At 43.7% G+C, this 110189-nt stretch overlaps 11 protein-coding genes across 11 annotated transcripts in view; 10 read left to right on the top strand and 1 right to left on the bottom strand.

Moving 5' to 3' along the window:
- Positions 1 to 4677, top strand: part of LOC128717923 (cathepsin M-like) — a 4696-nt gene extending 19 nt beyond the window's left edge. Inside the window, exons 1-3 of the mRNA XM_053811599.1 lie at positions 1 to 26; positions 4243 to 4400; positions 4482 to 4677. The exon at positions 1 to 26 is cut by the window's left edge and continues 19 nt beyond it. Of these exons, the coding sequence (XP_053667574.1) occupies positions 1 to 26; positions 4243 to 4400; positions 4482 to 4677 (380 nt within the window). The remainder of the gene's footprint in view (positions 27 to 4242; positions 4401 to 4481) is intronic.
- A 6497-nt stretch (positions 4678 to 11174) lies between these two features.
- On the top strand, positions 11175 to 17242 carry LOC128715481 (uridine-cytidine kinase). The gene is made up of 7 exons (XM_053810390.1): positions 11175 to 11282; positions 11474 to 11539; positions 11632 to 11968; positions 12049 to 12146; positions 12208 to 12256; positions 14691 to 14810; positions 17166 to 17242. Exons 1-7 carry the CDS (start codon positions 11175 to 11177, stop codon positions 17240 to 17242), a joined length of 855 nt encoding a protein of 284 aa, XP_053666365.1.
- A 3210-nt stretch (positions 17243 to 20452) lies between these two features.
- On the top strand, positions 20453 to 50681 carry LOC128709976 (protein crumbs). Its single transcript, XM_053805014.1, has 12 exons — positions 20453 to 20510; positions 36781 to 36924; positions 42398 to 43606; positions 43842 to 44048; positions 44323 to 45017; positions 45089 to 47223; positions 47671 to 48818; positions 48882 to 49006; positions 49074 to 49318; positions 49385 to 49556; positions 49778 to 49849; positions 50451 to 50681. The coding sequence occupies exons 1-12, from the start codon at positions 20453 to 20455 to the stop codon at positions 50679 to 50681; spliced, it is 6441 nt and encodes a 2146-aa protein (XP_053660989.1).
- A 3705-nt stretch (positions 50682 to 54386) lies between these two features.
- Positions 54387 to 66604, bottom strand: LOC128717924 (protein pecanex). The gene is made up of 10 exons (XM_053811600.1): positions 66452 to 66604; positions 58717 to 64237; positions 58470 to 58630; positions 58247 to 58403; positions 57934 to 58176; positions 57706 to 57858; positions 57438 to 57631; positions 56710 to 57369; positions 55041 to 56627; positions 54387 to 54974 (listed from the first exon to the last, which is right to left on the bottom strand). Exons 1-10 carry the CDS (start codon positions 66602 to 66604, stop codon positions 54387 to 54389), a joined length of 9417 nt encoding a protein of 3138 aa, XP_053667575.1.
- Positions 66605 to 70271: 3667 nt separating this feature from the next.
- On the top strand, positions 70272 to 71081 carry LOC128708729 (uncharacterized). Its single transcript, XM_053803708.1, has one exon. The coding sequence runs from the start codon at positions 70272 to 70274 to the stop codon at positions 71079 to 71081; it is 810 nt and encodes a 269-aa protein (XP_053659683.1).
- Positions 71082 to 75304: 4223 nt separating this feature from the next.
- Positions 75305 to 77631, top strand: LOC128707886 (uncharacterized). Its single transcript, XM_053802842.1, has 3 exons — positions 75305 to 75346; positions 75411 to 77454; positions 77549 to 77631. Exons 1-3 carry the CDS (start codon positions 75305 to 75307, stop codon positions 77629 to 77631), a joined length of 2169 nt encoding a protein of 722 aa, XP_053658817.1.
- Positions 77632 to 78014: 383 nt separating this feature from the next.
- Positions 78015 to 81201, top strand: LOC128719838 (MICOS complex subunit Mic60). The gene is made up of 6 exons (XM_053813477.1): positions 78015 to 78059; positions 78397 to 78548; positions 78661 to 78860; positions 78926 to 80119; positions 80364 to 80384; positions 80576 to 81201. The coding sequence occupies exons 1-6, from the start codon at positions 78015 to 78017 to the stop codon at positions 81199 to 81201; spliced, it is 2238 nt and encodes a 745-aa protein (XP_053669452.1).
- An 805-nt stretch (positions 81202 to 82006) lies between these two features.
- Positions 82007 to 83243, top strand: LOC128719938 (thioredoxin domain-containing protein). Its single transcript, XM_053813581.1, has 5 exons — positions 82007 to 82136; positions 82205 to 82529; positions 82598 to 82759; positions 82835 to 82960; positions 83030 to 83243. Exons 1-5 carry the CDS (start codon positions 82007 to 82009, stop codon positions 83241 to 83243), a joined length of 957 nt encoding a protein of 318 aa, XP_053669556.1.
- A 463-nt stretch (positions 83244 to 83706) lies between these two features.
- Positions 83707 to 84317, top strand: LOC128717925 (ribonuclease P protein subunit p20). Its single transcript, XM_053811601.1, has 2 exons — positions 83707 to 83943; positions 84018 to 84317. Exons 1-2 carry the CDS (start codon positions 83707 to 83709, stop codon positions 84315 to 84317), a joined length of 537 nt encoding a protein of 178 aa, XP_053667576.1.
- A 58-nt stretch (positions 84318 to 84375) lies between these two features.
- LOC128708251 (transmembrane protein 203) lies at positions 84376 to 84855 on the top strand. The gene has a single exon (XM_053803211.1). The coding sequence runs from the start codon at positions 84376 to 84378 to the stop codon at positions 84829 to 84831; it is 456 nt and encodes a 151-aa protein (XP_053659186.1). The 3' UTR covers positions 84832 to 84855.
- A 7108-nt stretch (positions 84856 to 91963) lies between these two features.
- Positions 91964 to 108952, top strand: LOC128707378 (transmembrane protein 235). The gene is made up of 6 exons (XM_053802331.1): positions 91964 to 92089; positions 97980 to 98109; positions 106841 to 106991; positions 107063 to 107261; positions 108596 to 108761; positions 108846 to 108952. The coding sequence occupies exons 1-6, from the start codon at positions 91964 to 91966 to the stop codon at positions 108950 to 108952; spliced, it is 879 nt and encodes a 292-aa protein (XP_053658306.1).
- Positions 108953 to 110189: the final 1237 nt, after the last annotated feature.

The raw sequence follows: 110189 nt of genomic DNA on the forward strand, positions 1-110189 counted from the left end.
ACATGATTTATACGGTTGAGTTTGAGGTAAGTGAAAACAAAAAGAACGGACCATGTTTTTGACAGAGTTCCTTACGTGCTTTTAGGATTCCGATGGTTTCAACAAAATAAATATATTTATTGGTTTTCCAGTCCATTGACGCTTTTGTAATTTTGCAATTTTATATAATGAGGATGATGTTTTTCATACAGTAATAATGTGCCTTAGTGTTCAAAAAATGTTGGCCCCATTTTACCCAATACACTATTTTTAATCGCATATCCATCCACATCTATCGCTTCCCAGCAGGCTCGTTGCTACGTGTTATTTATTTAATTTTACGAGCTCGTTAAGATTCCATTAGCACACCCAGAGGTTGGTACACATTTCTAATCATACCTGACACTAATTTTGCTTATCGATATTCATCGATTAATTGCAGCAGCTCCCTGGGACGCCAGACGATACCTATCGAAACATGCACCGTTCCATTCGCTCGATACCGACGCTCAACATAAAGAGTAAATGCACCGGTAACGACAGTGTTGATAACCTGCGTGAACCTGCCTGAGGGGGCCACTGTAATGTCTGCAAGACATCATCATCACACACACGGCCAGCATACGTATCCTAGCCGGCGTTTTTACACACCGGATCAATGATCGAATGCTCTGCACTGCTCATGTCAAACGGTGTTATCGGTACGATCTCTCCACACCGTCAGACACGTTGTTCCAAACACTTTGTACGTCAGATTGGTCTGAAGATGATTAGCTAGCCCCTAGCGCCCGGTAGATGTGGTTAGTTGATTCTGGTTATAGTCTGCGCGAAAGCAGTATGAACAGGTTGCAAGCTCATTCTGAACCCAACAGCGGGACTTGGGCCGCAAGATGGTGCGATAAGATGTTGAACTGAGCACGACGGAGCGAAAGATCAATATTTATATGTTAATTAATGTTAGATAACCGAAGACGCTGAAGCAAACGAGGGAGTCCGACATGTGTGGAAAAACTCCTGGGCTTGGGATGCTCCACAAACCACCGAGCTCAAACCAGCTCTTCATCCCAGGACGTTTTACGTTGCAGGCTGTATTAAAACTAACCAGCTATAAAAAAAAAACACACACACACAAACCAGACTCCGTGTGTCGTTGGGCAGAGGTTTATCACCACCACCGGACAGTGATAATATTTTATTTTCAGTGAAAAACTGCTCCCGATTCTATTACCTTCCTTTTCACGCGCTCATATGTTGGGGTGCAGCAACACATGGGGAACAACAAGTTCCACTTCCTTTTGCCGGAGCCAGTTATCGGACCAGTAAGTGTTCGAGAGTACGCGAATGAGTACGTGTGCATCACGGTGCACATATAATCTGCTTATCGATGTGCTTTAATCTGAAACACCCGACACGTCTGCGGTCGAGACGATCTTTGGGATAGGTGAAGTGGGACATGTAAATGCGAAGGGAGTTTAAATACGATCAATTCTCTCGTTGTTCCACAGAGGATGCAAAAATTTGCAATAGGAACACCATACACCTCAAGGATGCATTCGGTTTACCATCGCAGAAGATGCCATTAAGAAGCAAGTACCGCCGAAGGATGCAGATAGTACCAACGTTCCTCAGGCCATCGACAGGACGTTTGACCAAATCGATAACTTCAAAGGGCACTAATAATAGGGCACCTCAGCGCAACCTAGCTACCCGACATCTCGAACAGCGTCAGATGATAGAGAAAGCAGCATCAGCACGCGGTCCTGTCTGTTTCGGATGAAAAGTGTAGCATATTTTTCACCTTAATGGACGCTGTAATTAAATCATGTACCGGTGCCATCTTCAATTCGCTCTTCAGCGGTATGACAACGGGCTGGCGGTGGTTTCGATTTACGATCTACCGGAACCGGAGCGGTTCGGGGAGGAAGAAAAAAAAAACCATTCGGCAAACGTCAGGTGATAAAATATGCACCATTTAGCACTGTGTGCGCGCGTCACAAGACACCGCCAAGCGCAACGGGCGGCATTCAAGCTGCGGGCAGGGAAAAGCATTTTAAACACAATTCTTCCACGGGCGCGAAACGTATCGTAGTCAATCGGTGGCACTGTCATTAAAATAAATCAGTTGCAGAAATGATCTTTAGGGCCACGGTTTGCGATCTGTAAATCATTCTTTGATGGTGTTGGTGGTGGTTGTGGTAGCGATTGCAGGAAGGTTTGGTGTCTGGAATGTATGTAGCTGGATCTGACATAGACCGTCTAATGAAGCACCTAATGGTAGATAAACAGGAAGCATTTAATTTATTGCACACCGAACCCAACCCATCCCAGCAGCACCATTTAAACGATGTGTTGTAAATTATGAGCGGAATACCAACAGGTGCTTCACCTAGTTAATTTATGCAACAGAATTGCTATGTTTCAGATAATTGTGAAGATTTTGCAGGTAACCTAATACACTTGATGTGACGCTAAAATATATAAACAACATTTCACAAATAAACCATATATTTTGAGTTAATTACCCAATCAACACACACAAAATGGCCTGCTAGTGTAGGATTATAAGGGTTTATCGCTTTACACTCGTTTAGCTCTTTTGTTTTTCCTCTGTTCAATTAATCAACGTTACTACAATTTTCAAAACAAACATTCATTGTATTTTGCAATAGTCCAGAAAGGACAGTGAAATGATTTTTATTATCTCAGACTAACATAAAAAATGGTTTTAAAAAGTTTATTACTGCATATGGTAATAACAGCCGTATCCGGTATGCATATACGCTACACGCTTACGAACCAATCAAATTTCCATTTTATAACCATTTATTATATATGTTTTGGCACTAAATTCTAAATGTTATCTGAAATGCCACCTAAATCATAAAATGTTATTGCTAACATAACAAAAATTTAACCAAAAATCTACTTTTATGTCAGAATACAGCTGCTCGAATGATTAACGAAAATAGAATCACCCTGCTTTGTCGCCACCTCGAGCAAGTTCTCCAGTTTCGCGTGGTCATCAATACTCTTCAGCTGTGTTAACCACAACAAAACAACACAAATGTAAGCTTCCACCCAAAACATGGTTCAGCTAAAGGTGCCAACATATTGAGCCATTCTAGTACAGTACATTCGTGCAGAGTGGAATGGTTTATAGGTGAAACAGTTGATCAGCTGAACGGTTGATTAACGAGAAACGGAGTTTAATTATCTGCACTAGACAAACGTGAAAAATATCCTAGTGCCTGCATGTTCCACTGGTTTTCGGGGTGTTTATACCGAAAAAAAAAACATAAAAGTTTCCTTTTAGTTTGACCCGGTTTTTATGAGACGTGTGTAAATGACACGTCAATCATACGCACAAGCGTGATACCGAAAGTGCATGATTAACAACTAACCACAGCCAACGCCGCCAGTTCAAAGTGCATGTCAAATCAATGTCCCAGCCACCGTGGTAACGCCCAACCGGCGAAGGAAACCTTTGCGCTCGTCTTCCATTTGAGTTTGGCAAGAATGCAAACAATGCACCTTTCGGTGCACCCTTTTGCCACCGAACGCCGGTGGTTTAACGTATGACACTGAAGTGTTTGTTTTTTTTTTTTCTACCCCATTGCAGTAGACGGCCCGTTTGATCCAACCCGCGTTGCTGAGCACCAAGTGTGACTGTGAATTTGCAACAAAAATAAGAAAAAAACAACTAGCAGTGAAATATCTTCACCGCATTCTACGCACATCACGCGTCACGGGCGGCATTTATTTCGCGATCGTATCGCGATCTGTTGCGACCGGTATTTCGTGAAGGTGTTAAGCCTCGCTGCATGCATCGTCATCCTTTTCGGTGCGCATAACACGTCAGGATATCCCCATCCGATGACAACCGGATAATGTTCCAAACCATGCTTCAATCAACGCAGCTGATGAATGTCGGACGACCCGGTGAAGTTAAACATCGGATACGATCACCGTATCTCGACGGTGAAAGTGTCATTCAACGGTGGTGTTGTTGCTTGGTGCAAGGGGCCGGATATATACCGCAAAATGCAAGGGTGTACTGCTTTTGTTGCCGTTTCACCTTTTTGGGTGCATGATTCTGTACATCTTAAATTGTTTGCTTCTTCCTTAACAGACATACAACCCTCAATAGTCTTCTGATTTCCAATTTAACTTTAAATTAATCTATCTTTCCGCCAGGTTTCATTCTAAGTAGTAACAAGCTAGATACAATTGTTCTTCTATGCTCTCTCCTTCCATTTCCCACAGCAAGGTCAATGTGCATTCAACAAGGACTATGCAATTGCCAACATTAGCGAGTGGGCGATCATGCCCAAGAATGAAGATGCCCTTGCGTATGCCTTGTGGAAGGTGGGCCCCATTCCGGTCAGTATAAATGCAGCTCCAAAATCGTTCCAGTTGTATAGGTTAGTAAAGTTCACTATGAAAATCTTTTGGCTTTTTCGACTGTTAGTGTTTTTATTTATTTTTTTTTCACGTCTAAATAGCAATGGCATTTACGATGACGAGGCTTCATGTGACAACTCGAAAGTGAACCACGCTATGCTCCTCCTCGGCTACACAAAGGATTACTGGATACTCAAGAACTGGTGGGGTAGCTGGGGGGAGGACGGTTATATGCGACTGGCACGCGGGAAGAATCTTTGCGGCATCAGCAACTATGCCGGTTATGTCACAGTTTAATTATGTTTGATACATTTTCAAAACAGACTTTCAAAGTACCATACCATTATTTTTTAAGATTTGATCTAACGAAAATTTTAGAGATATTTGCAAACTATTAAAAGAATAAATACAAATACTGTTCAGTTCAGTTGATTGTGAAATTAATTAAATTCTTGATAAGTTTCTTACACTGTGTTATACTATTTGGCAGCGATTAAATCTGCTCTCGTTCGAATCGATGCATTCCAATTTGTTACACACATTTTTGTGTTCATATTTTATTACACTAACCGTACACCCTGGGTAACAAGAGATAATAATGTATTCCACCAACACGATAGAACATTTAACGTCCGCCGGTTTTCCGAAATTGGATCCCGCGACCAAAACACCGCCCATTTCTTCTTTCATTTCGGCTGTACCGGGTTCGATCCAGACGTAAACAATCATGCATAAATTTAAACCTAATCTGATCTGCTGCTTTCTGCGAGTGGTAGAAACAGAAACTCACAGCCAAAATCCGTGCCGCATCCAACAGAAAGGTTGCAATTGCTTCGCGACGCATAAGATGCCCGAGAAGCAACAAAAAAAAATGGCGTTACCACAATACAAAACCATTCCGAATGAAGTGCGAAAACGTCTGTTTTTGGGGATGTAAGGCGAAGCAAGAAGTGATGATGACACCTTTCGAAAAGATTGCTCGTCCACCGCAGAAGTCACTTAGAATCGATCCGGAGAGGAAGGAAAAAAAAGCTCACCCGATTCAAACCAATTGTGGGTTGTCTGCTTGGCCGAGTGCAGTGCCCACGAAAGTGGGCAAACGGCCTGCAGCATTTCCCTGCGGAAGACAACCGTTTGCCAAATTGTGTTTCCAGCCTCAATAAGGTGTCCAGCTAAAGCCGTGAATTATTGCAAATCAAAAAACATTTATTCCAGCACAATATACGATCCAGGGGTTTTGTGCGTGTATATGTGGAGGAATCTTCCCGGAACGGAAGCGTTTCAGAAGCCACCAATGATGCCGAGCAATTGACCAAAATGAGGACAGTTTTCGATGCGTTACCGGTATCGTATAAAATATAACCGATCGTAACTATACGGTAATTTTCGGTCGTAAACCCATACTGGAATTTTTCTCCCCCGTACTCGGCGGATTCCTGTGGAGAAATTTCAAAATGACAGTTTGAAAACCTTGTACAGGTGCTTCCCAAGATACACGGGATCTGATTCCCGTGGATGTTGCTGTTTAAGTGTCCAATGGGTTTATTGTATAAAATTCTCACAAATAAACTTCGTAAAACAGAAGATCTCACCAATACCTGCTAAAAATATCAAATCAACACACCGTCAAATGTGAAAGCTATTTGGAAGATAGAAAGATTGACATGCAATTTCCATCGCAACAAACACTGTAGTACAACAAAAAACAAAAACAAACAAAACCAACAACAAAATATGTCGTTTGCAATTCACAGTACAGGTAAATGAAGTCAATTATCTTACTTTCGAAAAATAAACGTATTTTAAACTCGTATTCTATCCGGAAGTACGTGGGAAATCAAGTAATATAAACCTCGTGATGACGTAAATCTAATTAACCATTATCATTAGTCCATTGCCATTACCCATTTTAAAAACAGAACAGCTGTTTTATGAAACAGTAGTACCCATTTTTGGAGGTATTAGATAATAATTCAAGAGTGCCTTTGGTACTAGGAACACTTTATGCATTAATTTTGGTCGTTTATGGTGCGTATTGTTGTCGAAAAAAAAGAGCATCCAATTTGTCAACAAATACCATATAATCGGATTGTATTTTAATTAAATTTTTAATAAACTGACAAGATACTAGTGGTGTGGACATTAACGAGAAACTACTTAGCACTGAAACTAATGTAGAATTTTCATGTACTTTTTGAGTGTAATGACTCAACGCTTCAAATTCGTAAATATTCTATTAATTTCTTACCGTTCACCCGCAATACTGATAAACAAACCACTTTATCGATGAAATTTATAATCCTTTGAAAATTGCACTCCTTCCGATGATAGTACAACTGCAAGGAATTCCGTTTCCAAAATTCGATTACTGCTTTACTGTTCACGCATTTTGTCTTTTTTCCAACCATTACTGCACAATCTTCCACCGTCGCATTATCATTACTCAGCCGGGTATCTTTTCGCAGGGCAGCAGGATACGCTAACGCCTTTGAATTGCCTGCTAATTGACGATGAAATGCAACCGATAAGAAACACAAACCCGAACCGTGCACTTTTGACACCACAAAGCCACACAGCGCTGACTGGCACCGGTGCAGTGGTGACTGGTCAGCCACACAGACCGCGCGAAAAAAAGGGGAGAAGCTCATCGTCACCTCGGTCCGGCCGGATCTGCCGGCATCTGCAACAGGTTGCTGCCATGGAACCCCGCCCGCAGACGCATTGTATTCGGTTGATTTCGCGCGTCCGAATCGGAACGCTTCAAAGCCATTGTTCGACATTTCTCTATCTTGTCGAAATGCATCAAAAGGTAAAATAAATAAAGTGCATAAGACAGCAGCATCAGGTCCTGCAAGGTCCTGCTGCTACTTTTGCCAAACAGAAATGGATCTTTTGGTCAGACAGGTGAGGTAAAGGATGAGGGTAGGGCTAGCAGGAAGCAGGCTTTTGGTTTACAAATGATCAACACTTGTAAGACGTCAGCGTGGCAATGGATTGCATTTTCACATCAGATGCACTGATACGATTGGTGCAAGAATGATGGCAGGTTTATGGTTTAAATTTTGCAGTAAATTCCTGTACGAGGTCCCAATGGTTTGGAGCATAAACTGCAATAACATTCGCCTAAAATTCTAGAATTGAGAAGTATAATTGAAACTTATGCATTTAGGGACAACATAGAAAATATTATACAGTATGCAACATAACTGTACGATCATCAGTTTTTTTTTTGTTTTTGAGAAAAACAGTTAAAGTTTAAGGGATAGATTAAAGTAAAATTTATAAATTTATAAAACAGTATAGTAATATAAGAAAGTACAAAAAGAAAAAACGTTGTTTCATGCTTAATTGCTCTTATAGCTTCACATTAATCTATCACTGCAATCTTGTCTTTAGTTTGCAAAAACCTAATGGTCAAACTTTTGTTGCTAACTTACAACTACTTATACTTATGCTACTGATACATGCAAGGGTAGTTTATTATACAACTTAAAACTTATTGTTAACATTTCCTTAATTTTACTGGAACTAAATTATTTATCATGTTCTAAAAATCGTTTTTTAAAGTTCACATAGCCTAAGATTAAAACTGCTCTACGGGATGCTTGCATCTCGTTAGTTACAAGATACCATAAATCAAACCCAAACAAGCCCAGCCACACTGGGTGGTCAGCTTGTCTCATTTTAGATCCACATTTTAAGCTTTCAACACCCGTGTGTGATCTTCTCCGCCTTTGGGCAGGGAGTTTAAAGCAGTAAAAAAAATAACCTTCAGCAAATATGATAAATCATTCGCCCGGTGTAAGTATAAATCAAACCCAGTTAGTAACGTTACCACTCAAACGGGAGCCTACAGATAAGGTGTTTCTTTTATAAGCGGCTTTTAAGAATTAGAAAAGAATTTCAAGCTTGTTGTGCGAATTAACGACTACAAATGCTGATTTAGTTAGACAGTTGGTTTCAGTTTAGTTTCATAACCCGGTATGCATATTACGTTGGGATATCCTGTAGCAATAATGAACGTTCTGGTCTTCTGTAAGGAACAATGTCTGCTATACGTTCACTCCCTAAATTTAATTCACCTATTATCTGCACGTCTCGAATCCAAATTCAAATCTACCTCAGTTTGTCGGTTCATCTGAATAAAATCTTACTAACCTCTCGTTATGATCTCAATGTTTGCTCAATCCCAGCATCGCGTCATGCACGTCGAAGGCTCATCAACCGTTCGCTTTTCGACACGGGAAAGTGAATAGTTTGATGGACGCATATATGCAATCCGTCACCCATCGTCCCGGTTCATGCGAACTTTAACGTGATCCTATTGGAAGGATCACGCACACAAATGAAATCATCACGGAACTGACGCCACTGTCACGCGCTTCTTTCCGACCGGCCGGTTCATCATGCTATTGGCTTTGTGGAATACAATTAAATCAATATTAATTGGTACACCTTTGGTACACCATTGGTAGTACATCCAAACATTGGCGCCTCATAGGTTACCCAAGCTGTCTGTTAAGCACGAGCCTTGTGGTTGACAAGAGATGGTTTTTGCACAAATATTGACCGCCGAACAAAACGGCATGGCGTCTGCTTGTACCGCTTTAATGTTTTGTTTTTATTAGCACAGTTGATCTTTCGCTCGTCGATGCATCTTCATGAACTTGAGCTTACAAAAGGAAGCTCACATTTACTTTACCCGACGAATTGTGTCTGTCGATCAAATTTGGTCTACTATCGGTGACTCCTATAGCAAGCGGGCCAAAGTTATGTGCTATGATGTTTAGGCATCGACGCACTTCCACTGGCCATAATCAGTAGAGTTTCTTGTTTTTCTTTCCTTCTTGCGTTTAGCTTGATTTATGAGACATGGTTTTTGGCCACGCCGATTTCGACCATGACACGATCGCCCGAGTATTTGGCGTCGTGCGTACAGATTGACTGCCATCGGCCACGAATTCGACATTACGAAAAATTAGCCAGCCCAACCAACCACACTCGCACCCGATTGGCCCTCATACTGGTCACGTGCTAACATTCCATTGTTTTCATTGCTAGGCATCAGAAGGCCAAAAGTTCGCGAGTCAACAGTGCGAAAGTGGTCGCGTTGTCTGTAAGCGGGTTGCGCTGATTTGACTGATCGGTTGGTTCATTAGGACGGATTAGGTACGGGATTAACGGATGCTCCCATCCCCGAAACCGTTGCGACCTTAACAGGACGGATAAGATTAACACATATTTCACCAACCATATTGACAGTACGTTAATCTCAATTCCAATGCTGCTCCACCACCATTCACAGTGATATCGCTGGTCGTCCGCAATAAACCGGAATATTCCCGCCCACTAGCGTATGCATCGACTATCCGAAAACTTCAACGGTGCATACTCAACAGTGTTGCTGTCGCTTTTTTTGTGTTGATTAAATTGATCAACCTATCCCACTGGTCCAGATTCATAATTAAAACGATTTTTTAAAAATTGGACGATGGTAACAAAGAATCTCGGAAGCTCAAATATATTCAAAGCATGCATTCATTATATTCGATGCATTCTCAGGCTATTGAAGCCGTAAAAAATGTGTTAAGCCAAACACAAATGCAGTAGAAACAAAAATATAAGAGAAAAAAAAACATGCTAACATGCTTCTACGACAATCAACGATATTGTTATATTGAACCAATCAAGCTATCATGGTCTATAACCGTACCGAGTCTTCTAACTTAGGAGGAAGGATCCAAAACCGTCATGAATGGTTGTAACAGAGAAATGGCTTAGAAATACCTGCTTTCCAAACATTGAGTCTATCGAGCTAATACTGTAATAATCAAAGAAAGATTGATTTTTCTACGGGTTCTGAGCATACCCGTGGCTTTATGTCGTTAGCGAGGTTAAAATCATTGTAATATTTTGTATTTTTGCTAGAGAGTTTCCAACTAATAGATGGAGCTAGTACACTATCTGCAGAATATTTAGCAAAGACACAACTATCGCTACGTTCCTGTTACAAGTATTGCATACGCTTAGGCGAGCAGATGGCTTTTCGGCGAGTTTGTTTTTATTTTTTTATTGATTACTGTCCTCTAACGCCAAATCTACGTACAATGGCTAAGTTCTTGTTCCAACAATTATTTTACCAAATCATTAATTATTATCTGAATGAAAGTAATGAATCATTCAAGTACGAAACCTATTTCAAATGCGTTGCAACTGGCTTCAGGAAAATAGTAGAATGTTTAGATTAAAATCAGCAGAGAAAGCTGGTTTCTGGAAATCCGTAAATCAGAGTCAGACTTTGAATAGTGCAGCAGTATTCGTAAGTCAGGTTTTAAGTCATACGGTAAGGTACCGTAAGCAATAATCGCAAGACAAAAAAAAAAATTTTTTTGCATACCTTTAGGCGGTATAATAGTTTTAGCATTTTTATTCGTTAACATCGCTCTTGTTATTTGTTTGTTTGTAATAATGAAATAAGCTAGCGCAAATGCAACCACTAAACAAAAATATGTTATTATCTTTCAATTAAAATTCTACATTGCCTGTTCCAGAGCACAAAATCTGGTTGGCTATTTTGTTTCTCTCCCACAAGATCTTTCAATTTGGTGATATAAACAGACCACACATGTCATTGTTTGTTTTAAAATATAAATAAACGTCTGTCACGGGGCAAATTTCGCAGAACCAGATGTCAAGATAGTGAAAAGATTCTCGTTTGCGTACTGCCGTCGTGCAGATTGATTTTCTCCTTTTCCCCGCCCAAAGTTAGCGAAAACTAACGTTATTTCGTTGCAATGAGTGACATAGAATGTGTAAATGGTGCGCGATTGAATGGCAATTCAGGTGATGTAGTGAAAACACCATTTTTGATCGGAGTTGCTGGTGGAACGGCGAGCGGAAAGGTGAGTGCTTAGCGCGTACCAAGGGGTTTACCCGAAAGATTGCTGCGCAGTCTGCAGTGCAAATCAAAATATGGCCCCGGCCTTGAAATCGGTGCCAAATATAGACGGTCGTCATCTGCATGCACCACCAATAGCTAAAACCTGCAGTTACCACCAACATACAACATCTCTCCTCCCTTCTTGTTCCGTAGTCCACCGTATGCAAACGAATCATGGAGCAACTAGGCCAAGCTGATATGGACCATACGCAGCGACAAGTGAGCAAACACAGCGTCCAACTTATTTACGTAATCATCGTTCGCTCACACTGCACAATATGCAATTGTTTTCATTTCCATTTGATGCACAGGTCGTCACAATAAGCCAAGACAGTTTCTATCGCGAGCTGTCTGAGTCGGAAAAGGCGCGTGCGGAACGGGGTCTGTTTAACTTCGACCACCCGAGCGCCTTCAACGAGGAATTGATGCTTCAAACGCTGCAGGAGATTCTACAAGGGAAAAAAGTTGAGATTAATGAGTACGATTATCGGCGAAACGCAGTTTGTCCGGAAAAGAGAATTGTTATATATCCGGCGGATGTGGTTTTGTTTGAGGGCATACTGGTGTTCTATTTTCCCGCCATTCGTGATCTTTTCCACATGAAGTTGTTTGTCGATACCGATTCGGACACAAGACTAGCTCGACGAGGTAAAGATTTCATAACAGTTTGTTCAGTAAGATCGTCATGTGTTTGTGTATTTCAACAACATTCAACTTATATGTTCCAGTTCCACGGGACATTAACGAACGAGGACGAGACTTGGACCAAGTACTCAATGCTTACATGAATTTCGTCAAACCTGCTTTTGAAGAGTTTTGCTCTCCGGTATGATACTGTTCAATTTCATTCAAAGTACTGTATCTCACGAACGACTCATTCATTTCAGACGAAGAAATTTGCGGATGTAGTAATTCCACGAGGAGCTGATAATACAGGTAAATTTCAACGTTTAGTACAAGATTGCCATTTTATAATTTGTGCTTTATTCTGTATAATTTGATACTGTTCGGTTGTGGAATTTTCTCTAGTTTTTTTTTTTTTTTTGCTCGTTATCGAGCAGTAAAATCTGATATTTGATCTTCTATCTGTATAGTCACATCGGGTTTGACTAAAGCTGTTACCAATTATTACCATTTTTTTGTACTTTCCATTTACATTTTCATTTGTTTTTTTGATTGTCTTATTGCACTTCTACCTTCACTTAAAGTTGTGCGCAGTGTCTCAACAGTAAGGAACGGGTCTTCTTCTCAATCCTATATTGTGGCTTTTTTTAATACTTCTTCGATACTTTCCGACAATACCTATCACTACAAATTTATGTATGGTGTATGTGTGTGTGCGTTTGTTTTGTGTCTTTATTGTGTTTGTGTCAAAAAAACTTCACTTTGTTTTCCGGGTCATGCATAAAAAATCCCATATCAGTGGTATCGATTCTTTAGCTGAACTTTATCCAAAGTGTTTATCCTTTTGTTTAGTGAGAGCAATAATCTCATTTCGCGACGAATTAACCCAGCGGAGCAACTAGCAGCGAAATAGTTTCTACTGGAAGTGTCTCTGATTTTTCTTGCTCATCTTTTTCTAACATTTTACAGTTGCGATCGATCTGATAGTACATCACATTAATGAGATCTTGCATCCCAGTGGCGGATTCAACCAGAATGGACATTAAATCGCGTGGGGTCATTTAGGTCATGTTGGTTCTCGGCAAAAAATAGTCCTGCATCGATCATATACTACAGTACAGGACCAGTTTGTGCTACTGGTATCACATGTAAACGCTGCCTGAGGATACAAACCAATGATCGTACCAAAGCACATCATCGCGAAAACGCAACCAGTGCGGCCCACACTTCAAACTGTCAAATGTTGTTTCGTCCGGATTTGCCACCGGAACTTAGTAATTAAAGCGTATAAACATAGGCGTAACGGCAAAAAAACCTCAGCAAAAACGCATGCCAAATCAATGTTCCAAGCTAACATACTGCATGACAGATATTTTTTTATACAGTTTTTCACTGGGAATTTAATACCTTAGTATTTTCGCAGTAATTGGGCATTTAAATTCTTTATCAACATACATCCCGTAACTTTAATGGTAAAACAATATTTAGACTGATAAATTCAAACAAGTAAGCTTCTTGTGGAAGCTTATCTCACTCATTTGTGTAACGTCCAAATGGAGTATTTGTTGTGGATATTTTGCAAGCGAAATTCCCGTTCCCAAAGTCTTACAACAAAAACTTTCTCTTTACTCAATTGCGTTGAAATTTTGGAAGCTTTAGTAGTTGCAGTTTCCACCAGTTCTACTAATGAACTATTTAATAATAAATACATTTGATCGTACCCCAGCACTTGTTAAAACAATAGCCTTTACAAGGCCTTCAGCCTATTGTGCCACAGAGTCGAAAACTTTATGCATTTATGCAACAACATAGATATCCCGTTCAAATCAAACTATTGCAACACCATGTTTCCCAACATTCCTCAATGCAGTTCTATAGTTTATTTGCAAGCGACCCAATGCAAAACACATTCCTCTTGCATCATCTGCCTGTTCGTGCCACTGCCAGGTTTAGAAATCTATTCTCATGAACATCATTCAACTAGATCATCTTTTCGTTTAACTAACCGTTAATCAGTGAATTGCTGCAGCGCAAGATTACACATACATGATAGTTTAAATACTAAAAACACAACTTTAACAGTCTGCACTCCACACTCAGACAATGCTATTGGTTAAAAACAATTACTCTGATCTATCTACGATCGCATCATCTGATCAGATGAACATGCGAATAGCATACGTGTTTAGCATTTAAAAAAAGGAAAACAGTACATCAGGAAAAAGCAAAACGAATACGATACCACATAATCGAAACGAATGGTGATCATACAATCGATAAGACCAATACCCTAATAATCTGATAAGGCATGTTTTGTGTATGGCACAATAAAGAGGACATTTTTCGACTACGCATACATCGGTACGACTTATTTCATTTTGTTTTTGTATTTCGTCATAGTTTTTCTCATTTTGGTTTTCTGTGGGTGCACGCTCCTTTTATCTTAATTTACGTCCAACTTATTCCTTAATTGATATTATGTCAACATTGTTCCACTACAATTACACACGTTGGTAGGGAAAGTCTTCTCATGCCGCAATTAACGTCGTTGTATTAATTGTGTCTTGTTGGGTCCTCCTCGACTATAGCGGTGCTGATGCTGTTTTTGATCCCCTTTGTTGATCTTTTAGCCAATGCGTACAACATTTTCCCCCAACCATGTGTGCAGTTCCAATTGTCGCGTATTGTAGCTTGTCTATAATATAATCTCACTAAAATAATCTTCTCCTTGTTCTATTTCTTCCAGTCGCAATTGATCTGATCGTCCAGCACATCCGCGAGTTTCTGAACAATCGTACCCGCAGTGATCATAGTCCGCATATGGCCGCGTGCGGTACAAGTGCGATGAATCTGGCTAATGGTAGAGGTAAGACATCATTTAACGATACCGATCCGCACTATCGGCCACACTGAGCACAGTGAACAGGACAGCCGACCACTGACCGTTCGAAGTACACTCTTCTTGCTACCTTTCGCAAGTTCTTGTGTTTTTAGAATAATCATACCTGCCTGTGTCCTCCTATCGACTAAATGCCATTTATACGAGTTATAGTAGTCCCCACACCAAACAAAAAAAAAGAACACAACAAAACTGATATTTCGTTTTGCCACCAAAAATCGCATAGCTGATTAGCAAACGTAACAGCCAGACGATTTAGATTTGGAATCTAATGCCAGCTGGCGATGAAACATCGATTACGTTAATAACACAATAACAGCGATCAATTAAACATGTTCTGTTCACACACACACGCGCCCAATGTTAGTTATCGTAAAACATCTCAATTTAGCGTGTATTACTTCAGATTCATTCAGTTATAATTCATCTTTGAATCGCCTAATCGCCATGGTTCTAACCTTACCGTCACACAAGCTGAAAGTGCGTTGATACGTACATTCCGATTGATGAAACATAATTGCGTTTTACAACATTTAACATTATACCACATGAAACTGATACATTTATTAACCACAGATTAAGTTATCATTACTAAACAATTGCTCTGAAGTAAATTCATGCAATATACAAATTTGGTTGTTAGTAGAGATGTTTAAATTGTTGCTAATGTCTCAATAGTTAGTTTACATAGCCGCTTACCAAATCACGACCGAGAGATACAGGCAATATTGCAAAGCAATATGTAGAGTAGATCATTAAATTGTTTTGCCGCGAGGGTTTTTCTAAGCGCTTGTTGATAATTTATCTCTTGTAGAATCGATAACACACTGCTTCCAACATTGACATTTGAATTTGTGTAATCAGTCCTTGTAACCACACAAAAGAAAATATCCTTATCCACTCGGATAGTGCTTACAGAACAGCAATTACACACCCGTAAGCTAGGAAAGTATAGAACATCACCACTGTCCGGCACAAAATACAACACATGAGAAAGATTAGTGCCTGCTAGAGCGATGGTTGATAATTCCAGTGGAAGAAACATGTAAAACATATACATTTTACATGCCTCTGTGTGTTTACTACACGAAGGCTAATAGCAGTAAATATCTATTTTTCATTTTAAGTTTATATATTCTAAATCATATATTGGATTTTATTTGACGCTGTGGCACTAATATTATTTTGTAAGCTTTTTTTGTTTCATATTATGTTTTATATATAAAATGATATTCTGTTTGTTTAATCTTATTTAATAATCAGTCCTTTTCATTTATTAATCCTTTGTAATCTTTACCATTAATAACTCTGTTTCGTTTCCTCTCTTTATACCGTATCTGATATTTTCTAGTCCGTTACTTCGTGTTCCACTAGAACGCATACATAGTATATAGATGAAACAGCAAGCTAAAAACCCAAATTTGCAATGAAAACCAATTTCTACGGGTCATCTTATTCTTATTTAACAATGCTACAAATATGGCACAGAAAACCCGAAACAAAACTTTTCTACGAACGCCCAACATCATGAATAGTACGGTTTTTAAACATTCAAATAATTCAGAAACTATACTTTCCAATTTGGAAGTCAGCATGAAGACACAATTAAAAAAACTCAAACACTCGATTATATTGAATGGCTCATTGAACATTTATAGGTGGATAATCAAATCTCAACAGAATTACAAAACAAATCCTAAATACTAACGGTTGGTAGGGATCAACAAATTAATGACTTGACTGCACTTTTTTTTTGTTTTGAGATATGAGTATAATTTACACATATATTTATGTAAAAAGATAAATGTCTTGCTTATACCTAATCTTGTTACCTAGCTGTGTATTGTGTAAGCACAGCTCAAGCTTCAAATTGGTTCGGTCCGTTGTACTGTTGCCCCGAAGATGTCAGCCATACCACTGTGAGAAGTGCCATTGTTATTAGTTTATAATTTATCCTTACATGTACTGCAACCATTGTACTGTTTTATTTGTTAGTTGCTCAAACCAAATCAAAATTGTAATAAATATCCTGCTACTGGCTCGCTGTCTGTACTGTACGTGTATTTGCACATGACCAAACCAACGAAACAACAATTCATTCGTGGTGCACGCTGTGGAATTTTTGAATCCTTTAAATACAATTCTAACTCGATCTAATAGCAAACTTTCATAACGACACGTATGTCCACAACATTCGCTCACCACGACCAAACTGTTGTCCAGCGTATTTGATTTGTTGTATTGTTTTTTAAACGCTTCACGGATGATAATTATTATAATTATTTCACCTCTCTTGTACCTGTTGCTTTGTATTATCCGCAGCTCAAACTAGTATGCACTCGATATCACCTTCCATGATCAATAATCAGCTTTACGCGGTACTGTACGAGTACAGTTGAGCAGCACGTGAGCGAATGCTTGTAAAGTATAGGGAAAGAATTTTTAAACGTCCAATGAATAGAGGAAAAATATGTGACAAAAATGTAGCAAATATCTTGAGAACTATTCAATATTTCACTTCACCAAGTTCACAACAAATCTTGACAGTAGCAATTGAAGCCACCGGTGCATATATAGCAAATAATTGTGAAGCGAACCGATAGTGTGGAGAGAAACCCCTTTCGATCGTACAATAATTCTTCAAGAGCAATATATCTTTTGTCGTTAGGATTAAATGCGTTTGTGGTAAGGTATAGGCGAATGTTGGCACCGGGTGAATGTCGTTAACGCAGGTGTTTTGCTATTTACTAAGTTCGACATTTACTAAGCTCGTAAGCTTACACGTAGACTTTTCTTAGTAGCAAGCGATACAAAATATTGATGCAATAGCGAAGAACAAGAGGGTAAATAGTATATGGTAGCAAAACCTTACTAAATCTAAAAGAAACAATTTTGTAATCCCTCCTGTGTGATATCGTACAAAGCGGATTATGATTTCAAAGATGTAAAAAAACAACACATATTTAACATTTTATTTCATAAATGCACAGAGACACACGGATTGTACATTACCGATCGTCATGGTGCTTTGTACGCTAGAATCACGCATAATGGCATAATGAACGAATGTACAACCGTAAACGCTAGCTGAGAGAAGAAAAACCAAACAAAAACTTTAAACTGTATGTACAATAGGGTAAAACACCACCAAAAATTTGATTTATTTTATACCTTCTATTTGAAAATAAAGTTGTTCGAATCCATTTTAAGTGATTAAGGGATAATAAAATTTGTTTTTTCCAGTACAGCGTGATGACAAGAAACAATAGATTTATTTTACATTTTTGTAAAACTTGAAAATAAATTTTGTGCAACTCAAATTAAGCAATCAACCAACTTTATTTATTTCATTTCAGAAACCGTTCGATCGGTATCGAAATATTTTTTTTTTTGTGTTGATAAGGAGACATGATACTTCGTTTAAGAGATTAAGGGGGCAGTATACTCTGGTGCTCTGAAAAAAAATCTTTGATTTTCGAGATATAAATATATTTTGTCTACACAAAGATAACTCTAAGTACTGTTTGAATATGTGTTTAACAAAAAAGGGAAAGCTATAACAAACAATTTTTCTCACCTAAATAGGGTAATGTTTGGGGTTTTAGTCACCTCTGAAGGCGAATTGCTGATTAGCAGGCATCATAGAGACCGCGCCGCTACTGCTAGTCTATTGTTGTTTACTATTGTATATTTAAAACACTCCAAGGAATTTTTTAAGCCAAAAACCGTTTTTTTTAGCTAGCAAAGTGTAGGTGCTACACTTAATGTGTACCGTACTGTATAAGCTAAATGTGCAAGCAATGCCATGCCCACTGTCGGTCGATTTATAAATTATAACTCAAATTTTTATATACACATTTCCCTAATTAATTTCAACTCTCTTGAAAAAGAGCTTATTCTAAACACTCGAACGATATGTTTTATATATTTTTTGACCAACAGCAACATATTGTAATGCTGCGATTTCAAGCCTCTACTGTTATTTTCACCTGTCCACACGAACACACTCACGCTTCGCCTACGCATACCTGCAGTTTATAGCAAACACACGGTGGCTGCATTAGCAAAAGGGCCCATTTGTTTGGCTCCGTAGTCCCGTGGCACTGTTTGGTGTTTTCGTCCATGCTGTACTGTGTGTAAAGTGTACGTCTTGAAGCCGTGTTTATACTAAACATTCCTCCTTGAGCTAGTGCGTTTGTTTGCGCACTACCATAAAACAACCGATCGATCTTGAGCAGCATATTCAATCGTGCGTGAGAAGGCTCCATAGTAGCGGTGCGACTAGAATCTCACAGTGCGTAACGTGAGGAGAGCCCACAACTGTGCCTGCAGTCAACACACCAACACACTTTCAGTGCGGCAGCGGCCGCTCCATTAGCACCGTGTCGTCATGCTGCCGTGTGCCATTGTCTCGCCGTCCGTTGTCATGGTGTTCGGACGCCAAAGCGTGTCCCGTGTCGTGGTGTAGGCTGCTTGCCGCAAACCGCGATGCGTGCGCGTACCGAGGACGGTCAGTTGAGTTTGAAGTTTGGTCGCGTACGGACGGGTTTTGTAGCGCGCGTCCGGCGACCAGTAGACTATTCGCGACCGGTGTGAGTGCGCGGGGAACATAGCAATATCGTTGTACCCCCAACGTCCCGTCGAAACAACAATAGTGGAAAATTAATGTATTTTCTCTGTTCCATGTGTATGTGTTGTAGATTATAGTTGGTGCTTGTGTAGAGCAGCAATAATTTCAAAGTGCGAAGCAATTGTGCTTAGACCGGTTATACGCCCCCTTCTTAGCACACGTGAATGAATCGAGTGCTAGGCGATAGCAAAACAAAAATTTGCTTGCATAGATCAACTCCGCAAGGGGGTTGATACGAGTGGCTAACATCCATTCTCCCCCGTTGGCAGGGGTTCGTTTGGTGTGTGCGTGTATTTGTCCCGCGAAAGTGTTCTGCAAGTGTTGATCATTCTGTGTGGAAGGGATCGCACGATCTACGGCATTTCTATGACGAGCGTGTCATTCGATACCGATTTTAAAATGCATCACAAAAGCACCTGGAAGCAAAAAACCACCGGGAGTGCTTAGTATTTTCGATCGTCAGTGTGTTTATGTTTGTATTTTTTGTGTTGTTGTTTCTGTTGGTGTAAAATTTTGCAACACGAGCGAAATTTTACTTTCCCTTCGCGAGCTTAAACCTCCCTCAATCCGAATACACACCGATGAGAGTAGAAAGGAAGCACACGCGATCGTGCACCGTGAAGAAGAGAAAAACCGACTCGAACCAGCATCAGCAGCAGCAGCAGCAAACGCATCCCCAAACCCCACACAACACATCACTAATGCATTAAACCAAACGTCATCCAACGGTAGTGAGGCGAAGGTTTCCTAGTGTTTTCGCTATCGCTTCATCCCGGTTGTTTGTGTCGGTGGAAAATTGAATGCTTATTTTGCGCATATAGAGTGAGTGAGTGAGTGGATGTGAAGGAAAAAATATTGATAGAAAATCGAACGCGCGAGTTGGGCGCGACGTCCGTCCAGATAGCCGGCGTGAAAGTGCACCGCGCCGGGGTGGGGGAAAACAAACGGAAAGAAATAGGCGCAAGCTACGAACCCCAAGATGAGGATCCGCAGCCTGATGCTTGCACCGGTCACCACCCTCGGGGTGTTTATCATTGGTAAGTGTTTGGGGATTTTGTGTGCAAACGCGTGTAAATGTTGTCGTTTGAACGGGCCAAACAGCAAAAACCATCGCCACAACCAGTTTCAGTTCTACGTTCGCTAAATCCTGAGTAAATTCCCCCAACGAGCACGATTTGAAAATTCAACCACTGTACAAACACTTTTGGGTTTTTGAAGTTGTGGTCTGGGCGAAACACAAGCAATTCATAGAGAGCGTAGTCTAAGCCGCGCGTGTACTAGACACCAAGCACCAGGTATGAGTCACGGGCTGGAATTTTAACATCGTCAGCGCCGTTACAACCACAAACATCCACCGAAGGGGTGGGTTCAATATCATCCGTAACCACCACAACCAGCGACAACGGCAAGATCTGTTTCTCTATCTGTCTCCCCTTCATGGCGTCACGTTTCGTTGGGGGTTTGAATTTTTAATGTAATCTTTTAATTATAAGCACATCTCTGATTGAACGTGATCGCTCTGGGGTGTTATTTATTTACATTTTTTGTTTAAAGTTGTTTTCGGAACTTCCCTATACGAGTAACAGGGAATGATTTCCAAATAATATAATCTTCCTTCGACGATCGCTTTACGTTAAGATTCAAAGCAGGAAAGTTTATCGCGTCCCTGGTTGTTTTTTTTTTCTTGAGACACATAAGCCAGGTGCCCTGAACGAGCATGATCGTTTGTACCCATACACACATGCAGGCTACCTGTTCACACACAGCATAGAAGATCGTCTCAAACCACTAGCGAAGATGCCAACAAACGCACCCAAATTCCATCGGTTTCCAACTGACCCGTGCCACGAGAAGGCAACATAAGAACGAAACGGCGAAACTCCTTAAGAAAGTCCCAAGCCACAACCTGTCTCGATGTTGGTGTGTGTCTCTGTATGTGTGATTTAACGCACACAAAGTAATGTAAGGTTGTTTTATTTCTCCTTCTGGTTCTCTTTCTTCCCTGCGCGCGACGATCTACCGTGTGTTTCGTGATGATGATTGTTAAAAACACAGCGGGTATCAGCGGAAAACCAGAAATCAGCAGCATGTGTAAAAGAACGTCGTCGCAAAGGAAGGGAATCGAACATAGGCACTTCCATCGGTGCGAACAGCACCGAAGCGACCGTTCCTTCGGGGCACAAAGCAGCGGTATAAAGAGAACGAACGAACTGATCGTCACGCACACACAAAAGCCAACAAGAACGATGGAAAGATCACGAAAGGAAAGGGGCCAAAAGCAACCGTACCGTAAAAGCAGCACATCTTACGGAGGGTTCGTCTTGTTCGTACCATTGAAATCCATCGTTTGCGGTGTTACCTTTCACTGACCCTGCGAGCGGAGTTGAGTTCTTGATCGTTGTTTTTGAACAATTTTGGGGGAAATCCGCACATCCGTCCCTGCCCTTGCGTGTGTAACTAATTGGTGTGTTTTTCGGGGAAGATCGCGTTTGTACTGGGTACCAGCATGGCCAGAAGATCATCACCCCCGGCTAAGCATGCGTAAGCAAATGGAATTTTACCCCGGGGCAAAGCGCTGCAATGAAACAATGAAGTTACTTCAAGACGAACCAAGATAGAGTCATAAAATTCTAATTTGAAGCAACGACACCTTGTTTTCCTTTTTTTTTTAGCAGGTAACCAACAAACAAATGGGTGAAATTATCTTGGGTAGAACCTTCACATTTTCACCCCGCTTATTTAGTAGAGGAAATTCGTGAGAACGCTATTCGTTCCTGTAAATTTGTTGACGTTTTGACAAAGAAAATTGCGGCCAGTGAAATCCGGTAAATAGTGTCATTTTAAGACATGGGAACGAGTAATTTTCCCAGCATAAAAGCTAGATATTAACGATCATTAGAATGCGCGATCAACACAAACCGGTGAATTGAGAAGTTATTTTAAGGTGTTTTGGAAGTAACTTAATTTGGTTTCTATATCAATTTGGAGCAATAACAGACATCACATAAACATTCCCATTGCTGTGCATGCCTCGTTTTATCTTACCCTTGATGAAGGAAAAGTCTTGACCTTGAAAAAATGAGATTAGAAGCTAAATATGGCGAAAGGAAACAAACTCAAGCCGCTAAAAAACATGGGACCGGTGATGAGCCTCACGTTACACGGAACACGTCACTGAGGTCATTCTACGAATCGATAAATTACCGCCAACAGTTCCGTCAGCCGGCCGGTCGATACTCGTACCGGTGAGCGAATGCTGCACAGGCAAACCGATGCCATTTAGTGTAATGCAATTAGCACAATGCATACGATTCCCCGTTGCTTTTTATGCGATGCAATTCAATAGAACGTTGTGGAATTTATTAAAGAGAAACTCGTTTTTTCTCAACAAAAACCCATTGCGCATTATTCTCGATCTCGCTTTACAGAGTGGAGGTAAACGGTTCCTCTTGCTTTTAACTGGAAACCTTTCCGTTCCATTCGTCATAGAGATTAATGATCGTGAGCTAAAAATAAAGTTCCTTCCTAGTTGCCCTATACCTTCGAACTCTATCGAGCTGCTTGAACGGCAGCCTCATGCTGGGTTGCGGGTGCGACAAACTTTCGCAACATGGCGTAATCTCGCACGTATGTGCTTTCTTTCACACCTCAACGTGGCCGGCAATATGTTTCGGTTCGTCATGCAAAAGCTAAATTCTTTCTCCGGGAAAGACGCCAAACAGCGCGCCGTAAACACGCAAGACCTTCCCGGTCACTGGTCGACGAAGAAATGAGGCCACCGCCAAATCATCGACGGAAGAGCCCCACCACCATACGTACGCCGGATGCCCGGAGGATGGGAGTTTCAAAGGGAGGGATCGCTTCGCCCAAAACCGGATAGTTTGAAAATGTGTACGACGTTCCTTTTCTTCGGTCTGTGCGCCGGTGACCGCAATGACGCGACGATGCCAGTGGCGGCAAAACGGACAGCATCTTGATCTGGGGCAAGTTTTCAGGCTTCTACGGTGCGCTACAATGCTAGCGTTGTGTAGTACGATCACGTGGAAGTGGACGAAGGGTGTCCAGAATATAGTCGAAAAATCTTCATCTTTTCAATAACTTGTTTCTGCTTGACGGTGATACGGTGGGCTTTTGAGCGTTTCGAATTTCACGACCAGGGAAAAACAGAACCGTGAACCAGCCGGAAAACGGGCAGTGCAGGGGAGAATTGTTGGTGGAAGTGAAGGTATTTTAACGCAAAGGAAATCGATCAACGATCGTCTGCTTTGAGACGACCTGTTTTTGTCTTACGTTTTCGGTTTGAAGTTCGATCAGACCTTGGATGGGAGATGGTCCGTATTTGAAGAGTTCACGTTGATGGAAAGCGACAGAAAAATTTGCGGTTTTACATTGTTGTGGAAGGAAGTTGTGGCTTTAGAATACCACAAGTACCTAAAAAGTGCTTAGCGAAAGTTTGTCTTACTCGAGGGTTAACGATCATATAGCCAATTATCGAAATATATTTTAAAGATAATATGAATGAAACACCATTTTCCTTAATTCAGCCATTGTGAAATACGGCAGTATGGACGCCATGGACCCTACAAACATCAACGATCCATTCGCCATTACCATTTCGCACACTAGTTTTGGCCCACAGCGACCCGTGAATGGTACACCATTGTTTTACAATCTCGTAACCCCACGCGATCTGTACCGGGCGTGCAGTAAACAACAGTAAGCTACCGAAACCACCCGCTAATTAAGCCATTTTTGCACACACAGTTTCACACCTTTTGCCAGGTTGTACCGTTTATTTGCATGTCGAATCGGGTTAATCGTCATATCGACCTCGAACTCATCATATACGACTTGGTTTGGTGCGAGATGTAAAAATGGCACATTTTGGAGAACGCTAAAGCGTTGCCAACACAGCAATAATGCCGAATGGTTCATCTGGCGTATAGTTTTGTCAAGCGACATATGTTTTTTTTTTATTTGAAAAGGTTGTTTGCGTTACCATGAAACGTAACTGAACAAATTGGCTACTTCCAAGCTATTCAGCAACTAGCAACCATTCAAACAAACAGACCATTTGGTAGTTGAACTCTAATTGAACAGAATTTTCCCTACCGGCATTGTATTTATTTTGATCACTTTCAGACCCATGGTGGGTGTTGTTGATTGGGGGTTGAAAATTATTTGTTTACGTTTCATGTGAAGTCCCTGAAGCGTCATCATGGCAACACCAAATGAAAAGGCACGAGGGATTTTGTGCCCGCTTGCTATGGGGAAAATCGAGCAGCCCAAACATACGAGTTGTTTTATAAACGTGTTTCTGTGAATGATAATAAACTTTAAATCGAGACGCTAAATCCGTCAGTTCAACAGTAATGTTGCATAAAAAAAAACCTATCACAAAATTGTTTTAATTTGAGCTGTTTTTACATAAAATATTGTTATTACAATTCAATTAATTGCAATTTACCATTTAAACCAAAACACGACTACGCTATCAATGATCAAATTTTAACTTGAACTTACCAAAACCGAGAACTCCCGGTGTATTGTTGAATGCAACACCTACTTTGAACTCTCTCCTTCATGAAAAAAATGATCGCGAGATCAAAACACTAGGGTTAATATTTCAAGAACTTCGGTGGTCCCAGGTGTGTAGAAACACTGACATTGAATTTAGCGGTGGATCATTTGATGGCCTTACAGCAAGACTTGCGTATATGAGAGATCTTAAAGCCACTTTCTACATGTATTCTACTTTCTTGCATTTCGACAACTTTCTACATTTATACATTTTTGACAGACTTTATATAAAAAAAATCAATAATTTCACCATCTTCACTAATCAAGATTAATTATGCATCCTTCAATTGACTTCGATCTAACAACTAGAACTACGAATTTCTACGAATTTTAGAAAAAGGTTGATTAGGGGATTTACACATCGATAAGAACTGTTTGCAAACAATATAACAATATATAGAAAAATATTCTCATTAATCCTGTAAGACGGCTAGGTTAATTTTGTTACCTTCAATGTCATATTCATGTACACTATGTTAAAATATAACATCACGCACCACCTAATCAGGTGCATTATACCTGTGTTGTACATATTACTCTTAAGTAACAATGCATAACAAACCAACACACATAAGCCACGGTGCACCCACTCGGCTAACACATTGCCCAAACCCGCACCGTTCCCAAAGCCAAACCCAGATTTTTTAAACGGTTGAAAACTTTTTTCCCCATCTCATCAGGTGGTTCGCTTGAATGCGTCTTTTCGATATTGCTTTCCACGGCACTGTTCCACCGTTTGAAAATATTGACGGGAAGTGCACAAATTGCTACGCACCAGTGGCATCGCACCAAACCCAACGCCATTGTCACCTGTACCTATTCTAAAGCTTCGCCGCCAAGCTGTACTTTCCCGCCCGCCACTCCGATTGCGTCCACACATGATGTTGATGATACCAAGCTACTACTTTAAGTGGATAATGTTGTTCGGAACAGAGGTTTCCATTGAGATAGCATTTTTTTTCTCACCCACTTTGAACTCACCAAACGGAGGCTCCCGGTCGGTGGTAAGAATATGGTCACTTTAAGTACGTTTGTACTATCGATTATATCACTTCGACCTACCACTGCATCACGTTGAGCGAATGTGTTTGAAGTTCACAAAGCATTGCAAATAGGTTTGTGTGTGATTCATTTACGCTGATGTAGATGTTGAATGGGAAAGATTATATCAACCTCTAACTACTTCAAACTGATGGAGTTAAGTACATCTAATGCGGGTATCGTTGAGTAGGCTGTTACGCTACACTTACTGCAGCTCCGTTTCCTTTTCCATCCAGTTGTCCAGCAGTCACCTTGGTCACGTGACCATTTGCATAGTGACCCTAAAACCATCCGTTATTGCTTCTACTTGCGCTCATTGGCACCTTTTCCATAGAACCTACGCTAATTGCCATCTTTCTCCTCACATATAAAATATGTGAAAAATATGAAAGACTCAAAGGCCCAGTCCGTCCATTTCTTTCCGCAACATAACTATAGACCAACGTACAGAGGGGGCCTCAACAAACGCGACTTTTATCTCGCACTACCCCTGCGACGTAACGAAGCGAAGTAAAGTGTACCGCACCGCTGCAGTATTTTGGATCGAATTTCGTTCACCAGCAATGCCACAACAGTATGCTAATGGTGTAGTAGGTGTAGGTGAGAATGGTCACCTTGTTTTGTGGCCCGGTTATGCTACGGCTAATGGCACTTTTTTTTTCTTGGCGTTGAAAGGTAGTACTCACGGTGAAACCCTACGCGGGAATGGCCGCATGCAGGTGTGATTTTTGTTCGATAAGGCAACGACCACAGCGTCCACGTGGCGTAATAATGAGCAAATTGGTAGCAAACCGTTTCACTAATGTTTAACGATCATACACTCAAGTGAAGTAGCTAAAGTGAGTTTTAATTGCAGCATACCCCAAATTGTGGTCTTTCTTGATGTTAGTTTATCGTCCATGGAGATTATACTGTGAAATATTTCTAACGATTGTCTGCCTGCTATTTCTTTATTATGTCTTAAAGGACGGTCAAGCCGTTTTATGTAGGGTTGGGTAAATCTGATTCATATTCACAATTCTTAATGAATCGTTAAACCTTCTCGTTAAAGGCTTCTGAATCTTAATTAACTAATTACTCTAATCTATAAGATTTGATGTCTAAAAGCATTGTTGAAGGTTCAAAAATTTTGATTTACGGTCTGGCCATTCTCAAAGAATTAAAAAAAATCTCAAGTCTTTGAACTCAAAGATTCTTGAATTATCGAGATTGGATCTCTAGAGTTTCTCGGAAGTCTTTTTTCTCTACAGTTTGTCTAATGCAGGGGTCTCCAAACTTTTCAGTCCGCGGGCCGCATTGGTTGAAACTATGATGGGCCACTTATACATTACAGGGTTTTACATTAGATAGGATATAGCGAATCCAACTTACTGAATCGCACGAACAGACAAGATCAGACACAGAAACTACAAACTTTAATTAATCGCTAAAATTGGATATGGAATCGCATGCGCAATTTAGTGAATGCCAAATCGGTTAGCATGTTTACGTACAGGCGGATTCAAGTGTTGAAATACAAAATGAAGTTGCAAATTAATCAAAAGTTTTTAACATCATTAAACCTAAGTTTTAATGGATAATTTGAACAAGCTTTGTTTAAAATGTCGTGAAAAAAATGAAAAATTAAAAATGAAAAATAAAATGAATATTCTATCTCAACTCTTGAATCCGGCAGATGCGGAAACAGCCCGGCCGGATTTGACATTCACTAAATTGTGCCCGAGACTCCATATCCAAGTTTTGCGATTCAGTAAATTGTGTTGTCTAGGGTCAATTTCCCAGTTTATCTTATAAGCTTACGCGATTCATTAAGTTGCACTCGTCTATCGATTCTCGATTCTATCTATTGCAAAACCCTGTATCTTCTGGGTAATTTAGAGAGATGTTGCGCTCGGGGGATTTTTATTTCACATTTTCTATTATTAAATATTGCTAACTATTTCAGTAATTAAATTGAATAGTTAAGAAATATTACAACTGGAGACCCCTGGTCTAATGAATCTTTTGAGATATTAACTCCAGATTCGAATACCTTCTTCTTGTTTATCGAGTACAACAACCTCAAGGTGGCTTTCAGTGACTTTATTGACCCGTGTGAGGACCGGCGCTGCTACCATCATGCCACGGGGCGCCCCAAATTCGATTTGAATAACTACTTACTGAACATTGATATGAATGATTCTTCTTGAAAGATTCATTAGGTACAACGATTGCATTGCTATTTGCATTGCACATCATTCTTTCCGCAAATACTCTCTAGCACGAAACAATAGTACAGGGTAGCAACATTCCAGCGTAAAACAGATCTCTTCCAACCACCGCCGTAATCTGATCGATCGCTATTAATCTGTTCTGCCGACAGCCAGCGTGACATACCGTGACAACTCGCCAATGGAAAACTCTCCACCAGCTGGCCGCACCAAATGCGTAGGGGTGGAACGTGGTGTAACTTTGCTGAAAAAAATGCCGCGGAAGCGTTCGACGAAAACCAAACCGTCAACTGTGATTGTTCAATTTTGTTCGCAAAGCCGTATTTTTTTTTTCTTGTGCCCCATTTTTCGATCATTACATAACGGTTACGAACGGCTTGTGTGGCTGGTGTGGCTATATGATTTAATATGACGGTCGATCACGGCAATGGAGCCGAGTGGAAAACGTTCTCCGTAATACACGTGATTGATCTGTTAGGGATCGCTACCGCGATTCGAATCGGTTTGTGATTTACCGCAGAGAGTGTGCTGCACGGTTTGAACATTGGGTGCAACATTTGCTTTCGCTGATGAATACTTATTAATCTTATTTCTTAACTTTTCACACCGGCTCAGCCTGTGCAGTAGTTCGGTTTTGATCCGCCGGTGACTAATGGCGTGAGGTAATAGGAAATACACTGCATTTCTTGAGGGTTTTTTTTCGCTTTCTTTTGAATGTTTGCGTCATGTTTCTACATGATGTCCTTTTTTAGTATTCCGCTGTTCATACCATTTATTGGAACTTTTTTATTAAAATTTTTTAAATCTCTTTAGACACAACTGATTCAATGGTTCAGCTTTTTACTATAATATTGTCCCATTCCAACTGTACCTTTCATTAAATTGTAAATACGCTTATTTTCAATTTGCATATTTACAAACATTTTTAAAACTCACATAAAAATCAACAAACAACAAAAACTGCATCTTAATACCGTATTGCGCGAACCGTTATGTTCCTTCCTATCCTTCCCACATAAACAACAAAACATACATTGAACAACAGCAAAACAAAACCATTTTCCCGCAAAGTGACTGGTTTTGAACACCGAACCGTACACATCGCCCCACTCGAAATGGGAAGCGATCATTTGTTTACAAAACCCTCAAACAGCTTACTCGTACCTTACTGCAAGATGGGTTACAAACCATACAAAACCACAGCCTTCCTGCATCATTACACGCGAAAACCCTTAACGGCGCTCATTACGTGCGACGCGCGGTGGCTGCCATTTCCATTAGTGACTGTTAATGACTTCCTCTACGACGTATGAAGAAACATGATCGATCGACGGGCAAAGCATAAGAAACGGAAGGCAACAATGTGCTGGGCAAATGTGATCGGTCCAGAAGAAGAATGTCTTCCCTCGCCAAGCCAAAGCCGTGTTCTAAATTCAATTCGTGCGCATTGCTGTGCGATCGAAAGCATTCAATCTATTGGACGAGAAGAGGGAACTTTATTTCATCGCACCGCTTGAAGAAATGAAAGAATCAACCAACAAATCATGCGGTACCGATGGTCGTGAGCTTAAGCTTGTGCATGCACTCATTAGCGTACGGTGCGGTGAAAATTCACGATCGAGTATCTCACGATCCTCGAACCGGCGGGGTGAAAGAAAGTCCCAACAATTGCCGTTCGCGATGAGTTGATGATCGTCGGGTGCGTAGTAAAAGCAATGCTCGATCGAATGTGCATTAAATGGGACCTAATCATAATCACCATCATTGGATTGGACCAGCAATCGCATGGAGCGTAGCTTTGCGAATTACGGGATCGTGCTTGTTTGTCGGCATATCGACGGACGGTATGGACCAAATGATGGTACCTTCCTCTTAAACTCGGAACCGATGGCAATTAGAGCCCCAGAACCTAGAACTACACAGTAACGAGCTTGCGCGAACATTGAACCTCGGGGTGTAACGAAAGACTGCAACAGACCCACGCACACGAACCTCTGTTCCGTCGTGGTATTGTCCACGGTTATTTGCACGGTTCACCCCCTGCCAGTCGACACGGTGGGAAATGGTGATGTAAACGTTACGCATCGCGGACATTTCTGACAAGCGGTTTTTTTATGCTTCGGGTGCCAAGTTTTGATTCACCCATTTTGTCTTTATTTTCATCTCACCCTCCCGGTGTGCCGTGCAGTACGCAACGCAGACGCGCCCGCCACTTTGCGCGACATTTGTTTTGGTTCACGGGGCACGTAATTATGCTGCAATGGGTTTAAAAATCCGCACGTTCATTCCATTTCGGTTGCGGTTGTGAGTTACCGAATACTTAGCACGCGTTTCGTGACGACAAGTGCTGGGTTTTTTTTTTGAGGATTAAACCTGAAATAATAGTTATTTCCTTAATTTTAAAGTCCCAGGCAAGTCAAACTTATTTATAAGACAACAATATTTGAACACCCATTGGAGAAATAGACATAACGTTTCGAAATTAAGGCTTCATTTTTACGCTCATTATAACATACAAAAAAACTCAAGAACTTTCAACTTAAAAAAATAATAGGACCCAATCAGTGGAGCAAAATCAAAGCAAACACTACAAGCAATTACGCTGGCGGTGATTATCTCTTTCCCGATAAGCGACCGAGGAACACCACTCTAGTGTCTCGCAATGATTTTTCGTTTATGTGCGGTGCGTTTGTCATCCCCCACCCAATAGAAACCAGATTACAAGCCGTTTGCCGAGCATAGACACAGACAACGCGGACAAAATACCCAATACACCTTTCACGTACGTTATCAGTGGGCGTGGGTGGCGAAATATGAAGATACGAATCAATGCTTCTGTTAACCTTGCTGTGTGATAATAAAACAAACTGTTCAACACGTGGCAAAACGGTTACAGAGCTTTATCTTTCGTTGCCACACTAATCTATTGGCAATCGAGGCAACATAAGCAAACGGCAATGTAACATCACTGGTTTAAAGCTGCATTGCCTGCAACATATCCATCTCAAGGACATAAAAACCCTGAGAACTGTATCTTTCTTTTTCCTGTGCAATGCAATCGAAAGGTGTTTCGCGATAATAATGTTTTCTAATCGTTGGCAAGGTCACAGCCGGCGCACTGTAACCTCCGCTAAACAAGCCGGCTATCGGCGCAAGATTTTCACTCCTCATTTCACTTTCATTGTGCGGTGAAAAACCTTCACGTAACCGCTGCTCGCCGTGTACTGTAGACGTTTTGGTTTCCATTACCATTTTCACCCACTCCCCCCCGCCCGCATTCAATGATACAAAATGGTGTTTGTGTGGGTGTGTTTTTTTTTGTTTTCGGCGAAAAACAACCCCAAAAACTCCACTCCGAAAAAATTGGTTCAGTTTTCTAACGCACTTCGACAAAACAGCTTCTTACGGTGAGAGCAAGTTCGAGGTGGAACCACGAGGCCATTAACCTACCGGTGGGCTCCATCGGCGGATCGGCAAATTATCCTATTTTTACGCGAGCCAATTTCTCGCCATGTTTTCCTCTCCCAGTGCGTGTTCGGGTGGCCAAAAATTAGCGAACGGACGGACGAAACAAAACGCTTCAAAATAAAGACACTCGAAAAGGTGGTTTCGATGCGCTTTACACCTTTCACTCAATTAACTTCATCGGTAGGCTATTACGGTCGTAATGCAAACGAGATAAACGGACCATCTAAATTGAATCGAATTGATTATGTTATAATCTCCAGAAGTGACATTATTTTATTTAAATTTTCAATTTATTATTATTGCATGCGCCTTTGTTCACAGCAAAAAATAAAACGATTTGGACGTGAAGATCATGTATCGTCATGACCTTCCGTATCATTCTTCACTCCTGACCATGGCAATTGGTTCGTTCGCTTTCTACTGGCCATATTTCACCGTTTAATGCCAAGCAGACTCGCGATCGGTGAACGGTGGCGCTTATGTACCCTTGGGTTGAGTGGTAAACGTGATGCATCCGCCGTTTTACCAAGCTGATCCAAGAACTTCGACACGGTCAATGTCGTTCGATCGAGGAAGATTGGCACACAGGCCGAGTTTAACGAGTAGTAGCCGTAAAATGGTGTCACCCTGTTTTATGTGGGAAGCTTGTGTGCACGCTTTACTAAGCATGGCCAGTACATTAAGCTGGAACTCGGACCTTTGGCACAGTGTCACGTGTGTCTAGAAGATCATATGATACACACATTAGATATGCATGTGTGCAAAAAAAAATCTAATCTTGTTTTATGCAGCATGGTCCATTGAATATAGTAATTAGTCATATGTCATCTTCTGTTTGGTATTTAGCGCAAACTAATCTAATGCAGAAGCGATCTTGTTATATGCCTTCATAAACTATGCCTCACAAATAGAACCATTTTATTATAAACATAATGTTATCTGTGGAAATATCTCCACCCTACCTTTACGACACATTCCTCCAACTATGTCTAGCTTGATGAGGATCACAATCTGACACATGATTCATCGCCCTTCACATTGCAAGGGGAAAACAATGCCCCTGCATAATTAATATCCATCAACGGAAGCACTACGTTTGTTTACCGCAGCAGAGCAATTCCTTGCCGCTTGTCTTTGTTCTGCGCAAGATCTTCAAATTCGAATCGACCAAAGCGAAGAAGTCCATGTTAATGATAGCTCGCACGCAGTGAATCATTCACGACCAAACGATGTCTTAGACAGCATGAAGTCTTCAACCTTTTAAGTGTACGTCGGGTGTACCATGCAGGCCGAAGACGCCATCGAACAAGACGTGGCATAGATGGTACCACGAGCTATTGTTCTACCAATCGGAACAGGGATGCGCACAGTTAATTAAACTATCCGTCACTTACGAATGCAAAACGCATATCTGAATGCATCAAACATTCTTTTCTGAATGCGTTTTGTGCGACTCGTCTCGATGGGGCTTTAGATTTCTTGTCCGTTCCAGTGTACTGTTGCGTTTTGTTTAATGTTTTCCAATCGGATAGCAATAGAATGGGACACCATCGTTTGACCAATGCGGATCGCCAACTCACAGAACCGTGACCACCACGGTAATGACCCCAAAAAAAAAATCCTGAGGTCTACCCACTACGCCACTACAGCGTAAATCCGATTCTGTATCTGTGAACGCAACGCTACCTTTTAAGACCACAGCATAGATAAATGGTTTCGGCGTGATCGTCAACATGCAGCTAGACAACGGTGTATTACACACCCACCCTCCCCCGTAACGTTTCGTCGTTGGTGGTGTGGCTTTGGGGTGCCGTATTAAGTCGCCATGCGGGAGTGAATCAGCATAGCAAATATGCAGATGGAATGTGTTGCGATTCGTTTGCACGGGCGAATGGCCATCAGACGGCCGCATTTCCATACCATTCTAAGACGATGGCGTTAAGCCGTATCGTCGTAAATCGGGGGAATGTTTTTGGCCGGTTTGGTTTGGATTTTACAGTCACGTTTGGTATTTCGAAAACTGGAGCACAATGATCACACTCCAGTGTGGGCTATGTTGCTTCGAGTTCAAACGATTTGGCTTCATGTTTTCGGTTGATATAATATTCGTTTACTTTATTGTTGAACTTATTGCCGTGAAACTTTACAAATATGTTTATTATATTACCATAAATATCTTCCATTTCATTGAATATAAAAAAATAGAAAGCTGCTCGTTTTTGTTTTATTGGCGCAATGTCTAATGAAAAAATACGTAAAAAGTAACATAGTAATTCAACTCTCATCACAGCTACTACTAATGTTGCATTTGAATATGGTTATGAAACAATAAACTACTTTAATCATGTTATGACAGCTGATATCGACCAAACAAGCCACGCGAGAGGAAATCCCTCAACCGAACGCTAATTAAACTCTCACCCGGTTTCCTAACAGCAGACGAATGGTGGCAGTGTTTTTTCTCACGATCACTTACTGTCAAAGTCATTTGTTTGGCCTCTGCTTGGCGGCAATGCCATGGAAATTTTTCCGGCAGACCGATATATAACGCCTGTTTTCACTTTCTCATACATGACAACTTTCATCGTCCGAAAAGCCGGGCGGTGAAATTGTTTTTAATCCATGCACGCTGTAAATTTGTGATGAAAATTACATTACAGCACTGAATACCGCTTCGCACCCTTTCCAAACTTCTCATACCTGTGGACTGCAGCTGCCGTCTGCTGTGGCGGTCGGGTGGAGCGCTATTAACATTCATGGACAGCATGTTAATGAAATTATCTGCACCTGTCTCTTGTCGTCTTTTAAGACCGCACAGCATCGCAGGTGGGAAATAAAAGGTTCATCAACATGAAACTATTCCAACTGGTGGTCGGATCGTCGGCGAATGTCGGCCGTGCTTGGGAAAGGCTCTTTACCGCACGCACGGCAGTCGTTTAATGCTGCGAAAGTACGAAACAATGCGTTTGCATAAGACCGGGGTGACGATTACTGTGACGGCGTACCACCCCAAACATGCCACCGTTATGATGGAGGAAGATCACGCGATCACCATATGATTAGGAGGCAGACAAACGTTGTCACAACCACCATGCTCTCAAGCTTGGGCTGACGCTAACCTAAACCAATGATAGAGCGCTGCAGTGGAGAGAAAATTATGCGAATTTCTAGCGGATTTTGATGAGCCACTGAATGGGTTAATCTATCGTCGCTGATAGGCGCTGCACAGTGTGCGGTTTCGTGGTGTGGCTATGGATGTCAAAAAAATGGAGCCGGCTCACATGCCAATTCGATTTAAAAGATTTTTTGTTACTGTTGTCGCCACCTCCTTATTCGTGTGGCATTGTCAATTGGCTCTCTGGACGTCCTGAGCAGATGTACCATGACAAGTATTTAAATTGAAACGGTTTTTATTTCTTCCCCGCCGAGGCTCCAAGGTGGTTCTTTAAGCAATCAACGTTTTATGCAATGTCATGACATCAATTTATGTAACGGTACTACATTTTTTTCTTTTAGAATTTAAAATTTAGGTTAAAAAGTTTGAGACTTGGAGCTGAATGGATAGCAAAAACCACAGGAGTAATGGATGTTGAGGCACATAATTACGAGATGAGTATATACAGTGAAGCATAACTTATTGTCGAGAATTTAAATGGCTTCTGTTAGTCAACACTTATTATGTGGGTTAGCAAATGTACCGTGGTCTCCAAAAAAAGGTTTCCAGTCGATAATGAATGTCTAAAAAATCTAGATTCTTTCAGGGTCTAAATCTGAGCTCAAATTCTAGACACGTCATAGCCATGTGTATGGTATTTGAAAGTTTTTATTCCATACCAAAGGTTTCTGGCATTATTTTGAAGAAAGAGGGTTGGCTCATCAAACTAAGCCGAAGCCTTTCACACATATTCTGGATGTAGTCGTCAAAAAACTGCTATTATAGCACTTGACTAAACACTGCTTACCTGGGACTTACGGGTTATAGGCATGGATATTCATGTTTTTTTATACGGTAAAAATGTAAAGAGTGTAACAAAAATTTCCGAAGATCGTTCATAATTGACTAAGTGGCTTAAACACAAAATGTTAACCGTAGAAAACAGTATAATCAAATTGTTGATGATCACGCCGAGAAAAACAAGCATTAATTCAGCCTAAAGTTATGAGAGTTAGTCTAAGTTGTAATTGGTTTACTTCTCCATGTCTACACGATGAATATCTTACAATGGATATCAGTAAAGCAAAGAATAGTTTTTTTTCACCGTGGTAACGATTTCACACGAACTTCTGCCCACAGTTTCAAGCAAGGTATTCCAGCATTGCTTGTTTACTTGCGCTTGAACACATACTTCACCTTCCAGTGCCAGGAACTCCCGTGGACTTGCGTTCGAATAAGAGCAGTTGAAGGTGTACTTGATGCCTCCTTGAAGAGTTGATCTCCCAGCTTGAGAGTCTACAGTTATAGAAAGTCGAGAAACAGTCTGTTTAGTTTATAAAGAGATGGTTTACCTAAGTTTAGATCGATTGTTGTTTCATGTTCTTGCGAATGGAGTACTGCCTGTCTCGGGAACAGCGGCAGATAGTCTTCTTTCCCATACATAAAAGGACAGACACTTCGTATCAAACATGTTTTTCTTATACTGTTTCGAAATGTAAGGTAGAATCCATCATCATTATCATCTTCTTATGAAGAATGACCAGCCTAAACGCGCCTCTAAAGTAAAAAAGTAATATATCGTCTATAAAAAAGGCACTTTGAATCACATTAGTCTTATAACTGCTAGCAGCACGACCTTGCTGTTCTTCCCCGAGCAACAAACAAAACTATCCAAACTGGCAAAGTATCAGATTTTATCAAAACATAACTATTTTTTGCCTCATGGAGAGCAAAAAAAAAGCAGATCTCCATTGCGTTAATTTATTGCTACTGTATCCATAATAAATTGCATCTCAAATAGATTGTTTTAAATTAACGTTTCGTTTCGTTTTTTTCTTCCTCTCATTATTTCAGCGGTGATCCTTCAGTGTTCCGTACCGACCGTGACGGCGATACAGACGGAAAAGGAAGCGTACTTCAACGGATCTGCCTACCTGAGGTTAAAAACGCCAATGACCCTCTGGAGCTATTCGGCGATTAGTTTCAAGTCGTGCCGAGGTAAGTCCCATCCGTTCAGTCAGAAGGTGATCGTGTCCGCCAGGGGGAGGGGAGATTTTCCACAAACAATTTCCACAACCCCCAACAGTTGGAGAGAACGTACAGGAGAGATCGGTTTGGTCACAAACCACGCCAATGATGGACGTGATTGTTTGTGCAACGGTAGCACGCTAGCGTACTGGCCCCACATTCAAGTTCATGAGAAAGGGTTTCTTCGCGAAATGGGTGGCATGGGTGGAACATTCTCTACTGGTTCCTAGCTTTTTTTTTACCATCCACAACCACTGCACACAACAGCAAAATAAGAACGCTAGAACAAGCAGCAGCAACCCCAAACCATCCACGGTCAGTTGATGCTTTCGTTACGCTTCGTGTATCATCGAAAAACTGTATCTCCATCAACCCCTTCTCCAGCCTTGTTTACAGCTGACCGCAAAATCGAATGGCTTAGCCACCGGTCCGGTGCAGTGGAGGGTGCAATAATGAAAAACCATAATAAAATTGAACTCCCTCCTCCCCAAAAAAAAAATAAAAACGACCACCCGATCGTTGCCGACAATCGTCAGGTTTGATGCGCAATCGTTCTGCACACACACACACACACACACCACAGTGTGGCACACAGGGCAGTTCAAGGGGAATGCTGGCCAACCGGGGCCCTACGAACCACTTGCGAACGTAGAATGATGCAATTCTAATAGCACCGAGCACGTGGAACATACCGTTCCATGCCAGCAGCAGTTAGCATAGGCTACGGTAACGGTAGCGTAATCGAGCCGCACACACTGCTATCTACAAGCTATGCGCAAAGCGAACCATCGAAAAAAGAAGCGGTTTAATTTAGCGATAGGATAAATAATAAATTCCTTTTGGGGAAACAACAACAAACCTCACGAGGCTTTTTTTCCGCTGGTACGAATCCAAGCAATCAACGGTTTCGTCAGAATGAAGTGGATGAAATAATAGTATGCGCATGGTTGCTATTCGACGAGAACCGGCTGGTTGTGTTTTGTTTTTTTTTCCTTATTGCAAACACTTATTAAAGCTGGCGAGTTTAATCTAAAATGCTGAAATAAAAATCAACAACCGAACCTCTCAAGGATGAAACCATATGCCAGCGCAAGTACATCTTATCTAGCTTCACATAGGTAGAAACGAGTGCGATATGCGTTCCGGCAATCAATTTTTCCAAGCATTTTTCTCGTAATTTCATTAAAATAATCATAAATCTCCAACAATGGGTGCCATTTGAAGCCATCCGTTGCTTCCCTTGCAGGGCTCAAACCCATGCTAAGCTCTAACAGTGTGGCCTCTATTGTTTGCACGATCTTCACACCACGATCACGCTCGAGCGGAGTGTTTTTGCATTTTTGGGAAATTTATGTCGATAGTTCACCGCTTTGATGCTCCAACCCAAACATACCCATGGGAAAATAACCGAAACTGAACAATTGACGGAACATTGCGATGGAAAATCGTTGAAACATTCTTTCTCTTCTGAACGCCATCGAAACAAAGCAGCGGCTGATGCAAGACACTTTCACTGTCGCTTTAGTTTCACCGTCTAAAAACCGAAAATCGAATGAAGTTTACGGATGCAAAATTCCACAAAAAAAAGTGTAGTTGTACCGGCCTTTCCCGCACTTTGCCCGGTGTACAACGAAATGACTGCGCTGGTAAGCAATGCACGAAAATTTAATAGACCGGAAAAGCGTCTTTTCTTATCGACAAACGCGCCCGTGTGTTTGTGCGTTGTAGCGCAAGGTGTTTCGATCAGCCTAACACTTCCCAACCCGGTGGCGGTGGCGTTGTGTTTTGTAAAGGGAATCGAAAAGTAATAGCGCTGTAAGTATAGTGTGCCGCGTGAGATTCTGCCTTTTTTTTGTGTGTGGTCCATTCAGTAAAACAGCAAACCGATGTATGAAAATTTCTCTTTCAACGCTGTCTATTGCAAGCCACTAATCATAGAGCGTACTGCGATGGTGTTAAGTTACACGCTACAGAAGAAAGGCCGAATGGCTTGGTTTTTCATGGCAAGTTAGTTGATTGAAGTCTCACTGTTGGGATCGCTGGGGATGCTGGGTGGCGAGTTTACGCTCATGCTTCACGCCTGTAGATGTAGATGTAGACATTAATTTAGTATTTTTTGTGGTTACCAAAATGCGGCTGCAGTGTAACCTCATCATTCGAATATAATAACTAAATAAAGGGTTTTTTAAGCTTAAGTATATCCTCCTTAAAATATCCTCGTATATATTGACCATTTAATTGGAATAATTTCGTAAAAGTGTGTAGAATTCCTCGAGCTCGAGAATTCGGGCAAATTCTTGATCCCGTTAATTTTGAGTTCAACTAGTATTGGGGTAGATCATCCCAAAAGTTAGAACGCTTAAGCTTTAAGCCTGTATCTGTCAAATAATCCAGGTACCGGGCTGTATCATTCTGTACAGATTCGTAAAGGACATAGCATTTTGACATAAAGAATGACACATGGGATTTTTGTGAAACTAAAATTTGAGAAAAATCGATTTAAGTTTAGTAATTTGATTTTAATTTCAACTTATTTGAAATAATATACAAGTCTGATTATCAAGTAATCCTTTTTCAGTTCTTTTCGTTAAAAAAAATTTGTTTACCTTTTTCGCACACGGGAAACTTGGCCTAACCTAGCTCAGGCCAGCTAGCAAAATTCTTTGTTTTGACATTTGCCGAGTTTGGGTTTTGGGTACTTTCATTGAGAAACCAATCTAATCCTTCTATCCTAGGCTTAACTTGGCTTGCCATTTGTATGGCGAGCTGTAAGCGGATAAGCCTGGAAACGTCAAAACGCATACAAAAAAACTGGCTTAGACCGTGATCTATCCCATTGACGGAGCCATTTCTGGATTTAGTTCAGGTTGACTTAAAATATGCCGAAGTAGATCTGAAGTCCTACACTTATGCAAACCTTTCAGAATGTCAGCCAAGATCGCTTGGAACAGAATTCAATCCATGTCACCGCCAGGAATTCAGATCTACCTCGGCACATTCCAGTTCAACTTGTACAGCATTATTGCCCTTTTACCAGTGGATCTCTGTTTCAAAAACATTTAATTAAACATCTCGCTAAATTCACACTACAACAACAAAAAACCCTTTAGAAAATGGAAATTTGAATATTTTAAGATTAATGAGCTCCAATTCAATAATACCCACCACAGGTGTGATGCATAACGACCAAGTAATCATAACCCCATTCACCGCAAAACTTCCCTCTTCTCACGGAAACTCAACGCATGTTTTGGCCCCAAACTGTTGAATCATGCGACCATATTTGCGCATTTTACATGTCGTGTACGTACGGTTCACGGCATCACCGCGTGCAACAAATGCTGCACAACTGCATCGAAAGGTGGTGTTTAAGCTGCGCCGTACGTGCGATTGTGTGTGCCAATGTGGGACAGGAATGGAATTAGTACCTCCAAAAGCGCATGTGCATATCGCAAAAGTAGTCAGCGCATGCAAGCAGTACATTGTAATCTTGTGTTTTTTTTTTTTATTTAGGCTAAAACAAGCGATATCTCGAACGATCGTACACAAACAGACACGCACTGCAGCCGAGCTTCATGCGTCGGTTCTGTGTCAACCGATTTGCCAATGGTTGAGTCATCGGTTGGTGGCATGCAACCTTAACCGTACCCTTATAATCTTTGATCCCTCGTTTGGAGGCGTTCGCTGCCATTTTGCTGGTAAGTGGAAACCGGATCTTTTGGTCGGAACTCCCAGTGTCAGCATTTGATTTTCCTTCTTTTTTTTTTGTTTCGTTGCTACCCTGTTTCATGAAATAGGCCATACGGAAAGGGGAACATTTGTGTCGTAAGGAAGTGGGGACTTGTGCACTGTCGCGCTTAAGTAAATTTCGAGAGTGACTCGAATGGTGGCGTGAATTAGGGCTCTACACAACCGCTACACGATCGTTTGCGAGCACATGTGTGTTGGGACGGTGCTTCGCTGTTCCGGCAACCATTGCCCATTGACCCTGTTCCCGGTGGCAAGTTCTTTATTGCTTCATCGGAGTTTGTCGGGTTGTAATCTAGTTCCAGTTCCCTTCCTGGACCCGGCACAACTGTCCATTGCTGATACAGTTATTTGTTGTTGTGTTTTTTTTTTCGAAACAGCCGTTAGCAAAAACTTCTTTTCCCCATCCGTCTGTCTGCATGGTCCAAACGGTGGGCGAGGTGCGAAGTTAAACATATTGTGACAATTTAAGTCACACAAGGGAAAACCGTAAACGCCATGACGTAGCTATTCCGAGGTGTTTTGCTGCTCTTCCGTTAGAAAGGTTTGCTCCGCGCGCATATTTCTTTCACTTCAACATCCGCCCCATCCAACGCGCCCCGTGCAGGCGGACATGCATGTGACCGAGTGCTTAAAACGGTTCATTAAAAGCGACAACTAACCGAGCGACAACTGGCGGACACCACCGACAAACGCTGACCGTGCGTCGGTCGGTTCAAGTTTTCCGGCAGTTGGTGAAAATTGGTGCATTGGTGTATGTGTGCTGTTCCGCATTCGGTGGTGTACAAATTCGTTTTCGCGTTGTACCGTAGTTCCTCTTCCTGGAGCGGTTCCGTTCGTTGTGGGTGACAAATTGGGTTTCTGTCAGAAACTGTGTCAGCTTCGATGGGATGTAATAATTGCTTCCTGTGCTATGATTTACAAATGTGTCTACTTCAAAATCAGAGCTATTGAAGCGAGTTCCATCTATTGCAAAGTACAACATTTGTAATGGTGCATACTATTTTTACTATTCAAGTACTCATATTCGAATTTTGAGTTCCACTGATTTTGAACTAAATTTTTCACATTGCTTTCCATTACTCCATCATCACTCTATAAAACTCCACGTCACATATTTCAGATGTTAATTACACGCCATAACTGTCACCGCTTTAAAGGTGAACTACATTTCATTCCAAGTCCAATTCCAATCATCCTATCTATTCGTTTCGTTACATGTTCGCAGCTCATTTGTTAGTTCTGCACCGGGGCAGAGAGTCATAAACTTCCTATTTTACCTTTAGCTTTCCCAAAAGGACATGATGGTTGTACCAGCTCAACCCAGAAACGTGTCTCATGCTGTGATCTAGTTTCACTAGACGAAAGGTAGTCAAGCATGGGAGTTGATCGCCACTGCATCAGCCAAGTCAAAAGTGACGTTTGGCGAAAGCTACCGTTCCATAACGATCGACTTTGGGCTTTTGTTCGTAAGGATAATCTTTTCGCCGTAAGCGATACGCTCATTTCGTGGGTCAACTAGGGCAACGAGCTCGTTAGCTAATTTCCATACAATACCATCCTAAATATAGCCATCTTGTACACTTCTTCCACAGTGACGGTCTGTTGCATCCCATTTATCCTGCCCGGCAGATCGTAGATCAAACACACTCAACCCTCCAATAATCACCGGTTTTGCTTCGATCGTATTTTGCAGGTGGAGAAATTCTCTCCCAGCGCTATTCAGGCCATGCCCTACTGGTGTCCGTCCTACCGGACTGGGTGTCCATCGTGCTATCAACACCGGCCCAGCAACCGATCGAGGCGCGCGTGACCGGTCGGCTGCTCGACAACAAATGGCACACGCTCGAGTTCATCTACCAGGCCGGTACGCTGTACTGCGTGATCGACAAACAGTCGACCCCGATCGCGAACCAGAGCTACAACGCGCAGCTGATACTCGATCAGGAGATCAAAAACGAGGCGGCGGTGCTGATCCTCGGCAAGCAGTACGCGGGCTGTCTGCTGCACGGTCCCGGTTTGGTGTTTAACGCGAGCGCGATGAACGCGGAGGCGGTCGTATTCGGACCGTGTCCGTTGGCCGCCGGACCGTGCTCGGATCACGACGTGCTCGAGGGCATTCCGGTGGACTATTGTTCGCATGATCCGTGCATGCAGCACGGGACGTGCATCTCGCGATCGGACTCGTACGAGTGTCACTGTACGGCCCGGTTCAAGGGTAAGAACTGCGAGATCGATATGGGCCCACCGTGTCTGTCGTACCCCTGCCAGCACGGGGGTACCTGTAGCGAGGACGTTAAGGGAGAATATCGGTGTACGTGCGCGCCGGGCTATACGGGCGCTGTCTGCGAGACGGAACTGAGCGTGCATCCGCTGTGTGAGAAAAATCCGTGCGCTAACAATGGAACCTGCCGAGTAGCGCCCGGGACGAACAGCGTCGAGTGTGACTGTCTCAAGGGTTTCATCGGGATGCGTTGCGAGATCAACTGGGATGACTGTAAATCGAACGTCTGCCTAAATGGAGGCCGTTGCATCGACGGCGTGGATGCGTTCACCTGCGACTGCAAGGGAACGGGCTATGGAGGCACGCTGTGTCAGAACAACATCGACGAATGTCTGGCTAACCCGTGCCAGAACGGAGGCACCTGTTTCGATACGTACGGTTCGTTCCTGTGCGATTGTCCATCCGGTTTTACCGGGCCCAAATGTCAGATGAGCGTGAACGAGTGCAAATCACAACCGTGCCAGAACGGAGGCACTTGTATAGATACTCGGGAAGGGTTCGAATGTCGCTGCATTCCCGGTTACAACGGTGCGCTCTGTGAGCTGGAACCGGGCTGTGGACAATGTCCGCCAGATTCCGAGTGTGTCGCTGGACGATGCGTATGCAAACCGGGTACCACAGGTAGGACGTTAGAATTAGTTCCTCTCAACACCCCAAAACTACTGTCTACAAGATCACCACTCACGCGGCACCACTGTACATATTAGTCATCTGTGCATCGAAAGATGTAGTTCCTCAACGCATCATTTTAGTACGATAAGCACTTCAAAATTCCAAATTTATCAACAACACTTTCTCTCCCATTGGCCAACCCATTTTCTTGTTCGTTTACTCCACTCTTTCCGCTCCATTGTAGGCATGGTAGGGCTTTGTGTAGAGCAAGTCACTGTCGCCGCCGTTACGATCGCGACCAACGCCAATGCCGCCGGCACAAGTGCACAGAAATCCCAGGCCCTCACTAATGCATGCGCTAGCTATTGCTACAATGGCGCCACCTGCGTCCCGGCCGGAACCGCCGGCTTCGGTCAAAATTTAACCTGTATTTGTGCTAGCGGATACACAGGTTGGCTCACAATGAATACTTTATCGTTTTAAGCTCCAAGCACATACGTTTATCACACGCACTATTGTAGCACCTATGCACAGGACATGTTCCTGTTGGAGACGAATGGAAAGATTCACCAATATTGCTGCCAACCGGAAATGCGTACCGCTTGTTGCAAGTTCTTCACTTGTTTGGCAGCCCTATTGGTGTTGAATTCCAGACCGGATCCCAACAGCTAACCTTTCAAGGCTTCAACATCCTTTGGCTAACATATTTTTCCATCATACGCCAGGAACTCGCTGTGAATCACCCATTGCCCTACCGTATTCTGACGAATGTAACTGCCTGAATGGCGGTAGCTGTGCGCCGAACGGATCCGCATGCCTTTGCCCACCGGGCTACGAGGGTGCACGCTGTGAGCAGGCGATCGGGAACAACCTATGCAACCCATCAAACTGTGCCGAACCGTACCGGTGTATCGGTGGCAAATGTCAGTGTCCGGAAAACATGAACTGCGACAATCCGTGTGCCTCTTCGCCGTGTCTGCACAACGGTTCCTGCTATCTGCAGAGTCAAGGTTATGCCTGCAAGTGCACCTCCGGGTTCGAAGGAAAGCGGTGCGAGAACGATATTGACGAGTGCAAGAAGGATGGTATCTGTGGGAACGGGATCTGTCAGAACACGCCCGGCTCATTCCGGTGCTTCTGCACGCCGGGATATACGGGGCTGAACTGTGATCTGGACGTGGACGAATGCCTCAGTCATCCGTGTAAGAACAACGCCGAGTGCCAGAACAAGCAGAACGATTACGAGTGCATCTGTCCGGCCGGATACACGGGCAAGGATTGTAGCGTGGACATCGATGAGTGTGAGAGTAACCCATGCTCGAAGGGTTCGAGCTGCGTAGATCAGGTGGCCAACTTTACCTGCATGTGTGTCCCCGGCATGACGGGACGGTTGTGTGAGATCGATATTGACGACTGTGAGGTAAGCAATAAGACGATTTACAATGTAGCCAATAGTTACGTACGGAAGCTTACCTTCCCTCTTCTTTACAGAGTCAACCGTGTCAGAACGGAGGACGGTGCATCGATCAGTTGGGCGGATTCCAGTGCGACTGTAATGCTACCGGTTACTCCGGCATCTACTGCCAAACGAACATCAACGAGTGTGAATCGAACCCGTGCACCAACGGGGCGGAATGTGTGGACAAGATCAACGACTACCAGTGCAACTGCTTCCCGGGATACACGGGCAAGAACTGTGAGGAAGACATCGACGAGTGCGAAAGTGTGCCCTGTCTGTACGGGGGCACATGCTTGCAGCGATCGAACTACAGCCTGTATCAACCGCTACCGATCGCCAAGGGTCTACCGGTGCACTTTGCGCAACCATTTTCCTACTCGATCGCGGCCGGTTACGAATGTATCTGTGTGCCCGGTACGATGGGTACGAACTGCGAAACAAACATCAACGAGTGCGAAAGCAACCCGTGTAAGAATGGTGGCTGCGTCGATGGGGTCGGTAACTATACGTGCGAGTGCGATCCTGGCTTCGAGGGCTCGCACTGCGAAACGGACATCGATGAGTGTCTTAAGTACCGGCCGTGCGTACACGGCACGTGCATGGATGGCCGTAACAACTACATCTGCGATTGTGATGGACTGTGGGGAGGCAAGAACTGTTCCGTGCAGCTGACGGGGTGCGTGAAGGAACCGTGCCTGAACGGTGGCACCTGCGTGCCGTACCTGGAGAACGAAACACAGCACAAGTTCAACTGCTCCTGCCATCAAGGGTTCCAGGGTAAGACCTGCGACACGGTAACGACCATGTCGCTGGTAGCCAGCAGTCTGCTTGTGGTGAATACGACCCGTGACGAAGGATATGACATTCAGCTGCGTTTCAAGACAACACTTCCCAACGGAATACTGGCCTTCGGTAATGGTGCCACCTCGTACATTCTAGTGCTCAACAATGGGCGTTTGAACTTGCATTCCGCGCTGCTCAATCGATGGGATGGCGTGTTTATCGGTTCGGAATTGAACAACAGCAAATGGCAGAAGGTGTTCGTAGCGATCAACTCCTCGCATCTGGTGCTATCGGCAAATGACGAACAGACAATCTATCCGATCAACTCATACGAAGGCACCAACGGAAGCAATACGTCCTTCCCGATCACATATCTGGGTGGTACGATCCCATCACTAGCGCAACCCTATCTGAAACACATTGCGCGGGCTGTATCCAGCTTCGTAGGCTGCATGGAGGATGTCGTAATCAACGGCCAGTGGGTGCTGCCTGGACAGGAGCAAGAATTTACCACACTCCACAACATCGACACCGGATGCCCTCGAACGCCGCAGTGTGATCCGAATCCGTGCCACTCGAACGGTCACTGTACCGATCTGTGGCATACGTTCTCGTGCAGCTGCCAACGCCCTCACCTGGGCCACACGTGCAAGTACAACATCACAGCGGCCACCTTCGGCCACGAAAACACTACCAACTCCGCCGTCAAGGTAACGGTGAGCGATGTTGCCCGCCGTGCTATTCGCTCCGTGCTCGACATCTCGATGTTTATCCGTACGCGCAAACCTTCCGGTCAGGTGTTTTATCTCGGTTCCGATCCGGACAATCAACTCATCAACACGAATCAATCCCCGAGCGATGATTCATACGTGGCCGCATTCCTGTCGAAGGGCGAACTGTTGGTGCGCATGATCTTCAATGACACGCCGGAAGGATACACGGTCGGTGGCAATAAGCTGGACAACGGGTATCTGCACCTGATCGAGGTGATCCGCAACTCGACGCTTATCCAGGTGAAGCTCAATGGAACGGAGTACTTCCGCAAAACGCTGTCCACCTCGGGTCAGCTAAACGCGCAGGTGCTGTATCTCGGTGGACCACCACCAAACGCTGACACCATCAACAGCCTGTACAAGGACGATTCGGAGAAGCAGTACTTCAAGGGCATCATCCAGGACGTGCAGGTGTCGAACGGGTCGCACGCCATGATTGTCGAGCTGTATCCGCTCGGTAATGAAACGGAGGGTCTCGAGTTGCCCGCACCATTCGGACAAGTTACGATCGATCGGAACTCCGTGTTGGAGGGTATCGTGTCGGATGATCTGTGCCGCAGCCAACCCTGCTATCACGAGGCGTACTGCGAAAACACCTGGAACGATTTCATGTAAGAACCATTACGTACTATTTCACTTAATAGCGCACAATTTACGTCGGGGTCTGCTTGAAAGAATGTCCTTTGGAAATGAAAGTACGATCATGAATGTCACTTTGTTAAACGTCATCCTTTTCCATCCATATTAATAAGTCACTGGCATTTCTCTCTATTTGACACAACATTAACATGCTATCGGTATCTACTTACATTCGACTCGACTGTTAGGACAGTCGGTGCAAATGGTTAGGCTTTGTGGAATCGTTAGTGGATATGAAAAAAATCTGGAACAGGTTATCCATGGCTAGGTAAATCGAGTACCCCCTCTAAGATTTCCCTTATAAATTGCTCGCTAGTCTTCCGTCTACAGATCATCATTGCCGTCAAGCAATACTTTGTAACCCTTTTCGATACATCGGAGTGTGTTCTAATGATTCTCCCGTGTTTTGCCTTCCACAGATGTACATGCCCTCGGGGATACAAGGGCAAATACTGCCAGGACATCCAGTTCTGTGAGTTGCAAAAGTGTCCAATGGATGCTACCTGCCAGAATCTGGACGCAGGTTACGAATGCATCTCCAACATGACGTTCCACGATGACAAGGAACCGCTCGTCTACACGTTTAACGATGCGGACCGGAAGGATACCAGCATGGACACGATCGAAATTTCTTACCGCACCAAGTTCGGTGGCACCCTGCTATACGTGCACGATGGCGATATGTACTTCGAGATATCGACTATCCGCCAGCTGGTAACCATTTCGTGGCTATTATCCGGTGATCTACCCGAAACACATCGTTTCGAACGCGAGCTGGCAGGTGAAGATGACAGCTACGATTGGCACACACTGCTCGTGAAGGTCAGCCAGGATGGCAAACTGGAGGCGGGCTGGAAGGGCTGGGAAACTGCCATCGATCCACAACCGAGCTTGACGGCCGACATTGACTACTTCGCCTTCCGCCATTTGTTCTCCGGCCGGCAGCAGATATATCTCGGCGGAATGCCCGAGATGGCACACATCGAGAACAACTCCGTCGTAAGCGGTGGCATCGACAAGGGTTCGTCGTTTAAGGGATGCCTCGGGGAGACACGCGTCGGTGGCTTCTTGTTGCCGTACTTCCCGCACGAGCTCATCTACCCGGACACGTTCAATCTTACCGAGGCGCACTTTACGCTGAACTCGAGCCAACCGGAACAGGGATGCATACTGTGCTTCCAGCAGTCGTGCAAAAATGGAGGCATTTGCAGCAACCCATCGGAGCAGTACGCCTGTGAGTGTCCGGCTGGCTATGAGAGTGACGATTGCTCGCAGAACATTGACGAGTGTCTATCGGCGAACTGCATGAATGGTGCGAGCTGTATCGACGGAGTGGCCAGCTTCACCTGCCAGTGTCTGGAGGGTTACGAGGGACAGCTGTGTGAGATCGAGATCGATGAGTGTGCCTCTAACCCGTGCCACAATGGGGGAATATGTCAGGATCTGTTGGCAGGGTTCTCCTGCACCTGCACGGAGGAATATGCCGGACCACAGTGCGATGTGTTCCGACTGGTGACGTGCGAAAATATGCCCTGTCGCAATGGTTCCCGTTGCGTCGATGGATACAGTAAGTGATGTTACTTCGTATTTAAACGGGCCCTTCTCTAACCCTTGGCACTATGCTCCACAGATATGACGACCGGTAACAACTTCACCTGCACGTGCAGTGCTGGTTTTGCTGGGCCGCTGTGCGATATACCGTTCTGCCGGCTGGAACCGTGCCAAAATGGTGGCCTGTGCGACACAGAAGCAATGGTACGAATTACTACGAAAACCCAGACAACATCTCAACATGCTGTAATGGAGTTCTAAATCTTTCCAGATTCCCATGTGCAACTGTTTGCCCGGGTACGTTGGAATGTACTGTGAAACGGAACTGAACGAATGCGAATCGGCACCCTGTCTGAACGGTGGCCAATGCATTGACTTCATCAACGAGTACCGTTGCAACTGCACTGGTACCGGGTTCGATGGTAAAAACTGCGAGCATGATATTAACGAATGTCTACAGGAAAGGATCAGCTGTGGTGGACGTGGTCACTGTATCAATACGGAAGGTTCCTTCAGGTATGAGCGGCTATTCGAAGCAGCCAAGCGCGTGGACATTTAACGCAACGGGCTTTACTCTTCTAGGTGTCACTGCGAGGAAGGTATGTGCGGGAAGGATTGCGCCCAGTCCGATCCATGCCAGGTGAATCCCAACGTTTGCCTGAACGGGGGCATCTGCGTGGAGGATTGTGATAGAGAGCGAAGGTACTACTGCAATTGCACCGGTGGCTACACGGGCGTCAACTGTTCGGAACAGGTATGCAACAATAATTGCACTGCAGTGTGTTACGCTTTTACGCAGCAATAACACCGCGAGGCAAAGATTAACCCGAATCCTTCATTAAACAGCCGCCCGTCAAGAGATCGCACGCACAATCGATCGAATGATCGAAACCACATCATCATCATCGTTTATCTCACCATACCATTATTCTCTTCTTTCTCATCTCTTTCCTCCCATCGACCGGATCTCGCTAGGCCGATAAGAGTTCCAATGAAATCAGCTATCTGGACACGGTTTACTACTATGTGCATAACTTTGTGGGGAGTGTTCTATTCTTACTCTAATCAACCCTTAACGCACCATTGGCCGCGACTTGAGCTATTCGTTTGCCAATGCTAACATACCAACAAATCGGTAGCATTTAACGAATATCGTCGCCATTCTCTGTACATGGTTTTTGTTACGGTTTTATCGTTCGCTTATGTTTCTCTTTATACTAACAGTCTAACTCTCGGTTTTTTAGTTTAGAATGCATTCTAACACAACTAACCTTACGTGAGCCGTTGAATAATATCTTATTTTTGAGAATGTTCTTATTTGATACTGGACATTTTAACAAAATCTAACAACATACTTAACCGTAGTTTCACACAACTATCGTAGAGGATCTCCTTAACCTACCACATCACCTCGATCACCTTAATACTTCATCTACAATATAAATGTTTTATTTCTTCGACATCATCAAATCAATATTTAAGTTCTTATCCTATTTTTGGTTTTCAAAACAACCCTCTTCAACGCATGTCTAAAAGCTGCCTGTTCTCTAGGCCTCTCTTTTAATTTAAAAGCATGATTTGGCTATATACTTCACCTTACAAATGCTATAACGGTGAACTTCGTTCTCCTAATTCTCTCCAACTGCAGGCGACACTGGAAGCGGAAGAAGCGTCCGGTGCGGATATCGCCCTCATCGTTGTGCCCGTGGTGATCGGCATTCTCACAATTGCCGGTGCATTGATCGGCACGTTCCTGGTGATGGCACGCAACAAGCGAGCGACCCGCGGTACCTACAGCCCGAGTGCGCAGGAGTACTGTAACCCAAGACTGGAAATGGACAACGTGCTTAAACCACCGCCCGAAGAGCGACTGATATAGTGCGGGTTAAGGTTTCCGTTAGCTGTAGCGTCTTTTTATGTGTTAATTTTGTTACAATTTACTCCCGCGTACTGTGTTCCCTACCCCCACGAATGTTTTCAGTTCCGTCCACAACCTGTCATTTGTCGCCAGACTTCTGCTCCTCGGGCACGCTAGGAGTGGTAGACGTTCTCTGTCCTGTTGTGTCCCATGCCCATGTTAGTGTCCCATCCGTAGCTCCATTGGGAACTAAATACACTCACACCCCCCGCCCTCATACGGAATCCCTGCACAAGGGGTTCGAATTGTAAAAAGTTAGTTTTAAGGATCGATATAGCTGATTGAGAAAAACGTTCCATTAGGCAAAACGAATGCGACCAACCGGTACACGGACGCCCCAAGGAGCGCACGGTGCTTGGTATTGCTTTTATAAATTTTAATGCATGTTTTTTGTTTTAAATGTAACCGCTGGTAGTAACTGTGTAACAATGTGATATCCATCAAGATCGGGTCGCTGCGCTTGATCCAGCGACAAACATTTTGATTTTCCTCTGGCCCTTGGGTGCGATATATAAGGAGCAACAACATGCAGCTTTGGGGGCCCTCCAATCATGAGGGCATCATCATCCTCCTGATTAGAACACCAGATAACAAAGCTCTTTGGTTTGAAAATTCCTATCCAAAATACTTAAACTATTGAAAGATATTGACTGATTCGAAGGACAATCAGACTGCCTACTGTTTTCGATCCGCTACAATTTAGTACTAGACAACAACAAAATGAACAATTTAGGCCGATAAAATTAATGTGCCTTCAAAATTACGATAGTGTTGCCCCGTGCATTGATATCCTCATCACTCCAACGCTCAGGACAAAGTTTTCCGTGCAGGTTGAATTAGTGTTAATTTTTTAACTGCTTAGATAAGGTGTAGTTTTGTTTTCGTTGTTTGTGACCAAAATGCATCCACCAATGGTTTGCAAGTGCATCGAAGCAAAGGAGAGTGGACCACACGACACAGTTGAACAATGGTAGAAATCTTAAAAAAGGAAACACTATAACAATGGTGTTGCAAAAGTAAACTAAAACTTAACACACTTAACACACCACATAGAGCAAGCAAACGGTTGTTAGGGCTTCGTTTTGACTGCTAGCGCATTGTGGCATCATTTTACGCAAAACGACATTGTTCAAACGCAAACCGACGTATATGGTCGAGAAAGTTACAGAGAAAGTAAAACAACGCGAACCTAGATAGCCAGTAAGATAAATGATAAGAAATAGCCAGAGCGATACACTTGATGCGTAATAAATTTCGTCCCATCAGGTGAACAATTAAACAGAACACTTTAATATCTACGACTGAATTGATTCTTGAAAGCCTACGAAAGAAACAACATAAGCGACCATCTTTCGGATAGTACACGAATGGGTTTGTTGGCATCAGAAACGACTACTGCGACCACTGCGACCTAAACCAAACGCATCCATTTAATGTTCGATTTCCTGTCAAGTAACTCGTTACGTTTGAAAAATTTGTTGTTTTTATTCTTGTTTTGTTAAAAAAAGGCATAACTTGTGAATCCGCACTAGATTTCCAAGAGCGAGTTTGATTACATTTGTAACAGAAACAAAAAAAATACTAATCACCGCTCCAAAATTCAGGCTCCGCAACTTCTCGTTCTTATGATTTTTTTTTTTTAGTTTGGTTTTCTACACTATCATGATCGCTTGATAGTAGTCATATAATAAGAGCGTTTCGTTATGTGTCTCTTTGCGGTAAGTGTGCTTTCTCGCTGTGGCTTGCCACTCTTTCTGTTTCGCCCATATCCCTTTTTCCTAATTTCCAATTAATTGCCCTCCTAATTAAACCGATATATACATACAAAAGCGAAATAGTATGGAACAAATCAACATCAGACAGTAAAAACAGCATTATATCTCCTCTCTTTCCTTATCTCGCTCCATGCGTTTGATACTAATAACACCCTGGCGGAAATTGGCTCCGGTCTTGTGATACTCTTGATAACAATCTACGCGCGACTAACCACCCGTTTTCGGTGCTTCCTATTCCTCTCGTACCTCTGATGAACCGGTGTAAAGTAATTAACTAACTACGCTAACTACCCTAAAAACAATCTTCCTCAATTCACCGAACGAACCTGGGGATATTGTAAATTAGGATTGTAAGCATCCTTCAGTTGAAGCTTCCATTTCACTGCATGGCGCTGACCGCCTTCACTTTCAGCCCAGAATCGTACCTTATGTACTCGTCACACAATGAATCAGAATGCCTATTTACTTACTGTCTTGCTTTTATGATGGTTGTGTAAACATTAGTTTCGTGATCTACGTAATAATTCAACGATTTTTCGATATAACGAGTAAACGTGTCGATATAGCATTGTTGGTTAGTTCCATGTTTCTTTTCGTTTTACTATTTAAATCCTTTTTCTCACTTCTTCCTATTTTATGTATTCCTGGTCCTATCTAGAGGGATTTATTTTACAATCCTTAAAACCATTCCTAAAGCGTAATAGAGGCAAGCGACCCATCTTTTTATCTATGTTACACGATATATGATTTCTTCACTTAAACGTTAATTATCACATTTCATCGCGATCCCTTGTAGTGTGTCTGTTTGTTGTTTCTATTTGTTTTCGATTCCATTTTAGGGGGTGTAAGGGAATTTCCTTGATCGCGCTCTGATCGCACGCATCCATTTATCGCAATGGATGTGTAATCGGTTCATACTTAATACGATGCCATTCAACTCGAGTCTACCTTCTTCCCTGCGCTTTCCGATTTTTTGCTTTATTATTACTTTTTTTTGCTAGCTAATAAAAGAAAAGTTGTTTAAAATTTTTGCATCGTGGCGAAGCAAAATGTTGTTCAATGCAAACTTGCTAAAAGTTTAAAAGTTTACCACAAAAAAAACTAACAGTGAGATTGCCTGCAACAACTACTGATGACGTTTGTCAAACGCCGAAGAGAATAGAACATCTCGTTTCGAAACTACTGCTGTGCGTTTCAAAAATGTTTAACGTACTGACAATTAAAAAAACCGCTGCTATTGCATAAAAACAAGTGATGCTAGTGACAAATGACAACATAATACAATTTTGTAGCTAAAGCGCAACAGCAATACTGAAAACTGTTCAACTGAAAAGGCGGATAACAAGAAAAAAACGCTTCACACGACTTTGACTCACTCGATGTCGGTTTTGCATATGTAACGGGTTACGTTTAGGTAGGAACCTAATTCTCACAAGCTTATCGTGATGGGTTATTCTTATCAACATTCCTTCATTCCTCATCCATCGTTATTGTTTCTCCAAGACTACACTATCTAACAGATACTGCCCGAATTTAATGACGCGTTTCGCTACTACACCCGGACCAATACCTAAATGACTGTGTTCTGTCCCAAATACAAGGAACACTATTACAACTGGTCGTCTCTTTTTTGGCAATGACATTCCCAACAGACGAAACGCATTTCGATCCAAAACCACGGTTCATTACAATTCAACTATAACATGAATAAGGCGATGATGAAAATAGAGCTATTTACAATATAACTTGAAGCTTGTTGTACAGCTTATCAACACCAACAACAGACCATCATGCTGGTAGTTGATGTTGCATGATAAACCATTGTGTGATGTTTTTCGAGGACGCGATGCAACGAGTGTGGATGTGTGTTATTCGTCTGTTTGCAGTGCGATTAATGTTTCGTAAGCGATGCATCCACCGATGACAACTCCTGCTGTTCCATACTATCTAAATCTCCCTTTGGTTGAGTTTCAACAACACTCTGATGCGTTGGTTCACATGAGGTGGAAGTAACTTGTGCCTCACACTGATTTGATTGCACCTCGTTCTGTCCGCTGGAGGTGCGATCATTCGGCACAGTCGTCGGTAATTCCGCTGAAGCTGCAACAAAAGTGTCTTCACAGCCCGTATTATCTAGGGAATGCTGACGTGCCGGCGTTACGCTGGCCGATTCATCAACCTTAACGACGGTGGTTGGCAGTGCATCCGCTCCGACCAACCCAATCGTGTTGTACTCCTTTATGCCTTTTTCACCGATCGGTACGTGCCGTTCGCCAATCTTCACCAGCAGGATGGTGCGATTCACGTTCGAACGGAAATGGTGATCCGGATGGTTCGGCTGCCAATAGTGGACAACGTTGCCCACCATACCTTCCTGTGGGCTCCATTCCTTCCACGATGAGCGACCTCCGCTGGACCGAAATTGCTCGTTTGGCCAGGTTACATCGATTCGACGACCGAGGTCTAAGCAATCATAAATCTGAAAAAGATGCAATTTTACACGTAACATTTTTCCATGTACTAGCGCCGATAGACACTGCCTTACCTGTGACGAATCCACTATGATCACTTTCTTGTTCAGTCCAATTGTTGGCGGTGAATGTAGCCACTGAATGCCGGATTTGGATTCGTCCGATTGTGTCTCGCCCATTACAAACAACGAGTAAGGTGTATCGTCCGGTGGCGAGAGAGTAAACGTCAACGTACCAGGTACTCCGGGAATGCGACTTCCAGCTGCTACGCCACTGCCACCGCTGGCAAGAGCCGAACTAAACCCAGGACCACCGCTAGAGAGCATCGATGAAGGAACGTTCGCTTTATGGATATACCCGCTAGCATGACCCGACGATGATTCGACACTGCCCTGCTGCTTCAGCGTAGCATTAGGACTACCACCAGCCGTACTCTGACTTTCGTCATCCGCGCCAACCGAACTATCGTTGCCGCTACCACCGGTTCCACCCGACGCCGCCGCGACAGCCTCCGCCAACACTTCCCGGAACGAATCTCGCTTATTGATCTGCAGCGCTCCCCAATCGATCCGATCCTTGCTAGTACTTCCAACGTTTCGCTTAGCGATCGTGCTTCGTTCGCGCACACCCACCGTACCCATTGCCATCGCTTCCCGTTCTGCGTCCCGCTCGCGTATCAAAAATCCAGCTAGCAGTGTTGAGCTGGTCGGTTTATTAATACTCGCCATACTGCCACGATTCGCCACCGCACCCGAGATGGACATGTTTTGGCTGCCGTACGACAGCGTACCTGCCGTGCCGGAAAGCGTATTATTTGGCGTCGGTGTGTTACAATACACGCCCTGCATTTCGGTCATTTCGCCCTCAATAATTGCACTGCCGCTGCTGCAACCTTCGCGACATCGTTGCCGGATACGTTTCCAGGTGCGTATCAGCATGGATTGTATTTTTTCCAGCGTTATTTCACCACCAATTATGCGGCAGAGCTGTGCGTTTGTTTCCGCGTATGAAGTCGTGAGCGGTGATACGTAGATCGGATACCCGATCGGTTGATCGCACGACGAGTTGATGATATTGCGTAGTGCCTGCTTTGCGTTCTGTATGCTGCCCCGCTCGGGATTGCGATTGCGTAGATAGATAAGCTCCTGCTGCTGGCCAGCCCACAAACCACGTACACATTCCCGGTTCAGTTTGATCACACGAAAGGTGAGAAAACGCTTCGTAAGCCTTATTACCCGATACTCATCGGAACCGTCGTCCATGACGTGACGCAAGGCGAGCAAATTAGGCGTTCCTCGGAGCACCGCATTACGCCACAGCGGATCTGCTTCGTGCGATATCACCAGTTCCTTCGTGTGGAAATCGATTGCATTATACAGATTACTGTAATCATCGTACTCGTCCGGACAGAGAAAGTGATCTTGGTGGAGCTTTAGTGACATTCGGACGGCCGGTGCAACAACACCATGCAGTAGCTCCATATCGGCAAACACCCACTCGTCTCTGGGGCAAGTGATGCGAAAATCACCCTTAAACAGAGCATGCAATCCGTGCAGAAAGAATTCCACACCACACGACGAACTGTGGCTCGCGGTCGCAAGAGTTCTTCGTGCCAACAGTGCTAACGACATGCACAGTGAAGTCACCAACGAATCGCGAGTCTATCAAAGTAAAACCAAGAGATTATTTAATATTGACAAAAAACAAAGCGTTATTATAGATTATAGATCTCGCACAACTTACCGATTTGAAAAAAGCCGCTCCATTTGCAGAACCATTCGAACCATTATTCGAGGAACCCGCACCATTCGCATGCGAACCACTAGATGCTCCATTCGAGGACGATCCCGCAGGCCTATTATTCCCGTTCGTTCCACTAGATTCACCACATTCCGCCTTATTCGTACCAACGTCGGTTGATCCTGCCTCCACCCAACCATCCAATACAGTTGAACCAGTGTTGGTGGCGGCAGTGCCTTCGGAAGATGCTTTTCCATCCTTAAGCACACCGCTACTACTATCCGCTTTGGTTACGTTAGCGTTTGATGATGAAGATACGAAACAATTACCACCGGCACTATCACCAGGAGCGGAGGTACCAGTGGTAGTACCAGCTCTGGCAGCCCCCGTAGTTTTCCTTGGTGTTCGCTCGTTAAGGGCCGCCTGCAGCTGTTGGCGCTTTTTGTCACTACAAAACTGTATCCATTCGCCATACACGCACCAAAAGCTGCTGCGCGTAATGCCAGCTGCCCGTGAATCGTAGTCATCGTCCAGATTGATGTTGAACACAGGATCCAAATCGACAAACTGTCGGTCGGTTGTGTGTTCGAGCGCTTCCTCAATTGCCTGCGACTGGAGCCAGCTCATCAGTTTTGGCGATCGTAATGTGTAATAGATGATGCTCTGCACAGGACATTATTTCGATTAATATGCATTCCTCAAATGAATATGTTCTGCTGAGAGAATCTCACCTTTACATAGTATGATATGAGCACCTTTCGAAACTCAAACACCTGCATCGTGGCAGTGGCCGAGTTATCCGAGATGGAGTAGCCCTCCAGCACGTACTTCGACGCCATTACCTGCCAAGCTAACCAGCGTGTCGTAAACATTGCGTTGGCACTTAACATACGTGGCAGATGACCGATCGCGCAACAACAGCATCCTGCAAGAAGGTATAGTAGCAACGGCATGATAATTCGCTCGGAAAGATGACATTAGTCACACTCGTGTACGTACCAATATTGTCTTCCACCTCCTCCGAGATTGCTTCCACTTCCCGCTGCTGGCAGTAGGTGCCCCGAAATTCGAGCCCACGCATTTGAAATGTACACAGTCCATTGCCGAGCTCGATTATGTGTACAAGGCAGTTTAAATAGTCAGAGGCAAGCACTGGAAAAAGAAACAAAAATTCAGTTGCCACCGGTGAGTGTCATTGATGCTCTAAAAGATCCAAAATCTACTTACCGAAGCAATCTCCCTGGCTGACGTTTCCCCAGCGACCCATCAGCAGATCACCGCAAAGTGAGTGCTGCAGCGATCGCGTCAGATGTTCGTAGAATATACTGTTTAAATTGTTATCATCCGCACCGAGATCACGCTCGAGCTGCGAACTCAACCGTGTGTTTGAGTGATCGATGCGACGAGTATTGTAATCACGCTCCCAGAACTTAATCGGACGTACGTAAGAGGTGAGAAATATGGCACTTCCTGTAGATAGGTAAAAGACATGTAAAATGTAACAAGTGTAAACCGCAGTGCGTTGATGTAAATCTCTTACCAAGGAATGGATTAAGAGGTGTCGACAGGATTGCACTGATTGCCGTCTGCAGAAACAGCATTGCTGAGTGTGGTACACTGAACGGTTGTGCAAAGGCGTGAAACGCTGAGCCCCACGTTATCTGCCACGGAGCAATGTACGTAACTACAAATTGTAGCTAGAAGTAGAAGAGGAAAATGTTAAATGCATGTAAACAATGTTAAAGCAACTGTCATTGTCTTACCTTCAACAAAAATTCTGCAATCTTACGATAAATGATGGAAATGAGAAAATAGTCCAACAGGAACGTTTCGCTCGACAGTTTGTAGTCCAGACGAAAGAAGAGCACCGTGAATATGAGTATAATGTACTGGCTACCAGTGTCCGAATAAGCATTGCGTACACCTAAAAAGATTAACCGGACAAAAAAGCCCATAAAAGTACATTAATATACCACACAATTTCAATTGCATCTTCAATATCAGACTTACATTTCAAACTGCACATTACGATCAGGATCGAACCGAACGTGAGACCAAACTTTTCCGCAATCTGGCCACAGTCAGCGGTCAGTGCGCTGATGAAGATGAGCGGATAGAGAATGTTACGCTCAAAGAAGCACAGCACCACATACATCGTCTCGAACCACATGATCTTCGACAGCTTGTGCACCTCGAACAATCCAAACTCTTCCGGCTTTAGAATCGGTTTCGCAATGCACAGCCAGGGTAGATGTTTGCGCAGCTGTGGCACTATGTAATGCATCAGAAATCCAAGAATGCAGGCACCCGAATGCAGTACGTGATTGATTTCTGGCTGCAGCACTGTAAACACCGTACTGCAGTGTAAGCTAAACATGGCCAACGACAGAACTACGCACACGACGGCATCATTTTTCAGCCGACCCGTTACCGTATCTTGCAGCTTACGCGGTAATGGATCATCCAGCTCTTTCGCAGTTGCATCCCGACCAGCTTCTTCGTCGAAGTCACGGTTCATCTCATCGGTCGATCGTGCCGAACCATCGGCGCCTCCGTCACCACTGGAATGTCGTCGGCCATCGTCCTTTCCATCGTCGCACGAATCGGACGATATCTTCGAGTCTTCCTTGCTCGATGAATCATCGTAATCCGAATGCGTAAGCAGGCTCGACTTGATAACCGCCCAGATGTAAGTATAATCGCTGGCACAACGCGACAAATGATACGATACCGTCACTAGGAATGCACAATACATCGAAAAAAGAACATGTTGGGTTCCAGTTTCGGACAGTGCTCCATAGACTAATCCGAACAGCATCGTACAGGCAACGATCGATCGTACGACGGACAGAAACGAGGCGAGCAAACTGCACGATGCATTGCTGCCAAACAGATGCATGTCGATCTGCTCCAGGAAGTACATTGTAAAGGTATTTATCTGCGGGAACAGCCCCAGACTGAACAGTAACGGAAAGAACAGTATCACCACCGCCAGTATGGTCTGGGCCGATTGCAAAAACGCAACGATCGAGATCGAAAACCCAAAAAGCACAATAGACACGCTATCGTGCGCCAGTCCGAGCTGGTACTCGCGCAGTAATTGATGTACACCCAACAGAAGTCCACAGCACAGACAGAAGTAGATTGGGCGCGAGTACGTTACGGTTTTGTTGAAGCCATGTATCGGTGATGCCGCATCCGGTTGGACACTCTTGAGCAGCGAATACTGACTCCCGGCAATTACGAAGCAGAACAGGAAGGCATACAAATCTTCGTAGAACTTCAGATACAGCACCAGTGATCCCAGCAGCGAAACGAGCGTACACAGTGCAATCGCTAGTACCACCTGTACCCAGCTCGTGTCACGATCGAACAATGCCAACAGCTGCAACCGATTCATCGATATGTTCAGATGCTCCCGGAAGCACAGAAACCGCAACGACAGCTTGTAGTACCGCTTGGGACGCACCTTTGGTCCCGATTCCCCAAACATCGAATGTGGCACCACGTCGATTGTGCTTTGGGCACGCGACAAACTGCAATCGGTTGATGCGACGATCGTCTTATCCGCGATACCGCTTCCCGAGTTGATCGAAGCGGTATTGAAATCATCGCCCGCGGACGAGATTGTCCCAACCGTTGGCCCACCCGATGCCAATCCATTTGTCCCGCCGACACCGCCACTACCCATCCCTCCAATCACTCCCGCCGTTCCACTAGTCGACGGACCACTGATGCTGATCGTTCGATGATGATGAAGATGGTGATGTATGTACGGGTTCGCATGCAGATGATGGTTCAGTGCACCGAACCGTTCCTTTATCACATTCGCCGCACAGCGCAACCAGCGGTCAGAATCGTCCGTGACGTAGAAATTTAAAGGCACCTCTCCAACGGCTCCCGGCATCAGTGCATCGTGACAAATACTACGCGCTCCACCGGAATATCCAGCAGCGAAATTACCTCCACCGGAAGCCGTGGACGTCGATGCCAGCGATTGCAATCGTGTTTGAGGGTTTTCGAGTGCATCTAGGCAGTAGTTGCAGTTATTATTATCATCGTCCCGCCAATAATCACCACCCATACCGGTTGATCCTGCACCGGACGAAGATGATACACCCGCCGGCTGTGTCATTGATGACGATGTTCCAGCACCACTATCGCTTCCTCCTCCATCCGATTTAAGCATTCGCAAACGACAGTTTAGCTGACGGTACGGACGTGTCGGTAATGGTGCGGGTCGACGAAACGTGAAACTGGCCGTTTGCTGCTCCGACAGTGCGTTGTTGCCGGGCAGATAGATCGGAGGTATTGGCACATCCGAACGGTAGTTGAGGAACGTTATTAACGGTGCGGCAGTTGAATTTTCCGGTATTCGCTCGGCTAGCAGCCTTTGGGAAAGGGATCGATTGTAAATTTTGCTACTCGTGCTGGGATGGTTTTCCTCCACGCTCAGCCGCCGGACGCTGGCACTCCGGCCCGGTGGTGATGTTTTCGGTATGGCTCCTAAGTTTCGCTGCTGTTGTAGTTGTGTCACCGATAGGGAGGACCCGCTTGTCGCCTCCGCTGCAGACGAAGCTGTGTTGGATTCGTCTTTTGCTTTCGATCTTGCGGCCATAGCTCCACTCGAACCAGGAATCTGTGGATCAGATTCACTCCCGGTAACGGCCTTTTTCAGTGCTGTTCCACCTGCCATTCCATCTTTTGACGTGACACTAGCATCCTTGGTAATTAGCAGATCTTTCGAGCTAGCACTCGCCTGCTCCCAGTCGCTCGATGAAAGGCATCCCGTTTCTTCGAACGCTTTGAGCGGTGAGCGCAGTATGTGATGGTGGTGTACGTGGTGCATGGTGGTGGTACTACTATCGCTACAGCTAATCGTTGGACTCGAGGATGTCTTCTTCACCTCGCTGCCGATCATTTTCGGAGGCACTATGGCACAGCAGGCAGGATTTTTCGCTTCCACAATCGTGGCGGTACCGACCTGCTGCTCAGAATTCGTTCGATGTGTACGCGGTTCCAGCAGCGGTGATCGTGAACCGGCATTCGTTTCCGTGTCGGAATCGGTCGACTGCAACCCACTATCGGGATGTTCCATGTCCGACACGACAACGGTGTCAGCCTCCCCAGCAGCAACATTATGAACCACAGCCGGTTCCGTCTCTGGAACTCTTTGTTGCTGCTGCTGCTGCTGCTGCTGGTGGTGCAATCGCCGTAACTGGTCGTGCAATGTGAGATCTTCTTCGCTATCACCTATCTGTTCGTTCTTTGTCAGTTCTTCCGTTGCATAATAATTGTCTTCCACCCTCTGAGTCGTTCTATCATCCGGACGACTCACACAATCCTCTCGATCCATCACACGATCGAGGTTCCGTTCGTCTTCCTCAACATCCTCGTCTTCCTCCTCGTCTTCCTCCTCTTCATCCCCGTCATCCTCCACATCATCTTCTTCGTCATCCTCTAGTCCATCACCTTCGTCGGAATCGGAATGCAGATCAAATCGCTGTACCGGTGGTGTATTTTCATCACGCGCCAACAACCGAGCCGCCGTACTCTTTACCGGCGTACTTTCATCCGACTGTTCCGCGATCGGATAGACCGGTTCACTGCCCGCGTTTGTTGCGCCTGGTAGCACCGATTCGAAGGCAGCAACCCCATCACAACCGGTCACTTTGAAGCCGGACGAACCGCCGCCACCGCACACATCCACCAGTCCCGTTCCACTGCTGCCCTCGTTTGATTTAGTAAACAAATTCAGGTACGGATTTCGCGACAAGCACTTGCTGGGTGGTGGTAACACCGTGTGCCGGGGATTGCGCAGCGTTTGGCCACCGATCACCTCCACACTGTTCGGGTGTGTCGGCGTAAGGTTCGGTATCGAGGCGGGACTGCACGTTTCCAGTGCGGCACTTTTTATTCGCCTTACGGATGTGAGTGATCGTGGCAGTGGTCTACCGGTACCATTACCGCTGGTTGTGTTGGTAGTGTTTGAGTGTCGCCGTCGCTTGCCGGACGCATTGTTACCACCCCTGCTAACCGTCCGTTCGCCTCCCGTCCCCAAACCAACCGAACCTACTCCCTCACCGGACACACCACCAACGATGGAACCACCACCAACGGGGCCACTGCTACTGCTCGCAATCGTCGGTAGCTGTAACGCCGACATGGTACTACTAGAATCCCGCCTAATTGGGGTGGTTTGATGCAGGAGGTAGGTGATCTTATTCGATGAATCGTTCCCACTGCCCGTATCCGCTATCGCCAGCTGTACGGCCGATTTCGTATAGTTATGGTCCATGTACAGATCCGGATCGAGATTCTGTAATGCCAGCATATGGTGATGATGATGGTGATGGTGATGATGGTGTAGCTGATGGTGAAACAACGAACCGACCGATTTGTTGTTTTGATCATCCGAGCTAAGGTGCCGCTGGAGCTGCATTCCTCCTCCCTCAACTCCGACAGCATTGCCACTGCCTCCCGGTCTGCGACGATTGCGTGTACCTTCGGCCATTTCTCCCCCGCCTCCCGGCACCCCATCAATTTGTTCAACCGCAAACAAGTTGCAGCCATTCAGCTTTTCCGAATCAAGCGATATTTGGCGCTGCAGCTGACTGTTCATGAACCGCTGTTTCCGCTTTGATTTGTACTGATGTCTCCGTAACGATGCGTTCGATTGTGCTCCGGCCATCCGCGGTCCAGCATCACCCTTCGCATTGCTAACTCCACCAGCCCCACCACTACCGCTTGCACCCCCTGCTGCTAATGGTAAATCGCCAAATTCGCGGGTCATTTCGCGCATCACCGTTTCGAGCACCAGCTCGGAAAACCGATCCTGGTTGGGCGTGGAAAGGGAACGCTTGTGCGTACCGGTACTGCACACTTCCGCCGTGTGCGTTTGCACCGGTCCACCGTATCGTACGACTGGGGCACCGAATGGCGTTTCGTTGTTTGCCTCCGCGATGCGATCGCTTCGAAAGCAAGCGTCACTGCAAGCCGCAGACGCAACAACAGACGCTAGACCGGTAGTTCCACTACCGGTTCCACCCGCGCCACTACCAGCACCGCCCGCCGCACTCGCTGCTGCACCGCTCAGCCCACTGTCGCTCGACTCGGAGCTGTTCTTGCGATGTACGTCCACCTTTAGGTCGATCGTGCTTGTCACCTCCGGGTAGTCGATCGACATTGCACTGTTGGCGTAGCTGTTTTCGTCGCTGTGATGTTCGACCGATGTACGGGACGATACATTCGCCGGTGGCGTACCGCCTACAACTTCCACCGTGCCAAGGATTTGCATTTCAATGCCGGGTTCATCGTCACCCGAGCCACCACCGCCGATGCCGATTCCTGTGTCCACTTCGCGTGCTGCTTTCGAATTTGCGCTTCCCGGTTTCTTCAGGTTCGTTTCGGAAAGCGTACGTGCCCGATCGTACATGCGATGTAGCGCCACGTTCACCATCTTGAAGAACGTGATGATGATCGCGATCAGCACACAGTAAACGCTCCATACAGCTACGGTGGTCGGGAAGTACTGAAAGGAGAAAAAGTATTTTTTTAGAGAAGTTTGAAAATGGCAAAAGTTTGAGATTGCAGTAATTAAAAACAGAAAAGGTTAGAATGAAAGGAATAAACGGTTAATCGGTTCTGACTCGGTTGAAGATCAAGAAGCTGAAATGTAGTTAATAGTGAAGTGGAGTCAAGAAGGAGATCATCACATTAAATCATTAAAAAAGTGTGAATTATCCACTACATTGGATAATAGGATAGGACACAGGACAATGCGGGTTACGAGGAGAATAAATCCACTGCACAAGAAAGAGATTTCTTTAGTATTTTGGAATTTGATGATATTTCTGATCAGAAAGGATAGGAACTTATTCAATTGTATCACCATTGTTGAAAACATTTTCGCACAGATTTTGTACCTAATATCGTGAAGTATAATTTTTAATAAATAGCACCGAAACATGGCATCAAAACCCATCAGTATGTTAAACCGATAAGCTGTCACAATATTGCAGTCATTCTTCTTTGGAAACTTCCTCTTTATTAGATAATTAGTTATAAGGATTCCGAAAAAATCGTTTTATTTCCCTAGAATTCCATTTCAGCCGCATGGTGTGACATTAAACGGAGTAGCATCTGTAACCTTTTCGCCTGTACCGTTCGCCATAAGTCTAACACAAGTAACAAGGACGCCACCGTGTATCGCTTCGCACCAAGAAATGAAAGTGCGAACAGGTTCACGGTGCGACCGTACTCGTTGTGGACATTCAACTCCTTCCTCTCCCCATGCACCATCGAGTTCTGTTCACCGCTAACCACCGGAAAACTGGTAGGCAAAAGCAGACATTTAGACAGGTTAGACAGTAGCCTTTGCGAACCGGCGGCTTGCCTATAAATTAGGACCAGTTTTCCATTGCCACACGGTGTAACACTCCACCGAGTGTCGTCGCGTGCGTGTATTTGTCACACTTTTGCCAGAGGAAATTGGGAAAGAAATATTAACTAAAGGTGGAGACGAGATTTCAGCTGAAAAGTGCTGTTATTCACCACGTCATAAGTAAAGCCTTGGGATCTGAGACGGTTAACTACGTATTTGCCGGCCGCGGGTGGGAAAGTCGCACAATGACCGTCAAACGCAAAGGGCCATTCACAACGCTAGGGCGAATAATATCGAAACAAAGTTTCCAACGTATCAACAGTCTATAACTGACAAGATGAGATAAATTAGTATCATAAACATAATTAAACTAATAAATTGGTTAACCAGGTCGTCGTTTAATCCTGTTATAACTATATGCCTCCCTAGAGTCCTTAAAAAAGTAAGGACGCTTTAAGCGAACCTCAAAAGGAGTATTGATTTGTTTTTCATAATTCACTTTTGATTTATAGCGCATACAAAACGTATGCACATGATGTTAGCATAAGAAACATATCTGCCATTACCCAATTATAAATCTTCCCATGTCCGCAACTTATCAGTCCCCGAATAGGGGATGATGCGTGGCGTGGTTTCGCATCTCTAAAACATTATTATGAAACAAGGCCATGGTCAAGTGTAATAGCGTTTGCCATCAGCCACAACACAACAAGCCGGATAAAGCCGAAGCTGTTTGTGTGTTGCTGCCGTGTAGTGCGCGCCTCGTGAACGGTAAGATCTACTTGAATCAATCGACACCAAGAAACAAACGGCTGACGAGCTTTGTCTCTGGCTTCCACCCTTTATCCCCGTACCGTGCCACCTTCGCCCGTGGTTAGAATTACGTGAGCAATACAAAGACGGCGTACAATGTAGGTTGGAAGCAAAACTGCTTCTAAACAGCGACGCCTATCACAGTAGGCCGAAATGCGTAAATACGTATCGAATGGTATGATATGCGTGCTGTCGCTATTCGCTCTCCAGTGTCGTCCCATTAACAATTGACGGTTGGATTAATTAGGTCAGAGTAGTTATCAGTAAACAGAACACTGCCTCTGGACGTAACGCGATACAGTTGATAATCGCGTTGGGCCTAATATTATCGCATCACGTGAGACAAAATTCTTCCGAATGGTAGAGTGTGGCATCCGGGCAAATCGTTACATTGCTCAAGGTACGCTAATAAACCGGGATGTTTATCAAATTTTCGTCCGTGTTTACTTTGTCAGAAGCAGTCGCAACGTTGGAAACGATGATTCATTCACAGCAATAACAAAAGAAAAAAGGTTTCTTGTTTAGATGAGCATGCTCTTCCTCACTTACCATATAAATGATGAACGGAAGGAACAACAAAAACAGCCAGATATACAGATGGACGGCATTGCAGAAAACATTCTGATGCACGTCATAGTACCAGCCACCGGTTAAGCTAGCCAGCACACCCTGTCGCAGGATTTTTAACGTTTGCGAACCCATTGCTGCCTGTTCATTTCATGCTGCCGCTGCTGGTGGGCCACCGTTCGACGTTGCTGACCAGTTGTGGTAGTGCAATGCCCAGCTTGTGTGGCAACTGACCCGGTGAGCGTAGGGATGCGTCTACCATTCGCATTCGTTGGCTCAGCTGGTTCTCGATCTTCCAGCTGGATCTTTGGCAGGAACAGGAATCACGCTAATTCAGCGACGGCGTGATGATGGATGACTGTGTGTCAGCTCAACCTGCGCTCAGCTTCTTCTACCTTCTAATTTGGCCTTAGGCAGTGGCACTTCGTTGTTACATCCAAAAACAAACGCTCTCTTCTACACAACTATTTCGCACTACTATTTTCCGCACTATTCAAAACACACGCACACACTGGTGCGCCAGTGAGGGCACACTATTTTTTCCACTGGCACCTTCAATGGCGTGCAACTCCCTCCTGGGTACTTCCGCAGAACCAATCAACTTTCTTTCAATCGCTACTTTCTTCGGTCGCTACCCGTCATGATGATGTACACTTCACCACGTACAATTGCTTTCTTGCCACCTTTTATTTTCCACTTCACTGTACCAACATTTTACGCCTTCACCAAACTGAGGACGAGGACGTGAATGTTGTTATTTCACGTGAGGGTTATGGATTGCACTGTTGTGGCCGCGCTTCCCTCCAGGCCAAGAAGAATTTCCGTCGCTGGAGGAGAATATAATCGACGAACGAACCGTGTGTGTGTTGTAACGCGCTGTGGTTCGCGAGATGATCTACTTTTGCTGCTACAGCACACCAACACACCGCCTTCGCGAAGCAAGCGAAACGAATAGGCGAATGTCTAGCTGCTAACGTACACCTTTTACCTTGTGCAGCGAAATATGTTGTTGCACACGCGATATACTACGAAATATTAGGGATGACTAATATTCGCAGGTTTACGAACTATTTTATGCATTATGGACGTTTTTTACAATAGTTTCGTCAAGCGAGAGAAATGGGTTTTGACATTCGCTTCGTTCAGCAGTCGAGCTGACGTTTTCGTTAAATCACGGATGTTGTGACAGTTGCTTTCGAACATCGATGCCCAGCTGGACACATTCGTGCAGGGCTATTGTTTTCAATAATTTAAAAAAAGAAACATAAAAACAATACGCAAGAACACTAAAATAAGCAAGAAAACACCAAAATGCCCATAACTCAATAATTAAACCAAGGAGGGATTTTTGAAGACTTCGAATATCGAGAAAATATTTTTGTAAAAAGAAACAAACACACCACATATTAAAATCAAAACTAGCAGTGTGCAACAGCCCAATAGCCGAAACTACCGTGGTCCACGAAGCAATTCCGAAGATGACACGAAGCGAAAGATTGTCCGGTTATGGGCCGAATAATCGGCCAGACAGCAGAATTGTCCGGCCCATTGAAGGAGTGTAAAAGGAACGAGGAAGGGGCCATGCGAGCGTCTGGCTCACTTTCTCCCATCATTTTGATGGCAGCGGTTTCGTACAACAGCTGCGTTTGCACCGCAGCTGATTTCGGATGTGAATAGAAACAAATATACAACATTTTTTATGTGATTTGATGCACATTTTCTAGTGCATTGATGGAGATTTTATTTCATTTATCATAAGAACACAAATAAAATTGATCACTTTTTTGCAACTCTTCTAAGCGATGGTTAGTGCGGTCCTGCAATGGTCACGCATATAATTTCTGCTCCTCGCTCAAGGAGAAAATAGGAAAGTGATGCTAAATGATGACACTATCAGGACGTCTGATTAAAACGACCCGATAGTAGCAACATTTAGCAACGCTTTCCTATTTTAAGCATTTTACATATAATAAAACATTATGCAAATCCTTGGCACACTTCACTTCATGCACGCATACATGTACACACATACAAATCCAGCTCCGTTGCCATCAAAGAACACCGTTAGCATTCTGCTGCGATGAATTTCCTGCGAACTTTTGAATAGACAGTATAAATAAACATTGCTTGATCGATTATATTTGGTTTACTTACTATGTTACACCGATATCCTAGGTTAATCTATAATAATCCACACGCGCACACAACTACGAATGTGTTCATCACAGCGGGAAAAAACAAGTCTCAGAAGAGCGAGAGCGAGGTTCAAGTAGCAGTATCATGTAAGAAAGGGATAGGTATAATATCTTACCAAGAGCCTCTCAGTACGTGGAGTCTGTCGGCGTGGAACGCAGTGAAACTGTTAGTTGCGGGGTAAATTTGTTCCTTGGGTTTAGTGTCAAACGGTCAATGGTGGGCGCTCTGGTTTACCTTATACACGGAATCAAACTAGATACACGCAGTTTACCTATGCTTATAGAAATAACTTTGGTGCGAACATTCAACTGTAGTGCAAAACTTAACTATTCACGTTTCATTCGCTTCATTTCTTTCACTGACTGTGCTACAGTGCGATACAATGAAAAAGTGCATGCGTGTGTAGTTGTGCGTATGTTCTCGAGGTGTGAGTGTGTGTAGAAGCAAAAAGTAAAATTATGACAGCTACTGCAGGGGGCATCAGTACCACCGTCCTGCTGCATTTGGATTGCTAGGTTTCTTGGCACGGATCAGGATTTAGAGATGCCAATCGTGAAGTGAGAAGAAAAAAAACCCTCTAAAACGTCGCATTTCGCTGCATTAGCACAGAGTTTGTCTAGAGTGGAACAACGAACAGTGTGGAAAGAAATTGGTCACCGTCGAACGGGCTTCGAACACATCGGACATTGCCGTCTGCGCCATAGTAAAAGTAAGTAAATTGTCCTTTTTTTCTTGGTATCTCAACATCGTTCCGGGACGCTTCCAGTTAGGACATAACTGCACACCGACCAGTTGCGCACGTCTGCCTTCCAAACAGGCCCATCAACTCACCCCATACGCAAGTGGGATGTGGGCGCTGTCCTTGTTTTGTCTGTGCGTGTGCTTTCCTTGCTTGGCCGCAATACTCCAGACCGTCCCCAATCCCTCTTGCCCTGTGTGGGGGTGGCGCCACCTTAAGGTCACAATACCGTATGGCAAACTCTGATATGGTATTCGGGAATATGACACACCCTCCTACCTCTCGTAAGCCCACGCACCGCAAACCCCTTTTTGCCACCCGGGGAAAGTGTGACCGCATTGACTCGGCTTGATGCGACACAATTCCGGTGGTGAATGTCGCAGCATCTTTTCAATGTTTATCTAGCAATGGTAAAGCGTCACAGCGTGATTGGAGTTGTTCGATCACAATCCAATTTGCAGGTGTCTTGTGACCAAATAGCAGCAGCGCACGGGCTTTCGGAACAGATTTGTGTAAACTTCTCATTCTGTCGATATGAACTAATCGGACAGAGAGCGTTAAATTCCGTTGTATGACTTTTCTACTCATACCGTCGCAAAAAAAAACACTCCATTCGCCTAAGTGCTTTTGTACCGGGGAAAAAGATAAGCATACCCGATGGCGTTTCGATTTACCTGGGCAAGATAAGGCGCACAGGCAAACAATTGTAGACCATGTGTGTTTTGCAGGGACCTTTTAAAGTGCTGAAGTTAATTGATTTCGCTTACAACTCCCCGTTTTTTTCAGGCAGTACAGCAGCACGGAAGAAAGTGTCAAATAATATCGCCCAGGGAGTGACCATTTTGAGTGAAGAAAACCAGCAAAAACATGAGCGATAATACAGCACGGAATTTAAGCAGCTCAGGTGGAGGTGGAACGGCAAGCGGTGGTGGTGGAAGTCATCTGACACCGGGTGGAGCGGCTGGCGGTGGACTTGCCGGTGGGCTACAGCACGAGGGCAGCACGGAAGACATTGAGCGGCAGCTGGAGGCACTCGATCAGGAAAGCGATTCGGATTCTGAATCGTTGGAGGAGCTGGAAGCGTGCGAAAACATTGAAGTTGTGAATCCGGATCAAACGGCACCGGCATTGGACGTTACGATACGCTACACGATCTGTCTATTCTGTAAGAAGCCGTTCCAACTGAAGAAGGAACTGAAGAAGCATCTGTTCGAGCACATGAAGAATCTGAAACCGATGAAGGAGAAAAAGATTGTGGAGAAAAAGTTCAAATGTCACAAATGCTTCAAAACGTACACGGAGAAGGCACGGGCCGAGAAGCACATGACCAAGTGCAAGAAGGTGTCGAAACTGCTGCTGGACATGAGCAATGCGGGCGACGGTCGGATAATGGGTGGCAGCGAGTATGATGCGGCCGTCGCGGAAAGGAGTAACAAGAGTAGCATGAAGAGTGGTGGCAAATTTCGCGAGCCTACCTCACCGCGATCGCTCGTGTTCGATCCGGATGCAGCGGCGGACAGCGACGAACGCTGGTCGTCGTCGGCCGATGAGCGAAGAGAACGGAACCAGGTGGTACACTTCGACGAACGAACCACCAAAGGTGGCGGTGGTCCGGGAAGTTCGGATGAATCGCCTACCTCGCCCGGTACCGGTGGACACTTTCAGAAGTGTTCGTAGAGTTCGACTCCGGCGAAGCTCTACGGTAGCGTAGTACGGTGGTGAAGATGATCCGATGCATCCTGCAACAGTCGCACCGCAAAAGGGCGATACCTCGGTGCAGGGATTCGTTCGACCGACAAGTAACGTTATGGCCTGTGTGTATCATCGTGTTCCTTAGTTATTTCTGTTTGGTTTTTTCTTCTCGCATACGTACATGGCGCCTAAAAGTGAGCGAAACATCGGACGGTGCTCGGGGATTTAACCGCATGTTTTAATTTGCTCATCATATCTTCATCGCACTGACCTTCGTGAGTGGGACGATTGATACAATTCAATCGCTAGTAGCAGCTAGAGCGCTAGTGAACGCGTTTAGCCTAGCGGGACATTTCCCATACATAAGTCCGCCCGCGCGCGTGTTTGTGTACGTGTTTCTCGGGTTTGTTCTAGTACTGTTCACTGTGCTAAAGATTGCTCCGTAACATAACGATAACATAGCGAAAATTTCATACAACTGATTTGATTTTGATAGTGCAATCGAACGACATAACGTCAGTTAAATAGGCATGGTTTAATGTTCAATTTGAGCAAGAACAACCTAACGAACCGCTTTTTTTATTCACTGTATTACTTTACATCCCCGTACAGCCCGGAAAACAATGCCAAACTAGCACAACGTAGTGCGTCGAGTTGCGCGCTTACATTTTATGGTTATCGGGTACGAGTGATGGTAAAAACACTTATCTATTATTACACACTATAACTTATTTCACATACTAAATTACACAATACGCTCCTTTACAAGAAACAATCGCGCATAAATCCGCGAATGAAAAAAAACAAACAAACAAACAAAACAACCATACACACATACGAAACGTAATGTTAGTATATTACTATAATCATTATTTAAAAGTTAAGCATTGTGATACTTGCCACATACATTTAATTAAATTCCCCTTACCAATACCTTACATAACGTACCAATTTCTTTGTATATAATTATAGTTTATATCATAATATGCTTGTGCTAATGTGTATATGTACGGCTTACGTACCCAGTGCGATCATTTTTATCTCTTGGCTAATATGTAAACGGTGTGTATACAAAATGTCCACAGTGGATGATTCAATGTTTATTTTCAGCTTCAGTTTGTTTTTTGTTAAACTGTTCCTACCTTTTTGTGGACAATGAAGTGAAATCCCGTATTAGTGTGCTCATGACCTAACTAAACATTAGACTGTGACTATCTGATTGAATTGAGTCACAGATAGGTTTCCGCTTTTGACAGAGTGCCGGTAACATGATCAACAGTTGATGAACTTGAACTGAACTTACGCGAGTTGTAGATTCATTTCTCTAAGATCTGGATAGAACAATCACAGCTTTAGTTTATCTTTTTTTACACACCATAACCAAGTGTTTGCCACCCGCGTCATTATCAACTTTTGCTTCCTTTCTTACTCGCTTCTCATTTGGAAAATAGCCCGTATTTAATGTTTTGGACAGTTTTCAACTTGTCTAATAAAATTACGATAGCTGTACGACAGTGGTTTAAAAACGGTAAACGATCCACTCTATGTATTGCCGTGTATTCGTCAATAGGAAATGGCAAATAATTAGAAGTCCTGTTGGTACTAGTCGAAGAACGTGCATGGTATTAAGATTGAATTGAACGTTAGCGTTTAGAGGATAAGGAATTGGGATAGGACATTCAGCCGATGGAATAATACATGAAATGGAAAAAAACGTATCTTTACCCAAATCGTGCGAATTGGTTGTACAAAAGCAAAGGTGCTGTTATGAGTGAACGTTCCAGTGTGGAAAAATCGCTTCATACAATCATAAGAGAGCTGAAAGAATCCTCCCCTGAAATGTGGGATGGACAATTTGATCGATCCTTCCACTTTTGCAGTAATGTGTAGCACAGGAAAAGGAAACACTCAATCAAACAAAACGTTCGAATATGCTCCATGCTCCAGAGACACGAATAATGACTAAACAATAATAATTATAACAAATATACTGTTGAATATATCCACCTTTATACTTCCCTTACTGCTCCCCCGTACTTCAGTATATGCAATATCACGCTGTGTGGAGATATCACCTGGAAAGGATATACATTGGGGTGATGTGTGAAGCGGTTACTATCAAAATAGACACAAAAGACTTATTGTTGGTAGTGAGTAACACAATGAACGTATTGATAATACCATGCTAAATTTCATTACGAAGCTAGAGCGGTTTTAGAATCTACAATCATGCTGAGTGCGATGAATGTGAAGTTTGAGGATATCTGCCAAAAGATTAGTTCATTCAAAAGAAGCTTAAACGTTAGGGACAGTAAGAAGAAATCTTTGGTACGTGACACGACGAATGTTGTTCTAGCGGGAGCACATCGAATCACAGCTGTGTGTGTCTATCTGCCTATACGTGTGCATATTAATGAATGTCTAAATTGTTGCATCAGATGCGAAACTCTCAAATTAGCATGGCTGTATTTCTGGCAGGCGATAATTAGATTAGCCACTACCGACGACATGTTCAACCCGTTGGCTGTAGCACGATCTAAAATACGAATCCAATTTTATAAAGAATACACGCTCTTGGTAAGGTTAGTTTTTTAACGTATTTTTCCAATAGTTATTCCAGAAAAATATACGAAAGCTCGTCTAAATGATGGGCAGTTCCTTAGCGGCGAACCCAAAGGGCCAAAGAAGACAGGACATGCTTCATGCAAGTTGTGCAAGTTATAGATCAATTCGATTTGCCAGCATTCGTTTCAATCGTTTGAAACAGTATTTTTTTTTGTAAATGAATTCCTTCTGCTGTACCAGTACCAAAGCTGGAACAGATGCATCTCTAGCATTTCGTTAATGTAAACGAATTGGCAATAGAAATCGTGTAGCTATAACATTACACGCTCTCCTATTAATAAGCTCCTGAAAAATACCGATAGTTAGTAGGATGATATCTGTGTACTTGTGTGAGTGTGTTAATGTATGTGTGCGTCTTGTATTGATAGTAATGTGGTGTGATTGATGTGGCTCAATCCGTTGAGCTTGAATAAACAGTTTTCTTTCGTTTATGCTTTAAAAACAAATTTGCCCTATACTACTTCAGATAACATTCAGTTAATGTCCGTTGTATGTGCGTGTGCGTACGTTTGTATAGCGACTAAATAGTGTAAGAAACAACGTAAATCTTGGCAAACCCCAATTGTTATGGTTCTTTTTTCAGCAGGAAGTAAGGAAAAGCAAATCAGAACCTAATAACAAAGAACCGCAATCAAAATGAAGAAAGTAGACATAACTGTGCAGATGCAGCGGAAAAGCAAAACATACAGTGGCTTGTGAAACGTTGCGACATTTATACACACGTAAATGGAAAACGATTTATGCTTAAAGAAAATATCTCGTAGATGGGAAAAACCCAAGCATGTATCGAAACGACACGCATCAAACCAAAATGTGGTTTAACAAACAAAAAACTCCCTGGGTTTTTCTTATCGGGGAATGTTTTGGGGATGAATTAGTTGAGGGAATTTATGAAACATTGTTGACAATGATTTTGAAAAAAAAGAAAGTACAATAGTACATTAGAAATGGTAAGGAACTGCATTATTATACAGCATGGACAACGGACAAATTAATCGATATAAAAAAAGGAAAGTAACAAACGAAAGACTTGAGTAGCTAAAGGAAACTGAACTCAAGTAGAGTAAGAAGATTGTTAAGCAAAAAATGAATAACCACAGAAGGCAAAAATAAGCTAAAGACTAAAGCAAATGTACTTTCCCGGCTCGGAAGATTCGAACGTAATACATTTTCACACAAATTTCAAACATATTTTCCGAATAGGAAAACCGAAGTATCCTATCGATCGACAACACCCGGAATGTATTGTATTGAGTTATAAATATAGAGCCGGACAAAAACAAAACCTTTCATCATCTACCTTTCTCGAATGTACTTCAATACAATAAAACAACACCATACCGTGCGATAGTTGTTAGTTAGTTTTAGAATGTACATAACTTACCTCTTTCTATGATCGGTTGATCTGATGCATTGATCGTACCTTATCCTAACCGGATCTGAATGTATATCACTAATACTAACCTACACGTATATACCATGATGTCAAAATCACGTTTTAACGAAAGAAACGTATACAATCTAAGTAGCCATTGAAGTACATGCAATACAGCAGCACGAGGAACAAACTGAAATTACACGCAATGAGAACAAAATTTACCTGCAACGATAATTCCCATGCCAAGGTATGTGGCCCTGTGGTCTTCTATGCCGAATACGTGTTTTACACAAACATTCATTTCTTCGTAGCATGATCGTCTGTTGGCGGTTTGGAAGCTTTGCGAAAAAGTACGCCTGCGGCTCGAACCCATCGCAGAGAAGCTACGGTTACAGTTCCAACTGGAAGATGTCTGCCATTCCGGAACCATACCGGTATGCCAGTTCGCTAACATACTGCGTTGTCAGCTTGGAGAGACCATAAGCAAGGAAGAAATCTGTGAAGTTGCCGAATACTTTAGCGCAACTGCAGGCCGTACATCGTACGATCAATTTTGTGACATCCTGTTTGGTGAAGCGGTTAAGATCAACTCTGGAAACTCTGGAGATCGTCAGTCCGTGTATGAGCATCGTAAGCTGTTCCTGATGCTGATGTCCATCGCAAAAGCGTTGCGTTTCCGGGAACAGGTTTTAACGCCCTACTTTGAAGATTATTCGTTGAGCACAAATTCTGAATCATTCTGTACGATACGCTATGCCACGCGTGTTCTCTATTTCTTGGGAGTGACACTGGCAAAGTCTGATGCCGTACTACTTGTCAAGCGGTTTTCTACCGATGGGCATAATTTCCACTACAAGGCATTCATCGATGAGATTCATCAACTGTTTCGATATTTGGATGCGCACGATGGTGCACTCGATCGCGAAAAGGATGACGCGGCAGTACCTCGCAAAGTTATACACACCGAACTACCTAAGGTGGACCGTACGGAAATTGGTTCAGTTTCTTTAGAACATTTGCTTGGTAAGCGTGTTGCTTTCCATCCATGCTTGCAACCAGCACGCAAAGACTTCGAAATAGAAGAACTACTGTTGCGTGTACAGCGCCACATTTGGAATGGCACGATCAACATGAAGGACTTTTTTCAACAGTACGATCTGCTGCGATGTGGATGGCTAGCTAAGAGTACTTTCATCCGATGTCTGGATCTGATAGGACTATCGTCACTCGATCGGTTACCATTGCATGAGAGGGAAATTAAACAGCTCTGTGAACGGTACGCAGATCCGAAAGATCCGTGTAAAATCCATTGGACAGCGTTTGTGCATGAAATTAATCGAGTATTTACCGAGCCACATCTAGACAAGGGCACATTCATACCGGTCGAAAGTCCACCCCAGCCGGTGAAGGATTTACCACGGGCTGGGAAACACCCGCTCGCTTTGGATGAGCTTAACGATGCCCAGAGGCTTGTAATGAAAATGAAAGACAAAATTGCCTGCCAGCGAGTGCTAATCGAGCCCACGTTCAAAGATTTTGATAAACATCGCAATGGACACGTAAGTTGCAGCCAAGCTCGTGAAGTCTTTTCGATTTGCGCTGTACACCTAAAGGAGCGGGAAGCATTCCTGCTGGACAGGCTCTACAGTGATGTGCTGGGCTTTGATTATCATCAGTTCTTAAAAGACATTGGTGTGACCAAAGCTGAAGGTTCGGACGACATGCTAGCATACCGGAAGGTTATCGAAAGTATCAACAGAGAAGTGGCGCAACCGTCGAAACCAATGCCTTGGGAAAGAGATATCGTACGGGTGTTGGCCAAGGTGAAAGCTCAAGCTGTTCGTCGTCGGTTACGTCTGATAGATTTTATGCAGGGATTTGACCCGTTGAACCACCATCGTATCAGTGATGCTCAATTTTGTCGAGGGCTTGCAACTGCCAGCGTTCAGTTAACTGCGAATGAGATGCAACTGCTCTGCGAGTATTTCCGCACGCCTACATGTCCAACGGTGGACTATAAACGGTTCTGTGATACTATTGCCGAAGTAGACTATCACCCGAACCTCGAGAAGGCTCCATTGTTGGTACCGTGTAGCCATTTCCCGGCCGATGAACAACCGGTCAATTTCTTAAATTTCAATGAGCGAACCATCGTTTCCAAGGTGCTTCAAAAACTGGCCCGACATGCGGACATTGTATCGAACTTGGGATCACTGTTAAAAGATTTCGATACTCAAAACGTTGGTCATGTGGCACGAAACCAGTTGCTGCGAGCGCTTGCGACACGTGATTTGCATACGCGAATCTCAACCCGTGAGTTCGAAATTCTTTGCAAATATTTTGCTGTTGAAGTTGGTAAGTATAACTCCCAAATTGTCAAGGAGATATAACAGGATTAGAATATAATTAGAATTCCTTCAACACAATTTCTTCTCATTCTTCCGCTCAGGATTTCGACAGGAGGTAAACTACCGTGCGTTCCTGGAAGGCTTGGATTATTTATACAAGAATCGAGAGGTTCATCCGTTTTGATTCTGTACATGAAGAACTTTCTTTGTGAAATAAATTCTTTCAAGCAATTGAAACTAACGATACACATTTTACCGCATGCATGTGCACTTAACGTGCTTTTTAAAATGTTCCACCCCGACCCCGCATGGCGTTTCTATCTGTCAGCACAGCAGCTGTCACCGAAATGTTTTTCTGCCGTCGTAATCGCTTATGTCAAGTTGCTCTCCCCCTTTTCTCTGAGGACTTTTTTCCCCTGCGGTATCTGCGGTATTCGTATCAGGTGCTGTGCGGTACTTTCTGCCACTGTCGGAACCAAAAAAGAGGCCCCAAGATACCAGAGGCTTCCCCCGGAGCAGAGTGCTCGACGAGTGACACAAGTTACAGTGTAGCAAAGCCGCCGCAAAATGTATCGTTTGCTGGTGCAGAAGGCGCTCGCGAACAATTCGAAAGTACGTATCGACCGGACTGTGACCGGGTCAGGATTTGCAGGAGGATGCGAAAAAAGAGCGTGTTATGTCATAATATGCGGGGGAACTGCATGGCTCCGTATCGGGAGGTGCTACTATCGTATCGTTGCATTTTGCAAGCAAACAAAACAGTGTGTGCACCGTAGATGCATGGCGCTTGATTGGACGGCTCTCAAAAATTGCTAAATTTTGTTTCGGTATAGGTGCATTGGGGACGTTGCGTACCACCCAGCTGTATGCGCTTGACGTTGCAAGATGTGTTTATTTTTGTTGTCCCAGAAGAGCGTGATCTAATAGTTTGGTGCTTTTTCTCTTTTAGCGACCGTCCGCCCAGCTGTTCGCCGCCAGTCGTTCGTACAGTGGAAGCGCACGAAGATCCAACCTGCCACCGTTTCAGGAGGCAGGATTCGGAAAGGTGCTAGTGGTTTTATCCCCGTTTCTTATTGGCGGAGGCGTTGTAACTTACGCCAAGTGAGTGTTTCTGCTGATTGTGTCTCTGTTCGATAAGATAATTCGAAGAGACTTTCATCGCGATCGTGATATGGTTCTTCGATCACCTTCTTTGGTGTTTTTTTTTTTGTAGATACGATAATGAATTCCGGAAAACGTTAATTACGAATGTTCCTGCGCTGGAACCGGTGCTAAAGGCGCTGCTGCAGGAGACGAACCCTCTGGATGAGGTTTCTAAAAAGATGGACGATATTAGCAAAACAATCGGGGAGTATACTTCGACCATTACTGGATTCTTTGGTGGTGGAGAAGAGGAAAAGAAGCAGGAGAAGAGTAAGATACTTTAAGAACGCTAGTTGCAGGAACGGAACTATAAGTGCACTTTTCGCTTTCTCTAGAACCTGATTTGCCACCCGTCACCAGATCCAAGTCGGTTCATGTGCCCGTACCTTCGCCACCGCTACCAAAACCGGAATCCATCAACCTTTCCGAAAAGGTACCTGAACCACCGAAGAAGGCGGCCCCGAAAGTTGTTCCCAGTCCGGCTGCGGCAGCCAAAGCCACATCTGCCGCTGCTAGTACGGTCGTTGCTCCAGCCAAAAGTGCAGTAGCACCATCGAAACCGGTTCCCTTATCATCCGGCAGTGAAACAGTGCCGAAATCCATCAGCGATCTCGAGCAGCAGGTCGAGGTGGCCGCGACGATTGCCATCAAAGAGTATGGACACGCTGTCGACGTGTTGAAAACATACACTGAGGAGGTTCGCAAAGTGGTTGACGCATCGATCGACAAACTGGACTCCAGCAGTTGGACCACGCTGCGGAATCGTACGAGTGCGCGTGATACCGCACTCGAGGCAGCCGAAACTGCTGCCGATCAGGCCAAGGCGAACATCGAGAAGCTGCACGCTTTGCTGAGCAGCCGCGAGATCAAGTGTTCGGACGAGCTGAAAGATAAAGCGCGCCAGAACATTGCCGCCTATCTGGAACATCTGAAGAAGGCAAAGGATGAAGTTTACGCGGCACGGGATCTCGCATCGCTTGGTGAAAAGTACTGGAAGCGGGTCGAGTCTGCGCGGAATTACTTTGTTGACGAGATGGAATCGTTGTTCCCGGGAATCAATCTGTCCGAGCGTAAGCTGAACCTTTCAAAGGACGAGCTTGACCTGTTTATACTACACGCGTACACGCAGGTGATCGCGCATCAGAAGGAGTTGCAAAAGCTGCAGATTGAAGGCGATCAAAATTTGCGCCGTGCAGTAGAAGCCGTGCGGGGTTCGGATCAGGCGGAGGAAGTTAAGGCACGGTTAGAGTACGAGATTGCCAAGGAAAAGCGTCAGCTGAATCTGTTGAACCAGAAAAAGCTGTTGCACACACGGGCGGAGTTGGAGCAGCAGATGCGAGAGCAGATGAAACGCCAAACGGAGGCACACATCGACCATCTGAAGGATGCGCTCACGCAGAAGGAGGTAGAGATGAGGCGAAAGTTCCAACGGGAGCTGGACGAGAAAATTACAACGGAACAGGCTAGTTACAAGTTGCAACTTGCGGCCATGTTGGGCAAGCTGAAGGGCATTCACAATGCGCTGGTCGGTAAGTAAGAGAATGTCGGAACTTCCATGTTACCTTTCGTCTAATCCAACGGAAGATTGTGTGGTTTTGTGGGTGGTCGCTAACAGTTTGCCGTGTTCTTTGCTCTTCTTTCCCGCACTACACTACGCGGCTACATTCATATTACTGTATGGATGCGTCACATCCGTTCCTTGCTTCATTCCATTGACTCATTCATTCGTGTCGTCATCGTTAACTGCTTTAAACTGTGTGCTAACGAGGACAGAGATAGATACCGAAATGAAAGGTACATATACAAATTTGCATGGTTTATGCAAAAATAATGTGCATGTTTATCTTAGACACTTTTATTCTATTATTTACTACACGTATACTTTGTTTAACAGCACTACACTAAGCATAATATCTGGTACACACGTATTGCTTATCATTTCTTTCGCCAAATGATTTATTGACCACGTGCGTTCATATCCACAGAACACGCGGACGCTGAGAAAAGCGCACATCAAGCACAAGCCCTGTGGGGTGCCTGCCAATCACTGTGGTCTTCGATTCGTAGCGGCCAGCCCGGAAAATCGTGGCGCGATCAGCTGCGCCCACTAAAAGATGAAATTGCAGCCGTTGCCCGCTCGGCGGAAGGAGACGAGCTAGTGGCCGTGGTTTTGAAAGGTTTGCCAGAAACGGCCGTCAAACGAGGTGTCTATCCCGAGGATGCGCTGCGCGAACGTTTCCTGAAGGTGGAAGAGGTTTCGCGACGGTTGGCCCTCGTTCCCGCAGAAGGTGCTCGGCTGCCGATGTATGTGCTATCCTACCTGCAAGCAGCACTGATCGCCCGTCCCGATAAGCCGATCTCGCAAGACGAACTTGAGAACAAACCGTTCGATTTTAGCAAGCTGGACACGTATGATATTTTGAACCGCGCCCGATACTGGCTCGACCGAGGCGATCTGGTAAAGACGGTCCAGTACGTAAACCTACTGCAGGGTGCACCACGCAAGGCCGCGCTGGACTGGCTAAACGAGGCCCGGTTGCTGCTGGAAACGCAACAAGCTGCCGGTACGCTAATGGCGCATGCCGCCGCTAGCGGTGTCCGATTCCTGTGAGGCGACTGATAGCGTATTATTTAACAGCCTTGGTCTGCTGAATGATTGACCAGCGTAATTGTTACACAGTCTGGAAAGTGTGCGCTGTGCAAAAAAAAGTTATATCCGCTACAGAGCGTCGTTTGTGTTGTCCAATACCCTTTAGTCTTGTCGCGGGTGTAGTGTAGCCGATGCTACCAATAGATGCAAAACGAAAACTAGCCATTCGGGTATCAAATAACTTAGAGCAAATCGGCACCAAGTATTGTTAAAGACACATATTTTCGTTTCCCTCTGTTCCATCACGGTACCTTGGTTGATTTTTTATGTTTCCCTCGTAATCGTTCTGTAGCAAATGTAAAACTAATGATTAACAGGAAATAAAAAATGGCATAATGATTGGGGGACGTATTACAGCAACGCCGTTTGCAAGATGATGGGCCGCAGGACCGTATAAACAGAAAAAGAACCTTATTTAATAAAGTCAGTCATTTCACATGGAACATTGCTGGAATTATTATTGCCGCTGTTTGAGAGAACTTTCCGTGTTGTGAGTTGGAACGGATTTGTGATTTGAAAAATAGTCAAAGGGCGAAATTCGTTTGCGCCAACCCACTGTGCTCACGCATGCTGTCAAATTTGATACTGACAGCATGCACTTGTGGCACGGCTGTCATCGCAAAGCATTCGCTGGCGAAGACTTGTTGATCGTGCGGCTTTTATCGGGAATTTCTGTGATATTTTCATCATACTCAACATCATTCCAGTGATTTCTGTACTTGCTCCCTATCCATAATCCATCCATGGTAATCGTACCGAGACAATAATGCTCAAGATAATCTTGTTTACGCTTTTGGGCTTTACCGGCATTTGCCGTGGGTCCAGCTTGGAGACTGTTAGTGAAGATGATCTCGTCAAGAAATTTCACAGCCATAACAACTTCATTGTGCTTTTCTGTAAGTTGGCCTAGCTTTACTGATCGCTGCCAGTTGCTTCAATTCACCTCAATTTGTATCCCTTTCAGCCAAACCAAACTGTGCTGACTGTGACAAATTTGAGGAAATACTATCGAAATTGAAACAGGAGCTTGAGGACAATCTGCAGGCACACGCTGTTAAGGCGGTAAGCAGCTCGATGGCACGACTTTACAGTCCCAGCAAGGAACCGGCCGTGGTGTATTTCCGTCACGGAGTTCCCTTGCTGTACGATGGCTCGATAGAAGAGGATGCTCTGATTGGCAAGCTGGTACAGAACAAAGATCCTAACGTGAAAGAACTCTCAGATGAAACGTTTGAACATCTTACCCAAGCCTCTAGCGGTGCTACTACCGGTGACTGGTTCATTATGTTGTGAGTATACGATAAGCTCCTTCCACCAAATACCCGTAGAATATGGTTGAACTTTCTTGTGGTTTTAGTTACACAACGAATTGTGTCGAATGCCAACGGCTTACTGCCGTTTGGGAAGCGGTTGCAGCTGATCTGAAAACGCGCATGAATGTTGCCCGCGTGCAAAAGGATGGAAAAGGAAGCGAAACAGCCACTCGCTTCAAGGTTAAGGATGTGCCGGATTTCATTTTGTAAGAATTTTATAGACATCGGTTGTATATGTACTGAAAATTCATGTTGTAATCGGACTTACCTTTTACATGCAGCTTGCGGCAAGGGAAATATTATCGCTACGAAATAAGCAAATACGATATCAAGTCATTCGTAACATTTGCCCAGGATTGGTACAAGAATGCGAAGGCTACAAGAGTTCCGGTTCCATTGTCACCATTGTAAGTTTTCAGGTCGTGATGGCGCTAGAAATAATCTAACCAGTACAATTTGTCCCCTTCTTCTTTCAGCGATAATCTCGTGGAATTGGCTGTTCAGTATCTTAAAGACATGCCAAGCATGTACGCTAAACTGTACAACGAATATCCTATGGTGGTGTATGCATTTGCCGCAGGATTATTGTTCATTGTCGGTGGTTTCGCTCTGGCCATAATATTGGCCATAGTGACGCGCTGCAAAGCAGCATCTCGAGCGAAGAAGGAAACAATCAAGAAGGCAAAATAAATGTTCCGGATGTGATTTGCATGTAGAGAGCAATAGCTTATTCGGAAGCAACTTAAAGAATGTTCAAATAAAATGTCTACAATCTCAGAAAGAACTCAACCGTTCATTAGTGGATTTCTTTGATTTAATAATCCTAAGGAAAGGAAGTTGATGAAATATGCTACGGACGGTGTAAGCTGATTTCTCTAATGCACTAGGTCGTGCCGATTTTATTGAAAAAAATAAGAAATTCATTCAATTTCGTCCATTGATAACGTTTTTTGGTTCGATAAGTATCATTTGATATGAGCTGTCAAACATTCTGTCTGCTCGTGGCACAGCTGTCAGGCGAAGTAAACAAATAAACCGTGTGCTACCAGCAAAACAGCTCGCTTCGTTCAGTGAAACTTTACACACGAAAATTCACTTGGTTACCGGATGGAAACGATCGCTTCAATATACAATAGAATAGGCCTTTTGTAGAATGTCAAGCACGGCAACCAGCAGCGATGGACCAGGACCAGTGAAAAAGTCCACGGAGAAAACTCCACGCAAAAGGGACCGCACCGACGGCGGTGGTGGTGGTTCAGCCGGAAAAGGAAACGGCACCAACAAGTTCCAGCGTAAACCAACCGATCGGCATATGGTAAAGAACCGAGTGCTACCCAAGTACTTTACACGCGAGAACGACATATACGTTACATACAAGTCCGATTTTACGGTAGGAACCTATACGTCCGAGGGTGTTTGTGTACAGTTCTCCTAATGTTACCATTTCCATCCTTTCCCTTGTAGTACCAACTGAAATCTTGTCTCGATATTCTTAACTCACCGCTTGGCGAAGTATTTCTTCACTGTACCGGTCGGGCTATCAATCGTGGCATAAATTTGGCGCTACGGATAAAGGCTGAGTTTCCCGAAGCGTTTGAATACGAGGTAAACACGTCGCAGATTGCCATTACGGATGATTTGCATCCACTACATGACGAGGACGATTTTATGGTGCAGCGGCGCATGAACTCATGTTTGCACATTCGGATGTACCGCACGATTAAGGTGAAACCAACCACCAATATTGAAACGGGGAAGGTTTAACCGGTAGCGCATCGTTGTTCGGTTCGTTCCCGTGACCGTAAGAGGACACACACGCATCATGTCAGAGGAGGTAGAAATTAAGACTTATTTTAAGCTGGTAGACGTTGTTAAATGGATCGGTATAACACAGTTCGAAATTCTGGTGAACCTGTTGGCCTTTCTCGTGTTCACTATTCTGCTCACGGTGAAAGCATCGAGCGGTGAGCTGACGGGTACGCTGACGGCTAACGAATGGTTAGCCCTGTTCTCGCCAATGTTCTGCGGGGATTTCTGTAACACTTACTTCTGCATCATCGTCGGCATTCGGATGTACCTGGGCAACAAGCACCGGCAGGCAATGCATCGGCTAGTTTGGAGCATTCCCTTTCTGCTGCTAACGTCCGGCTTCAAGTATCTGGTGTGCATGAAACTGTCCGGCCAGATACAGCTCGAGTACAGTGAAGTGTTTTCGCCTATCTTCGTACTGCTGCAGATGATTGCGGTGAAGGCGTGTCAGTACAACCAGCAGTCCTGATCGCACGCCAACCAATCACGCCGTGAGCTGCTGTCGTTTAGCAACGACGTGGTACTGGGAACGGTAATCATGCAGTGAGGAGCCATTTACTATATTTGGCTGGCAGCGCTATGAGTAATGTTAATTAAAAATAAACATCAACATGGTCGTAAAAGACAGATTTGTAATAAGATTTAGAAAGAAATGAAAAGTACAGATGAGTTAGTTAAAGTTTCTGCGAAGAAAAGGGAAATTATTCTTAGTTATAGTAGAAACTGACAGTAATAATAGATGTTATTTTAATACTTAGTCATTTTTATGCCTCATTAATCACGCTGTTTTGTTAAGAATTCCACCACGATATTTAAAACGATATGTTAAATATAGGAATGTATGTCATTGAATGATATTATAGCATATAGAGCTTAAGTAAAATTTTTAAATTCTAATGAAACTTCCATATACATTTTCCGAATGTTCGTTCAGTGTAATCAGCGGTAACAACTAATATTACAATTTCTCAGACACGCGCACTCTACCTACACGTTCGCGATGCAACATTGTATCATTAGACAAGTATTGCAATTGGGGACAACAGCTGCAGTACCTAATCGTAAATGGCAATTAATTTCCTCCCTATTTCTTCGTGTTTACAGTGAAACTGTTTACTCGTGACAAATGTATGATTCTTTCGTTTAAGCTTGCAACCAAAGCCCGAATAGAAGTCCGGTTTACAGCACTATATCATGCCGATGCCGCAGCAAATACTCTGGCGATCGTTGTGTATTAATCGTGCCCGACGGTGGAATTGGACGTGTGCTTTCTCCGCACGGTGGCCATTTCCCGAGGCAAAAACTGGTACGAGGCGTGCTCCACAGGTGAGTAGCAACACGCTTGTTGCAACAATTATGTTTACACAGCAGATGCACACCTATTGCACTGTTATTTTGCATTGCACTGTTGGTCGTATCGACACGTAAACTACCTTTTAATTACATATTTGTTATAAATTTGTATACCTTATCATAATAAGTTTGGTGTGTGAAAAGCATAAGCTAAGCTTCGGAAACCTTCCTCGAACGCGTATCTACTCTTCCGTAGATTCCGAAATGCAGAAAACTTCATCTAAGTGGACAAAAATTTCATTAAAAAAATACAGAGCCACACATTCCAAAAAAAATCGACAAACCAGCAATAGTACCAGCTGGTAACGGAATGCCAATCCAAAAACAAAAACGGCAACATATGCACATGCCTTTTGTCGCAGAACCTAATCCGGTTTTTGTGTCCAAATTCCGCACGGTTTGTGGTGAAAAGTGTCTACCCTACCCTCTGCTCCGCATACGGTCAACCATGTGCGCGAGTCACGTTTTAGTGTCGGAATTCCGGCGCACGGATATATATATATATATATATATATATGTATATTTATTTGGGGGAAACCATTTGCAAATGCACACCTGATCGCACAGTGTTGTGTCCCCATAAGTGTTTTGGGAGCTACCATTGGGAGAAAATGAGAGTTTTCGCACACGGTAGTAGAAATCGAAAGCAAAACGAAATTCGACGCATTTTCGTCGTACATCGACGCCTTAGGAAATATGTTTGACTTTCGATCGAGAGCCGAATAAAACCCCATTCGTACATTCGTTCGGGATGATGGTAGTGGCCCGAAAGTGGATTCGTAGTTTTTTGGAACTGACTGCTGAGAGCCAAATGCGGTGTAAGGGGGCGAGGGGAAACGATCCGCGAAGTGTACGATTTCCATTTCACTATTTAATCCCTTCCTGTATCGCACTTGGCCGCTACCACCGGGTGCAGCTCACTCATCACGTGGTGCCACGATTGGCCAAAAATGGCCAACGGCTGTGAGAGGTTTGACTAATTTTCACCACCCACTCACCTCCTCGAGACACCTCCTCTTCGGCAAGCGGTTTGTGAAATTGAAAGTGAAATGTGTTATTGCTTTCGGTCCGACCGGATGGTACGGACTGGGGTACGGAACTACGCTCTTGTGTTGTATGGCTGGTTAAATGGTTTAGTTTTTTTTTAGGAATTACGATCTTGCATGCATCTTTTACCGGAGAGGATGGGTAGTTTCATGAAGTGAATGAACAATGCATGATAAATATGACCACAAATTTCAGGGGCAATGATTAAATATTGAATTATTCTCATAGTCTATTAGAGCTTAATGCTAGAAATTGTGATTGCTGGAGAAAAGTAAACTTTACTGCAGTCTGACGATGGATGCTTTTAGTTTTCAGACAGAGAGAAAGAACAAGGGAACTAACCGCACTGAAAAGGTATCATTTTTTACCATATAATGCAATTTTCCCAAGGTTGTTGGTGTTATTGACTGTGGGCATAAATTATGGGGGCCACAATTAGGATATATAGCTCATAAATTACGGATGGAGACCTATGATTTAGTACTTTGAGTTTATCACAATATTGCTATCGAATTCTTCTATTATAACCTGTGCTAATTTTCGTGGACTATGTTTAAGAATCATTCAATTCGTTTGGAATTCGCTTGTTGCCAAATATGTCTCTCTGTCTCTTTGCGATTGTTAAGGGTAGGTCTCTTAAAGTACAAAAATATATCTTTTTTTTAAATTATACACATGGAAGAGAATATTGATATTAAAAAGAACTCTTTACATTTCAATAGAAATCTTATTCGGATCACTGTAAACAATTTTTTGCAAAAGCTGGTAGATGGTGAAGCCCTCATTCTGGAAATTTTTGAAAGTTGATTTATGAAAATACTTATCTAAGTTACTAAATATACCTATTTAGGAATATTCTTGCTCAAGTTATGTAACTTGCCTTAAATTAAGAGAGCCTTTTAGTTAACCTCATTGAACAAACGAAACATACTCCTTAGTTAAACTCTTCGTAGAATCAATTGTTCCAAACCAATCTTTAACCCAAGCTACGTCATAATTCTAATTCGCGATAGGCGAGAAACGTATAATGATGGTGTGCATGGAAAATCTGTCGCGAATTAGGCCTTAGCATCTAGAAAACCCTCCTTTTCGATTCCATTGTGATGTTATTTCAGTGTCATGTTATTTTAAAAAGCAAATGTTATTGCATATTATGATTCCAGTGTATACAACTTCTTCTGCACGCAATATTGATCCATATCGGTCTCTAACATTCAGGTACATTTCCTAATGCAAGTATAGCTTTAATAACAACGAGTAAGCAAATATAATTTCAAGCGTTGGTGATAGTAAATTTCAAACGACCGTACAATTATGCTATTGACATAACATGAATCGTTTGCGGTTACATAAATCATCAAACAAAACCGCACCATAAACCCCACAATTGTATATAAAACGATCATCGACTATGGAACAGCCGAATGAATGAATGAATGAATAATACGATTGTTGAAACATAAACCCACCATCGCGATCATCATGTGCACTGTCGCGATCAACCGATGCACCCGAATTGCCCCCCAGACAATGTTGGACAAACTCTCACTCCTTCGGGGCAAGGAAGACGCTGCACCCAAACCCCAGTTTCCGATGGGCACTCAAACAAGTGAAACAAACAAACCGATATCAACCGACCCAATACGGGCGTATGTGTGGCGTATGTTGAAACTGCCAGCGGTGGGATCCTTCTGCCTGTTTGGGACAAAACACGCATCGTTTACTTTTCACCTTTCTCTTTCGCAATTTCGAACATCCACTGCTCGCTGGTGGTAGCCACACCGACTACCCTGTGGCCAACAGTGCATGCCAACACGTTGTCGGCAACGGTTCCTCCCTTTGAACCCTTCACTGGTATGCGGTCCCTTTCTCTGCTGCTGACACGATCGAAGCGGAAGGTGCGGACGGTCAGGATTCATGATGAATGGTCACTGGGACGCAAACATAATGCAGCACGAAGAAAAGGTGTACGGTGTGCGGTAAGAGTTCGTCGCTTAATGCTAGCCGTGGTTTTGCTCTGCACTCCGTTTTTCTCCTCAGCTCGTGAACTTGTTGGCGGTAATGGCATCGTCTCCCGATGGGATACAGCGGGATGGGTAGAAAGTTTTTCACCCCAAGAAAGGAACCGGTACGTACGCAATTTATGTGCTTGCGCTTCTGGGTTGGGTATGCGGATTGAACGACAATTGACACACCACACCTCGAGTGGAAGTATTTTTTGGTTTGTATCGTATTGTTTCAGATGCACTTTTGGGAGGTATGTTTGGCGTGAATTTTGGAAAGCCTTACTAGTAGTAAAGTGAAACACACTTGTTATTTAAATTTATTCTTCGTAACAAACATAAGAGTTTCTCATGTCGTCGCAATATCCTTTTAATTTATTTTTGTTTTGTAATTTAAGATTGTGACTTATATAAGCATATTTTGTCGTAATTAACGTTCCACACAAAATAAAAAAAAAAGATTATTTTCAAGGCATTGGATTTATTTATGAATATCAATTTTTAAATGTTTCATAAAACGCTTACCTGTCAGGAATGCTAATTGTTTAAACAGAGCTTATAGCATGTTTTTTCACACCTTGAATCTACTTTTATGGCGGCCCAAGATGTACGTCCATTGTCTGAGATGCTACAGGGACACGAACCCTTGGTCAGTGCAATTGCATCGTTGCTCACGGTTGCCAAAAGATGATTTCACCTTTCCGAGTCTACCTGCCAGCCGCCCATTACCTGAGGCCCGATTTACTCCCGTACTCACTGTGTAACATTTGCATTCCGGTTATTGCAGGTGACTCGATTCTTTCCCTGCCGCTCGTTTACAAACGGTCAGCTGTGAGCAAGATCTCCTCTCCGTGCTAGAAACGCACCGATAAGAAATTATTCATCTGTAATCTCTCCCTCGGATAAGCGGGTGTAGCAAAATCGGAAAACGTTGCCCCGATCGCCAAGGGTTGATCGCGACCGACATGACGCACCGTGTGCATGTGTGTGAGCGTTTCTGGAAGTGAGCGAGAAACGGGAAGCCCACATTCCTGTAGTTAGTTTTTTTTTTCATCAAATTGAATCTTCTTTCGCTTCTGTCCCCGTATTTTACGACTCGAGACTGAGGGATGAACGTGCTTGTACTACGACAGTATGGGTGTGCACCTTGTGTGCCATTCCCAACCAGTTAGGCAGAGAGCAGTAGAGATCGCCGATGTACCTTGTCGTGAGAAGTTTCTTGAGACGTTGAACCTGTGTCGAAGACTCACACGTATTGGTGTTACCTTGCGCCGTCCAGGTCCCAGGGATGGCTGATCTGTTTGTTTCGAACATATCACTTCAATGTTTGAATATCAATTATACCACACAAGACGGGGATTTTATTCTCAACCCAAATTGATATTGCGATCTGCATTGTCTTGCCCGACATTAACGAATCTAGTGTTGAGCTTAATCAATCTTTTGAGAAGTGTCATTCATATGAAGCTTCATTAAAGAGTCAAAAAATCAATAGATTTTTTTTTTCAAGCCACAATGACTTCTATACAAATCTTTAGTAAATCAAATCTTTGGTTGAGAGTCATTCGAATCATAAGTAGACTCACAAAAGACTAATGATTCTTACCAGATGCAAGAATTTGTGTCGAATTATCTGACGTTTGTCGCATCAATCTTCAGTAAAGAGTAATTCGGAACATAATTTAACGCTTAAAATATTCATAAATCTAAGTAGATTAAAGGATCTGTTATGAATCATAAACCTTTGAAGATTTAACGATCTTTAGCTTCATTAGTCTTCGCAAACGAAGACCAGTCAGAACATGGTTTATTCCACAGCTCTTCAATTTTTTTTATAAATCTACTTACAAAAAACTTTTGGATATTCATTAATTTTCCGAGTTCTATAAATTACTAGAGTTTGAAGAATTTATGGATATCGCTTCATAAATCTCCATAAAAGAAATTCAGAGCCATTCCCCCGTTTGAATGATTTATTCAGATTGATGATCGAGACTCTGCTTTACCCTGAACACTGTTCACACTGAACAAAACTAAGTTGAAACTTTGATAAATTGTGGATTTGAGTGTGCTATGTTAGTTGTTGAAAACAATCCAATATTTGAAAATACCGCTTGAAAGTAACATCACCAGCCTGGCCTGGCCATGTTTGACATACCTGCCTGCAAAGTAAACGCCGTCGAAAAGCGGAAAATCCGCCACACTCAGCGCAAGCCGTGAGCTGGGAGAAACTCTGTCACGTTCGCAACCGTGCGCGTACGTACCGCCGAAGTCTCTCAGTCAAGCAGCAGCGGTCGAAGATGTCGGACTGAAGTTTCTAGCAGTGCCGTTCCTACGTTTTGCTATTATTACCCACCATCATCTGCCTCTGGAAACGCAGTGTGTTTGTGTGAGTGTATGTGCGTGCATGAGTGTGTATATGCGCTTGTGTGGCTTTGCGCTGTGTATGGCAAGTGTTTGAGGGGGTTGGTTTGGTTGTTTTCGGGGGTTGGTTCCGTTCGTTCCGCCGTGATCTAGTTTATCTGCAGCCGAAACGGAAATTGATCGCAGATAAGCATTTCACCGATTGAGCGATTGAGGCCGTTTAGATTTGAAGCTAGCCAAAATTTGAAAAAAAAACGCGTAGCGTAAGAAAGTAAACGATCATCCTGCATCGATCGATCATCGCACATCCTGCTGTTGTGGTGCTGCGTGTAGCGTTGTGTGGTGCACGATTGTGTCGGTGTGTGCTTCTGACATACTAACAGCCGAAAGGAATGTGCCCATCCTCATCGTACAGGATCAATGCGAGTTCAACTTCTTCCGTGCCAGTAACGTTTCATTCTCAGTGGCGATCTTAGCCATCTTTGAGAGACGAACCTGATACCAGTGCAAGCGTACATGTGTGCCACCCGTGTATGTGTGTATATGTGTTTGTGTGTGTGTATGTAATCGCAAAAAAGCGTCATCTAACGGAGGAAAGCTGTAGCTGGTGGTGATTTTTCTTACATTATTTGCGCACACCCCCTCACGTCCGGCTGCTGTGTGTGTCGGCTGTGTTTGTGGTTTGTTACGTACGAGTGTGTGCGTATCGACGATCACTTGAGCATCCAGTGCCAGCATCAAAGCCCTAAGAAGCGTTAGCATCATCGTCATCATCATCCACCGGAGAGTGAGAACCAGCGGAGAGCAAAAAACTCCAAACAGCACCCTTCCAAGATGCCCTGCAGTGCGGTAACGCTGTCGCTCGCGACGATATCCGCCATCATCGCCGTTGCCCTGTTGGCAATCGCCTTCTCCACAGACAACTGGCAGAGCTATGAGGTGAAGCGCACCAACATACAGGTACGGCTAATACTGTGCGCCAGTAGCGCATCGCTTTCCTTCAAACCTTTTCTGCAACACATCACATACTTGGGCCGAGTGAGAAAGATCTTATATGTTTTAAAGCTCCCTCTCGTGCTCGGTGCCAAAAATTGTCTTCTTCTTACACGTATCAAAACGCTACGAAACACCACACTGCACGGTGTTTGTTTTGCTTGCCATCAGCAATAACCTGTCTTCGCTGTGCGGCGCTGTATGGGGCGGAGACTTGAACGCTACATCAAGCGACAAACCCTTTTGCGATGGAAAGTGCTGCACGGTAAACTTTCTATTCCCGCATGGAGACAATCTATTGGGACAAATTATGGGGGGTGGACTTATTAGGACACCCTTTTGAATATGAGCAATTTGGCTAATGTTTTGCGCGTTCAAGACGGAAGATATAATATGAAAAATAGAAGCGTGGCAATAGGATTTTCATTTTGCACTAAGAGATCACCGCCATCCCTCAGCACTGGTAACAATGGCAGTGCAGAGATCCAATTATGTCTTTAGCACTTTGCCTTGACTCTTGACAAGTGCCGGAACGGTCAATCATTTCGCGAGCTTTGCTATGTGGCAGTTTGTTTTTTGTTCTTCGTTGCATTATACTGAATTATACAAGCCAACATTATACCAAAAAAAAAAAACCGTTCACTCCGGCAATCATCCGGCAGCCATGAGAACTGAGAAATAATAATAAACAGCCCAACAAAAATATCTCATCTTTTCATGATCACAAACGGCGGGCTTTGGCCTTGACGCAATGGCCGAAAACTGTATCGCATGCCGGGTGTACCCTCGATCCAACGCATAACATTAAACAACGATAGTGCTAAACATTCGCCCGGCTTGATGCATAATAAGGAATTGTTTCCGGCGCAATTTATTTTCCAACTTGAAGTTGCACGAAACTTTTTAACAACGGCAAAACTGCTACCCGTGTTTGTGTTTCCCTGCGTATTGGGAGTCATCGCCGAGTGCAATGTTTACGGACGAGGAAGAAATTGTGCATGCAGTAAGGAACGTACGAGTACACTTGGATCGTTCGTGCGTGAATGTTTGCTACAGTTTGGGCTTCTGGTTGGGTGTTGTGTGCGCCGTTGCAGCGTCGAAAGCGACCCACACCGATCGATTTGCATACGAATGGGCGGGATGGTGGAATTTGTTGGGCTTGAACGCGAGACAAATGCTGACAGACACCGTCCAGTCAAAGATGTCACCCTGCACTCCTTAACATTCCAAACCAGCTTTCTTTCGAGCTGATGTGCGCCGCATTATGATGCGTTGGTTGGGTTAGTTTTTGAATGATTAAACCTTACCACTTTCTAGCGTGAAAAGTTTGTCACAGCATTCAACATTTCTACCATTCGTATGTAACAACCGGACCGTTGCAGTGTTCGACATGTATGTGTACCGAAATGTTGCGTCAAAACCGGCTCCAGTTTGGCCAACCTACGCTCCAGCAACACAGCCATAACAGGACCAATCCCCTAGTGCCCGGACAAACTCTGCAGCATTCTTAGCGACACCATCTGGGACTGGTGTGTTCTTGGGCATAACCGGTCGCATTGGTATGACTTCGACCAGACGTCACCTTCCGCCCGTTCTGTTCTGGATCCTGTTGTGCACACAACTTCGCACAATTGCACATTCTCTGGCTAACGTACACACACACACACACATCTAATCCTTGTGCCTTTCGCTTGATCGTACGTGAGCAGGAGCCGCAACGGGCGCAACAGAAACAACATACAAAACGTACAACCTCCGGCTCGTAGCCGCTATGGCAGCAGAGAAAAAATGTAGTCCACAAGTTGTTTTTCCACTGTTCCCTGGTTCCCTGTATGTTTCTCCCTTTGCCGCACATCAACAAAACACACAGCCACTACCTGTTTGCGTGTCTGTTCTCTTTCACAATTTCTCTCCACTCCACACGGGTAATCGCGTTCGTTCGTTTGTTCGTGTTTCCTTTTTCTCTTGGCCGATCTCTTGCCCGGTTCTGGTGGGTTTATTTGCCTCTCTGCTATCTACTCTGTCTAACGGAGTATATTGGAATTTCTTTCAGCAAGCCCCAGAAGCAGCAGTATCGACATTCATATACACGTGTACCGACGATGTATGCTTCTAAGAAATAGGAATGATCCAACAATTCACACATATCACGTACTACCGTGATGGTTTCAGCATAGCCGAGGTGATCATGAGTGATCATAGAATTGCTATTAGCATATTCATACACACACACTCACACACCATCGCGTACATACACAGACGGAAAACGTTTCAATTTGTGCCCTTGCAATCACTTGCTGAGTAGGAAAGTGGGCAAAACTGGAATGTCAAAATCGGAAAGCCCAACCATGTGTCGGCTAAAGCTGTAAGGCACACACATACATACCGTTTCTGAAGCTGCTAATCGCACAAGCAAATATCACGACAGAGAAGCAGAAAAAACAACAACAACAACGACATGCCACACATCTCACAAAACAATCTGGTCGCATTCTTCCAAGTCTATTCCGTACAACAGAATTGGCCCGTGGCAACGTGTTTCGGGCTCTCCGTTTCTGCATTTCAAACGCCTTTCGTGTGGAGTGATTACTTCATCCATACGCGCGTGTGTAGGGGGGTGGTTTTGGGCCAAGAATTGGAATGCCTGACGACAGCAGAACCGTTCGAAGGTTCTGTGCGAGGTTTAGGAAACCAGCCCAACGTTCACGACCGGGCTGCAAATGTACCGCAACAGCTACAGAAATATACAGTCGAGTACGGTTTTGCCACTTGAGCAGGACGGCATGGAAGTGCGTGAGCCGTGCGTTAAAATTGTTTATTTTGCTTTGCATAACGTTGTTTGTAGGGTAAATAAAAACCGCCGCCTTTGTGGACTCATTCTGTAGCGTAAGCTTATGCTCAAGTGCGTTCACGAATTTGCTGCCTCGCGTGAATGGAAGGAGCAGAACTGTTTTACACCTTGGTGCCGAAAATTTGGTGTGTGTGCAAAAGCATCTCTGTGGTCACACTTTTATGCATTGCCACAGCCGGTGCTTATACTTTGAGTAAATAAATTCAACTGTTGTATGATTTTTTGACGAACAATATATTAAAGTAGCTGCTTTTCAAAGATTGTTCTTTTAGTATATTTAAAACGGTTTCGAAATCTTTTATGAGTTATATCATATATAATTTATTATGTTTCTCTTTTTTCATATTTATATTTTAAAGAACCGAAATTCTTTAACCTTTTTAAATTTTTTTACACTTTAAACTCCAACTTCCAAGGTTCTTACGTTTGTTTATTTGGTAATTCCAATTTCCAAGAGCTGGATTTTATTTAAATTTATTTTGGATTTATTGCTATATGTAGAATAGATCTGTCCAAGTCAGTTATTGACTTTGGTGAAATTACTTAACCACACAAATTTATATGATTGGACGAAATCTCAGTGAAAATAACTGGCCAGGTTGTTAGTTTTAGTTTAAAAATAACATAAAAACCGCAATGGTTCATTAATATTAACTTCCATTGTCTCTTCATGTCAAAAATGGCGAAATATACGCTTACAAGATATTTCGTCATTTTTAAGCTAGTTAAAATATTGATTTTTATTTCCATTTTTATTTTTTATTTTTATTTATTTTTTTATTTTTATTATTATATTTTTTTTATTTTTTTTTATTTTTTTTTTTATTTATTTATACTTAAATCACGAATCATGATAAAAATGCTTCATTATCAGAGTTTTCATTATGTCAAAAGTAATCAAAAAATTTAAAAATATGTTGTAAGAAGAAATCGTTAATCCAGCACTCATGGAGCCACGTTTAGTACTGAAGGAAATTTCATGTCAAATGGTTCAGAGGGCTACGAGAAATTCTGGGAACCAGTTCGTAAACTCATAGGGGTTTACTCTTGGGGTTTTAGGTTAGTTATTCGTTTTAGTTTGTTCTAAGTTTGTTTCCTTATTTGACTTATTTTATCGGAAAATCCTCCAGATATTCTATTTTTTCAGATATACCATTTAATCAGATATAGAGCAAAGGCAAACACAAGCAAAAGAAAACTGTTTCTGTTTTTTTTTCCTAGATTCGTTAAAGCTACATACCTCTTCTATATTTCTTCTTTTTCTCTGCGAGGTAATCCTTTGGTATGGTTTGGGACTGCAGCATCCTGAGCCTTCCTTAGTAACTCTGCAGCTATGAATACCAAGCATTCAACGACCTATAGAACCGACAGCTAGTGACCATATGGCTATGTATATGCTTGATTCCCTCTATGCACGTTCATCTTAAGATTTTATATCTCTTTACAACACAAAAAAACACCCTTTCGTGTGTCAATATCAAGTCCAACTTCAATACCCATCCACCCACTACTAACTGTATACGTTTTACTGCACCCCAAACTATAATTACACATCCGTATCGATGTTTAAGCGTTTGTTTTCCTACTACCTAGGTGGAACAGCACGCCACAGACACGTGTTTGATAAGCCATGCAAAAGAAATGAACCAAGAATTCATTCTACTAAAACAACACCGCTGCGCTTAACGTAATTAATACGCCGCACAGTGCAGCCTCCTCCCCCGCAGCACAACGATGGGTGGTAATTATCGCCTTCGAGCCTTTTGGCGCTCTTATAACAGAACTAATGTGCGCGTGTAACCAACATGGAAACCGTAACACAGTTATTATGGTTGACCGTTGCAGCAGTGATGAAGAGAACAGTGTTTGGGATGCAGACCACACACATCCACATGATCGTACCGAGAGTGCACCTGAGTTCCGCGTGGGCTGCGTATGTGAGTTTTCCCAGTTTAATTGTTCAGTGATTCCTTCAGTACGATGAATCGCGTTTAGACAAAAGACAAGGCGTGGAAATGGTACAGGGAACCGGCATCGCCACGATCGCCGTTGCATCTTACACGTGAATCGAGGCGTCGCACCGAAGCTTTCCTCAGTTCAGTAACCTTTTGGTGCATGTGCATCGACCGTCTGATCTATTTATTTACATCCCCGCTCAAAGCGGTAGATCCACATCAGTCTGGTAAAAAAATGGTGTTGGAGTGTTGTTTTTTTTTGTGTATATGTGTCTGGCATTGTGCTTCAGTTTCAGGCTTTAGTGTGTTTTTTTAGTTTACTATACCCTGCACTACACCCTACTAGCACAGGCAGCAGCGTCATGGCCGACATTCATTAGCTGCGCGCACGTTTGTCTTTTACTCTTGACGCTTTCCGATCCGATCTCGCACAGCAATCCTGTTTGCGATCGCGTTCGGTTAAGCTGATTGATGACTTCGAGTGGAAAGACCCGTCCAATGCAATGGTATTCGTTTCGGCCGGATGAGATTGCCGTCCATGTGTGTACGCCTGCCTGTGCGAGCGATCCACCTTCCATGCCACTTTCACAAGTGCCGCTCGTGCCATATCGAGTGCTTTGATGATGGGGTTTTTTGTTGTTTTTTGTTGTGCTTTTGCACCCTATCACTCTCTCTTCGCCTTTAAAATGGCCTCCATTTTTGCACAAAATCGCAAACGTCCGGGAGATGAACCTTGTGATTAGTGGGAAAGGACATAGCCATCAATGGATTGCAAGCAACAACGAAAAAAAAACGAGCACGTTTACATCTACTCGTCGAACAGGTACGATCGAGACTATAAAAGTGCTTGCGATCAAAACGAAATAAAAAAAAATCACACAAGAAATAAATCACCCATCAATCGAAAACTTTCCTTTTCATTTCTTATCGCCGGCAGCTTTATTACTAACCGCGTGTGTATATGTGATTTATACACCTTTTTTTTTTATTTGTATTCCTTTCTTCAGTTTTATGTGTAATGTTTTTAATGCTGATTTCTTTTTTTTTGCAGAACTTCATTGCAAAACATCCCGATGCGGCAGCACTGACCGATAGCTTCAACAACCGACTCATCTACTACACGCGAACGCGCGGTCTGTTCCGGTACTGCTACCCGAAGGAACGTCCTCCAGCATCGTCCGGTAAGCTTGCAAACGCTTCTTCTAAACCGTCCAAACACTTTGCTCGGAGTTTCTCCAACGGCAAAGTCACGCAGGTCGACGTGCGTTTGAAGCACCATAAAATACAATTATTCAGCAAAATGGGGCTTAAGTGTGATTTTTCGGGGCCGGAAAGAGAAGCCGAACAACCGATGCAGGTAGCAATCGATTAATGCTTTCAATCTCAGAATTTACGTCCGCGAAGGAAATAGGGGCCCATAGCGAAACAAACAAGAAGCCAAAACCAAAGCTACACACATTCATTCGATGTTTGAGGTTCGTCGCTTTATGTCGAGGGTTGGCCTTCAAGTCTTTTGTTCGTTGCCTTAGCAAACAAATCGGTTCGAAGCGTTTGTTCGTTCGATCCTAGCGACGTTTTCATTCGCCTGGCCAATGAATGGTGGTGGATGCAGTGGGTTTTCATCTTTTCAAGGCGTAATGCGGATGCTGCATTGTGTTGATGCTGTGCGGCAACTCGTACCGTCGAAGGTGGAGTATTCTCACCGGTTCTGCTGTACTCTTCTCCATTCATCACGACCGAAGACGAACGAACGATAATGTATTCTCTGCTTCGATCAGCATCATAGCATCATTACAGTTCCACGTCCATCTGTGTATGTGAGCTTAGTGTAACGTGGTAAAAAAAAAAAAACGAAATACGCTACTGGCATTTACACTGCGATGCTGAAATTGCTTCGCTGAACGTTTCCTGGAAATTTGAATTAATTGTTCCGAACGAGAAGATGCGGACCGGTGAAACACGGGAGGCGATGCGAGGGAACGGGAGTATGGATTTCGGAGAGTTTTATTGCACACCGAGCCACATCTACGATCGAATCGGTGTATCCATTTGGTGCGCGGATCAGGATGTTTATTAGTTGAGCTTTTCCGGGATGTATTTTTATTTTATTTGTTTCTTTCATTCTTTGAAGCTCAGAATTTGTTCTGGGTTTCAATGCTGACAAATTTGTGTGAGCGTGGAATAAGATTAGATTTCCACAACTGCTGCACGTTCTCACGATCAACATTTATGGCACGGAATTCCGTTTCAGGCTTCCGTTGTCCTTGGCGGCTGCGAGCAATTCAGCCCGGTGGCCTTTCATAAATCTCCAAATCTTTGTTCGCGCGTCCATGAATTGTGACTGTCACGGAAAAGATACGGCAATCGTCAGCTTTCAATTTCCCCTTGAAGATGTGACGAAGATGAAACGGGTCAGCCTTTCATGCAATCGACGAGTGTATAACAATTACCATCTTTTAACACCGCATTTTATGCTTCAAACGCGCATCAGCCCCATCGGTTTGGGAGAGAAAGATGCTAATAGCCGCCAAATTGGGCGTTCCCTCCCATGGCCACAGGTTTGCTGGATGCTTATGAAAAGCGGGCATTAAAATATGCCAACTGAACGGTTGTTTGTTCTGTTGATGCTTTTTTGTATTTTAATCCCCATTTTTTTTTGTGTGTGCTGCTCGTCTCTACAAACAGGTAACCCCTAATGGAAGGTAACAACCGTTTATTCCCATGGGAAAGAATGGTAAATTTTATTCGAAATGGAATCAACATAAAGCTAGACAGGGCAAGCAAAGGAAGAAGGAAAGAAGGTGTAATTTTTGTTTTCAACACCACCATCAAACTGGAGCCACATTTCACCTATTTCTGCATCACCCGCCAGCTGGTGGAAGGTGTTTTAAGCTTTATGGCTGTGTCTGTCATAAAGTGAAATTCGGTCTGGCTGAGAAATTGTGATCTTTCTGTCGTCCCACCCAACTTAACCGATCGCACGTAAACCAAGGTGATTTTAAGGTCCTTTTTAGGGATGGACAACGTCAACCCGTCACACCAGATCCGGCCGGCGATCGCAAGGCAAGCAAACGTGTGCACGATAACGCGACTGCTAGCGGCAAAACATGAAAGGCACTGGGGACGGGAAGAAGTCCGATATTTTTCTCCATCATTATGTGGTCGCTGCTGGCTATAATTATCCATGAATTCCTTCCGATTTTTGCACAGTTGGGTAACGGGGTAACTGCAGCTTTGCGATTTCTAATTCCTGCCCAGTTATGTTGCCGCACCGTAACGATCGGCCGGTGAAAATCGGGTGATAGTGTGTGGTTCCTGCCTTATGGCAGCGTTAAATCAGCATCAGTCAGTCGTAAGTCACAGCAGCCGGGGAACCGTATGGACTGATGAATGTCTGAGCGCTGTTCAATATCCATTCATGCACAAGTTATGCTTTCTTCCATTTGGGTAACGTTTTTCTTCCCTCTCTCTCTCTACCCCTTTCCGGAAAGATAACTTTCGAAGGGGAAAGGGATCAAGTTAGGTCATAGCATGTACACCACTCGCTTATGTTTGGACACTCGTGGCCTTTTCGATGGAAAAAGCCGGACCGGGAGCACAATTTTCCCTAAAGACATTGCCCTCGCACGTTTGCCACAGCACCGGTTAAACAAGATTGATTTTTGCTTGGCGGCGTTAACTGAAGCAAGGAAAAAATATAGTACGTTGTTGCTCCTTTTTTTTGTTGTTGCCTCCTCTGTTTCGCTACACGGGTTTCACTTGAGCGGCAAAAGTGGCCTAACCTGACCATCCGAAAAGCAAGATATGCGGGGCTCCGGATTACGTAAACTGATGTGAAGGAAACCTACCTGGGGGGACCGCTTTTTGGGGATGCTTTGGGAAAAGCCCCCTGCGACCGATCGCTGCAAACCATCTTATAAGCGGCACAAATTGTGTGATAAAGAAAAAAAAACCTCGCACAGGCCGAGTTGGAAAAATGGGCAAGAGAGGAAATAACATGTAAGCGAACTGAATGGAATTACTTCTACCCTTTCGTTAGCCGTCCGGAACTCACTCTTACTCGATTTTATGCGCAATTAATGAGTTTCTTCACCATGAACGCACCGCTGTTTTGTGGTCCAAAATGTTGCGCCAAGAACACATCTTCCCCCCACCCCACCCTCCCCAACGATCGTACTTTCCGAACCCGCGGAAAATGGGTACGGTAAAAGTGGGTAGTATTAATTGAATTTTAACCTTGTTTTTTTTTTGTGGCTCAATTTTGCTCTCGGATCGATTTTTCTTAGAATGCTCACTACTGTGGTGGGCCGGGCTGCTGCTTGCGAATGTTATTAAAGTTCTTTTGCGTCTGGCCTTACAGCGAAATTTGGTTTAAAAGAAAGAAAGGAAATTATTTTTCAGTCGGGGAAAGACGGCCTATTATGTGATTAGATACGAGCTTTGAAGCCCACTAGTTTTGTAGAATATAATTCACTTTTTTTTATTTAGCTTAACCTGTTCTCGGCAAAAAGGGAAGGTGTAACAAATTTAAAATGGAGTAGAGCCATGCGTTGGAAATTTAGGTTTAACGACACCGTTAATTTGATGAAAATTAGTTAAGCTACAACTAGTATGTGCTTGATCATGATGTTTAGGTCCTTGCAGTTTCCTTGAAAGTTTGAGGTTTAGTATTGTAAAGGTAGTAAAGTTAGTCAAATGGACTTTCTAACAGGCTAATACAAAATAGGCGACGGCATTGCGTTCATAAACAAATTCTTTTGATCACAAAATGATTTTGATATTTTTGTACACTGATCGCGTTTCGTCGACTTTAGAGAAGAACAGGAATTGTTGCGAGCGACGATTCATTCCAGGCAACTAGTGATAGGAAAATCGTTAATTTGGCAGATATCAACTCTAAATCAACTTTGATTTTAAACCAATCTGCACATAATTTCGTGGGAAAATGAAACACTCCAGAATACATAGAAACATCCCAAGAAATTTGTTAACCAAAACCTGGATTCCATGGAATCGAGGAAAATTCATGAATAACTCCCTCGAAAATACTTGGTAAATAGCAAAATAAATCTCGTTTGATAATTTAGGAAAACATTGTAAGGCAAACTGATAAAAAAAAATTCATAAATTTACGAAAATCTGTAAAAACCCTCAAAAAAGCTCATAACAAAGCTTGTGGGGCTCATTTAAAGCCTCATTTAAAATCTATGCTCACGATTTGATGCACTGAGCTAAAATCTAGGATGAGCGCCAAGGTCAGGTTTCAATGCAGGCTCGCAAAGCACGAAAGCCACTTTATTCATACGTAGCTTGAGTGACATGACGCTAAACCAAGAAAATAGTAACTACTGGATGCAATCTTCATTGCAGGACTCAACTGAATTAATTATCAACTTATGCGATATATTGGACAACAAACAACAAATTCGATTAGAAATATGTAGTACAAACACTGCCACTCATTTGTGCCAGTAAGAGTAAAGCTTTCTCATGTCTGAAGAAAATTGTTTTACCTTTTTCCCAGATTGTTGACCATCTAAAATACTTATAAAAGTGTTACAAAAATCATTTTTCATTCCACAACATCCGGTTTATCAGATCGAAACGAAACAGTACTGCTTGCCATGACAGAGCCAAGTCATGATTGATGATTGACGGTTTTCGACGACACTCGATCAAACCATCAGCATCGCCCAAAATCTTAATCTCGAACACACTAACCTAACGGCAATGTTTCATTCATGCCGTGGTATTACGTTTTTGTTTCTGCCTTCTTTTACCTTTTGAATCATCTCAAAATGGTGCCAAACGGACCGATCCAACGATCCGTCCACGATCGGATGGCTAAGATTTAGGTCGTAGAAAAAAAAATGACGCCGCTGAAAGTGTTCGCCCGTTGAGCGGAAACTGTTTTCTATGGTTGTGAGCTTTTCTCAATGAAATGAAATTAGGAAAAAAAAACGCAGACACGCATACACCAACACTATTAACAGGGATGTAATCGTCGATGAGTTGAAAAAGTGCTACAACACGAAACATATTCTGCGCGGCAAACGAATTTCTGCACCATCAGAACGGGATACATTATTACAATGAAGCAGAGAGACGGCCTAGGAACGTGTAGCCTAAAATAAAGGAAAATATTGATGCTCGATTCGCGTTGTTAGCAGGTGGAAACTTGTTTAGCGCCGGATAAGCGTAGCCACACCGTAAAGCATCCATCGAAGGCTGTTTATTTTGCAAATTGTTGGCATCGGCAGTGTTCCTCTTCTTAACGCCTTTAAACTGGTCCGGGAACCATTTTACACCTTTTACTCTCGTTTGATGGAGCGGAAAACGTGTCGGTTTATGTGTGCGTGAGTGTCTGAGTGGACTATTGCTTGCGGTAAATCCGGAGCAAACAATTCGCTCCTACTGCAAACCTTTCGGTTAATTAACCTGAATAATGAAGCGCTGGCATGTGCCGGGGCGAAAAAACTGCGAAGCTTACACAGCTTCTCCAACCATGCCTATGTGTTGCACTTTGAATTAACTTTAAAAAGCACCGTCTACTATGGTTGTCTACTAAACTCCTGTCTACTGTCAAATGACACTAGATCTATCTTTATTTACATTTCGCCATTCAACTGTCAAACCGTTCCGCTGCCATGGTTCATGCTTAGAAAAATAAATGATTGCAGATTTAATTATTTCGCGAAAACGATTCAATAAACATCGTCTTTGCGAGTGACCTCATCAACGCTGAATTACAAAAATAGCAAACCGAAAATGATGTAACTGGTTTAAAAGTGGATCGGCACGATTGCAACTTGTTATCCGGTGTCCTTCATTTCGCACCGCCACCAGCCGCGTCACAATCGAAACACAATCGCTTTGCGGAAAACTTATCAATCGATTCGATTGCTGCTTTGTCCTTGCTTATTTAGGTGTCCCCCTTTGCTTCATCATTCATTCGTGGTTAAACGTAAAATGATAATAAACATTTTGCCGATGTTGCCATTTTCGTGGCACCAAAATGACTACAATTTGCAACACACCTACAGGGGATGTGCATGGCCATTTGCTTGCGATTGCCCGGCATGTACCATTGCCTCATGTGGCTCATTGACGATGCGCGAAGGATTGCTTGGACGCGAGAAAAAAAACCGACGCATCCAAGACACATACTCACATGCATGGTTTGCGTAACAGTGGCGCGTTATTCTCCACCTAGCGTGAACCTTTTGGCGTTACGATTGACGTTTGATACGATCCCGGTACCGCCAACACACAACGGGGTACGTATTCCCGTGGTAGGAAAGGGGTAGCGTTTTTCATTCGCCATGGCTTGACCGGCATCAGTAGCTTATTGTTTTGAAGGTTAGCCTGCGATTGAGTCATGATTGGTACAGCCGGTGAAGGCAGAGTTGGGGAAACGGAGACGCCGGTTTGGTTGTGATCGTGATGCGATCGACGAGTAGGTCGGTACCGTTGTGAATCGCGTCATGTTTTTCAAACTTCTTCTTTATAACGGTGACAGCATATTTATGAGTGCGGTGTTGCGGTTCGTTAGGTTGACCGATTTTGTGTTGTTTCGAGTTTGGTGCAATTTTTGGTGTACATCATTTCAAGGTGTGCAAATAGCGCTTTGTGGCCAGCAATACTTCCAACCTAAACGCTTGAAAACTATTATAAATCAGTTTTGCTATTGTTGATTCGAAGTTCGCAAATATATTGGAATAAAGACAACATCAATTTGTGCACTTCAACTTCAGAAAATTCAGAAATAATCATCAATCAATCATCTCCAAAGATTGAAGAATCTTAATGGAAATCAGCTCTAGAAACAAGCTAATACAGAATAATGCATAAAATCATAATTCCTTGGAGATTCATGAATCTTTGAGATTTTATAAATCCTTCAAGATATCTCTATCTTTGAACTCCCATGAATCTGAGAAGATTCGTTTAAAAGAAGGTTTCACGACTTATGCTACTTCCTTATTGAAAATTTCCAAGATTCTTCTTCTTTATCGGCACAACATCCTCAAGAGGTATAATAGGTCTGCCATTTCTAGCTTTCTGTGACTTTATTTACCAGAAACTGGATAGTCAGTCCTGCGTAGGGGATTGGTCCGGATGGGATTTTGGTCCGGTCCGTTCGTATGAAGACTGTCACCGCTACCATGATGCCACCGGACTGCCCCAAAATTTCCAAGATTTCTCGCCATTATATGAACGTACTAAGCGTACTGGATGAGATAAAATTGTTTTCAAAAATACTACGTAGTTTACTGTACACGATATCGTTAATCGTCTTGTTTGATGGTATATCTTACTTTCGTCAATTATTTATACGTGCATTTGCGTGCATTTGTATCCAATTAAGGAGTTTTTTTCTCTACCTATCTCACAGAATTGTTGCTAACACGATTTGACGGAATGATCAGGCAACAGTTTCCAAAACCAAATTATTCCGCACCGAGCATGAAATTCGAATCCTCATCATCATTTGCCGGTCGGTCAAACAAGTTTGCCGTGGCCGTTACCTAGCCTGCAGAAATTATGAATCAACACCATCTCATATCTCTTCATCGTATACTCTCACTTTCTTCATATGCTGGTAAAGCGCACATATGGTGCGATATGATGTGTTCATCTTATGCGAAATTACCATTACCACTATCTGGCCATCACATGGAAGAAAGTGATCGCTGGAAATTTTTACTTTATTGCACCATTTGATTTATAGGTCTGCTGCTACCTACTTGCATTGGTACTGCACTGATGCATCCTCCAAGCTCACTTGGGAAGCGCAGTTTGCACACCGTCGGCCGAACGCAAATTGGTTGCCAAAAGCGCAGTAACTATGTTGGCGGGTGGAAAGAAAGACCGACATTTTTAAAATCCCATCCGCTCGCACGCACACACGGCTCATGAGCGCGAAGCTGAGATATCTTGCCAAGCGATCGACAGTTGATGTGGAGATCAACGAACGCATAATGGTGCCCACCCATTTTGTATGCAGCGTTTCCCCTCTTGCCCATCTTGCACACTTCGTACCTTTCACATCCATCAATAGCAAATTGCATTTTGTTTTTCCACTGCATCTCGAAACTGTGCGGCTCACTTATTTATGCATTATATCGGTGAGATATGGGAAAAGGTACGAGACGATACGGGTGGACCCTTGATGGGGAGTGGAGAAACTATTTCTAATTCGTTTAATTTCTTCTTTTTCCGCCTCTTTCACTCTTGAATCTCTGGCGTGACACATCGTGCGGCACGCGCAGCATCTTACGATATTGGCATACATTTTGCATCTCACCCCGGTGAAACGCCGCCAATGCGCATAACGCCCACCCGATCTTTCACATTTCAAACTTTACAATGCACCACTTGCAGCGTGCATCAATCGGCGCGAAAGGGTGTGAAGTTCCGTTTCGAATTTTTCGGTGGCTCGTACGCGTACTTACCTTCCACTACGGCCACATCCCAGCCAAGTGATGGAATTGGGAACGGGTGTTGGCACGTTGGCCTGGATACGCCCTACGCCAACGCCGCACATGTGCACACCGTTTCATCTTGCACCCGAAAAACGTGCGCCTTTCATTTCACACTTCTTTACTTCACTATTAAAGTGTATGCCCGCGATCGCATCGTTTTAAATCGATGATCCATGGGTGTGCGTGGAAGGCAAGCAGAAGGTGAATGAGTTTTTGAACGGGAATTAGAAACTTTCGGTGCCTATGTAGCCTCTACAATAGCCACAAAACGGAACAATGAGATAGGGGACTGATAGCATACAGCTCATGCCGTGATGACACACATTCTAGACTGTATGATCGCATACGAATAATAAATACAAACCATATTAATAGTGTGTCTGTACTGATCTAAACGATTAATGTGCTCTTTTTTCTCTTCCCACAGTGCAAATCTATCTTTCGCCGGTCGAAACGCACTGCTCCAACATCGACTACTTCCCCGCGAACGAAGAGCACAAGGAGTCGGACTCGTTTACCGATGACATCATGACCCGACTCCACCTGGCACGTTCCGTCATTGCTGCCTTCATCCTGAGGTAGGTGGTTTACTTTCCGTATCCATACCGAAAAACACCTCTTTTACAAACCGAACGTATTATGCTTGCAGCTTCGTTGTCATTTTCTGTGCCTTCTGGACTGGACTGTCGGGATGCTGGAAGCGTTCGGCCGGTGCCATTACGGCTACCGCCATCCTGATGCTCACCGCCTGCCTGCTCGCCGCTGGTGCGATGGGCTTGTGGCATACGGTTGAGTTCTTCGAGAAGGAAAAGGTCGTCGGCGAGGAATACTACCAGCAGTGGAATAGTGTAAGTAGTGTGAGAAACGTGTGCAGCAAGATAATATTGATGGTGAAAATGTTTGGTCCCTTTATTTTTGACCGCAGTCCGGTTGCAGATCGGAACGAAAAGTTGTGTAAAAAATGTTAAACAAAATTAGAGTAAAAATGTGTATAGACAACGAATTATCAAAGACTTCAAACCTCGTAGAATACTATTTAGAATAAAGAGGAAATAAAAATTACACCGTTGAACACAGTCGGCCCCAAAAATGACTTTACGGGGTTAGTCGACCATTCTAATGAGCAGTCAACCAGCAGGTTGCCGAGTTCAACTCGATGTACGAAAGTGGGTTCATTGTATATGTTATAAAGCTCGACATTGGAACAATTACTGCACTGTCCTTTCACCCATACGGGACCAACATTTTCAACGACTTTGATCATCAAGTGCGATCATGCATTCGTAGTACGATTCACCTGCCTAGGTCAGAACTTGTTAGCAAGGTCAATGTCACGGTGTCATCATCTTTTTTTAATTGAGTTGAGTACTACTCTTTACGTGATTAAGGAGATCTCCCTAAGTCACATGCTAGAGTACATCCACAACGAGAGCAATATGCCCTAATAGTGTCACCATCATTTTGGTTTGTGCGGGTTAATCTTCCACCCACCTCAGGATTGCATCTACTAAGTTAAAAAGCAGTACACCAATGATGTCTCAACGTTTGGCAGCATTTGGATTGACTTATAAAAGATGTTTCACGAACTTTAAACCCACGAGTCTCGAGTGGGCCTTCTTCAATGCTATGTTGAAGAGTAGACAGGCTGGTCCATCTTCCAGGGGCAAACCTTTAAAGAAACCTGCAAAGAAGGGCCGGCGCATTTTCCATTAAGGTCCTCATCTGTCATGCGAGCGTGATCATTGTCATTCTTATGACTAGATACAACTTGTTAAGCTTGGTCGGAATTTCAAAAGAGCTCATTGCATCGTATAATTTGAGATCCAATAAGAGACAACAAATAAGAGCCGTTCTGTTTCGTCATCATCAAAATCTGCCGCATGATGAAGAATTGGTCGGTAATAGATTTCCCACTTCGGAATCTTTTCCGATGGTTTCCAACCATCTTTTTTACATGAGAGTCTCGATCAATCTTGTAGGCTTGAGCAAAATATCTCTTAACTAGTTTAAAACTTCCTTATAAAGAGGATATACTCGTTGCACTCTAGCTTATCTTCCTTCTTATTCATGTGGTAGATGATACCAAGTTTCCAGTCATAAGCAATCGCTTCGTTATCTCAAAGATCCAGAAGAAAGACATAAGTAGAAACCAAACGTTTACACCTTTCTCTACCATCCACAGGTCCTGCGAGACAATACTCGTCTGTCGTACGACTGGTCGTACATTGTGGCCTGGGCCGGTGTGGCCTGCAGTCTGCTGGCATCGATCCTGCTGTCCGGTGCGGCCGTCTGTCTGCGGGGTGAACGCGAAAAGGAAGAACAGCTTAACCTCCAGTATCTGATGCCCGGTAAGCAGCTGCCGAACGCCAGCCTCGCCGACCGTGCCCACCTTCCCCTCGCTCACATCGCTAACCTGCTCTCTCCCGTTTCAGTGTACCCCCAAAAGCAGCCTCCCTACCCTTACGGTGGTTTCCCCCAGCCTCAGCTCTATCCGCAGCCATACTACCACGGATCGCAGTACGGACCGTACAACTATTGAGTAAAACTTTTCCCCCGCTACGCAGAATGCGAACAGAATGGAAGAGAATGGAAAGCATGTGCAGAGTAGAGTGCATCAAACTGCATCCATTAAAAAAAAAAAAAAAAAACAATAACAAACCCAGAATAACTGAAAGCTAGTTCGAAACTTTTCTGTTTCGAGTTTTGTTCTGTTCTGTTGATTATTTCGGCCCTAGCATTGAACTTGATGTGGCATGCGGAATAATTACGACATAGTTGGTAGAGTATGTTCAGTGAAAAATTTAAATCGACTCTAGTTGGTAGCTTTTGTGGCAGTTTGCGCGACGATCGTGAAAACTTTTACTCAATACCTTACCCACCCACCCCAAAACAGGCCCCCCCCCCCGGTTACATTCTTTAATACTCGTCCTGAGGTCTGCATAATGTCTTCCAGTACCGATCGTCACCACGATACGTTTCCGGTTTTGGTTCGATTTTCCGAACAGCGATCGCCATCTGCACCCGATGTATGAACTTCCCATTTGCTGACCCCTTAATAATCCCCCACCACTACTAGACCCTGATGTGCTCCTGATGTGGTGTGTACTAAAACAATAACAAGGCAACTGTCTGACCGAGTGGTTTCTATTTTAACGCAACGCAAGCATCATCGCATTACCCTTACCTTTACATACGACTCAAAACAATCGATTTCCATACGGTCCACGGCGCTGCATTCCATTTCGATTTGTGAATGTAGCGCCTTTAGGTGAGTCGTTCTAATGATGAATGGCGTATTTTTTTTCACTCGTCTACAATAACACGATCCATTCAGTAAGATCAGCCCAAACGGACGACCGTCCGCACGTCGCTCGTCGACGTGCGCACTTGCGGACGCGTTTCTATATGTATTATGACTTGGATATGTAGAGATAAAAGCTAGTGTAGTTTCTTACTGTTTGTGCTAAGCGAAAAATAACGATAAAGCAGAAGACGGCAGAGAAAAATTGAATCATACGCTCGTAACATAGTTTCATGAGTAAATTTAGAGGAAGATAAGGAAAAGCATTGCATTCAACGTGACAGTACTGAGAGGTATGGGAAGGTTTCATCAACGCCCACTTATTACGATAAGCAGTTGAGCGAATGAAGCGTGGATGGAATGGAAAATAAAGTTTAGTATTTTTATTTTTAATGAAACAAACTGTTGCGGTTGTGTTATCTTTATTGTTCGTTTCCGCTGCCAAGAGTGTACTCTCTCTCTCAATATCACAACA

This window comes from Anopheles marshallii, chromosome 2, assembly GCF_943734725.1.
Source record: "Anopheles marshallii chromosome 2, idAnoMarsDA_429_01, whole genome shotgun sequence".
Classification (NCBI taxonomy): domain Eukaryota; kingdom Metazoa; phylum Arthropoda; class Insecta; order Diptera; family Culicidae; genus Anopheles; species Anopheles marshallii.

Bases quoted from the DNA above. Each gene is read 5' to 3' on its own strand.
- LOC128717925 (XM_053811601.1), top strand. From the start codon at position 83,707: ATGTCAAGCACGGCAACCAGCAGCGATGGACCAGGACCAGTGAAAAAG. The intron at 83,944-84,017 runs GTAGGAACCTAT...TTTCCCTTGTAG, and splicing joins CATACAAGTCCGATTTTACG to TACCAACTGAAATCTTGTCT.
- LOC128715481 (XM_053810390.1), top strand. From the start codon at position 11,175: ATGAGTGACATAGAATGTGTAAATGGTGCGCGATTGAATGGCAATTCA. The intron at 11,540-11,631 runs GTGAGCAAACAC...TTTGATGCACAG, and splicing joins TGGACCATACGCAGCGACAA to GTCGTCACAATAAGCCAAGA. The intron at 12,147-12,207 runs GTATGATACTGT...CATTCATTTCAG, and splicing joins TTGAAGAGTTTTGCTCTCCG to ACGAAGAAATTTGCGGATGT.
- LOC128707378 (XM_053802331.1), top strand. From the start codon at position 91,964: ATGCCCTGCAGTGCGGTAACGCTGTCGCTCGCGACGATATCCGCCATC. The intron at 106,992-107,062 runs GTAGGTGGTTTA...TTATGCTTGCAG, and splicing joins ATTGCTGCCTTCATCCTGAG to CTTCGTTGTCATTTTCTGTG. The intron at 107,262-108,595 runs GTAAGTAGTGTG...TACCATCCACAG, and splicing joins ACTACCAGCAGTGGAATAGT to GTCCTGCGAGACAATACTCG.
- LOC128719838 (XM_053813477.1), top strand. From the start codon at position 78,015: ATGTATCGTTTGCTGGTGCAGAAGGCGCTCGCGAACAATTCGAAA. The intron at 78,060-78,396 runs GTACGTATCGAC...TTTCTCTTTTAG, and splicing joins CGCTCGCGAACAATTCGAAA to CGACCGTCCGCCCAGCTGTT. The intron at 80,120-80,363 runs GTAAGTAAGAGA...TAACGAGGACAG, and splicing joins CATTCACAATGCGCTGGTCG to AGATAGATACCGAAATGAAA.
- LOC128708729 (XM_053803708.1), top strand. From the start codon at position 70,272: ATGAGCGATAATACAGCACGGAATTTAAGCAGCTCAGGTGGAGGTGGA.
- LOC128717924 (XM_053811600.1), bottom strand. From the start codon at position 66,604: ATGGGTTCGCAAACGTTAAAAATCCTGCGACAGGGTGTGCTGGCTAGC. The intron at 64,238-66,451 runs GTAAGTGAGGAA...TTCTCCTTTCAG, and splicing joins TTCCGTTCATCATTTATATG to TACTTCCCGACCACCGTAGC. The intron at 57,859-57,933 runs GTAAGTAGATTT...TTCTTTTTCCAG, and splicing joins CAGCCAGGGAGATTGCTTCG to TGCTTGCCTCTGACTATTTA.
- LOC128709976 (XM_053805014.1), top strand. From the start codon at position 20,453: ATGAGGATCCGCAGCCTGATGCTTGCACCGGTCACCACCCTCGGGGTG. The intron at 44,049-44,322 runs GTTGGCTCACAA...ATCATACGCCAG, and splicing joins TTGTGCTAGCGGATACACAG to GAACTCGCTGTGAATCACCC. The intron at 47,224-47,670 runs GTAAGAACCATT...TGCCTTCCACAG, and splicing joins AACACCTGGAACGATTTCAT to ATGTACATGCCCTCGGGGAT.
- LOC128707886 (XM_053802842.1), top strand. From the start codon at position 75,305: ATGAGAACAAAATTTACCTGCAACGATAATTCCCATGCCAAG. The intron at 75,347-75,410 runs GTATGTGGCCCT...ATTTCTTCGTAG, and splicing joins ACGATAATTCCCATGCCAAG to CATGATCGTCTGTTGGCGGT. The intron at 77,455-77,548 runs GTAAGTATAACT...TCTTCCGCTCAG, and splicing joins ATATTTTGCTGTTGAAGTTG to GATTTCGACAGGAGGTAAAC.
- LOC128708251 (XM_053803211.1), top strand. From the start codon at position 84,376: ATGTCAGAGGAGGTAGAAATTAAGACTTATTTTAAGCTGGTAGACGTT.
- LOC128719938 (XM_053813581.1), top strand. From the start codon at position 82,007: ATGCTCAAGATAATCTTGTTTACGCTTTTGGGCTTTACCGGCATTTGC. The intron at 82,530-82,597 runs GTGAGTATACGA...TTGTGGTTTTAG, and splicing joins GGTGACTGGTTCATTATGTT to TTACACAACGAATTGTGTCG. The intron at 82,961-83,029 runs GTAAGTTTTCAG...TTCTTCTTTCAG, and splicing joins CCGGTTCCATTGTCACCATT to CGATAATCTCGTGGAATTGG.